Source organism: Oncorhynchus nerka, linkage group LG16, assembly GCF_034236695.1.
Source record: "Oncorhynchus nerka isolate Pitt River linkage group LG16, Oner_Uvic_2.0, whole genome shotgun sequence".
Lineage (NCBI taxonomy): Eukaryota > Metazoa > Chordata > Actinopteri > Salmoniformes > Salmonidae > Oncorhynchus > Oncorhynchus nerka.
Genome location: NC_088411.1, coordinates 18,938,446 through 19,054,659, shown reverse-complemented (window position 1 = coordinate 19,054,659; position 116,214 = coordinate 18,938,446). Strand labels below are relative to the sequence as shown.

General features: G+C 43.6%; 2 protein-coding genes across 4 annotated transcripts; both read left to right on the top strand.

Annotated features, from left to right (window-relative positions):
- The first annotated feature begins 5,596 nt into the window (after window positions 1-5,596).
- Window positions 5,597-22,539, top strand: daglb (diacylglycerol lipase, beta). The gene is made up of 15 exons (XM_029684963.2): window positions 5,597-6,330; window positions 6,814-6,965; window positions 7,216-7,390; window positions 18,346-18,613; window positions 18,704-18,826; window positions 18,928-19,055; window positions 19,253-19,379; window positions 19,489-19,572; window positions 19,659-19,736; window positions 19,845-19,925; window positions 20,007-20,134; window positions 20,249-20,317; window positions 20,795-20,867; window positions 20,998-21,245; window positions 21,365-22,539. The coding sequence occupies exons 1-15, from the start codon at window positions 6,236-6,238 to the stop codon at window positions 21,558-21,560; spliced, it is 2,025 nt and encodes a 674-aa protein (XP_029540823.1). The 5' UTR covers window positions 5,597-6,235; the 3' UTR covers window positions 21,561-22,539.
- A 1,903-nt stretch (window positions 22,540-24,442) lies between these two features.
- Window positions 24,443-71,589, top strand: LOC115144161 (C-Jun-amino-terminal kinase-interacting protein 4-like). 3 transcript variants are annotated; one of them, XM_029684959.2, is made up of 29 exons: window positions 24,443-25,064; window positions 38,248-38,368; window positions 46,640-46,710; window positions 48,488-48,585; window positions 52,833-52,977; window positions 54,580-54,648; window positions 55,359-55,764; window positions 55,970-56,060; window positions 56,317-56,453; window positions 56,803-56,860; window positions 57,088-57,240; window positions 57,360-57,420; window positions 59,056-59,186; window positions 59,425-59,481; window positions 61,064-61,243; window positions 61,432-61,564; window positions 61,667-61,762; window positions 63,292-63,459; window positions 63,628-63,799; window positions 63,911-64,120; window positions 66,886-67,054; window positions 67,123-67,251; window positions 67,329-67,477; window positions 67,577-67,725; window positions 67,867-68,038; window positions 68,271-68,384; window positions 68,626-68,799; window positions 68,874-69,011; window positions 69,136-71,589. In XM_029684959.2, exons 1-29 carry the CDS (start codon window positions 24,765-24,767, stop codon window positions 69,246-69,248), a joined length of 4,164 nt encoding a protein of 1,387 aa, XP_029540819.1. In that variant the 5' UTR covers window positions 24,443-24,764; the 3' UTR covers window positions 69,249-71,589. The 3 variants fall into 3 exon arrangements, with proteins under 3 accessions (XP_029540819.1, XP_029540821.1, XP_029540822.1); XM_029684961.2 differs by lacking the exon at window positions 54,580-54,648 and having other exon boundaries at window positions 24,444-25,064; XM_029684962.2 differs by lacking the exons at window positions 24,443-25,064; window positions 38,248-38,368; window positions 46,640-46,710; window positions 48,488-48,585; window positions 54,580-54,648 and adding an exon at window positions 49,672-50,365.
- The last annotated feature ends 44,625 nt before the right edge of the window (window positions 71,590-116,214 follow it).

Genomic DNA, 116,214 nt, shown 5'->3' with positions numbered 1-116,214 from the left:
AGTTTTCATCTATACTCTTCGTAGCTGTCTATTTACCACCACTAATCGATGCTGGTATTAAGACCACACTCAATGACTTGTATACGGCCGTAAGCAAACAGGAAAACGCTCATCCAGAGGTGTTTTACCTCATTTCTACCAGCATGTTAAATGTGCAACCAGAGGGGGTGAAAAAAACTCAACCACCTTTACTCTACACACAGAGACTCATACAAAGCTCTCCCTCGCCCTCCATTTTGGCAAATCTGACTAATTCTATCCTCATGATTCCCGCTTACAAGCAAAAACTAAAGCAGGAAGCACTAGTAACTCGGTCAATAAAAAAGTGGTCAGATGAAGCAGATGCTAAGCTACAGGACTGTTTTGCTAGCACAGACTCCAATATGTTCCGGGATTCTTCCGGTGGCATTGAAGAGTACACCACATCAGTCACTGACTTCATCAAAAAGTGTATCGATGACATCGTCCCACAGTGACCGTACGTACATACCTCAACCAGAAGCCATGGATTACAGGCAACATCTGCACTGAGCTAAAGGCTAGAGCTGCCGCTTTCAAGGAGTGGGACTCTAACCTGGAGGCTTAAAAGAAATCTCGCTATTCCCTCCGACAAACCATTAACAGGCAAAGCGTCAATACAGGACTAAGATCAAATTGTACTACCCCGACTAAGGGACTAAGGTATCCTGCCTAAATGACTACTGCCCTGTAGCACTCACTTCTGTAGCCATGACGTGCTTTGAAAGGCTGGTCATGGCCCACAGCAACACCATTATCCAAGAAACCCTAGACCCACTCCAATTTGCATAATGCCCCAACAGATCCACAGATGGTACAATCTCTATTGCACTGCACACTGCCCTTTCCTACATGGACAAAAGGATCACCAAATGTGAGAATGCTGTTCATTGACTACAACTTAGCGTTCGACACCATATTGCCCCCCAAAGCTCATCACTAAGCTAAGGACCCTGGGACAAAACACCTCCCTCTGTAACTGGATCCTGGACTTCCTGATGGGCCGCCCTCAGGTGGTAAGGTAGGTAACACATCCGCCATTCTAATCCTCAACACGAGGGCACCTCAGGGGTGCGTGCTCAGTCCCCTCCTGTACTCCCTGTTCACTCATGACTGCATGGCCAAGCATGACTCCAACACCATCATTAAATTTGCCGATGACTCAACAGTGGTAGACCTGATCACCGACAACGATGAGACAGCCTATAGGGAGGAGGTCCGAGACCTGGCCGTGTGGTTCCAGGACAACAACCTCTCCCTCAACGTGATCAAGACAAAGGAGATGATTGTGGACTACAGGAAAAGGAGGGCCTGTATCATCGGCGGGGCTGTAGTGGAGCAGGTCGAGCGCTTCAAGTTCCTCATGGGCCCTCAGATCCTCAAAGTTCTACAACTGCACCACCGATTGCATCACTGCCTGGTATGGTAACTGCTTGGCCTCCGACCGCAAAGCACTACAGAGGGTAATGTGTACGGCCCAGTACGTCACTGGGGCCAAGCTTCCTGCCATCCACCTTTATTTAACCAGGTAGGTTAGTTGAGAACAAGTTCTCATTTACAACTGCGACCTGGCCAAGATAAAGCATAGCAGTGTGAACAGACAACAACACAGAGTTACACATGGAGTAAACAACAAAATAAGTCAATAACACAGTAGAAAAAATAAAAAGAGTATATACATTGTGTGCAAAAGGCATGAGGAGGTAGGCGAATAATTACAATTAAGCAGATTAACACTGGAGTGATAAATGATCAGATGGTAATGTGCAGGTAGAGATACTGGTGTGCAAAAGAGCAGAAAAGTAAATAAATAAAAACAGTATGGGGATGAGGTAGGTAAATTGGGTGGGCTATATACCGATGGACTATGTACAGCTGCAGCGATCGGTTAGCTGCTCAGATAGCAGATGTTTAAAGTTGGTGAGGGAGATGAAAGTCTCCAACTTCAGTGATTTTTGCAATTCGTTCCAGTCACAGGCAGCAGAGAACTGGAAGGAAAGGCGGCCAAATGAGATGTTGGCTTTAGGAATGATCAGTGAGATACACCTGCTGGAGCGTGTGCTACGGGTGGATGTTGCATCGTGACCAGTGAACTGAGATAAGGCGGAGTTTTACCTAGCATGGACTTGTAGATGACCTGGAGCCAGTGGGTCTGGCGACGAATATGTAGCAAGGGCCAGCCGATTAGAGCATACAGGTCGCAGTGGTGGGTGGTATATGGGGCTTTGGTGACAAAACGGATGGCACTGTGATCAACTGCATCCAGTTTGCTGAGTAGAGTATTGGAAGCTATTTTGTAGATGACATCGCCGAAGTCGAGGATCGGTAGGATAGTCAGTTTTACTAGGGTAAGTTTGGCGGTGTGAGTGAAGGAGGCTTTGTTGCGGAATAGAAAGCAGAGAGCAACATCATTGATATATACAGAGAAAAGAGTCGGCCTGAGAATTGAACCCTGTGGCACCCCCATAGAGACTGCCAGAGGACCGGACAACATGCCCTCCGATTTGACACACTGAACTCTGTCTGCAAAGTAGTTGGTGAACCAGGCAAGGCAGTCATTAGAAAAACCGAGGCTACTGAGTCTGCTGATAAGAATATGGTGATTGACAGAGTCGAAAGCTTTGGCCAGGTCGATGAAGACTGCTGCACAGTACTATCTTTTATCGATGGCGGTTATGATATCGTTTAGTACCTTGAGCGTGGCTGAGGTGCACCCGTGACCGGCTCGGAAACCAGATTGCACAGCGGAGAAGGTATGGTGGGATTCGAGATGGTCAGTGATCTGTTTGTTGACTTGGCTTTCGAAGACCTTAGATAGGCAGGGCAGGATGGATATTGGTCTGTAACAGTTTGGGTCCAGGGTGTCTCCCCCTTTGAAGAGGGGGATGACTGCGGCAGCTTTCCAATCCTTGGATCTCAGACGATATATAAAAGAGAGGTTGAACAGGCTGGTAATAGGGGTTGCGACAATGGCGGCGGATAGTTTCAGAAATAGAGGGTCCAGATTGTCAAGCCCAGCTGATTTGTACGGGTCCAGGTTTTGCAGCTCTTTCAGAACATCTGCTATCTGGATTTGGGTAGAGGAGAAGCTGGGGAGGCTTGGGCAGGTAGCTGTTGGGGGGGGGAGAAGAGCTGTTGGCCAAGGTTGGAGTAGCCAGGAGGAAGGCATGGCCAGCCGTTGAGGAATGCTTGTTGAAGTTTTCGATTATCATGGATTTGTCGGTGGTGACCGTGTTACCTAGCCTCAGTGCAGTGGGCAGCTGGGAGGAGGTGCTCTTGTTCTCCATGGACTTTACAGTGTCCCTGAACTTTTTGGAGTTAGAGCTACAGGATGCAAATTTCTGCTTGAAAAAGCTGGCCTTTGCTTTTTTTTTTTTTTTTTTTTTGACTGTGTGTATTGGTTCCTGACTTCCCTGAACAGTTGCATATTGCGGGGACTATTCGATGCTATTGCAGTCCGCCACAGGAAGTTTTTGAGCTGGTCGAGGGCAGTCAGGTCTGGAGTGAACCAAGGGCTAGATCTGTTCTTAGTTCTGCATTTTTTGAACGGAGCATGCGTATCTAAGATGTGAGGAAGTTACTTTTAAAGAATGACCAGGCATGCTCAACTGACGAGATGAGGTCAATATCCTTCCAGGATACCCGGGCCAGGTCGATTAGAAAGGCCTGCTCGCAGAAGTGTTTTAGGGAGCGTTTGACAGTGATGAGGGGTGGTCGTTTGACTGCGGACCCGTAGCGGATACAGGCAATGAGGCAATATACCAGGCGGTGTCAGAGGAAGGCCCTAAAAATTGTCAAGACTCCAGCCACCCTAGTCATAGACCATCACTGACCCCCCTTTCCTGTCTGTTCTCACCCTCTTCTGCCACTCAGTCATGCTGGTCTTCAAAGTCCTACTCCTTTACTAAACCCTGGCATCCTTGACTTCACTACAATGTTCTTAGTTAAACCAGAGATCGTATAGAAAACAAAACCACATTGGCTTTGGTTAAACATTAGCTAACTAGCTAAAGTTAGTTTCAAAGACAGTACAAAAACTCTGTGGTTAGTTAGCTTGCTAACGTTAGCTTTCTAGTGAGCTGATATTAACCTATATTGCCCCATCAATAGCGGCTTTAATAGCAGAAGTTCAAATAACTACCTATTTTAATATTGAAATCATAGTTGATTAGCTAGCTAGTTGGTAAGCTAGTTTCTCTACTGAAAAACTATCAAACTTAGGCTGACTTCTTTATTATCAGCCATTGTTCACCTTTCACTGTACTCTTTCATCTCTCTGGTAAAAAATCTGGTTAGAGAGCAGTGAAGCTGTGATTTGTCCAAAAACCTAGCCAATTGTGTTATAGTAGACTGCTACAGGCCATGTTCTTTGGCTAGAATTTCCCCTATTATAAAATTAGAGTAAGCGGTTGCGAGAGCAAATGGATTTTGGAGACCAAACTGGTTAATTGGTGTGAGAGGGAGAAAAGACATCAGTGTGTGCATGGAGTTTTTAAATTTGCAGTCATTTCTGAGTCTTGACATGTAAGTATTTCTTTAGGAAAACAAAAATCTCTGTTTTCATTAATTTACTGCATGTGGCAATGCAGTTCTGCTCACACAAAGTCACACAGATTCTCTCCCTGTGCATTGGCTCCAACAATAAGTACCCTTTATCTTGTCTTGATTTAGCTGGAGGAAATTGTGAGCAATCCAAGTATTTAAATCACTAATACAGTCTTATTTATATGTGGAGATAAAATCCTCTGGTGACACAGAAATGAAAAGTTGTGTATTGTCTACATAGCAGTGAAAATCAATGCTGGGCTTTCTTATTACACTGCCAACATGTATAAACTGAACAGTATCAGAACAAAAATCTAACCTTGTGGAACGCCACCTGTGATATGTATTTTGTTTGAGTTGTGTTCACCAAGGTTGACAAAATCTCAACTGGTTAAATAGTTCCTAAACCAATTTAGAACTGGACTGGAGAGGCCAACCCACCTCTCCAAACTGTCCAGAAGGACATCATGGTCAACAGTGTTGAATACAGCACTTAAAGACAAGAGTACAAGGACAGAGAGCTGTTTGGCATCTGGGGGGACAAAAATGCAATTTCAGAATGGGAGGGAGGGAGGGGGGGGGGGGGGGGGGTGAAAGTTGTTCACATGTTCCCAGTGAAAGTTGTACCCCTACACATAGCAATATATTCAGTGCGATTAAAAAGGTCTGGTTATCATAACATAATAACAACCCTCTTCTTCACCATGCATTTAAAGAGTTTTACATCGTCAACATGTAACTCATCTCTGATTGTCTTCATTTCCTCAGGGATCATCAATAATCCGGGCCCAGCGCTCCATCCCGGTGCTGGTGTATGTGCAGGCGAAAAAACAGATAGGAATTTTTCCACATACAGGGATTAATCAACATGGGATTAATCAACATATTCAATGATCTGATTATATATTATATATTTTGTAAAACAATAGTAATGTTACAATCAAGTATTTTTAATTGTCTTGGCCTAGACCACAAAACAGTGGAAGCAACTGATAACGACACGAGAAGCGGAACTTTATTTTCACAGCACGTCGTTCGACAGGTTTTTTTTAATAGACACAATCACTAGAAGAAAACAAAACATTTCGAGCAGCTTTGTTTGCTTCTGTACTGGCAGCCTGCTACCTATATTAATTATTTTGGGGAGTTTTTCCTCAGATAAATATGTAAACCAATGCTGTTGACGATGGCTTCCAGGAATTTACCAGGAATTAAATGACCGGTGAAGATTGTGCGCAATAACAATGGTATCGTTAGCCCACTCCTTGCTAGCTAACGTAGCAAATCGAATTCAACGAAGCCAAATAATCTAGCTTTATTTTTATTTATTTTTTACAAATCCGTGACATTACAAATAGATTGTGAACAAGTGTGCGGTCATTTAGCTATACATGGGCTCTTATTGAGGGGACATGCTAGCTAGCCTAGAGGTTCCAGCTAATAGCTAGCAAAGCGCGTTAGCCTAAATTCGACGAAAGCAAATGGCAACAAAGTAACGACCTTCCCTTTTACATCAATAACAGTAATTTCACGATCGAAGGTGTTGCGAAATGGCCATCTTAAAGTAGCATTGCTTCTCCGAAAGATAACAAATCAGAACGTTGTCAAGTTAGCTAGCTAGGTAACGTTATTTATCTCGTTCCTGACAGTGATTGTAGTGTAGCTATTTGTCATGCCTGGAATGATAGCGTTTGGTCGGCGATGGGGCATCGCAAGCGACGACCTGGTCTTTTCCGGCTCTTTTGAGCTGTTCGTAAGGGTTCTATGGTAAGTGAACTCAACATTAATGGAACGATATTCAAAGCAAAGGGAGGGATGATGCAAAACTTTTTATCATACCACGTGCAGTAAATGACAGCTGTAAACGTAGCTGTCAGTAGTCGTAGCTACATAGATCCCACACTCAGTAGCACCTTGTTGTATTCTCTCATTGTTTGTATTTCACTTTGATTTATTATACAAGCATGAAAAACACAACGCTATCCTCCCTGCTATGCCCAACCCACAACCTGATAAAGGTTGCTGCACTGACCTCTTGGGGTGTATTCATTATGCCGAATATGTTGCAAAACGTTAAACAAAAGCAAAAGGAGAGAAACGGGAGGGTACCAACGGAATTTGTCCAATAGAAACTTGTTCTGTTTTGCAAGTGTTTGGACTAATGATTACACCCCTGGTATTGCTTTGATGTGTTTTAATGATCTAAAAAAAATCTAATCAATCATGCTGTATCTCTTCACTGCCCTACAGGTGGATCTGGACGCTGGCTCTGTACACTCTCCATAAGGGGAAGTTTGACTGTTCAGGTGGGAGAATTCTACACAGCTACCTGGTGGTTTTACTGGTCCTGTTGGCTTTCATCATCCTGTCTTTATGTGCCATCGTCTACGTCAGCGCTCAAGGTGAACCTTGCACACTTTTACTGTTATGACATGATGAAAGGAATTTACATGAATTTACTGTATTATACACTGGGTTTAGAATTGGTGTGATATATATTATAGTTTTTTAAAATTTATTTTTTACCACTTTTAGTAATATATTCAGTGCAATCAACAGGTCTGGTTATCATAACATATGACATAATCCTCCTCTTCACCATGACTCAGAGTTTTACGTTGTCAACATCTCTGATTGTCTTTGTTTCCCCAGGGACCATCACTAACCCGGGCCCGCGACGCTCCATCCCGGTGCTGGTGTATGTGCGGGCGATGCTGTACGTCCCTGAGCTGATCTGGGCCATCCTGGGGGCCATCTGGGTGTCTGATGACACCCGGGGCTGTGAGCCTGCTGAGGTGGGGGCCGTCATTGCAGCAGTGGTCGCCAGGTGGGTGGGAAGAATGTTTTTTCCTGTACGTATACTGTGGTATGATTTTGGGGATTTTCATGAAATTTAATCCATAGAAGGGACCTTTTTTGACTCCATAATGTTTCATCTGTATGTGCTACAAAGGAAGCTTTACCACTTTCTCTGTATTATGAGAAATATTTTAATTTCAATAACAATGCCCTTACATTAATATATGGATATTGAAAAATCTGAACATAAATACTGAAAAGATACAATTTTGGATTAGGAACATATTTCATATTGTTGAACATAATATACTCTACGAGCATATCAAAGTGCGATTTCTGCTAGTTTTTATGGCCCATTTTTATACAGAGACATTTGTATAGTAGGCAATCACAACCCTCCTTTTACATGTATCAAATCATATTTTCATTGGTCACCAACACATGGTTAGCAGATGTTATTGTGAGTGTTTTGCGAAATGCTTGTGCTTCTAGTTCCAACAGGGAAGCAATATCTAACAAGTAATCTAACAATTCCACAACAACTACCTAATACACACATCTAAAGAATGGAATAAGAATGTATACATAAACTCAGCAAAAAAAGAAACGCCCCATTTTCAGGACCCTGTCCTTCAAAGATAATTCGTAAAAATCCAAATAACTTCACAGATCTTCATTTGTAAAGGGTTTAAACACTGTTTCCCATGCTTGTTCAATGAACCATAAACAGTTAATGAACATGCACCTGTGAAACGGTCGTTAAGACACTAACAGCTTACAGGCGGTAGGCAATTAAGGTCACAGTTATGAAAACTTATGACACTAAAGAGGCCTTTCTACCGACTCTGAAAAACACCAAAAGAAAGATGCCCAGGGTCCCTGCTCATCTGCGTGTACGTGCCTTAGGCATGCTGCAAGGAGGCATGAGGACTGCAGATGTAGCCAGGGCAATAAATTGCAATGTCCATAATGTGAGAAGCCAAAGACAGAGCTACAGGGAGACAGGAAGGACAGCTGGTCGTCCTCACAGTGGCAGACCACGTGTAACAACACCTGCACATGATCGGTACATTCGAACATCACATCTGCGGGACAGGTACAGGATGGCAACAACAACTGCCTGAGTTACACCAGGAACTCACAATCCTTCATCAGTGCTCAGACTGTTTGCAATAGGCTGAGAGAGGCTGGACTGAGGGCTTGTAGGCCTGTTGTAAGGCAGGTCCTCACTAGACATCACCGGCAACAACATCGCCTATGGGCACAAACCCACCGTCACTGGACCAGACAAGACTGGCAAAAAGTGCTCTTCACTGACGAGTTGCGGTTTTGTCTCACCAGTGTTGATCGTCGTATTCGCGTTTATGGTCGAAGGAATGAGTGTTACACCGAGGCCTGTACTCAGGAGCGGGGTCTATTTTTTTTAAAGGGGGAGGATTCATCGTGGTCTGGGGTGGTGTGTCACAGCATCATCGGGCTGAGCTTGTTGTCATTGCAGGCAATCTCAACGCTGTGCGTTACAGGGAAGACATCTTCCTCCCTCATGTGGTACCCTTCCTGCAGGCTCATCCTGACATAACCCTCCAGCATCACAATGCCACTAGCCATACTGCTCGTTCTGTGCCTGATTTCCTGCAAGACAGGAATGTCAGTGTTATGCCATGGCCAGCAAAGAGCCAGATCTCAATCCCATTGAGCACGTCTGGGACCTGTTGGATCGCAGATTCAGGGCTAGGGCCATTCCCTCCAGAAATGTTGGTGGTAGAGTGGGGTAACATCTCACAGCAAGACCTGGCAAATCTGGTGCAGTCCATGAGGAGGAGATGCACTGCAGTACTTAATGCAGCTGGTGGCCACACCAAATACTGACTGTTACTTTTGATTTTGTCCCCCCCCCCTTTGTTCAGGAACACATTATTCCATTTCTGTTCGTCACATGTCTGTGGAACTTGTTCAGTTTGGCTCAGTTGTTGAGTCTTATGTTCATTCAAATATTTACACATGTTTGCTGAAAATAAACGCAGTTGACAGACGACGTTTCTTTTTTTGCTGAGTTTATACATGTATGGATGAGCCAATGACCGAGCAGCATAGGCAAGATGCAGTAGATGGTATACAATACAGTATATACATATGAGATGAGTAATGCAAGATAGTTGAAGTCGGAAGTTTACATACACTTAGGTTGGAGTCATTAAAACTCATTTTTCAACCACTCCACAAATTTCTTGTTAACTAACTATAGTTTTGGGAAGTCAGTTAGGACATCTGCTTTGCATGACACAAGTAATTTTTCCAATTCACTGTATCACAATTCCAGTGGGTCAGAAGTGTACATACACTAAGATGACTGTGCCTTTAAACAGCTTGGAAAATTCCAGAAAGGTATGGTATGGCTTTAGAAGCTTCTGATAGGCAAATTGACATCATTTGAGTCAATTGGAGGTGTACCTGTGGATGTATTTCAGGGCCTACCTTCAAACTCAGTGCCTCTTTGCTTGACATCATGGGAAAATCAATTGAAATCAGCCAAGACCTCAGGAAAAAAATTGTAGACCTTCAAGACTTGTTTCTCCTTGAGAGCAATTTCCAAACGCCTGAAGGTACCACGTTCATTTGTACAAACAATAGTACGCAAGTATAAACTCCATGGGACTACGCAATCGTCATACCGCTCAGGAAGGTGACACATTCTGTCTCCTAGAGATGAACGTACTTTGGTGTGAAAAGTGCAAATCAATTTCAGAACAACAGCAAAGGCCCTTGTGAAGATGCTGGAAGAAACAGGTTCAAAAGTATCTATATCCACAGTAAAACGAGTCCTATATCGACATAACCTGAAAGGCCGCTCTGCAAGGAAGAAGCCACTGCTCCAAAACGGCCATAAAAAAGCCAGACTGTGGTTTGCAACTGCACATGGGGACAAAGATCGTACTTTTTGGAGAGATGTCCTCTGGTCTGATGCAACAAAAATAGATCTGTTTGGCTTTAAAGCCCATCGTTATGTTTGGAGGAAAAAGGGGGAGGCCTGCAAGCCGAAGAACACCATCCCAACCGTGAAGCACGGGGGTGGCAGCATCATGTTGTGGGGGTGCTTTGCTGCAGGAGGGACTGGTGCACTTCACAAAATAGATGGCATCATGAGGTAGGAAAATTGTGGATATATTGAAGCAACATCTTAAGACGTCAGTCAGGAAGTTAAAGCATGGTCGCAAATGGGTCTTCCAAATGGACAATGACCCTTAAGGACAACAAAGTCAAGGTATTGGAGTGGTCATCACATAGCCCTGACCTCCATACCACGGAAAATGTATGGGCAGAACTGAAAAAGCATGTGCGAGCAAGCCTACAAACCTGACTCCGTTACACCAGCTCTGTCAGGAGGAATGGGCCAGCTCTGTTAGGAGGAAGGCTACCCAAAATGTTTGACCCAAGTTAAAAATTTTAAAGGCAATGCTACCAAATACTAATTAAGTATATGTACATTTCTGACCCACTGGGAATGTAAACTTCTGACTTCAACTGTATGTTAACGTTATTAAAGTGGTCAATGATTTCAAGTCTGTATCTAGGCAGCAGCCTCTCTGTGTTAGTGGTGGCTGTTTAACAGTCTTATGGGATGGAAGCTTTTTTTCAGTCTCTCGGTCCCAACTTTGATGCACCTGGACTGACCTCACCTTCTGGATGGTAGCGGGGTGAACAGGCAGTGGTTCGGGTGGTTGTCCTTAATGATCTTTTTGGACTTCCTGTGACATTGGGTGCTGTAGGTGTCCTGGAGGGCAGGTAATTTGCTCCCGGTGATGCGCTCTGCAGACCGCACCACCCTCTGGAGAGCCCTGCGGTTGTGGTTGTTGAAGTTGCCGTACCAGGCGGTGATACAGCATGACATGCTCTCAATTGTGCATCTGTATAAGTTTGAGGGTTTTAACCTCTCTGGGACGTTGAAAAGCCAGGGAAAATGCAGAATGCCAAATTTTAATAAATTACTATAAAAATGTAACTTTCATTAAATCACACATGCAAGATAGCAAATTAAAGCTACACTTATTGTGAATCCAGCCAACATGTCAGATTTCAAAAAGGCTTTTTCCCGCGAAAGCAAACGATGCTATTATCTGAGGATAGCACCTCTGTAAACAAAAGAGAGAACATATTTCAACCCTGCAGGCGCGACACAAAACGCAGAAATAAAAATATAATTTATGTCTTACCTTTGACAAGCTTCTTTTGTTGACACTCCAATATGTCCCATAAACATCACAAATGGCCCTTTTGTTCGATTAATTCCGTCTATATATCCAGAATGTCCATTTATTTATTTGGCACGTTTGATCCAGAAAAACACCGGTTCCAACTTGAGCAACGTGACTACAAAATATCTCAAAAGTTACCTGTAAACTTTGCCAAAACATTTCAAACTACTTTTGTAATACAACTTTAGGTATTTTTTTATGTAAATAATCGATTAAATTGAAGACTGGATGATCTGTGTTCAATACAGGAAGAAAACAAACTGTAGCATGCTTTCTGGTTACGCGCCTCTATCTAACAGTACACTTCAAGTGACCCTCGTTCAAGATTACACAAAGGAATAACCTCAACCAATTTCTAAAGACTTGACATCCAGTGGAAGCGATAGGAATGAGCAACCATTGAAAAGAGTGACCTCAAAAAAAAAAAAAAATCTGAATGGTTTGTCCTTGGGGGTTTGCCTGCTAAATAAGTTCTGTTATACTCAGACATGATTCAAACAGTTTTAGAAACTTCAGAGTGTTTTCTATCCAAATCTACTAATAATATGCATATCTTATCTTCTGGGGATAAGTAGAAGGCAGTTGAATTTGGGCATGCATTTCATCCGGACGTGAAAATACTGTCCCGTCACCAAGAAGTTAAGTGACAAGCCAAATTTCTTCAGCCTCCTGAGGTTGAATTATACAAAATAAAAAATGATTTAACCTTTAACTTGGCAAGTCAGTTAAGAACAAATTCTCATTGACAATGATGGCCTTCCCTGGCCAAACCCTGTGCGCCGCCCTATGACGGTAGGAAACAACATCTTCACTTTGCTGATCCTCAACACTGGGGCCCCACAAGGGTGCGTGCTCAGCTGTTGCGCCTTCTTCACCACACTGTCTGTGTTGGTGAACCATTTCAGTTTGTCTGTGGTGTTTACGCCGAGGAACTTTTCACCTTCTCCACTACTGTCCCGTTGATGTAGATAGGGGGCTGCTCCCTCTGCTGTTTCCTGAAGTCCATGATCATCTCCTTTGTTTTGTTGACGTTGAGTGAGAGGTTGTTTTCCTGACACCACACTCTGAGGGCCTTCGCCACCTCCCTGAAGGCTTTCTCGTCGTTGTTGGTAATCAAGCCTACCACTGTAGTGTCGTCTGCAAACTTGATAATTGAGTTGGAGACGTGTTGGAGGCATAGTCACGCAGTCATGGGTGAACAGGGAGTACAGGAGGGGGCTGAGCGTGCACCCTTGTGGGGCCCCAGTGTTGAGGATCAGCGAAGTGGAGATGTTTCCTACCCTCACCACCTGGGGGCGGCCTTGCGAGGGTTAACACGTTTAAATGTCTTACGTCGGCCACAGACTAGGAGAGCCCACAGTCCTTGGTAGCGGGCTGCGTCGTTGGCACTATATTATCCTCAAAGCGGGCAAAGAAGGTGCTTAGTTTGTCTGGAAGCAAGACGTCGTGTCCGTGATTGTCTGTTGAATTGCGACTCCACTTTGCCTCTATACTGACATTTTGCTTGTTTGATTGCCTTGCGGAGGGAATAACTACGCTGTTCTGTATTTGCCATATTCCCAGTCACCTTTCCATGGTTAAATGCGGTGGTTCACGCTTTCAATTTTGCACATATACTGCCGTATATCCACAATTTCTGGTTAAGGTAGGTTGTAATTGTCAGTGGGTACAACATCTCCTGTGTACTTCCTTATAAACTCATACACCGATTCGGTGGGTATGTCGATATTATTCTCTGAAGCTACCCGGAACATGTCCCAGTCCGCTTGATCAAAACAATCTTGAAGTGTAGATTCCGATTGGTCAGTTCAGCATTGAATAGTCCTTATCCCGGCTACATCCTGTTTGAGTTTCTGCCTATAGGAAGGCAGGAGCAAAATGGAGTCTGGTGTTTTGCGGGTACAATTGAATGAAGCTGCCAGTTGAGGACTTGTGTGGCGGCTGTTTCTCAAACTAGACACACTAATGAACTTGTCCTCTTGCTCAGTTGTGCACCGGGGCCTCCCACTCTTTCTATTCTGGTTAGAGCCAGTTTGCGCTGTTCTGTGAAGGGAGTAGGTCACAGCGTTGTACTAGATCTTCAGTTTCTTAGGAATTTCTTGCATGGAATAGCCTTAATTTCTCAGAACAAGAATAGACTGACAAGTTTCAGAAGGAACGTTCTTTGTTTCTGGCCATTTTGAGCCTGTAATCGAACCCAGAAATGCTGACGCTCCAGTTACTCAACTAGTCTAAAGAAGGCCTGTTTTATTGTTTCTTTAATCAGCAGTTTTCAGCTGTGCTAACATAATTGCAAAAGGGTTTTCTAATTATCAATTGGCCTTTTAAAATGATCAACATGAATTAGCTAACTCAATGTGCCGTCGGAACACAGGAGTGATGGTTGCTGATAATGGGCCTCTGTACCCCTATGTAGATATTCCATTTTCAAAAATCTGCCGTTTCAAGCTACAATAGTAATTTACAACATTAACCATGTCTACACTGTATTTCTAATTAATTTGATGTTATTTTAATGGACAAAAAATGTGCTGTTCTTTCAAAAACGAGGACATTTCTAAATGTACGGTAGTGTATATATTTACCCAAAAAATATATGGGGCATTGGAATTGATGCGGACAATTACATTGATGGAAGCAACAATCTATCCACAATTTTAAAGCTGATCCACCCCCGAAGTTATTTATTTGTTTATTTTAACTTTAAAAAATTGGCTATGGTAACATTTATAAATTGGATCATAACTCTACATCTAGTAGAGATCCCACTCTGGAACTTTGATATGCCTGTAGAGTATGTTATGTTAAACAATATATTTAAAAATGTGCCATTCTAAGAATGGAATATTCTTCAATATTAATTTTTTAAAATCAAAATCAAAATACTACTCATATTACAGAGCAAGCGTTAAAGCTTCATGACACATTTTTGCTTTGTAGCACATACAGATGAAACATTATGCTATTATGTCTTAAGGAGGCCTGGGTAAATTAAATGAATTATTTCTCAATAATGCTTTAAGATACAAACTTCAAATATTTTAGGCAGGGAATAACCTGTTTTGGCAATTTTTATGGTATATCATAAAAATGTATCAATCACAGGACGTTTTTACTCATTCAGCAGTTTTTACCAGATTAAGTACAATACCATTGGAAATGTATGTTGAAAGTTCTATTTATATTCCTGAAACTTAAGTTGAAAATGATGCTTTTGCTGCTTCTTGTTAACAAGACATATTGATAATAGCCCAATGTCAAAACAGTTTTAATGTCCAAATCAATAAACGATATTCAGAAAGAGTTTGTGCTATATTGAAAACCTAAAGTATTCTATTATATATTCTATTATATTATTATTATTATTATTATATTATACATGTAATCATATTACTTGTATTTTTTTCTAACGAGCAGCATATAAACTGGACACAATCATTTTGTTTTGACAAATGGCAAAAATCACTCATCAGTTAGTGGGGATGCGCTGTTGAAACTACCACAACGAATAAAATTTAAAAAAATACATCACTAGTGAGAGGACAACCTGCAGAACAGTCAGTTACATTTTGAAATGTTGCATTTTGATACGGGCAGTGGTGTAAAAATACTTTTAAAGTACTACTTAAGTAGTTTTTTTGGGGTATCTGTACTTTACTTTACTATTTATATTTTTGACAACTTTTACTTCAATACATTCCGAAAGAAAATAATAAACTTTTTACTCCATACATTTTCCCTGACACCCAAAAGTTCTCGTTTCATTTTGAGTGGCTAGCAGGACAGGAAAATGGTCCAATTCACACACTTATCAAGAGAACATCCCTGGTCATCCCTACTGCCTTTGATCTGGCGGACTCACTGAACGCAAATGCTTCATTTGTAAATTGTGTTGTGCCCCTAGCTCTCCGTACATTAAAAATAAGAAAATGGTACAGTCAGGTTTGCTTAATATAGGGAATTGGAAGTTATGTATACTTTTACTTTCAATACTTAAGTATATTTTAGCAATTACATTTACTTTTGGTACTTAAGTATATTTAAAACTAAATACTTTCAGACTTTTACTGAAGTAGTATTTTACTGGGTACTGGGTACTTTTACTTGAGTAATTTTTTTATTAAGCTATCTTACTCAAGTATGACAATTGGGTACTCTTTCCTTTTTTGGTTTGAGCGTTGGGCCAGTAACCGAAAGGTTGCTAAATTGAATCCCCAAGCTGACAAGGTTCAAATCTGTCGTTCTGCTCTTGAACAAGGCAGTTAACCCACTGTTCCTAGGCCGTCATTGTAAATAAGAATTTGTTCTTAACTGACTTGCCTAGTTAAATACATAAATTCCACCTCTGGATACAGGGTCACAAAAACAGAAAGGGAAACACAACACTGTTTTGTCAATTAATCCTATCGATTATCACTTTGAAATTAATTGTGCGAGTGGGGGATATGAGGTTGCACATCCTGTTAACTAACTAAAAAAATCACTTCCATCAATATCACTCTGAAATCAATAGAACAGGCAAACGTTTGGTGTAGCGCTGTTTAAACTAACACTATTCAAAGGCCACACGGAGTAACCTATACATGTTTGGTTAGATGAGAATTTGTAGAAGGCTTCTATTTATATTTTGTAATGGAGGATGTTGATTTCGGGAGGCTGCCATCACTGAAAAGGGAACAAACCACTTCTGTTAACTTCAACGAATCACGACCCGCCATAGGATATCAACAGTGACAACGGTTGGCCGTTATTTAAGGGATAGTTGGACTGTCAAATTCGTTTATTGGTGTGTGACCAGCAGCTTTTATAAAGAGACCGCCCTGAATTATTTGTGCCATTTGAGAAAGGAATTGATATCTGCGTTCTATATCCTGCGACCCCCCACCAATCTGAGGTAAATGGGATGTGTAATTCGCCCCAATTTAATATGGTCAAAACGTCAGCTTGTGTACACTGAACAAAAATATAAATGCATCATGTAAAGTCTTGGTCCCATGTTTCATGAGATGAAATAAAAGATCCCTGACATTTTCCATACAAACAAAGTGTATTTCTCTCAAATATTGTGCACAAATTTGTTTATATCCCTGTTAGTGAGAATTTCTCCTTTGCCAAGATAATCTATCTAGCTGACAGGTGGGGCATATCAATGAGCTGATTAAACAGCATGAACATTACACAGGTGCACCTACTGCTGGGGACAATAAAAGATCACTTTAAAATGTGCAGTTTTGTCACACAACACAATGCCACGATGTCTCCAGTTTTGATTAATCGTGCAATTGGCATGCTGACTGCAGGAGTGTAATGTTCGTTTCTCTACCATAAACTGCATCCAATGTTGTTTTTGAGAATTTGGCAGTACATCCAACCGACCTCACAACCGCAGACCACATGTATTGTGTCGTGTGGGGGCGAGCACTTTTCTGATGTCAAAGGTTGTGAACAGAGTGACCCATGGTGGCGATGGTATGGGCAGGTATAAGCTATGTACAACGAACACAATTTCATTTTATCGATGGCAATTCGAATGCCCATTGTCGTGCCATTCATCCGCGGCCATCACCTCATGTTTCAGCATGATAATGCACGGGCCCCATGTTGGAAGGATCTGTACACAATTCCTGGAAGCTGAACAAGTCTGTTCTTCCGTGGCCTGCATACTCACCAGACATGTCACTCATTCAGCATGTTTGGGATGCTCTGGATTGACGTGTATGACGGCGTATTCCAGTTTCCACAAATATCCAGCAACTTCTCACAGCCATTGAAGAGGAGTGGAACAACATTCCACAGGCCACAATCAACAGCCTGATAAACTCTATGTGAAGGAGATGTCACGCTGCATGAGACAAATGGTGGTCACACCAGATACTGACTGGTTTTCTGATCCAAGCACCCCATTTTTTTAAGTTGTCTGTGACCAACAGATGCATATCTTTATTCCCAGTCATGTGAAATCCATAAATTAGGGCCTAATGAATTGATTTCAATTGACTGGTTTCCTTAAATGAACTGTAACTCAGTAAAATATTTGAAATGGTTGTTTATCATTTTTGTTCAGTATAGTAACACATCATGGAAAGTAGCGTTGTATACATTATTTAGATATGGCAAGATAATTCAAATAAACTCACAGATTTGTTCAATAATCAGATTTCTTACGAATTGAACCATTTAGAGATTTAAAAAAGTCTCTTATGCACAACTTAACCTGGCACCCTAGAAAGAGCTTCCATAGTGACTGTGCAGCAGCCCATTAATTTGTCATCTCTAAATATTTTATTTATTTAACCTTTTATTTAATTAGGCAAGTCAGTTAAGAACTTTTTTTTTTTTTTTTTTATGACGGCCTACCCCGGCCAAACTTTCATCTAGACCGGACGACGCTGAGCCAATTGTGCGCCTCTCTAATACAATTCCTAATATTTAGGTGCATGGCATTTTGCCCTCCAGAACAGTCTCAATTCGTCAGGGCATGGACTACAAGCATAGCTTTCATCTGGATTCACCTGGTCAGTCTTTGTCATGGAAAGAACACTCAGTGTATGTCAACAATGCTTCCTCCAAAGAACCCTTCTATAGATTACATTTATTGAAAATCCAAAACACCACGGTCCTGTTTTGTTCTAGTTTTGTGAGGTATCGCCCATATAGGCCTACATCCTACCTGAATATACAGTACATTGGCAGTTTACATTGTGTTTACATTCCTCTCCCTCCCTGGCAGTTGGATCTTGCTGCTGTCCACAGGGGTGGGAGTGCTGTTTGTGTTCGACCCACTGGGCAGCCGCCTTCCTGGGCCTCCGTCCCAGGAGCAGCTAGGGGTAAGGGACCTGGAGAGCAGTGAGGGCTCCCAGCTTCTGTCCACCGCCCGCTCCGTGGCTGTCAGGGTGTGGGAGAGCAGGCTAAGGCTGCTCTGCTGCTGCCTGCCTCAGGATGAGAGCCACAGAGCTGCGTTCTCCAGCATAGCTCAGCTTGTCAGCGGATTCTTTTCGGTGAGTAAGGGAAACAGGGTGTGTCTGTGTACATCTTGTTGGTCAGTGTGAGACTTTTTAAAAACGAATCATGTTTTCATTGTGTGTTAGGATACAGACCTGGTTCCCAGTGACATCGCAGTGGGTCTGGCTCTGCTACATCAGGAGCAGGATAAGAAGGAGCAGTGTAGGGATCCAGACGAAGTCCTGTCTCACAGCCCCTCATCACCTATCGTAAGTACTGGAGTCAGTCAATAAGTCTGTCAATCCATCCAAAATTAATCAGTGCGTCCATTAAATTAATCAATTACAATTTGTGTGTGTTTGCTCTGCAGGCAGAGGATCTTGAGGCAGAGCTGGAGAAGGCAGCCCACTGTATGCAATTTGCTATAGCAGCGTATGGCTGGCCCATGTATGTCTACTCCAACCCACTCACTGGAGCCTGCAAACTCAGCGGGGACTGGTAAGACTGTTACACCTCTAATTTAACGTGCTCATCCTTCTCGATGTTTGAGCCGGGGTGTGAAAGTAATTTGGCCACTTTGTTAACAGCCATATCTAGAGGAGTGGACACCACTTACATAACTACATAAACAAAAACACAAGCATTCCTACATATGCACTGTAAATACTTATATGCCCGTCTACTGTGTGTTTCAGCTGTAAGACCCAGTCTGCTGAGTATGACATTGTCGGAGGAGACAACATGGGCTGCCATTTCTCCTCCATCCTCCACAGCACCGGCCTACAGTACAGAGACTTCATCTACGTTAGCTTTCACAACCAGGTACTTTGACTCAGGGAAAATCTCAAGTGAGATCCTATTCCCCATTAGTTTGCAACCTTTGGCCAGTACTGAATTCTCTACTGATGAAATGCAACCCTGTGTGTTCCAGATCTATGAAATTCCATTCTTTGTGGCTCTGGACCATAAGAGAGAGGCAGTACTGGTGGCTATCAGAGGAACACTGTCACTCCGGGTGAGACTCCATCACTCCGTTCCACCTATCTATCTATCTATCGATCTCTTTCTCTCACTCACTTGTTCATGTACATTTCTGTGTAGGATTTGCTGACTGACCTGTCTGCAGACTGTGAGAACCTCCCAGTAGAGGGAGTGTCAGGAACATGCTATGCTCACAAGGTGGATAGAATAATCACATTACTTCATCTATTGAATGTACATGTCTATGTATTTCTATCAGAACATTCTTTATTTGTAGATAGGAGCTGTAACCTCTGTGTTTCACAGGGCATGTCTCAGGCAGCCGGCTACATCTATAAGAAACTCCTCAACGATGGCATTCTAAACCAGGCTTTCACCATCGCACCTGTAAGTCTTCTTACCTGTCCTCTCTCCGACAAAGTACATTCGTTGTAACCTTAGAAGCCCTAACTGTGTGTGTGTTTTCAGGAGTACAAGCTAGTCATCACAGGCCACAGTCTTGGAGGGGGTACAGCCTCTCTCCTGGCCATTCTATTACGTAGCTCCTTCCCCACCCTACAGTGTTACGCCTTCTCTCCACCAGGGGGACTCATGAGGTACCAACACACATTCAAATAATTCATGCTTAGCATTATGTCAAGTGAGGATTTAAGTTTGTGTAATGTACATAGTATTATTCCGATTAATTTCCCTTTGTGCTCCCTCTGCAGTAAAGCCCTGGCGGAATATTCCAAAGACTTTGTGGTGTCTGTGGTGTTGGGGAAGGACTTGGTGCCAAGGTGAGGAGAGGAGCCACTTTAGACTGAGTGCCCCCCTCCTCCTGTCATGTGCTCTGTACTCCCATGTTTATCTCAGACAAAAGTTTACCCTGAAACAAACTGTGTTCTATTAATGAGTTTCTCAGTATTACACATTATTATACTAGTACACACTGGACCAGGATAGGGATTCGGAAACTCTTGTTTTATTCATGTGTCAGTGTGTCAACTCAAGTGGAAAGTCCTGGTTTCTGAGTCTGAATGTGAAAGTGCTGTGGTGTAGAGGCTATTCCTGACTCTGAACGATGGAGACGCTATATTTAGGATCTGCCCCCTTATTACAGGCACACAGAAAATGAGAGCAACTCTCCCGCCCTCTCACTCTCTTTTCTGTCTCGCTCTCCTCTCTGAGTTAGAGTTCAAGTGCTTGTTCTGTGTTTTGGTGAAAGCACAGATTTCATTAATTTTTCCTCTCTCCTCCACTTCCATCTCTCTCAGGTTGAGTTATCCCAACATGGAGGACTTGAAAAGGAGAATATTAAAAATGGTTTCTAATTGCAATAAGCCCAAGGTGAGAACATTAAAATTCAAATCCAAAATTTAGTAAATGAATCAAATAAGTTGGGCAGAATCCTAACTTGGGACCCTTATGATTTCTGATGACTTCTCTCTCTCCCCCTCTCCTTTTCCCTCTCCCTCAGTACCGTATCCTACTCCAGGGCTGTTGGTATGAGTTGTTTGGGGGAGATCCTGATGACTTCCCTACTGAGATGGACAGGCGGGAGGAGGAACTTAGCCAGCCGCTCCTGGGGGAGGAGACACTGCTGATTCGTGGCTCCTCCTCTTATCAAAGCCTGGCTTCTGAGGACTCGCCGGTACACTGCGCCCACCTGCCACTTTATTTACCGGGACGTATACTGCACATTACAGAAGACGGCCCATCGCGGAGGTGTGTGGCACAAACACACACACAAAATACATTACACCCATGTCTGCCTTTGTCATTGACCAAAGTTTTTGTCCTCTACTTTTTCTTTCCATTCCTTCCCTCCTTCATCGCTTCTCCAGGTCCTGTTTTTCCCAGGTGCGTTACCGGGCGGAGTGGTCCAGTGAGACAGCATTCCGGAGTGTTCTCATCAGTCCTAGGATGATCGCCGACCACATGCCTGATGCTGTACTCCGATCTCTCCACAGTATGACACAGGACAGGCCCTTCAACCTCTGCCCCTCGTCGCTTAGCAACAGCCACCTCAACGTCATCTGAGTCACTCTGCTACACACGTACGCACACCTGGACAGGGCGAGCCTGACTGTCTGTTGCGAAGGCTGTCCCCAGTCCTTTGGTTCTAGTTTCATCTCTTCCCGCCCCACATCAAGTCCCCCCCCCCCAGTTTCTGTCCCTGTTTTGTCCCTACTCCATAACCAGGATACTCAACAGCGAATACAAAGGGACAAGACAATTGGACTCCTCGATTAAAGGACTGTGCAGGATTGTCTTTCTCATTAGGCCTTATGATTATTTATTTATGTAGTAAACATTTGTTGCCATTTCATTGGTTATTGCTATCTTCTTCTGAGTAATTCCATGAACTGTCATTGTGTCCTTATCATCCATTGTGCTCTGTGTACATACCTAGATTGCAGTGTTACTGTAATTCCAAAAGTGTACATTCAGATTTTATTTTATTTTGTACATTTTTTATTTAGGCTGCTGATTTTGAGATTATTTTTTGATTATGTAACTATGCTTTGTCTTGTGTGGAATGTCTAAGACTTAGAAAATTGCTTGAGGTAGAATTTGTCCTGGACCACAGATCTAAGATCAGATGACCCCCTCCCCCTCTCTTTACCCTAACCATAAGGGTGAAGAGCAATATCTGACCTTGCATCAGTGTTAAGAGGACATTTCTACCTACTCAAAAAAATCAGGGCCCTATTGGCCTATGCATTGCAGATCAACAAGTCTCACCAATACTCCCAATGCTTGAACAGTTTGTTTTGCCCCATATATGCTAAATGAGTAGTGTATGAAACAAATGAGTTAATTGGCATGAAAACAACTTCTAGGTGATATGAGGTAGCCTAAATGACTCCAGTTTCATGACACATGTTCTGTTAACATGCCATATACATACTTTATAAGGTAATTAAATATTGAAAAATGAAAGTCAAAGTAATGGTTTACATCTTGAATCGTGTATTTGTGATGATGGACTCATCATACAAATAAACTTGTCATTAGACACTGCAGTTATTTTTGTATTTGGAGGCTGGTTTACTTACACTACCAGTCAAAAGCTTGTACACACCTACTCATTCAAGGGTTTTTCTTTATTTTTACATTGTAGAATAATAGGGAAGACAACTATGGAATAACACATGGAATCATGTTGAAACCAAAAAAATCAAAATATATTTGATATTCTTCAAATAGCCACCCTTTGCCTTGATGACAGCTTTGCACTCTTGGCATTTTCTCAACCAGCTTCACCTGGAATGCTTTTCCAACAGTTTTGAAGGAGTTCCCACATATGCTGAGCACTTCTTGGCTGCTTTTCCTTCACTCTTTTGGAGGACAGGTCATCTGATGCAGCACACCATCACTCTCATTGGACAAATAGCCCTTACACAGCCCAGAGGTTTGTTAGGTCATTGTCCTGTTGAAAAACAAATGATAGTCCCACTAAGCCCAAACCAGATGGGATGGCGTATCGCTGCAGAATGCTGTCGTAGCCATGCTGACAGTATCACCAGCAAAGCACCCCCGCACCATAACACCTCCCCCTCCATGCTTTACAGTGGGAAATACACATACAGAGATCTTCACCCACACAGCGTCTCACAAAGACACAGCGGTTAGAACCAAAAATCTAAAATTTGGACTCATCAGACCAAAGGACAAATTTCTACTGGTCTAATGTCCATTGCTTGTGTTTCTTGGTCCAAGCAAGTATCTTGTTATAGGTTTCCTTTTAGTAGTGGTTTCTTTGCAACAATTCAACCATGAAGAGGCTACAGAGTAGCCTAGTGGTTAGAGCGTTGGACTAGTAACCGAAAGGTTGCAAATTCAAATCCCTGAGCTGACAAGGTACAAATCTGTCGTTCTGCCCCTGAACAGGCAGTTAACCCACTGTTCCTAGGCCATCATTGAAAATAAGAATTTGTTCTTAACTGACTTGCCAAGTTAAATAAAGGGGTAAAAAATGAAGGCCTGATTCACACAGTCTCCTCTGAATAGTTGATGTTGAGATGTGCTTGTTACTTGAACTCAGTGAAGCATTTATTTGGGCTGCAATTTCTGATGCTGGTAAAACGAAGGTAACTGGGTCTTCCATTCCTGTGGCAGGCCTCATCAGAGCCAGTTTCATCATTGCGCTTGATGGATTTTGCGACTGCACTTGAAGAAACTTTCAAAGTTCTTAATTTTCCGTATTGACTGACCTTCATGTTATGATGGACTGTCGTTTCTCGTTGCTTATTTGAGTTGTTCTTGCCATAATATGGACTTGGTCTTTTACCAAATAGCCCTATCTTCTGTATACCACCCCTACCTTGTCACAACACAACTGATTGGCTCAAACGCATAAAGGAAAGAAATTCCACAAATTAACTTTTAAGAAGGCACACCTGTTAATTGAATTGCATTCCAGGTGACTATCTCATGAAGCTGGTTAAGAAGGCCAAGAGTGTGCAAAGCTGTCATCAAGGCAAAGGGTGGCTATTTGAAGAATCTCAAATATAAAATAGATTTAGATTTGTTTAACACTTTTGGTTATTACATGATTCCATATGTGTTATTTCATAGTTTAAATGTCTTCACTATTATTCTACAATGTAGAAAATGGTTTTTAAAAAAGAAAGAAAAACCCTTGAATGAGTTGGTGTCCTGAAACGTTTGATCGGTAGTGTACCTTATTTACTAAACATTTGAAAAGTCCCCAAGCTATTTTTAGAGACTAAAGTTAAAGCAACAGTACAGTGCTGAGGCACATTGAACAAAATTGGCAAATTAGAGAAATGAACAATATTGATGTGGACAGTGCTATTGAATGAAAAACACTTAAAACGGATTAGCGGTACATTTTCTCCCCTAGATCCCTCCCAGCCCTCTTATAGCGTGTGACGTCACTGTGACGGGCCAGTCATCAACAAGAACACAGAAGCTCATCTGTTGGGAAGTCGGGAGGAGAACTAACTGAAAACCCGGAGCCAAGTAGAGACTTTTCTATTTAGCCCCCCTTATAAGTCAACCGTCCATAGGAGAAAGGGGGTCGCAACTTGTTTAACGTCGTTTGTTTTTCTCTTTAAAATAAAGAAAGTAGCTAACGGTAGCTCAGTTAGCTATATTTAATAAGGGACACTATTTGGTCTCGCTTCACAAATAAGGATAAGGCAGGTTGATGCTGGCAGGCTTTCTCGAGTAGCTTTTTCCTCGGCTAACCTGCTAACCTTAGTTTGCGAGAAGAAAATGGAGTTGGACGATGGAGTACTCTACCAGGACGACTCTGGTAGTTCGGCGATGATGTCCGAACGGGTGTCGGGTCTGGCGAGCTCCATTTACCGGGAGTTTGAACGGTTGATCGGTCAGTACGACGAGAACGTTGTGAAAGAACTCATGCCGCTCGTCGTCGCGGTGTTGGAGAACTTGGACGCGGTGTTCGCGGAGAACCAGGAGCACGAAGTCGAGTTGGAGCTCCTAAAAGAAGACAACGAACAACTTGTTACCCAGTATGAACGGGAGAAATCGCTCAGAAAATCTGCAGAAGAGGTGGGTTTGAGTCCTCGACTGTCAAAGAAAGGGGGAGAGTAAGACAACTTTCGCAGACACACCACGAAACTGATCGAAAAACTGCTTGCTACTGCTAGGCCACTCAAGCTAGCTTTGACAGTTCAAGCGCAAGTAATGTTCAACAACAAGCACAGACTGTGCCCAATACTGTAGCTACTATTCCCATAGGGTTAATTTGCACATAGCAGGGCCTATTGCCTGTGAGAACTTGCAAACAATTATGCATGGACTAGATTGCTTGCTAGTTTTAAACCCTGAAAGTCAATGTTGGTAAACTGCACAGGCTAATCTTATAAAGCTATAGCATTCTGAAGCTAGCAGGATATGTAATCTGGTTGCAACAGCTGATGAGAAGGTTGCATATTACCCATTTGACACTGTTGCTAATATTTTGGCTGGTGACATTACTTAAGTCATTTGCTTCATGGGTGGTTTTGGATGCACTTTTTTTTTGTAGACTAACTTGCTTAATTTCATGCCTGCTGTCCAAACTGGATGCAAACTCCTGCAGCCATGCATTAGTCAGCATACAAATGGAGCTACACCCAAAGGGAATTACTCTGACAGTATATTCCAAACCTGTCAGTTTTTCTCAAATAATGGGTCAGGACCCAGTGGTGGGTCGTGGCTGACTCCCTTTAGGTCACTGCTCTAGATAGTTTGAACCTAGCCGTACAGCTTTCTGGCTAAAAACATTTGTCTGATTGACTTGGTAGAGTCAGATCGACCATAAGAGCAGTTGCCAAATGAGATTTGGTCATCCCATCCAAATCCAAAACAGGAGTGTCATTGGAAGTTTGAGCGCCACCTTGTCTCTTTTCTCTCTCTCCTGTTTGTTCTGCCACCACACACTGCAGTCACTCCAGACAATGAGACTACTCGCTTTCTGTCCCTCTTTCGTTCCCTCTCTCTCTCGCTCCCCCCTCTCTCTTTCTCCCCCATCCCCCTGCCTTTCACCCACTAGGCCAAGGGTACTCGACTACTATTTGAGAAGGTCCAGTGACATATATTTCCTAGGTGGCAAAAGCCCGGCTGCACTTCATCCATTATCGGTGCTGTGTTACGACGTAGTAACAAACATAGTCGTCTACGACTTAGCAAACATGTTGTTATATAAAGTGTACATTAAATGAGACTAAGAATTTGAATGAATTGCAACTTTATTTTGAATGTAAACATGTGCAACATTGCTGAAGAACAAAGGCGGATGCATAATTGCCATTGCACATGGGCCTTGAATAAAAAATATATATAAATTAAATAAAGTGCATGTTTTCTGGAGAACAAAGGAGAGTTGAACCAAAAATAATAATCTGAATGCACAGAATGCCACTGTGGGCCATGCAATATTAATGTGTGTGTCACTCTGGGCCTTGCCCTTGCATCAATGAGAGAAATTACACTTTGTCTCCTGACAATACTTTGAACCTTGCCACAAATGGTGTGAAAGCAACTCTGAGACACTGGTGCAGGTTTTCATTGGTGAGCCTGGTGTGGTATTTGTTTTTAATTAAGTTAAAAAAGTTAGGCACAGCGGTCTAAGGCCTTGCATCACAGTGCTAGAGGTGTCACTACAGACCCTGCTTTGATTCCAGGCGGTATCACAACCGGCCGTGACTGGGAGTCCCATAGGGCAGCACACAATTGGCCCAGCGTCGTTAGGGCCGGGGTAGGCCGTCATTGTAAATAAGAATTTGTTCTTATTAACTGACCTGCCTAGTTAAATTAAAACGAATGTGGAGAAGGCTGATTCACAGCTGTATGTGGAGCCAAACATGGTCAGGATGTATAGTGCCAGTTTCTTGAGAACAGGGAGATCGGCTGCAGGAACCATCCTTTCCCAGAAAGTGACAGGGTCACAATCACCAGCCTACTCCTTCAAAGACACATTTTCTTGCAGCTCAATCAACTCCCTTTGCAGTGATGCAGCATCTACCCATCTGAAGATCTGTTTTTGTGTCTTCTGACAACTTTGTCACATTTGTGACCAATAAAGGGTTCTGTGGATGAGCAGCAGCAGCTCTTGTCCAACAGTGATGTCATCAAAGCGAGCCTTGAAGTTATCCATCAGCTTCTGGATGAAATCAACATGGTTGGGAACGTCTTTGTCTCCCTGCATTTATATGAGAATATTGGGAAGTGGACAAATTTTCCCTAGAGATCATTCTTGAAAAGCTAATTTCTTCTGCAAACCCCTGACTGCTGTTATCATATCACACACGGTGTTGTCCCGTCCCTGCAGCTTAACATTCAGTTGATTAAGGTGTGATGTAATGTCTGGCAAAAATGCAACTGTTTTTGTCTTCTCCTCATCTTCCAAATACTGAGTTGCCTTGTCACTCTTTTGCTCTGATAAGAAAGTTTTGATTCCCAACCGAATGGCCCAAAAGCATTCCAAAACCCTGCCTTTGCTGAGCCATTTGACATTGTTGTGCAGTATGTGGAGTCATCAACTGGTATTGGCCTCTCAGAATGCCTTGTACCAGGCGGTTTGGTAGGGATGCTGTTGCTCTCAAAAATTTGATCAGTTTCATCATCGTTGTCATGACTTCCGAATACTCTTTTCCCAGACTGGCACACAGGACAGATTGATGGATAATGCAGTGTTATGATGTCAGGTCAGGGTGGTCATCTTTCAAACATGCAACCAGTCTCCTCCCTCTTCCTATCATGGCTGGAGCTCCATCTGTGGTGATGGAGACCACTGACTTCAGAGCTATCCTCCTTTTTGTCATTATCCCTTTGATGGCCTCATGGGTATCCTCTCCCCATGTTGGTGCTTCTAGATGTTAAGTCCAACAGCTCCTCACATAATTCCTTCTTTGTTTTGTTATAAAATCTGACAAACACCAGAAGCTGGATATTGTCAGTGTTATCTGTTCATCCACAGCTAATGAAATGCATGCTGATTTTCTGAAGGGCCTGGAAGTTGTGAAGTTACATCTTCAGCTAATATTTCACTTCTCATTGCTGTGGAATCTGACAGTGGGATCTGTTTGATCTTTTCCCAGAGCTCATCTTTTTGTTTACCTTCAAGCAAGGTGTCAGCACCTTCACAAATCTTATTTTACCATCTCTCTGTCTGAATTTTTTTCTCCCAAAACCCAAGCTATCCTCAGTGAACACTCGTTGCATATTGTTGGGCTGTCATATTGGAATTTGATTAAGTTAATCTTGTTTGTTCTCCCCTCCGTGTTCAGGGGATACGTCTGATCAAAATTACTATGCCTGCTGTCATAATGGCGCTTAACATTGACACTTTTCATGAGGGCTGTGGACTCAAATCTTTCTGTTTCTTTCTGCTTGCTTGTCCCAAGCTTCTGCAGAGGATATTTGGATTGATGTGATTGGGTAAGACGTGGCCTCTTGTATTTGCATATAACCACATGTTTGGATTAGACGTGGCACTAGTAAATTTGGGCGTTGCTTCGAGAGAGAGAGGTTGTCGAGTTAGAGGCCGCGGCCCTCGGTTGATTTTATTTTTTATAAAGCTGTCCAAAAATAATTTATAGACTTTTTTTTTATATAACAAAATGCGACGTCTGGTCTGTATTGACCCGCTTTCCGCCCGTTGAGTTTGGCTGCACTAGGCTATCTGCATGTCTGTCTCTCTGTCTCATCACACTGTTCTAGTGCTGTTGTGATTCAGCCCCCCCCCCCCCCCCATGTCATTAATCTCTTTATTCCCATAACTGCCAAAGTGAAAGCTCCTATCCTCTCCTAAAGATGGGTTAACAGGTCAAGTGATCCTTTGTTAGCAGCAGCAGTGCTGTTGTAATTTAGCCATGTTTAGCTTTCTCTCAGCCTGCCAGACAATACTGTACATGAACACGGCTTAGGAGACCTCTGTTGTAGTGTTGGTTATGGCTTGTGTGTGTCAGGTGCTCTGCCCTTTTAACTTCCTTCACATCAGCAAGGTGTGCATTTACAAAAATAATGGATTAGTGTTAACTAGTACATTATAACACAACTTAGACAACAATTGAAGGTCACAGTGGTAATGTTACAAATCTGTCTGATCCTTCACTTTGTCCTGTCAAAGGGCATTGCTAGCGCTGACTGCTTTCCTTTCCACCAAAATGGGAGCTTATCTAGTACATTGAGTACAAGGCCTAGTTTTGATTCGACATGTCATGATTTGAAATCTAGGGTGGGGCTGGGTGGGGACTGATTCATGCGTTTGTGTCTTCCTGAGGTAATTTGCTTTGCACTGCACAGGCTTGACTTTCTCCTCAGAGCTGCAGTTCAGTGGAGTGTGGAAAGACGAGCTCAGAGTCTGGTCATAAAGCTTCATAAGTAGTTAAAGCTGCAATCTATTTGTAACTTTTTAGATGACCTGACAAAATTCACATAAATGTGTTAGATCTGTCATTCTCATTGAAAGTAAGTCCAAGAAGTGGTAGATCTGTTCTATATGCACTTTTTCTATGCTTCCCGTTATTAAGTTTTTTTTTTTGTACACCAACTTCAAACAGCTGAAAATACTAGATTTCGATTCTGGAAAATATAATTCACAGCGGTTTAGATGGTACAATGATTTTCTACACTCTACAGTTGAAAAGAGTTGAGAAACCAGTTGTCCTGTGTTAGATTATTCACCAGTGTTAGGCCTAGGTGTTTACTTTGAGGTTAAAAAACACTATGCTTAATTGACTTTACACACGCCTGGCTAACTCAATGACATCAGTCATGTTGGTCATTAGGCTCTAGAAAACCATCCAATCCACATGCTCATGGCTGTAAAAACCCAAACACCTGCCTAATAGACTATAAGTAAAGACAATATGGTTCTCAGCCAGTAAACAACACTGAAGACAGACACCCCAAATACTTCTTGGGACAACCCATTAAATGCTGTTGTGACTCAACTGCCAGACAAACAGTCCTAGTAAGTCCAGTGTAACACTGATCTCTCCCAGAGCTGAGCCCAGTGTAACTCTTCCTAGACGGACTGTGACTCTACACTATAGACAGGGAGAGGAAGAGGGCAGGGCCAGGCAGGAAATTGCTGGGAAAACAAGACTCAGTGAGTTCCTCTCTGCGGCCAGGATGCTCCTCGCACCCATTCCCCCTGACATCAAAGGGTCACGGTTCAGAATGATAATGTCACAGGGTGATGTCAGAGAGTCGTGTCATTCCTGCCAATGTCAGTCAGGCTCTAAACAAAAAGCCCCTGTTTCCTGTGCCAGGTATCTGTTATCACACAACATTTATCAGGAGCAATTTGAAAGCTTCAAAGCATGTCATTGAACTGGGGCTGGAAAACAGAGGTCGGGGGTGTTTATCTAAAGTGCATGGTTCAAGAGTCAACTGTAATAGGCTACATCCCCATTCCTTCTCCCAGAAAACAAAACGTGACGTGGATCTTGATTTATTTTTCAAGCTATATAACACTATTTTACATACAGCAGGTTTTTAAAGGAACAAAGAGTACAGTCTGCGATACTGGTATTATCACAGCCCTCTATTGAACCCGGTTTATTATTTTAAATCAAGACCGACCCTGTTAGCCCCACAATTGGATGTCACGGCCCAGACCATTTGTATGGTTTGTTGATTTGGACAATTTACCCGGATGTTTGATGTTGATCTAAGTTATGATTTAATATTAAATCAATGAAATGTTTATTGGTCACATGCTTCATAAACAACAGGTGTAGACTAACAGTGAAATGGTTACATACGGGCCTTTCCTAACAATGCAAAGACAAATAATTAGAAAAATAATAACAGAAGGACTAAATAAACAATGAGTAAGCATATCTTGTCTGTGTACATGTGGTACCAGTACCGGTTCAATGTGTGGGTAAACAAGGTCACTGCGGTAGATATGTACATATGTAGGGATAAAGTGACTAGGCAACAGGATGGATAATAAACAGTAGGGATGCACCGATATGACATTTTTGGCCGATACTGATATTTTCCTTGCCAAACAAAATCCCAATACCGATGACCGATATTTACAATTTTAGAGGCCTTTTTAAGCATTCTAGTACAGATAACTAGTTGACACACACACACACTGACCAAAAAGTTATTTTGTTGGCATTTACGTATGTCCCCATTACCAGTAAAACATAATCAAATTGCTAATCATTGCTGTGCTGTTCCGTTGTTAATTTGATCAGTCGTTACATTCTCAACCAGGTTTTCATCATACATGTCAAGCAGTGATGTTTCAGCTCTGTCTGTGGCCTTTTCTGTTGTGGGTTCTCTTCCTCGGTGCGCACTGGCGCTGTGTCCATTTCCGTCTTGTCCAGCTGTGTCTAACATTTCACGTAAACCCTGTTTCTTGTCTGCATCGATGTAGCGGCCCTTGTACCTAGCATTGAGCATGATGGCGACACCGTAAAGAGGCTCAGAGGGAAGGCCACCAAATCGCTTGTTCACAGCCTCTAGTAGAGGACTTTTGTAAGTTTTAACCCCATGGTCTGTCTGCAGTTTTGTTGAGCAGGCGTTTCAATGCCATGACAGAGGGTATCACGTCTTCTGCAGGCACAGTTGATGTGCTTATTTCTCCAGCCAGTTGTTCAAACGGAGCTAAGCATATCTGTTCATGTTTTCAATGAGAGTCCATTGATTTGTATTGACTGTTGCAGGTAACTCGTAGTCGGTTGCGTACTCGCCAAGCACTCATTTTTGGTCCAGCAGGCTCTCCATCATGTAGAAAGTACTGTTTCATCTGGTGGAAACGTCTAGCTTAAGCCTTTCTGTTTTCACTCCAAGCTGCTCCTGTATTGCTTGCAGGCGGCTGTATGCTAGCTGTGAGTGTTTAAAATTACACAGTATCTTCCTACCTGTTACCACTGTGTCAGATATGCTGCGTTGGGTCAAAACACCTTCGTTCACAGCCAGTTGCAGTGTGTGTGCCTTGCATGGCAAACTGGCGACTCCGCATTCTTCCAAAGCCTTTGTCATGTTCCGTGGATTATCACATAGCACAGCGTGTACTTTGTTCTTGGGGATTTTCCAAGTTTCAAACATGTTCTCAAATGCCATTGAAGTGGCAGCAGCGGTATGACAACCAGCACATTCTTGAGCAATACATCTTTCCTCAGTACGAAATCCTCGTCGACCCACTGTGTTGTCAGACTCCGCATGCTCGTGGGGCTGACATCGCTGGTCCAAATGTCAGTCGTGAAGCTAATAGCAGTGGAGCCCATAGCAAGTAGCTCATGGATGTGGTTTTAACAATACTTTGTAACTCCGGTAGGGCAACATCTGAAAAATAGCGCCTACTTGGTAGTGTGTACCGGGGCTTGAGGTGCTCTACCAGTCGGCAAAAGCCAACATCATCCACGACAGAGAACAGTTGATTGTCAAGGGCAATGAATTCTATTATCTTGGCGTTAATGGATTCTGCTTTTTGAGTTGTCTCGCTGAAATGGTCTTACTCTTTCAAATGACTGCTCGACTTGAACTTGTTTAGTTGTTGGAAGTGTGAGCTTAGTTTTAGTCGCTGAACGTCTGGGGGTGAAGAACTTTCAAATGACTAATTAGGTTTGTGGTATTGAAATATTTCACTTTCTCCCCTCTGGAAATAATAGCAGCACAAACGTTGCATATGGCCTTTCTGTCATAATAGATCCACACAGCAGACATTGTGGGCCAGGTTAGGAATGCTGTGTTGCACGTGTAGCGCTCTATTTTTCATTGCGTCATCTACCTACGTTATACAGGTATGCCGTCGGTTTTGCACATCGGTGTTTAAACTATACATAGAGCCGATTTTGGCATTTTGAGCTAATATCATCCGATTTCCGATATATCGTGCATCCCTAATAAACAGTAACTGCAGCGTATGTGATGAGTCAAAAGAGTTAGTGCAAAAAGGGTCAATGCACATAGTCCGGGTAGCTGGTAGTTGACTGTTTAACTAATTATTTAGCAGTCTTATGGCTTGGAGGTAGAAGCTGTTCAGGGTCCTGTTGGTTCCAGACTTGTTGCAGTAGCAACGCTTGCCCTGCAGTAGCAGCGTGAACAGTCTGATTTTGGTGGCTCAAGTATTTGATAATTGTTAGGGCCTTCCTCTGACACCACCTGGCACAGAGGTCCTGGATGGCACAGAGATTGGCCCCAGTGATGTACTGGGCTGCACATATTAATGTCTGCAGCACCTTGCAGTTGGCTGCCAAGCAGTTGCCATACCAAGTGGTGATGCAGACAGTCAACATGCTCTCAATGGTGCAGCTGTAGAACTGCTGCTACTTGCTGTTTATTATCTATGCATTGTCACTTTACCAATTACCTTGATTAACCTGTACCCCCGAACATTCACTTGGTACCGGTACCCCCTGTATATAGCCTCGTAAATGTATTGATTTAGATTTTTTTTAAAGACTTTAGTTTATTTATTTATTTATTGAACTGCATTGTTGGTTAAGGGCTTGTAAGTAAGCTTTTCACGGTAAAGTCTACACCTGTTGTATTCGGCCCGTGACAAATAACATTTGATTTGAAATCTAACCCTGACTGACAACCTTACGATCTTGCTAACCACAAATGCATGGCCCTTTTTTAGTGACTTTCAGTATCTCTTGGCCAATCAATCTCCTACCTTTTTTGTCAGAACCGTCTTGCTATCCCAGTGGCCCAGTTATACCCAGGCGAGACCCAAAGAAGACGCAGTGCACTTAATAAAACTCCCTGTCAATAGAATGTTCATACACTGGGGCACTGTGTGTGTGAAGGGACAAAGGGAGCATTATGCGTGTTCAGGAGGAGAGGAGAGAGGGAAGAGGCAGATAGCACACCAGAGAAAGAGTTCTACTCGTTATCGTATGAACACCCAACTATGGGTCATATGATCAGCAGCACGGAGAAAGTGTGTGTGTGTCAGTCAATAGGAGAAGGCGGTTAGGTTCTAGGGAGGGATGTTAGGCATTATGCTTTTATGATAGTAATTTCTGTGTGTGACTTGCACCCTTGTGTTTAGTGTTGTTTACAGATTAAGTCTCAATACCCTCTCCCCTTTCTCCTCTCCCAGCACCCTTGTTCAGTCCAGGCTTCATGTAGCCTAATGCTCTTATTAGATTTACTGTGAAGTCTGTGCCTTTACTGCCTTTCAGCTCCTTTCTCATACCTTCCCACGTTCCCACAGTTTTATTTATCCCTTTCTCTCTCTCTCGCTCGCTAGGCTTATGCTTTCATAACCATTTGAACACGGCCTTGACTACGCCTACAGCCAAAATGTTTTGCTTTATATCAGTGTAGGCAATTAAGCAGGTCACATAGACATTCTCCGAGCGCCTTTGGCCTAGCTTACATCTGCTCTTTGACACATAGAAAGTGGTGTTCATGTAGAGAAGAGCCGATTAGTTCCAGTAGGTCTCCGGCGGAGCAAGGGTCTCTGGTGATAGTCTCCACCAGCAGATGACTGCTCATCCCAGCCGATGTGCTGGCTGAGCTCCATGATCACAAGACTCAAGACTGTTTTGTGTGTGTCGTGCTAATGAGGGCAAACTTTAGTTCCAGCCTAGTGTTATAACACAAGATTCAACTCAGTTTAGTGTCAGGTGTGTTAGTGCCGTGCTAGGACGAAAGCCTGCAACACTGCTTTAACAGGTCTGTATTAACAGTCAAAGGCTGGTTCAGCTCTTTCTGTATGTTTCTAATAATCTAGGTGATATGCAGTTCAGTGTGTGTGTGTGTGTGTGTGTTTCTCTCTCATTCCCATGGACAATTGTTGTGAGTTTTGATCTGAAAGAAGTTACTGAGATCTAACAGACAACAAGAATAAGACCCACTGCCTGACACTGATATTGTCGGTACAACGCATAAACGCACTCAAAAGCTGTGGCTGTGTGCACATGTGCGCCAAGGGGTTAGCGCTCTGCACCTGTTGTCTGACACCCAGTGAATGGAACTGAAGACGGACTGACTCGTCTCAGACCTGATACACACGCGCTCAATGGAGCTGCAGAAAGCCACACAAGCAGATGGGTGGGTTTTGTCCCATTGATCTCAGTCCATATTTATGAGTTAGTGAGACCTTAGAGCTGTCCCTGGAGTCTCTCCCCATTAATCTCTTCTCTCGCTCTTTCACTGTGTAGTAGTGAGTGACACTACGGATCACAGGAAGTTGTGACAGGAGGAATCTCACATGAACATGATGCATACAGCTCACCCTCCTGTCTGTTGGCTAGAGGTCAATGATCTTTCTTACAAGTAGTTAAAGGTCCAATACAGCTCTTTTAATCTCGATATCAAATCATTTCTGGCTTACAAGTACCTTACTGTGACCATTTTCAAATAAAATGGTCAAAAATCAAGCAAGAATTTTGCTAGGACTGTCTCAGTGGTGAGGTGAAAACTAGTTGCTATTGGGAGAGATGTTTGGAACGCTTTCTAATTGGTCTATTAACTAATTTACCACCTGGTGATGTCACCAGGCAGGCAAAAAACACCATCCCACCAAAAACACTGAAATTTCAGGCGGTATTTTCAAACGTCTCTTTCACGAAAAGGACATGATCATAATTTTACAATTTCTCAGTATTATTCCAACATCATAGTGTGGAAATATATATATATATATACATACATACATACATACATACATACATACATACACACACTACCGTTCAAAAGTTTGGTCAATTAAAAATGTCCTTGTTTTTGAAAGAAAAGCTCATTTATTTGTCTGTTAAACTAACATCAAATTGATCAGAAATAGTGTAGACATTGTTAATGTTGTAAATGACTATTGTAGCTGGAAATGGCAGAGTTGTGCACCGGGGCCTCCCACTCCTCTTTCTATTCTGGTTAGGGCCAGTTTGCGCTGTTCTGTGAAGGGAGTAGTACACAGCACTGTACGAGATCTTCAGTTTGTTGGCAATTTATTGCATGGAATAGCCTTCATTTCTCAGAACAAGAATAGACTGACGAGTTTCAGAAGAAAGTGCTTTGATTTTGGCTGTTTTGAGCCTGTAATCGAACCCACATGCTGATGCTCCAGATACTGAACCAGTCTAAAAGAAGGCCAGTTTTATTGCTTCTTTAATCAGACCAACAGTTTCAGTTGTGCTAACCTAATTGCAAAATGGTTTTCTAATGATCAATTAGCCTTTTTAAAACGATAAACTTGGATTAGCTAACACAACGTGCCATTGGAACACAGGAGTGATGGTTGCTGATAATGGGACTGTGTAGATAGTCCATAAAAAATGTCATTTCCAGCTACAATGTCTACCACTGTATTTCTGACCAATGTGTTATTTTAATTGGCAAAAACTGTGCATTCAGAAACAAGGACATTTCTAAGTGACCCCAAACTTTTGAAAGGTTGTGTGTGTGTGTACAGTAGAATTCGGAAGTTTACATACACCTTAGCCAGATGCATTTAAACTCAGTTTTTCACAATTCCTGACATTCAATCCTAGTAAAAATTCCCTATCTTTTAGGTCAGTTAGGATCACCACTTTTATTTTAAGAATGTGAAATGTCAGTATAATTATTTATTTCAGCATTTCTTTCTTTCATCACATTCCCAGTGGGTCAGAAGTTTCCATACACTCAATTAGTATTTGGTAGCATTGCCTTTAAATTGCTTAACTTGGGTCAAATGTTTCGGTTGCCTTCCACAAGCTTCCCACAATAAGTTGGGTGAATTTTGGCCCATTCTTCCTGACAGAGCTGGTGTAACTGAGTCAGGTTTGTAGGCCTTTTTGTAGGTTTGCTCGCGCACACTTTTTTTCAGTTCTGCCAAACAAATTTTCTATGTGATTGAGGTTAGGGCTTTGTGATGGCCACTCCAATACCTTGACTTTGTTGTCCTTAAGCCATTTTGCCACAACTTTGGAAGTATGCTTGGGGTCATTGTCCATTTGGAAGACCCATTTGCGACCAAGCTTGAACTTTCTGACTGATTTATTTAACCTTTATTTAACCAGGAAGGGCCCATTTGAGATTTCAAATATATTTTTCAAGAGCGTCCTGGCCAAGATGGGCAGCACCAAGTCATTACAAAAATTACAGACAAACAACATGAAAAACTAGTAATCTAGTAAAAATCCATAGAATTCACAAGAGTATAACAAAATCAAAAACAGAAAATTAAAAACATTGACATGTCAGGGAATCCGTCTCAAGATCATTCATCAGTGATTTAAAAACACCAATCGGGACAAGTTTCAAGAACTTTGAAATTTTCTTCAAGTGCAGTCGCTAAAACCATCATGCGCTATGATGAAACTGGCTCTCATGAGGACCACCACAGGAAAGAAAGACCCAGACTTACCACTGTTGCAGAGGATAATTTCATTAGTTACCAGCCTCCGATATCAGCAATTAACTGCACCTCAGAGTTCAAGTAACAGACACGTCTCAACATCAATTGTTCAGAGGAGACTGCGTGAGTCAGGCCTTCGTGGTTGAATTCCTGCAAAGAAACCACTACTAAAGGACACCAATAAGAAGACACTTGCTTGGGCCAAGAAACACAAGCAATGGACATTAGACCGGTGGAAATCAGTCTTTTGCTTTTGTCCAAAGTTCAGATGTTTGCTTCCAACCACCGTGTCTTTGTGAGTAGGTGAACGGATGATCTCTCCATGTGCCGTTCCCACCGTGAAGCATGGAGGAGGTGTGATGGTGTAGGGGTGCTTTGCTGGTGACACTCAGGGATTTATTTAGAATTCAAGGCACACTTAACTAACAGTATGGTTGCCACAGCATTCTGCAGCGATACGCCATCCCATCTGGTTTGCGCTTAGTGAGACTATCATCTGGTTTTGTTGATGATGGTGGTGGAAAATGCTGTCTCAGGAGCCGTTCCAGAATCTCCCATAAGTGTTGAATTGGGTTGAGGTCTGGTGACTGAGACGGCCATGCCATATAGTTTGTTTTCATTCTCATCAAACCATTCATTGACCACTTGTACCCTGTGGATGGTGGGGTATTGTCATCTTATGGGGCCATGGTAGTCAATAATGGGCTGACCAGTATTTTTTATACATGACCCCCTACACATGATGGGATGTGATTTTCTTAATTAGCTCAGGAACCACACCTGTGTGAAAGCACCTACTTTCAATATACTTTGTATCCCTCATTTACCCTCATCCCTTACGTTTTTGACAGCACTGGGCCGTTAACGCATACAGAGACATGCCGTTGTGTTGTTCAGTGTTTTAATATGTTTCTGTTTCTGTCTCTGTAGAGGTACATGGTGTTTGAGGACAGTCAGGAGACGGAGAAGAAGGACCTTCAGAGTCGACTGGTCATGCTGGAGTCACAAACACGTCAAATGGAGCTCAAGACTAGGAACTACTCGGACCAGAGTGAGTCAATCATTATGGCTTCTAGGACTGGAGGGGTGAACCCTAATGGAAGGAATACTGAGAAAGACATTACAAGTGAAGGGCTCAGGATTGTGCGCATAACTTGGGGCTGGAAGACCAATATTTTTACTGGGTTGTACTGTATCTGCAGGCCATAGAAACAAACAACCCACACGATGCTGCCAAACACACCCTCACGAACCGTGGGAAGGTCATTACATAAGGAATAAACTCCGGAGGTGTCTAAGTGCAGTCTAAGGGAGTCTTGAATGGAGATTTTAATTTCATTTTTCAATCCTTGCATCACACCTCAAACTCAGTTTATTCTGATCTGCTGAGTTGGTGTTTGACTGTGAACTATCAGGACTGATTGGGTTAAGTAGCTACTTTATGGGTGTCTGTCAGCTGACCCTGACTGAGTACATGCACGCGTCACCTGACTTGATATTCACCAGTGCTCACAGCCAAGTCCACAATTCTTGTTCTTTCCTATTCAGTTTTTCTCTCTTCCACTGTCACTACGTATTTCTTCTTTTTTTTCCACTTTCAGTTCTTTCCTACTTGAACAGTTTTCACTCTCGGTCTTCTCTCTCCTTAAACTAGATGGGGAGAGACAGAGCAGTACTTCTCTTGAGTCATTTTGATGTGAAATCCAGGCTAGCTCATAGTCAGCAGATGTGTGTAGACTGTAGCTGATGAACCGAACAGTTATAATAGAATGCAAGCCGTAAACATACAGTACTTCCACTTCCCAATACACACATGTTTTACTATCCTTGTGGGGACCTAAAATTGATTTCCATTCAGAATCCTATTTTCCCTAAGCTAAAAATAACCTTTGTCCTCATGAGGACCTGGGAAGGGTCCCCACGAGGGAGAATTTTCTAGCATAGTACCAATGAGGATAGTAATAAAAGCCCACCCTCACACACCAGGTGGTTTCCTAAAGGGTTATTTCTGTCTGTACATTCTCTAGTTGGTTCCTCATTGTCTACTGATAGTCATTAGTCATGGTAACAAATAACTTGCAAATCACACAGCCATCTGAGCTAATTCCTAGGCATTCTCTAAACCACCTATGACGGTCTGCGTTAAAAGCCTGCCCTAAACTAGTCTCTTTTCGGTTGTTCTGAATCAAATCCCTGCCGTATGTCTCATTCTACTAAAAGCCAACTCCAAAAATCCAATGACGACAGTCTGGTGTTAGCCAGGCTACCATAGAGATGTGTGGAGGTAGCAGATTATATTAGATAACAACTGTGTTGGCAGTTAGTGACATTAACTCCTGATGCTGTGTTGGGAGGGTCATTGTCAATGAGCAGATGGTAGTCCTGCTTGGGTTAGTGTCTCAGTCTCACACACACTGCCTTTGTGAGAGGATATTGTTAGGCAGGGCAATCATCATCGCGTACACACAGAACGTTGTCAGGGTGTTTTCACTATAAACAGTCCATGCCAGCCAAGTTGCCAACAAAGTGGAATAAGTAACAGGGCTCAAGACCTATCCTTTACTCAAATAGAGTGGATTCTAAAGTCTGTTTCTAGTGTGTTTGGGTTCCTGCTTGTGCATTTTAATCTTAAAGTTTAAACATGGTGTGTGTGTGTGTGTGTGGGAGATGACTGGACAGAATGGCTTAGAATTCCTAATGTTTTCCATAGGATTATGGCTACTCTGACCCATAACCCAAAATATTTGAGTGTTTGAGCCAGCCAGTGTATTTTACTAGTGTGCTAATGACACCTGGTGGTCATGTGTTGCTACTACAGCTGACAGCAGTTTAAAACCGTACTTGGTTTCTCATCTGAAGCCTAGGCCATGTTCAGTTCGAAAACATTGAATGTTGTGGATAGAAATACCATGACTAGAGCTTTTCTTTTAATTTAACCTTTATTTAACCAGGAAGGGCTCATTGAGATTTTAAACCTCTTTTTTTAAAGAACGTCCTGGCCAAGATGGGCAGCACCAAGTCGTTACACAATTTCAGACAGACAACATGAAAAACTACAAGTAATCTAGTAAAAACCATAGGATTCACAAGAGTATAACAAAATCATAAAACCGCAAATTAAAAACATTGACAGGTCAGGGAATCAGTCTCAAAATCCTTCATCGGTGATTTAAAAACACCAATCGGGACAAGTTCTTCCAGTTTAAAAGTATTTTGTAAGGCGTTCCAAGGCGATGGCACAGAGCACATAAAAGCTTTTTTTTACCAAATTCAGTTCGGACATATGGAACAGTCAGCAGGATAAAGTCCTGCGAACGAAGAGAGTACCCACCACATTTCTGAACAATAAAAATGCCTAAATAAAATGGTAGTAAACCCCAAATGGCTTTGTAAATAAAAGTGTACCAGTGACTGAGCCTACGAGTGACTAGAGAAGGCCAGACATCCCTGGTAATAAAACTGCAGTGATGCGTAAGGGTTTTGCAGTTTAAAATAAATCTCCATGCACCATGGTAAAGGGTGTCAATTGATCTTCAACACTGAGCTGAAGCATTCATATATAAAATATCCCCATAGTCTAGTAAAGGCATAAATGTAGCTGATACTAGCCTCCTTCTGGCTTCAAAAGAAAAACAGGCATTATTCCTAAAATAAAATCGCAACTTCAGCTTCAATTTTTTTGTAAGTTATTGAATATGCAATTTAAGAGAGGCCGTCATCAATTAAAATTCCAAGATTTTTGAGGTTACAGTCTCAATCTCATTACCCTGACAGGTAGTAATAGGTGAAAGGTTCAAAGGTCTATTTCTTGCTTTAGAAAACACCGTTTAGTTTAGTTTTGTCAGTGTTGAGGATAACCTTCAATTGACAAGGTATGTTGAACAGTATAAAAAGCAGTTTGCATGTTCTGGAAAGCTTTTGTGAGACGAGGTACAACAATAAATAACAGTATCATCAGCATAAAAGTGAAGTTGTGCATTTTGCACATTTTTGTCTACATTTTTTATATAGAGTGAATAGGAGGGGACCAAGTACAGAGCCCTGGGGTATACCATTACAGACAGACAATTTAACAGACATGGGCCCATCAAATTGAGTGCTAAGAGTTCTATCAGACAGATAGTTAGCAAACCATGCAACTGCATGCTCCGAAAGACCTACACTCGACAATCTCTGCTTCCAGTATAGCATAATCAACTGTATCAAAATCCTTAGCGAGATCAATAAAAAGTGAGACGGTGCTGTTTTTTGTCAAGGGCTTCAGTGATATAATTTAAAACCTTCATGGCTGCTGTAATTGTGGTAGTACATTGATTAGTACATTGATCAAATAGAGTTGGTATATAACATCTTTTTTTTTTAGCTGTTCACTCAAGGGTTTCAAGTATTTTCACCAGGGGTGATAGCTTTGAGGTGGACCTATAATTATTTTTTTTAAAGTGGTAGGACAAATGCTGAATTCTAGATCTTTGGTATTTCATTACATTCCAGGGTTAGATTGAACAGATATGTAAGTGGTTCAGCTATGAAATCAGCTGCCAGATTTAAAAAGCAGGGACCCAAAAGATCAGGACCTGCAGGCTTTCTCTGATCTAAGGATTTCAGGGCTTTATGTACCACCTGCACTGAGAATGGCAAAAAGCTAAGCTCTCGCTGGTTTATCCACACAGGGTTGTACAGAGACGGAGGACACTGAATCAAACAGCCTACCAGATGATACAAAGTGCTCAATGAAACAATTCAGCATTTCAGTTTTGTCATACATCAACAAAGTCCTTCAATACAGATGACGGTAATTCATTAACATTATTGTTTCCAGACATAAACTTAATATCCTTCTAAAACTTTCTAGGGTCATTTAGGTTCAGTCGTAACAGAAATAAAATATTCAGACTTGGCCTTCCTGAGAAGAAAAGAACACTTGTTTCATAACTGCCTAAAAATAAGCCAATCAGCATCAGAACATGATTTCCTTGCTTTAGCCCAGGCTAGATTACGGTTGTGAATAATACAAGACAGCTCAGAAGAAATCCATGGATTATCCTGCCCTTTAACTCTGAACCTGCCGAATGGGGCATGTTTGTTTACTATTTGGAAAAAAACATAATGAAAGAATTTCCAGGCAGTTTCCACATCAGGAATAAGCTCAATCTAGCTCCAGTCAAAATAAAACAAATGATGAGAGCCTGCTCATCAAAACTCTACAAATTTCTCTTACGAGTAAAGTGTGTGTTTGTCTTAGTATTTCTAACAGCAACGACAATGGTCACTTAAATATTCTGCGGTTGTTGTTTTTGTAATGATTTATGTGGATATTTGTCAATATCAAATCAATCAGAGTAGGTTCCTCTGGACATTTGAGATTTGGGCGAGTGGGTTAGTTAATCAACTGGGTAAGATTCATAGAATTACAAAACATTTTTAAATCATTAGACACCGGCTTTAACCAACAACAGTTGAGATCACCAATCAAGATAATTTCACTGTAAAGAAGTTTAGATGCATTGTCTTCTCTGATGCACCTTACATCACCAAGAGCAGAGGGGGGTCTATAACAGACAATCACAGTTATAGAGAGACCCTTTGAAACCTCAATATTCAAAGCAAGAAATTCCAACTGTTAAAAATAGAGCTGATGTGATTCCTTATTCCAAATACCAAAGAGGTATATCTGTTCAACATCATACATTTCTATCTGAGCGTTGGCCAATGTTGTGTCCTGCTAAACATGGCCCTGGTTTGGGACAGATATTACTGATTGGCATCCAGTAATTGGACCGTGCTCCCACCCATCCAGGACATCTATTCGAAACGGTGCCTGAGGAAGGAACGCAGCATCAAGGACCCCACACACCCCAACCATGAGCTGTTCTCTCCCTTACCGTCGGGCAGACATGATCAGAGCATGAGGTCTGATACCAACAGGCTCAGTGACCATTTCTATCTACAAGCCATCAGACTGCTGAACAGTTGAACTGGACTGATCACCTGCTCTGATTCTCCGCACCTTAGAGCGCGCACACACACACACACACACACACACACACACGTATACATTCATGCTACACACACCACAACTGCTGCTGCCAGACTCTTATTATACAGCTCAGTTTATACACTGCCTCCCTTCCCCAATACACTTGTAAGTAAATATTTGCCTATAAATTGTGCCATCCTGTGTTAGTTATGCTAAAAAGGTATATTCTACTGAGCTATTTGCTTTGTTCGTATTCTTTTTGTTATTGCTTTGTCAAAGGAACCTGCAAGTAAGCATTTTCTTGTACTATGTATCCCGTACATATGACTAATAGAACTTGAAACCTGGTCACTGACAGATATGACTAATGTCCCCAGATTGCATTAAAGGATTACTTCAGGATTTTGGCAATGAAGCCCTTTATCTACTTCCCCAGAGTCAGATGATTTGGAATTTTAAGACTCTTGAAGTTTAAAAATATATATATATATTTGGCCTTACTGCTATTAGCCCATACAAACACATTGAATAACAGATTCACTACATGGAACAACAGATCCTGAAAATCTGTTTGTTCTGAAGATTATATCCTATATTTGAGATGCTCATGTAAAAAAAAAAAACTTGTATTAAACACCTTATTTTTGTCACTAAACAGTCTCCATATACAGTGGGGAGAACAAGTATTTGATACACTGCCGATTTTGCAGGTTTTCCTACTTACAAAGCATGTAGAGGTCTGTAATTTTTTATCATAGGTACACTTCAACTGTGAGAGACAGAATCTAAAAGACACCTGTCCACACACTCAATCAAACAGACTCCAACCTCTCCACAATGGCCAAGACCAGAGAGCTGTGTAAGGACATCAGGGATAAAATTGTAGACCTGCACAAGGCTGGGATGGGATACAGGACAATAGGCAAGCAGCTTGGTGAGAAGGCAACAACTGTTGGTGCAATTATTAGAAAATGGAAGAAGTTCAAGATCACGGTCAACCACCCTCGGTCTGGGGCTCCATGCAAGATCTCACCTCGTGGGGCATCAATGATCATGAGGAAGGTGCGGGATCAGCCCAGAACTACACGCCAGGACCTGGTCAATGACCTGAAGAGAGATGGGACTACAGTCTCAAAGAAAACCATTAGTAACACACTACGCCATCATGGATTAAAATCCTGCAGCGTAAGCAAGGTCCCCCTGCTCAAGCCAGCGCATGTCCAGGCCCGTCTGAAGTTTGCCAATGACCATCTGGATGACCCAGAGGAGGAATGGGAGAAGGTCATGTGGTCTGATGAGACAAAAATAGAGCTTTTTGGTCTAAACTCCACTCGCTGTGTTTGGAGGAGGAAGAAGGATAAGTACAACTCCAAGAACACCATCCCAACCGTGAAGCATGGAGGTGGAAACATCATTCTTTGGGGATGCTTTTCTGCAAAGGGGACAGGACGACTGCACCGTATTGAGGGGAGGATGGATGGGGCCATGTATCGCAAGATCTTGGCCAACAACCTCTTTCCCTCAGTAAGAGCATTGACGATGGGTCGTGGCTGCGTCTTCCAGCATGACAACAACCCGAAACACACAGCCAGGGCAACTAAGGAGTGGCTCCGTAAGAAGCATCTCAAGGTCCTGGAGTGGCCTAGCCAGTCTCTAGACCTGAACCCAATAGAAAGTCTTTGGAGGGAGCTGAAAGTCCGTATTGCCCAGCGACAGCCCCGAAACCTGAAGGATCTGGAGAAGGTCTGTATGGAGAAGTGGGCCAAAATCCCTGCTGCAGTGTGTGCAAACCTGGTCAACAACTACAGGAAACGGATGATCTCTGTAATTGCAAACAAAGGTTTCTGTACCAAATATTAAGTTCTGCTTTTCTGATGTATCAAATACTTATGTGATGCTATAAAATGCAAATTAATTACAGAAAAATCATACAATGTGATTTTCTGGATTTTTGTTTTCGATTCCGTTTTTCACAGTTGAAGTGTACCTATGATGAGAATTACAGACCTCTACATGCTTTGTAAGTAGGAAACACTGCCGATTTGGCAGGTTGTCAAATACTTGTTCTCCCCACTGTACATGCTTCTGTGAAACAAATTGACTGGGGACCTTCAGACGAGTCTTGTGAGGCCTGTGAGCATCCCTAGAGCAAAACAACCAACATGTTTGTGAGTCTCACCTTTACACAGAAGGCTACAGACAGAAGTCTGTGGGAGTCGGAGAACACCTGCGTGTTCGTGAGGCTCATCTGTCCAGAGCGGTCATCATCGTTTGTAGGCCAAGCCGTTCAGACGCTGAAGACTATTTTGTGAGAAGACTGATTTTCGGGATGTGTCATGGTCTGACAAACCCAGCTCTAGCTTTGTTACCTTTCACCTCAGAAGTGTTGCATAGGCGGATGCGGTGGATTGAGATGCATCCAATTGGAAAAAATAGAATAAAAACATCTCTCTTAAACTGACAGATTTCTAAAAATGACGGACATCGACCATAGGGGGTTTTAACTGCTAGGCTACCTGCCTCCACTTTCTGAAGGCACTGTATGTATGAAAAGTATTTGTTCAAATCAAAAGGGGTGCGGTCAAAAAGTGGTTGAAATCAAATGGAATGACTAGGGTTGCAAAGGGAGGGTATATTACTGGAAATTTTACCAGGAAACTACCCAAATTTGGGTACTTCAGATTATCACAGGTGTCTGCAATTCTCCGGCCCTCTGTGGCCTTACCACATTTAAAAGATCTGAAATCATTAAATAAGATGATTTAAAAATAAAAACATTTGAATGACAAAGCTGTAAAACATTATCCTAAATATAAACTATAAACCTAGTGAATACCAATTGGTGTTTTAATGAGGGTTTTCAGCATGAAATATAAAATTTTCCCCAACAAAATTACAATTTATTTTACTATGTCTATGTATTTGTTGTCAATGTTTTGGCATCAAACAGGTGGCAGTTGTGGAATCAAAATTCAATAGTTGGATGAGTTGAGGTGATTGAAAATAATGCCATTGTTGATTTGATGCTTTTCTTTAATTAATTAGGCAATTTTCTCTTGAACCATATAGTCTATCTTCTAGAAATTCGTGGACATGGAGAGAAAAAATAAAAAGCATTTAAAAAAAAAAGTTATTCAAAGTATAAATTACCTAAGTTACAATAGATTGCCATAGATTTTCTGTTTATTACCCAAATTACTGAAGGTTCCTGTAACTTCCGCAAATTACCGGTTGCTTTGCAACCCTTGGAATGACCCTATAACAGTTGTTTTCGGGTTCTTTTCCCTCATTAACCATGTAGTTCTGTTTGACTGAGATCACACATCGACCTGTTTTCTCTCTCAGTTGGCAGATTGGAGGAACGAGAAGCCGAGCTGAAGAAAGAGTACCATGCCCTCCACCAGAGACACACAGAGGTATGGGGGGGGGGAGTGTTTTGTGTATTTAAGTGCATGTTGGGACTGTTCCTTTTGTAGGTCTACTGGGCAAACTATACTGAACAAAAATGTAAACGCAACATGTAAAGTGTTGGTTTCATGAGCTGAAACAAAAATCCCAGAAATGTTCCATAAGCACAAAAAGCTTCTTTTTTTTAATCAAATTTTGGGCACAAATTTGTTTACAATCCTGTTAGTGATCATTTCTCCTTTGCAAAGATAATCCATCCTCCTGACAGGTGTGGCATATCAAGAAGCTGATTAAACGGCATGAACATTACACAGGTGTAACTTGTGCTGGGGACAATAAAAGGCCACTCTAATGTGTGCTGTGTTGTCACACAACATCACAGATGTTTTGAGGGAGAGTGCAATTGGCATGCTAACTGCATCAATGTCCACCACAGCTGTTGACAGATAATTTAATGTTAATTACTCTATCATAAGCCGCCTCCAACGTTGTTTTAGAGAATTTGACAGTAGGTCCAACCGCCCTCACAACCGCAGACCACGTGTATCCACGCCAGCCCAGGACCTCCACATCCAGCTTCTGCACCTGTGCCCCTGCCCAGACATGTGAAATCCATAGATTAGGTCCTAATGAATTTATTTCAATTGACTGATTTCCTTAAATGCACTGTAACTCAGTAAAATTGTTTCATGTTGCATTTATATTTTTGTTCAGTAGAAATCATGTAAAACTCAGGGCTTCACGATTGGCGCAGCGGTCTAAGGCATTGCGTCGCAGTTCTTGAGGCGTCACTACAGACCCGGGCGGACTCCTTGTGGCTGACTTCGATCGTTAGTTGAACTGTGTTTCCTCAAATACATTGGTGCAGCTGGCTTCTGGGTTAAGCGGGCGGGTGTTAAGAAGCGCGGTTTGTCTCGTCATGTTTCAGAGGAATCATGACTCGACCTTCGCCTCCCGAGCCCGTTGGGGAATTGCAGCGATGAGACAAGATCTCAATTGGATATCACAAAATTGGAGGTAAAAAAAAAGGCAAGTGAAACTCTAGTATTGGTAAGTGTCTGTCAAACATAATGATGCTGTTGGAGTCATGTGCTGCCACACATTCGTGGGTGAACATGGATTTGAAGACACACACACGCGCCTGGATGGCAGGTTGCCTGGGCAGCAGGTAGCCTAGCGGTTAACAGGGTTGGGTCTACTAAATGGCTAGAATGTATGTATAATATGGTTTAGACATCGGTCGGCAGACTAGTGGATCCCATTGATGTTTGACCGACAGCGAACCAAGACAAGATGCTATTTCCAGCTTACATTCAGGGAATTCACACTACAACAGAGGACGGGGGGAGGGAGGGATGAGGATGGTGAGGGATGGAGAATGCAAGACGCAGGAGAGCGGGAAGGAGAAAGAGGGAGTTAGAATTGGGTCAGTTTAAGGAGATTGGAGCAATTTTCCCAGTATTAAGTATGTTGTCCAGTTGCCTCAACTCAGTCTGCCTAAAGTCTGTTCTCTAATCTATTACTAACACATTGGCCCAGACGCCAAAACAAACAAGCCTGTGAAGAGACCATGACGTTTTAAATATGGACAGAAATGTGATTTTTAGAAGCTCACACAAACGCACTGGGACAGCTGAATACCCCACAGGCCGGGAGGCTGTCCACACAAAACTCCTCTAAGAAACAACAGGCATCATGGCCATGTTCAAATCATTATTTGAATAGGACCACTCCTTGTCCACGCTAACCCCTCCCGGATCTCCCTATGTGGTATGTCCCATGCAGATGATCCACAGCTACATGGAGCACTTGGAACGTGCCAAACACCAGCAGCACGCGGCGGTGCAGGAGGCGCCTACAGACACAAGCACAAGCAGATCACGGTAAGATCATACAACTATTCAAGTCCCATACTGTCCACGCGTGGATCTCCGTATCTGAAGTTTTACACGAACACTCTCATATAACAGTGCTTCCTTAATGGTGTATTAATAGTGGCTCATGGCCAGTTCATCCTGGGTACTGTGTAGGTGTCATTGGCTTAGTTGGCTCCTCACCCTGGTTGTGTGTTTGTGAGTGAGTACGTTGATGTGAAGTGCTTCATCACTGCAGGCACCACTCCTGCTCTCTCTGCTCACCATGGGCACGATTTCCTTTTAGGTCAGAACCTGACAGAAGAGGAGAGATGTGAGGTAGGCATGAGGGGCTGGGCAGAAGGAAGGGAAAGGGGGGAGGATGGGAGGAGAGGAGGCAAAAGGGATGGAAAAAAGAGGACGATGGTAGGAGGGGGGGATATGTGTGTGGGGGAGGAGGATATGTGTTGAAGTGGGGGGAGGAGGATGAAGAGGAGATCAGGATAGATATTGAGTGGGATTATGCCATGGAATCAGCTGTATATAAATCAGAGGTTTGGCAGTGGTCAGCTGCAGTAATCCCACAGTGTGATGGAGATGAGTGATTCAGAGCTGTCATGTTTTAGTCAGCTGATCAGATTAGTGAAAAAGCAGTAAAAAGAGGTCATAGTCTCCTACTGGGCAAACCTTCATTTTGAACAGTCCAGAGAGTGGTGTTAGTTTGACTAGTTCATCAGATCAAAGCACTTTGTGTAGCTTTTTACATTTTAACACCATTTGTGTTTGTGTTCACAAGGAACTCATTTGTGATTTCTGTGGTTTTCCTAACAGAAGTGTGGTACATTTATTAGCTTTTGTGTGAGTTTGTGAGTGTGTGTGTGTGTGTGTGTGTGTGTGTGTGTGTGTGTGTGTGTGTCAGCAGCCCTCTACAGTCTCTCAGTAGCAGCAGACGACGCTGTCAGTTCCCACAGGGTTTACCTCCTCCCAGTCTCTCCATGGCTCAGCCAATCAGCATCGAGCTGAGGGGAGGCATATGTTACCAGCTCTGATGCTGCCTCAGCATCCGAGAGGGGGAGGGGAGAGAACGGGAGGGTGAGAGTGACGGCGACAATTCTAGACTGCTCAGCGACATCAGTGTCGCAGTTTAGGAAAGAAAGAGCATCGTCTGCCAGAAAGAGGATACAATACATCAAGAAAAGTGAGGCGAGGAGTGTCCACCCTCTGTCTCTGTCTCTCTGGATGATGTCACAGCAGTGTTGAACTGAAGCCGGCGTCACTCTACAGTAGCAGCTGCTGCTCTGTCTCTCTCTGCCTCCGCTGCTGCTGCTCATAGGATTACTGCTGCTGTTGTTTCTGTGGCCGTCGCTCGTTGGCCCGCTGGTCTGAACACACACCACGCCACACACTCTACTCTCCAGCCCGAGTTCCAGATCTCCTGTACCTGAGCATTCTTCTCTTCAACACACGGCAACAGAGTGTGTATGTGAGGAGTACTTTGTCGACAGAGGGAGAAGGAGTATACTCTAGTTTGCGTCGTCATCCAAGGGACAGTTTGTAAAAGTCCCAGAGGCGTGTGTTTTAGCCCCCTGGCGGTCGCCCCCTTCCCCTGGTCCCGGCAGTGAGAGGCGCTGGGCCATGTTCAGGGGGGGGTCATGAGCCCGAGGTGTATGCTGCTGATTGTCTTTGGCTTCGTTGGGGGGGCCGTTGTTATTAACTCTGCCGTGCTGGTCTCTCTGTCTGTCCTGCTGCTGGTGCACTACTCTGTCTCCACTGGCCTCCCTGCCCTGCCCACCCTGCCACGACCCAGCAGGTAGTGTCTGTGTGTGTGTGTGTGTGTGTGTGTGAAACACAGCCTACTGTAAGTCACCCCCACTCCTGCAGGTAACTCTCTGTGAAAGGGATGGGTGTGTTTGTTTACCTCCTTTCTCTCTTCTACATGTCCTCTTCTCCAGTCTTTTCTCTCTCTCTTCTCCTACATCTCTCATTTCCTCCTTTCTTCACTCTTTCCAATCTCTGCTTCAATCACCTGTTATTTTATATGGTTGCTTACCCCTCCGATTGACTCCGTCTCATCCCCTTGCTTGTTTACTTGCCGTGGGGAAAGCCCAGTTGCCATGCTTTTAATATATGGTTACCATGCTGTTGCTGTGTTGGAGACAAACAGCCAGGCAGTATGTTTCTGCAGGCTGAAAGTAGGTCAGGAGAAAGCGCCTTCTCAGCCAGTAAATCACAGCAATACTCATATCCATGATAACATGACATTTTACTTGCTTTCATTTATCCTTTATTTGTGCAGTTGTTCCTATGGAGGGGAAAACATGTCCTATACCGGAGGGACATGTCAAAGCTTTGTTATTTTTGGTTATTTTGGATATTTCTTTGAGAGTTGGAACATTTTGTTACCATCCAATTTATGTCAAAATGGCAGGCATTGATGGTGAACTTTGTTGCCCTAAGTCTCTCTCTCTCTGTCCCTCTTGTGCAGTCTGTGCTCTCGCTCTCGCTCTGTTGCTCTCACTCGCTCGCTTGGTCTGTCTGTCGCTCGCTCCCTCGGTCTTTCGCTCTCTGTCCCGCACTCTCTGTCGCTCTCTGTGCCGCGTTCTCGCTCTCTGTGCCGCGTTCTCGCTCTCTGTGCCGCGTTCTCGCTCTCTGTGCCGCGCCCTCGCTCTCTGTGCCGCGCCCTCGCTCCCTGTGCCGCGCTCTCTGTGCCGCGCTCTCTGTCAAACGCTCTCTGTCCCACGCTCTCTGTCCCACGCTCTCTGTCCCACGCTCTCTGTCCCACGCTCTCTGTCCCACGCTCTCTGTCCCACGCTCTCTGTCCCACGCTCTCTGTCCCACGCTCTCTCGCGCCTTCTGTCTCTCGCGCCTTCTGTCTCTCGCGCCTTCTGTCTCTCGTGCCTTCTGTCTCTCGCGCCTTCTGTCTCTCGCTCGCTCTCTGTCCCGCGCTCTCTCTCGCTCTCTGACCCGCGCTCTCTCTCTCTCGCTCTCTGTCCCGCTCTCTGTCCTGCGCTCTCGCGCTCTGTCCCGCGCTCTGTCCCCCACTCTGTCTCGTGGTCACTCTCTCTCGCGCTCTCTGTCCCGCGCTCTGTGCCGCGCTCTCGCTCTCTGTGCCGCGCTCTCGCTCTCTGTGCCGCGCTCTCGCTCTCTGTGCCGCGCTCTTGCTCTCTGTGCCGCGCTCTCGCTCTCTGTGCCGCGCTCTCTGTCCCGCGCTCTCTGTCCCTCGCTCTCTGTCCCTCGCTCTCTGTCCCTCACTCTCTGTCTCTCGCGCCTTCTGTCTCTCGCGCTCTCGCTCGCTCTCTGTCTGTCCCTCAATTTCAATTCAAGGGGCTTTATTGGCATGGGACACACATGTTAACATTGCCAAAGCAAGTGAAGTAGATAATAAACAAAAGTGAAATAAACAAAAATGTTATTCGCTCTTTCTCTCAGTTCAATTTAAGGAGCTTTATTGGCATGGGAAACTCTCTGATTCTCTCTCTTTAGGAATCAGCCTGTAGTGGTGTGTATTGTCTATGGACTGCTACCATTCCATACAGCCTGCTCTTTTCAACATGGAAGCCTTTGTTTCTGCCTACTGTACCTTTTTGATAGCTCCTCATTGATGTAGGCGGGTTGATATTGTGCTCCACTTCCATTGATGTTCAGAGGCTGATCATGTTTGATGCTTAAAGCAAGGGAATATTTGTTCACTTCAGAGATCTATATGGTCTATGGAACATGTGACAATGAAAATCCTTGAAAGTGTGTGATGTATTGGGTCATCAGAGAATTGTGGGTGCTGAGAGAGAGCATGGAAGTGTGGAAGCTAGCAGGTGAGTGTGTACGCTGTGCATGAAGGATTAGTTTTGTCATTAGAGAAAGGATGCAATGTGTGGAAAAGAAGAACCACCACTGTGGGAATCTAACAGCTCTTCAGTCACTGGCCTGTTATAGAGACGCAGAGGTTACTGAGAGACCGATGAATCAGAGTGATGTCACCCCTCGTACTAAAGCACCCAATAGAAACCGCTGTAGTGCCTCCTTGCAAAGTCTCAAATGATTAATGTCTTGTTTTTCTTCATGATGTTCGCTAGCTTTCATGCCTGCAGCAGGAGTATTGACTTGCATTTTTAATCACAACACACTGACCAGCCTCTGTAAGGCTTATAAATCAGCTCAGTGACTCCATTATGAAATCCTTTATTACAGGGCACACCTCACACTCTTACACTATCCAACACTGTCACACCTTTCTCTGTGGGTTTCACCTCACCCTCCTCTTATCTCTCTGAATCCAGGAAGGAGCGTCCCATCTCAATGGGGTTATTCCCATTACCAGGATATGATTTGACCAGTGACTCGCAGAGGGAAGCTGTTGAAACACCGTCTGAAGCCTGGAGATGTAAGGACCTGAGCCACCCTCGCTCCAACACCAGCCTCAAGGTATCAATATACTCCTCACCTGCCAGTCACTTTAAATTGATGCAGAAGTTATTCTAACATTCGCAGACTGTTTTGGACATACTTTTCAGGAATTCACTGTGTGAGTACAAAGTGAACTCGGTGGTTTGAATCTGGACCCCACCCCCCATGCCTCCTCTTAGCTTTTCCCAGGAATCTGAAGGGTGACATAAGATGTGTAATTTGGCCCAGAGTAGATAGTTTGTGTGGAAACAGACACTTTCAACCGTTCACTCTGCCAGAGGACGGGAAGGCTTATTGAGAAGGAAGTTTGATACAGTGTGTACCAAAGCACGATTGAGAGGTAAACTTGGATCAGTGTGGCCGGAATGCCTAAGAAGGCATCGAGGGAGGGTAGGGGGGCTGTGTGTAAGTCTGAGGGCCCATGGAAGTGGTATCATTCGGGGCCGGGAGGAGGGGAACAGAGGAGAGAACAGAGGAACAGGACAGAGTGTCTGAGCAGACCAGAGGGACGCTTTCTGTTCCGTCATGAATATTAATGAGTGATCGGCTGATTAAGTATTCATTTGTTGTGATATTTTACTCCTCGTGGCCAGATAGAAATGATTCAGATACCAGGAAGAGGGGGCTTCATGTCAGAAGTTACAAGACAACATTTGACATAAGATACGAGACCAGTAGATGAAACTCAACTGCCGATGTTTCAGCTCAGCCCTGGCTGCTACTAAATCATCTTTTTACTTAATCCTCCTCTCTATCAAACCTCCTTTCTCTGTCCCTTATCCCACTAAACCATCCCTTTCTCACTTTCACGGTGGATCTCTTAAGCTGACTTTTAAACACACACACACTGCCACACACACTGCCACACACACTGCCACAGTTCAGACTCACAGGGGCCCCTTTGTTACAGCCTCTGACTCGACATTTCCCAAAGATTTATAGTTTTCGGTTACAGTCCCCCCTCCCACTTTCTCTCTCTTTCTCTCTCACCCCCGCCAATTATATCTCCCTCTATCTCAGGTTTGTATACAGACACACACCGTGTCAGCAGAGCTTAGGGTTTTTTTGTCATGGAAAAGCGTCAGCTTTATCAGTCTGATGGACAGAAGAGAAGCTAGGCTCTGATAGGCTGACAGGTGATACTATGGCAACGGCAGAGAGGATGACGCCAGCGAGGGGAAAGTGGGGGGGGAGTCCACCCAAGGGTAGAGGAAAAAGTAGAAGGGAAAAGAGAGGTGGGGAGAGTGAAGGACAGAACATGAGAAACTCTGGTGTAGTGGAGGTCAGCCAGTGTTTTGTCAATGGTCTTCTCCGAGGCTATTCTTAAAAGCCATATAAAGTATGTAATTCAATCAGTTGAATGGTTGACTGCAGTAGAAAGCCTGGGTAGACAACCTCTGGAAGTGGCTGCTCATCAGAACATCTAACCCGTTTGTCACCTTCAGTCCAACACGTCGGACTCCACCGGCCCTTTCACTTGATCCACTGTCTTTATACTTAATTCATGATTTGCAATAATCTTTTTCAACATAAATTTGCTGCTCCTCCCTCCCCCTCCCCCTTTCCAGTTGTGATCACTGCTCTAAAACGGGCCTTCACTGTAATTCTTCTCTAAACCAGTTGGGGGCACCAGACTCCCAGAGCAGAGGGCAGAGGCTTTCGGCCAATCAGCAGGCTGAACAGAACCAGGTCCAAACTACCGCGTTGTTGTTCTAGCCTGTAGTTGCTGTGTTGTTGACCATGTAGTCTCCATAAAAGCTTCATCTAGCCTTTGTGCCGCCATTAGAACACAGTCCACTGCCAGCTGTATGCCACCCACACTGCTTACTCACCTGGACGTCAATGGTGTGACTGTGGGGCTGAATCTTAAATGATCCCTATTCCCTATGTAAGTGCATTACTTTCGGCCCTGTGGGGCTCTGACCTAAAGTAGTGCACTATATAGGGAGTAGGGTTCCATTTCAGATGCAACCCAGACTTTCAGGGTTAGTCGGCTTGCTAGGATTACTAATGCATAGAGCGTTCTCTCTACTTCATCCTAATCAACTAGCCTTAGCTGTAGAATTGACTAAAACTGATTTGTTGTGTGCTCTAACAACTTTGTTGTGAATTGAGGTGGTTTTCACTTTGCCTTTTGTTTCAGTGGAAGATGTTGTATTTACTGACTTTGTGTTTTTGTTGATTTTATTTTGTGCACTTTATACCATTGCCTTGTGAATGTTTGAGTATTCAGGTATGATTTTGACTGGGTATTAATGGTTGTGTTGGATTGGCTAACCTTTTTTTCAAACATCCTTATTCCTTTTTGAGGGAAAGAAGCGAAGACTGTAGGAAATATGGCCCTTGTGTCCTTGACCATCTGTCAGGATCTCATTTATATTCCTCTTTCTCTTCTGTAGGATGAGATGTCTAATGCGAACCGTGGAGGCTCCAAGTCCAACATGCCCATGTCTCCTAAAGGGGGCTCCAAGTCGGGGACCTCATTTGGGGCTCCCGCTCAAGGAGGTTCCAAAATGTCCACGCAAAACGGTGGCTCTAATTTGGTCATTCCACTGTCTTCTCAAGGGGGCGGGTCTATTTCGGCCAGTCCCATGTCTACTTCCGAGTCTGACGTTGCCATGGCATCGGTGAGCACGCCACTCCAGGAAGAGTTTGAGAAAGTGGGCAAGGGTCTGAACAGGAACCTGGACAGAAGCAACAGGAAGACCGAGAACAGCAGCAGTAAGAACACCACAGTACCAGAGGGTCAGGAGGGTCCAGAAAGACAGAACTTAGAACTGAGAGGAGGGTCAGTACCTCGCACAGGTCAGTACTGCAGCTCCAGGGCATAAACGGTGATAACATGGGGATTGGCTATGTTGGGGACATGGATTTGTTGTATTGTAAAACCTATTGTAAAACCTGTTTGGCATCACATTGGTCTCACTAATGTATTCACCGTGTCAAATGTGCCGTATGTCCCACAAGAACAGTAATCTAACATGTTATTCTCTTTCCTCTCCACACACAGCTGATGATAACAGTGAGTCGTTGGAGGTGCAGGCCATCATAGAGTCCACTCCTGAACTGGACATGGACCTTAGCGGCTACAGAGACGCCAGGTAGGGTCAACTGGAAGTAGTATTTCTATCTCGATCTCTGCATCTCTATCCAGAACACTCAATCTCCATTTATGTGTCAAACTGTACAGAAAATCCCTTCCAGCTTGGTCCTTTTGAGACGGATATATAAAACAAATCTATACAAATTGTATTTTATGATGGAATGTATTGTAGCTGTGTTCACTCAGATGACCTCTCTCTCTCTCCCTCCATCCATCTCCCCCATCGCTTTCTCCCTCCTCACATCCCTCTCCAGTACTCCTACTAAAGGAGTAGGAATAGAAAACATGGCATTCGACAGGAATACTGAGTCTCTGTTTGCAGAGCTGTCCTCTGCAGGACCCGACATGGAAATAGATATAGCAGACATGGACGAGGGGGCTGACCTGCTGGGTAAGACACTCCCACCCTCCCTCTAGTTCTCCCCTTTTAGCTCCCAAACTCCCAAATGATGTCTAAAATATACAGTGGGATCTCCGTCTTGGTGAGGTTGTAGGTTCAGTAGGTTCTTTAGGCTGCGTACAGACCTGTTGGAGTCCCCGTAGAGTCATGTGCTGTTAGGTGATCCTCGAGATAATTTGTTTTTGTTTTCCACCTCACATTGCCAGCATGGGTCTCAGACCTTAACTTCCTGGGTAAGACTGAAGGAGTGTGTGTATCATGCGGTTTATATCATTCCATTTTAGACAGGAGGAATTTCCATTTCTTCTTTCCCTTTTCATCCCTCCTTTCTCCTCCTAAGGTATGGGCCGTGAAGTGGAGCATCTCATCCACGAGAACACTCAGCTGCTGGAGACCAAGTAAGTTGTGTTTTCAAATCACCTGCGTCCATGCTCCCGAAATCAACGAAACATGAATTTATCAAGTGCAACAATGTTCCATGTTGTGCAGTAGACAGCACACTACTGCCAGCTGTTGTTCACGGAGGGATTTATCTTCCATTAGAGAGAGTTCACCTAGGTCCCAGAGGAAGTATGTGTAGGGCCTAATGATCATGCCGTCCAATCTTTGTCCTCCGTCTCGTCAGAAATGCATTGAACATGGTGAAGAATGACCTGATGGCGCGTGTGGATGAGCTGTCGTGTGAGAAGGAGGTGCTGCAGGGAGAGCTGGAGGCTGTGACTCAGGCCAAGACCAGACTGGAGGAGAAGAGCAAGGAACTGGAGGAGGAACTCAAGAAGTCAGTTTCCACTCTACCCTACCTTTCTCTGTCTGTTTTCTTTCCCTGTTTAGATGAATATAGGGTCCCCAGGCATCTCCAGTGTGTGTTCATCTCTAGTGTGTGTGTTTCTCTCGTAGGGTTCGGTCTGAGGCGGAGGAGGCCAAAACAAAGACGAAGAGTGAGAACAATGAGGAAGATGTGAGTTCTGTGTGTATGTGTTTGCTGAGATATACAGTTGAAGTCGGAAGTTTACATACACTTAGGTTGGAGCAATAAACTTATTTTTCAACCACTCCACAAATGTCTTGTTAAAACTATAGTTTTGGCAAGTCGGTTAAGACATCTACTTTGTGCATTCCCAACAATTTTTTACAGACAGATTATTTCACTTATAATTCATTGTATCACAATTCCAGTGGGTCAGAAGTTTACATACACTAATTTGACTGTGCCTTTAAACAGCTTAGAAAATTCCAGAAAATGACGTCTTGGCTTACCTTTCAAACTCAGTGCATCTTTGCTTGACATCATGGGAAAATAAAAAGAAATCAGCCAAGACCTCAGAAAATGTTTTTGTAGACCTCCACAAGTCTGGTTCATCCTTGGGAGCAATTTCCAAACGCCTGAAGGTACCACATTCATCTGTACAAACAATAGTACGCAATTATAAACACCATGGGACCATGCAGCCGTCATACCGCTCAGGAAGGAGACGCATTCTGTCTCCTAGAGATGAACGTACTTTGGTGCGAAAAGTGCAAATCAATCCCAGAAAAACAGCAAAGGACCTTGTGAAGATGCTGGAGGAAACAGGTACAAAAGTATCTATATCCACAGTAAAAATGAGTCCTATATTGACATAACCTGAAAGGCCGCTCAGCAAGGAAGAAGCCACTGCTCCAAAACCGCCATAAAAAGCCAGACTACAGTTTGAAACTGCACATGGGGACAAAGATCGTACTTTTTGGAGGAATGTCCTCTGGTCTGATGAAACAAAAATAGAACTGTTTGGCCATAATGACCATCGTTATGTTTGGAGGAAAAAGGGGGAGGCTTGCAAGCCGAAGAACACCATCCCAACCGTGAAGCACGGGGGTGGAAGCATCATGTTGTGGGGGTGCTTTGCTGCAGGAGGGACTGGTGCACTTCACAAAATAGATGGCATCATGAGGTAGGAAAATGATGTGGATATATTGAAGCAACATCTCAAGACATCAGTCAAAGTTAAAGCTTGGACGCAAATGGGTCTTCCAAATGGACAATGACCCCAAGCATACTTCCAAAGTTGTGGCATAATGGCTTAAGGACAACAAAGTCAAGGTATTGGGAGTGGCCATCACAAACCCCTGACCTCAAGAAAATGTGTGGGCAGAACTGAAAAAGTGTGTGTGAGCAAGGAGGCCTACAAACCTGACTCAGTTACACCAGCTCTGTCAGGAGAAATGGGCCACAATTCACACAACTTATTGTGGGAAGCTTGTGGAAGGCTACCCAAAATGTTTGACCCAAGTTAAACAATTTAAAGGCAATGCTAGCAAATACTTATTTGAGTGTATGCAAACTTCTGACCCACTGGGAATGTGATGAAAGAAATAAAGCTGAAATAATTCATTTTCTCTACTATTATTCTGACATTTCCGATTCTTAAAATAAAGTGTTGATCCTAACTGACCTAAAGCGGGTTATTTCTACTAGGATTAAATGTCAGGAATTGTGAAACTGAGTTTAAATGTATTTGGCTAAGGTGTATGTAAACTTCCGACTTCAACCGTATGTAGGTGTGTGTTTGCTGAGGTGTGTGGTGTCTGAGGTTGCTGATACCACTTCTTGCAGGCGGATGTTCCCACGGCCCAGAGGAAGAGGTTCACCAGGGTAGAGATGGCCAGAGTCCTGATGGAGAGGAACCAGTACAAGGAGAGACTGATGGAGCTACAGGAAGCTGTACGATGGACAGAGATGATACGGTAGGGAGGAGGGAGAGGAATCATGTGACAAGCTGAGCTAGTCCAAAAGAAAATTATGCATATTGAAGAGTTTTTGTATTCCAACCACACAATGTGCTTACTGATAAACATGCATCCCTTCTAGTTTGTGTTTTTGTGTTTTCTCTCCTGGGCGATTCTAGCTAGTTGAGTAACGAGATCGTTTTTGTCTCAGCTGAATAGTGATAAGTCATTAAATGTGTTGTAATCTTTCCCTCAGAGCATCGAGAGAGAATCCAGCCACCGCAGACAAGAAGAAATCCAGCATCTGGCAGTTGTAAGCTTCACTCCTTTCCTACCGTGTCTCCTTTCCTACCGTGTCTCCTTTCCTACCGTGTCTCCTTTCCTACCGTGTCTCCTATCCTACCGTCTTTCCTATCCTACCGTCTTTCCTATCCTACCGTCTTTCCTATCCTACAGTCTTTCCTATCCTACCGTCTCTCCTTTTCTTCACTCCTTCAATGCAATCCTTCCCCTTTACCACACACCTCTCCTTTTTTGCGTGCTCTCCTTTTCTCTTTACACTCTACATCTAGGAGCTGTCATACCACACTTATAGCTAAAACCACTAAGATTGTTGATGATCATTTAATCTGATTTCCCCTTTCTTTTTTCTTCTTTCTTTTCATGTTTTGATCTCTAGTGTGTAGGTAAACCTTAGACAGGCAAATGGGTCATTTTTGATTTTGGTTCTTAACAAACAAACCAGGGAGTGTCTGCCTGATCAGGGAATGGCTTTCAAAAACGTTTCAAAAACCATTCACCTACAAATGGAAGACAGAAGTGTGTGTGAGCGTGCGCGCGTATCAGTGTGCTTCAGCGTAGTACACATATTACATATATTTGACTGAAATGTCTTGTAAATTGCCATTTCCTGATCTAGGCTCCCCTGTTGGGATTCAGCAGGAATGGTTATGGTGTGTGATGCATCTGACTAATGAGGCAGGGGATATAGCATTAAGCTGTTGGAGAGGGGTTGTGTGTATTGAATGCATGTTTATTTATGAAGAAATCCCTCGTCTCTCCTGTTGCCCTCTGCTCCTTTGGTCCCTCTCTCTGTTGTATCCTGCCTGATGTTGTTGTTGTCCTATCTGCATGCAGGAGGTGTGTTGGGAGTGGTTGGGATGGGTGATGGGCGTGGAGAAAGAGGGTATAACTAGTGGAATGTATAGTTGTATTCTAGAGTCAGATACTGTAATCAGAATGGCATATGTGGTTGGACATTTTTCTGAACTGATACACTGAGTTTAGTCTTGAGGCTACTTTCTGCTACATGGAGAGGGTCATACAGTCATCTATACGTTTTGACCTGATGATCTGTAGCTATTTGATCTTCAACTGAAAAAATCCTGATATTTATGGACCTAGTCTTTTCATCTCACTCTGTTACTAAACAAGCATTGTCTCTAGAGCTGGAATAAGCAGCAATAGTTTGTAACTGTGTTGTGTTCTGTGTTGAATTGCTAACTGCCTGATTCGTGTTACAGTACTAACCAATGCATTCCCTGCTCTCCCATCCCCTGTAAAATCACAGAGTGGAGACTCGCTCGCTGCTTTTGGTCGGTGTAGTCTAACCAATCTGATTGAGAAAGGTCTCTTTGCATCATGGCACTGGAACAACAAACATTGTTCTGACCTTTTTTTGAAAGTTTGCCAAGCTCTGTATGGTTCTGATTTTTGCTGTGATTTGGGTACTGAGATGGGTACTGAAGGTGTGATTTGGGGGGCATAATCAAATCTTAATTTGATTATTTATCCCTTAAATCCTGCTGCTGCTGCTTTGTCTGCCCCTCTATATGTGTATGTGTGTTCTTTCTTTCCACCTCCCTTCTCCCTCCATCCCTCCCTCCGTCCTCCAGTTTCAGTCGGTTGTTCAGTTCGAGTGGAGGAGCGGCTAAGAAGCCTGCGGAGGCTGCGCCAGTGAATGTGAAGTACAACGCCCCCTCCTCCCAGGTCCAGCCCTCTGTGAAGAAGAGGAGCGCAGCTCTGCAACAGCTACCCAGCGACAAGAGCAAGGCTTTCGACTTCCTCAATGAGGAGTGAGTGTTGGAGACGTCTACCCATCTGTCCATTTCACTCAGGATCCAACCAGTCTTTCACACATCAAGGATTCAATCATAGTTTGGCCCCACCTCCATGCCACCATCCATTCTTCAATTAATTTACCCATCTACGCTGGGCAGTATGTCCAGAATAGATTAGATGGTTTTTTTCTCCCCCAATTCAGGTCTGAGTCAGGCAACATGGTGTCTCGCAGGGAGCAGAAGAGAGCCCAGTACAGACAGGTAAAAGCCCACGTTCACAAGGAGGACGACGGCAGGGTACAGGCCTACGGGTGGAGCCTGCCCCAGAAATTCAAGGTAGGACAAGTGTCTTAGTGCATTACTTTATACTAGACGAGGGCTGCATATTAAGTTAGGTTCAGTGACTCCAGGTATGCTGACCACTGTGTTATATTACAGGTGGCCAATGGTGGTCAGACGTTAGAGAACAAGATGAAGAATCTACCTGTACCTGTCTACCTCCGACCACTGGATGAGAAAGATGCTACCATGAAGGTGTGTGTGTGTACCTTTCCTTACCTTGTATTTCTCTCCATACAGTACATTCAGAAAGTATTCAGACCCCTTGACGTATTTAAAACAGATAACTTATTTACATAAATATTCAGACCCTTTGCTATGAGACTCAAAATTGAGCTCAGGTGCATCCTGTTTCCATTGATCATCCTTGAGATGTTTCTACAACTTCATTAGAGTCCACCTGTGGTAAATTCAATTGATTGGACATGATTTCGAAAGGCACACACCGGTCTATATAAGGTCCCACAGTTGGCAGTGCATGTCAGAGCAAAATCCAAGCCATGAGGTCGAAGGAATTGTCCGTAGAGCTCCTAGACAGGATTGTGCCGAGGCACAGATCTGGGGAAGGGTACCAAAACATTTCTGCAGCTTTGAAGTTCCCCAAGAACACAGTGGCCTCCATCATTCTTAAATGGAAGAAGTTTGGAACCACCAAGACTCTTCCTAGAGCTGGCCGCCCAGCCAAACTGAGCAATCGGCGGGAGAAGGGCCTTGATCAGGGAGGTGACCAAGAACCCGATGGTCACTCTGACAGAGCTCCAGAGTTCCTCTGTGGAGATGGGAGACCTTCCAGAAGAACAACAATTGTGCAGCACTCCACCAATCAGGCCTGTATGGTAGAGTGGTCAGACAGCCACTCCTCAGTAAAATGCACGACAGCCCACTTGGAGTTTGCCGAAAGGCACCTAAAGGACTCTCAGACCATGAGAAACAAGATTCTCTGGTCTGATGAAACCAAGCTTTAACTCTTTTGCCTGAATGGCAAGCCTCACGTCTGGAGGAAACCTGGCACCATCCCTACAGTGAAGCATGGTGGTGGCAGAATCATGCTGTGGGGATGTTTTTCAGTGGCAATGAATGGGAAACTAGTCAGGATGGAGGGAAAGATGAATGGAGAAAAGTACAGAGAGACCCTTGATGAAAACCTGCTCCAGAGCGCTCAGCACCTCAGACTGGGGCAAAGGTTCACCTTCCAAAAGGACAACGACCCTAAGCACACAGCCAAGACAATGCAGGAGTGGCTTTGGGACAAGTCTCAATGTCCTTGAGTGTCCCAGCCAGAGCCCGGACTTGAACCCGATCAAACATCTCTGGAGAGACCTGAAAATAGCTGTGCAGCGATGCTCCCCATCCAACCTGACAGAGCTTAAGAGGATCTGCAGAAAATAATGGGAGAAACTCCCCAAATACAGGTGTGCCAAGCTTGTAGTGTCATACCCAAGAAGACTCAAGGCTGTAATTGCTGCTGACGGTGCTTCAACAATTTTGCATTTTGATATTTTATTTATTACATTTTTTATAAATTAGCCAACATTTCTAAACCTGTTTTTGCTTTGTCATTATCGGGTATTGTGTGTAGATTGAGGGAAAAAACATGTAATACATTTTAGAATAAGGTTGTCACGTAAACAAAATGTGGAAAAAGTCAAGTGGTCTGACTACTTTCTCAATGCACTATACTGTATTGTTGCGTATTGCTAACTATGTGTATTTATCTCCTGTAGTTGTGGTGTGCTGCAGGTGTGAACCTGTCGGGGGGTAAGACCCGTGACGGCGGGTCTATAGTAGGTGCCAGTGTGTTCTACAGTGACCTGACCAGCCCTGGTCCTGAGAGTCCTCTCAGGAAGACAGGATCACAGAGCAGTCTGGATAAACTGGACCAGGACCTAAAGGTACATATACATCACACACAGTCACATGGTCATACAGCACACACATGCTTGCACTCATACAACAGACAGACAGGCTCATAAGACACACGTGTGTACGTACAGTAAACACACACACACACTCATACAGTCTTTTCCGTTGTGTGTGTGTGTGTGTGTGTGTGTGTGTAGGAGCAGGAGAAGGAGCTGCTCCACCAGGAGGAGCTGTCCTCTCTTGTGTGGGTCTGTACCAGTACTCAGGCCACCACTAAGGTCATCGTCATCGATGCCAACCAGCCTGGGAATGTCCTGGAGAATTTCTTTGTCTGCAACTCCCATGTCCTCTGCATCGCCAGTGTGCCAGGTCTGCGTGTGTTCGTTTGTGTGATGTAAACTGAAGACAAGGCTAAATGTTTTTGTTTTGATTGTAGCTAATCATGCCATGTTTGTTTATACATGTTTATGTGTGTGTCAGGTGCCAGAGAGACAGACTATCCGGCAGGGGAGGAGGTGCCCCATGACGCAGGGTCGGGTGCTGAGGGCGGGACTCTGCAAGCCAGCACAACCAGTATTTGCTCAATGGGTGAAGCTGGAGTGCTGGCAGGGATCAATGTGGTTGGCTGCTCTACAGAGGGGGCAGTGGCTACCCCCCAGACAGCAGGAGCAGAGAATGACACTGACACAGGTAAGATTAGTACACCCACGCAGGCATACAGTTGAAGTCGGAAGTTTACATACACTTAGGTTGGAAAAACTCGTTTTTCAACCACTCCACAAATTTCTTGTTAACTATTTTATTTTTTTAACCTTTATTATTTAGCTAGGCAAGTCAGTTAAGAACATATTCTTATTTTCAATGACGGCCTAGGAACAGTGGGTTAACTGCCTTGTTCAGGGGCAGAACGGGGGCAGAACGACAGATTTGTACCTTGTCAGCTCGGGGGTTTGAACTTGAAGCCTTCCGGTTACTAGTCCAACGCTCTAACCACTAGGCTACCCTGCCGCCTATAGTTTTGGCAAGTTAGTTGTGTCATGCACGAAGTAGATGTCCTAAGTAATTTTTCCAACAATTGTTTACAGACAGATAATTTCCCTTATAGTTCACTGTATCACAATTCCAGTGGGTCAGAAGTTTACATACACTAAGTTCGTTGTGCCGTTAAACAGCTTGGAAAATTCCAGAAAATTGTGTCATGGCTTTAGAAGATTCTGATAGGCTAATTGACATCATTTGAGTCAGTTAGAGGTGTCCCTGTGGATGTATTTCAAGGCCTACCTTCAAACTCAGGGCCTCTTTGCTTGACATCATCATTAAAAGACATCAGCCAAGACCTCAGAAAAAAAATGTAGACCTCCACAAGTCTGGTTCATCCTTGAGAGCAATTTTCAAACGCCTGAAGGTACCACATTCATCTGTACAAACAATAGTATGCAAGTATAAACACCATGGGACCACGCAGCTGTCATACCGCTCAGGAAGGAGACGCGTTCTGTCTCCTAGAGATTAACATACTTTGGTGCGAAAAGTGCACATCAATCCCAGAAAAACAGCAAAGGACCTTGTGAAGATGCTGGAGGAAACGGATACAAAAGTATCTATATCCACAGTAAAACGAGTCCTATATCGACGTAACCTGAAAGGCCGCTCTGCAAGGAAGAAGCCACTGCTCCAAAACCGCCATTAAAAAGCCAGACTACGTTTTGCAACTGCACATGGGGACAAAGATCGTACTTTTTGGAAAAATGTCCTCTGTCAGATGAAACAAAAATATAACTGTTTGGCCTTAATGACCACCGTTATGTTTGGAGGAAAAAGGGGGAGGCTTGCAAGCTGAAGAACACCATCCCAACCGTGAAGCACGGGGGTGGCAGCATCATGATGTGGGGGTGCTTTGCTGCAGGAGGGACTGATGCACTTCACAAAATAGATGGCATCATTAGGTAGGAAAATGATGTGGATATATTGAAGCAACATCTCAAGACATCAGTCAGGAAGTTAAAGCTTGGACGCAAATGGGTCTTCCAAATGGACAATGACCCCAAGCATTCTTCCAAAGTTGTGGCATAATGGCTTAAGGACAAATTCAAGGTATTGGAGTGGCTATCACAAAGCCCTGACCTCAATCCTATAGAAAATTTGTGGGCAGAACTGAAAGTGTGTGTGTGAGCAAGGAGGCCTACAAACCTGACTCTGTTACACCAGCTCTGTCAGGAGGAATGGGCCAGAATTCACCCAATTTATAGTGGGAAGCTTGTGGAAGGCTACCTGAAACGTTTGACCCATGTTAAACAATTTAAAGGCAATGCTACCAAATGCCAATTGAGTGTATGTGAACTTCTGACCCACTGGCAATGTGATGAAAGAAATAAAAGCTGAAATAAATCATTCTCTCTTATTATTCTGACATTTCACATTTTTAAAATAAAGTGTTGATCCTAACTGACCTAAGACAGGGAATGTTTACTAGGATTAAATATCAGGAATTGTGAAACTGAGTTTAAATGTATTTGGCTACAGGGTATGTAAAACTTCTGACTTCAACTGTACACACACACACACACACACACACACACGTATCTTTTTTGTTGTTGTGTGTTTGTCTTTTTGGTCTCCTTTGCTCCAGACACCAAGCTCCTCCCCCTGCCACTCACCACAACAACAAGGAAAGCTCATCTCCCTCTTACAACAAGCAGTCAACTCATATGGACACCGAAACACATTGAGACATTTTACTGTAATAGAGGAGAACGTAACCTTTGTAACTATGCCCTTTTATGTCTCAACTCCCAAAATGTAGAACAGAGCAGACCCTACTAAGATGGGAGTATCCATTAAAGTGATTGTGGAAAATGAATGCTCAGTTTCTGTCCTGTGCGGCACCTTGTACAGCTAGCTGCATATTATCCAGACTGTATGCTAGCTGTCTAGCCTGTGTTTTATAAATGTGCAAAGAGCATAAAAATATGCATTTAAATACGGAATTGGCAACTCGTTCTCATTCTGCGAAAGAAGCGTCGTCTTATCCAGGTAGGCCACTTGATTTCAACATCCTAAACTCAGTGAACAGGCTGGGTTGTTCAAACAGTTGGAGACGGACAGGAGGGTCTATTCATAACAGATCAACTGTTCTAACATGTTAGCAAGCAAATAGATCCATGTAAAGCTAGACTTTAAATATAAAGATTAGCTACTCACTAGCAGATGGGCCTGTGCTTGAGAGATTGTTAACGCCTGCTACCAGAAGGTAGCCATTTATTAGTGAATGTGCATTTTGCGTGGTTCTGGTTAAATGTGTAACAAAAAGAGTGTTTTCATAGACCAGATCGGTGATTATGGCAAAGAAAAGCAATAATATTTCCTTCTCCTGTCCTTCCCTAAGTCAAAAGTGATTATCTGTTGAATACTCTGCTCTTACACCTACAGTATCTCCTTCTCTCCTCTCTGTGTAGACGCCAAGGCTGCAGAGGAGGCTACTGAAGCTACAGAGGCCAGTGCGGGTCCTGCAGGCCCGGAGCATGACTTAAGTCAGAGGGGAGTCTACACTGAACATGTCTTCACTGACCCTCTGGGAGTACAGAGCACTAGTCCTGGGGAGACGCCAGCCAACTACACACAGAGGTATGGGATACAGGGATGCACACACACACACACACACATACACACTAACATCCTGTTTCTGTTCTCAGGGAGTCTGATCTGGTAAAGGATGGTGTTAGCTCCAACCCTAACCCAGAGGAGCAGGACCTGATGAGAGAAGAAGCCCAGAAGATGAGCAGTGTTTTACCCACCATGTGGCTTGGGGCACAGAACGGATGGTGAGCCGATCGATTTAATCAGATCAGTTTATCAATCTCATATTGATCTCATCAGTCAAATGTGTGTGTGTTCCCAGTGTGTACGTGCACTCGGCAGTGGCCCAGTGGAGGAAGTGTCTCCACTCTATAAAGCTGAAGGACTCTGTCCTGGGCATCGTCCATGTGAAGGGGAGAGTGTTGGTGTCTCTGGCTGATGGAACACTGGCTATCTTCCACAGAGGAGTGGGTAAGGCTGATATGTTTTTTAGTTTCTTCTGTGACTGTGTCCATTTAAAGGATTCCTACATTGGTGCTTACACACCGCTCTTACTCTCCCTCTCTCCAGATGGTCAGTGGGACCTGACTAACTACCACCTACTAGACCTGGGCAGACCCCACCACTCTGTCCGCTGTATGACCGTGGTTCACGACAAGGTCTGGTGTGGCTACAGGAACAAGATCTACGTGGTCCAGCCCAAAGCCATGAAGATAGAGGTACGTCTGACCCGTTCATGGACGCACGCACGCACAAGAACCCCCCCCACACACACACACGGACTCACACAGACTCAGTCCACAGATTATAGTTGTAATCCTTCTCTCCTTTTCCATCCCTCCCCCTCTCCTCCACTGTAGAAGTCGTTTGATGCCCACCCCCGTAAAGAGAGCCAGGTGAGACAGCTGGCGGGGGAAGGAGATGGTATCTGGGTGTCCATCCGACTGGACTCTACTCTGAGACTGTTCCATTCCCACACACACCAACACCTGCAGGACGTTGACATAGAGCCCTACGTCAGCAAGATGCTGGGTGAGGAACCAAGGCCATTTACACCTGTTGCAGTTGATGTAGGTATTGTGTGTTCTACGTTCTATGCTTCTAAAGCAACTTGATTGTGGTGTTTGTGTCCTCATTGTTAGCTAGTTTTGACTGATATGGGACAAGGGTTCACAGCATTAGCAAGCCCAAGTGACATACAGGAAATACAGACCCATACTTCATTATTCCTCTTTTCTTAATGTGTCATGTTGGTCTCCCTCAGGTACGGGGAAGCTGGGCTTCTCCTTTGTCAGGATCACAGCTCTCACGGTGTCTTGTAACCGTCTTTGGGTCGGCACTGGCAATGGAGTCATCATCTCTATACCTCTCACTGACAGTAAGGGGAAGTAATGTCTCTCTCCCACTCTCCATCCCCCTCTCTATGCCCACTACTCTCTCCCCAATCTCTATTTAATGATGCATCTCTCTCCATCCTTCTCTCTCCCCTCCCATTCTCTATTTAATGATGCATCTCTCTCCATCCTTCTCTCCCCTCCCATTCTCTATTTAATGAAAAATCTCTCTCCATCCTTCCATCTATCCACCCTCTCTATTTAACGATTCATCTCTCTCTCTAGCCGATAAGGTGATGGCAGGACCAGGTAAACCTGGCGGAGTGATCCGTGTGTATGGTGATGAGAACAGTGACAAGGTGACAGCTGGAACCTTCGTACCCTTCTGCTCCATGGCGCACGCTCAGCTCTGTTTCCATGGTCACCGAGACGCAGTCAAGTTCTTCACCGCGGTCCCAGGTAACTTCACTACTCTTCCCTCTCTTCTTCTCCTCGTCCTGCCTTTTAACTGATCAAGGTCCCTCCTCCCCCAGGTCATGTGATCCCGTCATGTGCAGGCGGAGCAGCGGAGGCTGGGGGTGACAACGGGGCAGAGGAGCACCCTCAAAAGCAGTTTGGCAAGTCTGTTCTGGTGATGAGTGGAGGAGAGGGATACATCGACTTCAGGATGGGTGAGTTAGCATGGTCCATCACATCACACTGACAAGTACAGTCAGTATATGGCAGGGCATGAAAACATAGATATTTGTATGAGATGAAGTGGCTTAATGTGTGTGTGCGTGCGTGCGTGCGTAGGTGATGAGACTGAAGAGCCACTGGACGAGCCCACTCTGAAGCTGCAGCCGTTCCTGGCCAAAGCTGAGAGGAGTCACCTGATCGTCTGGCAGGTCATGGACAGCCAGGACTGAACTGTAACCTCTGACCATGCCACGGCGATGAGGAGCCTATTTAAAGCAGGAACAAGCTGTCCATTCAGATTCACTCTTTTGCATGTTTATTTTTGTTTATTTATTTTCTTCTAATTTTGGTTTTGTATCTTTGTTTTGTTTTATGTTTTTTTAATTAAATGTTTTATTTTACTTATTGTATTGTATTTTAAATCTGATACAAGCCCGCCGCGCTTCTATTATTATTATTATTACCGGTATTACTACTAGAATGATTATTAGTGAAAAAAAAAAAAATGGTGATTTAATTTTCATAGATCATATTTTGCACCTGGTTTTCTATTGGATGCTTAGGGTCCAACCCCTCTGTCCAAATACTGTGTGGTGATTGGTGGAATCAATGCAGGGTCAGGGTGTGTCTTTGGCCTCCCCTCTGTGCTTTCTTTCAGATAGACTGAGAGGAGACAATAGTTTATAAGAGACCTGCTCACAGGAGAATAATGATGGTTTATTGGTTATGATGTGTTTTGAAATACAAAACCAAATCAACCCCATGATGTCTCACATCGTCCAATAAGAAAGAAGGGATTACAGGACAATCCAGCAAGTGAGCCCATCTTTTGTGTCCTGAATGACACAGGCGTGCTCTTCTTGCGTGATAGATTTTATTTTGTGAGAACATGGCTCTTGATTGTATGAAAGACAGTTTTTAATCAATTGTAAGAGTTTTCTGGACCTGGGATCAGTGTTGTCCTCAATGACTGGGCTTATGTTTAGGCTAACCTAATAGATATGTGATCAATCATGTCCGTAGCTGCTGGGGCAGAGAATCGCTTTGTTTCATTACTTTGGAAATGCCCCTTTTCTTTCTAGGGGTAATGATTGACAGGATTTACATAGGATGGATACATATAGATTAATAATTTATTACCTCACGGAAGGAAGGCAGTGTTGCATTGCAAGAGTGTTGGAACAGGGCTTCCGTCTTTAGTTTCTGGGCCGTTGCTCTCCCGCCTTCCCTCCCTCCCACCAGCTAGAGCTTGCAGACACTTTATGAAAATCAACGGCTGCCTTATGTTTGAGAGTTGAGAAAAAATATGTTGAAAACTACAATATGGACTTTAAGTGTGACAGATTTATTTATTCCTATGTGAAAGAATGTTACATGGCCGGTTACCAAATAAAGTAAATGTGTGGCCTTGTAGCAGCATGTTCAGCCCCGTCTCTGTAAATACATTAACATTTTGCCAGACCGTCTTTGTTAAAATGATCATGGTGTATAGAATAGAGAGCTATTTTGAAGCTGTCATCTCTGCCAATAAACTAAGAGCACTCGCCGAGAGCAGAGATGTTGGTGTTGGATAGCCGGCGTCTCCGCTTCTGGAGTCTTTTGTACGCTGAGAGTAGATGTTACCCATAGGCACAGATCTAGGATCAGTTTATCTTCTCTAAATCCCAACATGAAACATTTTAAGGGGAACAACTCAACACTGACCTTAGATCAGTGTCTAGGAACAACTCATTTCTTCTACCTTTTGTACACTAGAGGGCAGGGTGGCTCCCCCATAGGTTGCTATGATACTGACGTTTTCAGACTCTAAGCCTATTTTTATTAACTTTTTGTACATTTAGTCTTTTTAGACTCTGGTTGCATCTAAAATGACACATTGATACCCCATCTAGTACACTATTTTGGCCAGGCTAGTTGAAAAGTAGTGCACTAGAAAGGGGGTAAGGTTTCATGTGTCTCTGGTCTGTGCATCAACAGATTTAGCTGGTGTCTGTCCTGAGGGGTGAAAGTGTGAGTTTCGTTCCAGAAGAACCCTCATATTGCAGTTCAGCCATTTCAGTATTTATTTCTATGAAAGAGCCTTTGTAGTTCAGAATGTAACTTTGTACAATATGAAATATCAACATATATGTGAGCGACCGACTTGATCCGGTCTTATGTAGCAACATTTGAAATTGTGTTTTTTACATTAGATATTATTTTGACAATGATTGTTATTGGAATGGTCAATACATGAGTGGGTGAATTAGAGAGAGAACCCACTGAGCTATGCACTACATCCACAGGGGAAGGTTGAGTGTTCTGGGTAGGAGTTGTCATTGGGCAGTGATCTAGGAACAGCTTATCCTTACAAAATCCTTCATTACGGTTAAGGTGTAAAACATCAGTGCCTAAGATCAGCTTCTTCCTACTCTAACCTGGAGGTTAATGAACAGGTCACAGTCGTGTGTGTGTCGTTCCCCCCCCCCCAACAAAACTGTTGTTGCTGTGATGCATCACCTATGTACTGATACAGCGTCTCAGCCTTATTCTTTTAGCATTCAATTAAACTGACTCTTTGGGGGGGGGAAACTCTTGTGTCCTCTCGTTATTTGGCTTTTTCCAACTTCTTGAAATCATTCTTAGGTGCTCTTGACTTTACCAGACATGGCTCTTTCCAATACATGAGGTGCACTTAAAATCAACCTCTTAAAAGAGAAAACATTCAGCGTACACCAAACACAATGGCTGTCCATGTTAAGCAGTAGCCAGCACCCTGAGAATGACTGACCAGAGGTTAACTCAGGGAGATAGAGGGTTGGTTTTATGGCTGTGGAGCGCTGCCTGGTGAAGGTCAAGGAATACCTCTGGAAACACCCTCTCTCGTTCTCTCTTAATTTCACCCTATCTTCTCTGACACATTATCGATTTCTTTAGAATTGGCAGAAACCAACATTTAGCACAACTCTGTCTCATGTTGCCCTGAAATAGTATCTCTGCTGTATGTGTGTCTACATTAACTGGATAGATTTTTATTTATTTTACCTTTATTTAACTAGGCAAGTCAGTTAAGAACAAATTCTTATTTTCAATGACAGCCTAGGAACAGTGGGTTAACTGCCTGTTCAGGGGCAGAACAACAGATTTGTACCTTGTCAGCTCGGGGATTTGAACTTGCAACCTTTCGGTTACTAGTCCAACGCTCTAACCACTAGGCTACCCTGCCGCCCAGATGATAACCTTGCAAGGCCAGACAGAGCGCCTGTAATCAATGAAACACCTTGATTTCAATGCAGTGTTTAACTATTGACTTTTTACATGTAGCATCATACCATAATGTCACACCTGTAGCCTAGCCTACTGCAATAGAGGGGTGGCAGGTAGCCTAGTGGTTAGAGCGGTTGCAAGATCGAATCTCTGAGCTGACAAGGTAAAAATCTGTTGTTCTACCCCTGAACAAGGCAGTTAACCCACTGTTCCTAGATTGTCATTGAAAATAAGAATTTGTTCTTAACTGACTTGCCTAGTTAAATAAAGGTAAAAATCGGACAGGCTCTATTTGAACTCCTGAAAAGAGATCATCCTTCACTGAAGAAAACACATTCACTTTTCTTCCTTGCCACCAGGTGTCAGTGTTCCCCACAGTCTGGTGGCATCTGGAAGGGGGCATTACTTGAAGCCAATTGAAACACCTCTCCCTTTGCTCTAATTGGCTTTTAACTGTTCTTTTCATGGATTTAATGTTCCATTCCATCCCAATAATGTACAAAATCTGCGATGGCACTATAGCCATGTGTGAAATTAGGTGCCTCGCAAAAGCCACAATTGTTTCACTTACCTGCTAGACAATACGGATGTCATAACATTTCTGTTAGTGCATATTAGGGTGTGAGGATGGATGGTGATTTGGACAGGACACATGGAGGGGGTGATAGTAATGGTCACGCATGCCTGGCCTGCTGCGCTGCCCCCTGGCCCACACATTTACACCACCCATATCAGCAGATCATACACACCTCCTGCTTCCCTGCTCTCTCAGGGTGTAGTGGTTATGTAATGAGCCAGCTGGTGTCTCTAGGGGAGGTTGGCTTGGCCCCATGACGTTTGCAATGCCAGGGTTCTGGGTTCGATTCCCACGGGGGACCAGTATGAAAATGTCGCTTTGGATAAGCGTGTCTGCTAAATGACTAGAATGTTTCGGCACACACCATCCCCCGCTGCCCAGGCCTCTCTGTCTACAGTCACACCAATAACACTGTGGGGATCACTCTTTCTATTTTATGTAAAGGGTAATATCTCAGGTGCCTGAAACAATCCTGTAGTGCATGCATGCGTGTCTGTGTTGTCTGCCCAAATGTTTCATTGCAGGGCCAGATGGGTGCAATGAGGTGAGTGCTGAATCTGTTGAATGGTGTATTTCTACCACAAGGTATAACTCATTGTCATTATCATACTCACAGAAAATACTCCACATATAATGTAGGACCCATATCAATTCATCATTAGCTCTGTCCCTCTGCTGAGGGCAGTTTGTGTCTGGGTGTCACAGTTATCATCGGGTCTTTCAGATCATAGGTGTCACTGGACCCAAACACACAGCTGCAGTCTCTCTCTTTCTTATTCTCTCCATCTCTCTGTTTATCTTCCTCCTCTGTGATGTCTGAGTGGTCCTTCCCCAGCTCTGTCACCAAAGGGGATTTGCTTGTGTGTGTGTGTGTGTGTGTGTGTGCGCGCGATGACACAGCACATCAAAGGGTCTACTAGAGACGGTGTCTGGGAGAATGAGCTTCAGAATGCAGGCTGCTCGCCCTCGGCCTAGACACACCACACACTCAGACTTAGACATAGTCTGGCAGAGAACAAAACCGATTTTTAGAGTAGACAATCAAATCGAATCCACACACATAGACATTTCAGAATAGAATACACTGGGCATTTTGAAAGGAGAGGTCAGGTGATTGGAATCCATTGTCCAAAACATCCTTCCTCTGCCATAGTGGAGAATCAGCAATTGCTGACCAACTCCTAAATTTGGACCTGAAAATGGATGCCATAGACAGATGAAATTCAGGTTTGGTTTGCCTGCCATTTGCTTCTGCTGGGTTAGTGAAATAGAATACCCTCTCTTCCATACACTCAGATATCTGTGAAAGAGGCTCCTAAAGCCACTCAAAGCTTCACAGACTCAGTGGTTTGAGATAATGCTAACATCTGAAGTCAGTGTCCAATTTCAGCTGTCATGTCCTTATTTCAAGGTCTTTTACGCTGCCCTGCCCTTGAGCAAATAAGTTTAAAACTCTAAAAATAGATGTTTTCCCTGATACAGTAGCTGAGGAGATAGCCACGAGGCTGGAGGAGCTACCGGAGGTGTAATTTCAGACCCTGTAACTATGCAGAAGGCTGTAACAGTCAAATATGCTGGCTTTGATTAATCACTTCAAAGATGTTCCAAGGGATTTGTAAAAAAATATAATGGAAAGAATTTGTTTAGATCTCTAGGTACCACAAGGACCATCGAATGAGACTAGAAGCTAGATACTATTCATAATAGAACTTCAGGTATGTTTGTTTTTGTGTTTTTCGTGCTTTGCCGCTACTATTTTCAGTAGCATATGACTAGGGGAAATTAGCGTGAAAACATAATCTGCATAAATTCAATGATCAGATAAGGAAGCTTGAAGATAAATTGCTTCGATTTCATGTAATTTAATCCATGCAAAAAAATTATGCTTGAGGAGAGAATGTTCCAGAACAGCTCTTTCAAAAGCTGAGGATAAATGTTCAGAATGTTTTGCCACTTGTGCTGCTGAGTCACAATGACCCAATATATGTATATTTTGATATTACTCCATAGTAAACAATAAATAAATCGATTTTGGTAGCTATATAGTTGAATTTATTAATGTCTACATTAGTTTTTGACAATTATATCCTATTACCACTAAATGCATACTTTTAAATTATATTATGTGAACTGAACATCAAAAAATATATAAAACATATTTTTTTGTTGAGAGTACCTATGCTACTGCCCCACTAAAACAAATACATACTTAAAAACATGTCATTTTGTCATTGAAACATTTGATTGAAGTAATGTAATATTCCATTCATTACTATGGAGTACTGCTTCTTCTGAGGAGTACCAATATGGCAGCCGGTGGCTTCAGAGCCTCTCATTGACCATTACATAGCATCAGCAATCCTCTATTGGTCAATATTCATAGGTTGCACCTCTGTCACTCGGTAGCGTCACGCCATTGTTATGAACGTTCTCCAGCTGCCCTCTGCCATTGCGGTGCCCAGAAGTCGTGATAACCGTAGAGAATGTATGTAGCCTCTTGAACTGCACTGTTTGTAAGTAAAGGCTTGTAAAGTAAGCATTTCATGGTAAGGTCTACACTTGTTGTTTTCGGCCTCTTGGCAGTTTTAGCATGGGCAGCACCATTGAGGGCTCCCACTATGCTTCTGTCATTTTAAAGTAACCAAAGATGTCAACTGGGGTGGGGATTCCTATGGGTAGTAGCCTCAGTGGCGATGCCCGTGCTGCCACAGACGCTATAACGGTACAGATATAAAGATGAGTCCTCTATCTCTATGTGATAAACCCAGTCATTCTGTGAAGGCAGGCTAATGACTGTTTCGTCTGATTTACAGTATAGTGGACTGGAATAACCATGGCATTGCTAAAGTAGGAAAATATTTAGTAAGAAACAACTTTGCCATCATTATCATGTGGTCAAATTGACTTTAGACAGATGGCAATGTTGTCATTAGCTAGCAAAGTTAGTCAAAAATAGCTAACCGTGCTAAATCCAGTGGTCTCCTCTCGATCTTAGCCAGCTAGCGAGCTTTATACTGCATCTAAAGTCAACCTGGCAACATCAAAATGATGACAAAAGGTTTTCTTACCAGTTATTTGCCTCCTTTTGAAATGTCATTGTATTTCCAAGCCACTGTGTTGCACTTTTGATGAAATCTTCATCAGTGGTCATTGAGAATGCTCAGTCCTAAAACGAATGTTCAAAACAGTATTGTGAGGAAACATGCAACCCATAGTGAGTTAGAACAACATATTCAGTCTGTTAACACACCAAGGTTTACCTGAAGTGAACCAAGACTCCTTGAAACTTTCTTCATGGGATTTCCCCAGACAGTGTTGTGAAAGTTGTTTACTTCCTAAAATGAACCAGTGAGCACAGATAGCGAGGCATTTAGCACGCTCGTGGTGATATGTAGTAGAATTTCAAACTATGTTTACTGCTGGGGTTAATGGTTCATAACAGAATTACAAACCATCCAAAAAATACCATCGAAACCCTAAAAGTAGCCAGATGGTCACCGTTTGATAATGATACCTGTGTGTGAATAAGATGCTTGTGATCAACCAACCACCATCAACCACTGACTGTATATTCAAACACATAGGAGTAGGTAGGCATGGTTAGGAGCAACGCTGACAGTGATGGCTGTTTCCGAGCCAAAGGCTGCTAGTCCCTCTAACAGGCCTGAGGTCCTGACCCCCACAAGTGGGCAGAGTAAGGAATAGTGAGGAGTAACTCTCTCTCTCCTGATCAGATTCTCTTCACCTTGCCCAGAGAGAGAAAGGGAGGTAGGAGATGGGATGAAGGTGAAGGGTTGAATGTAGGAGAGAAGGGGTAGAGGAATCGAGGGAGAGAGGTTGTGGAGGGAGGGAGGGGAGTGATTAGGCCTATAGGAATACAGGGGGCCAGAGAGAAGAGAGTAGTTGAAAGAAGAGTTTAGGACTGACTATAGGGTCACTGCTGCCACATTCCTGTGTTGGTAAGATTCCAGAGGAGTCTCCTGATGTGTGTGAGAGAGAGAGAGAGAGGAGAGAGAGAGAGAGAGGTGACCCTGGAGTTTGACCCACTCCTGAGGAAACATATTGGACAAATACTTAATAAGCAAGAGGTTTGTATGAACCTTGCTGTCTGCCTTTCCAACCTAAGAGACAATGTTGCAATTTAGAAATGCAATAAGGCACCTCAGGGTTTTTTGGTATATGGCCAATATACCAATGGCTAAGGGCTGTAGTCAGGCACTCTGCTTCGCATCGTGCATAAAAACAGCCCTTAGCCGTGGTATATTGGCCATATGGATTTGCAGCAAGAAGAAAATATTGGCTGCTGTATTAATAGTTGTACTAATGTGCCAGACATTAGTGAAAATAGACGCATGCACAAATTTACACACTGTTAGAGTGTTCACTGACCCATCGGCCCAGAGCAGGAGGATTGGGGTCAGTTTAGTGTGTGTGTGTGTGTGTGTGTGTGTGTGTGTGTGTGTGTGTGTGTGTGTGTGTGTGTGTGTGTGTGTGTGTGTGTGTGTGTGTGTGTGTGTGTGTGTGTGTGTGTGTGTGTGTGTGTGTGTGTAACAGAGAGAACATCTTAGAAAGAAGATTAGCTATTAGGCTAAGACTGGTCTATATCTGCCATTGATATAGGTGTGTGTGTGTGTGTGTGTGTGTAGCAGATTTATTCTCTGTGTATGCATGTGTGCGTGCCTGTTGCAGCGAGGACATCTTTGAAAGTTAGCCGATTAGCCGGGTTAGACTCTGTGCTAAGACTGGCCTATATATGTCATTGATCCTCAATGGGACCATATGTTCCCATACAGAAAGGGAAGCCTCTACACTAACAAGCTTATGTCACTGTATGTTATGTGTCTTCCTCTCTCTCTCTCTGATCAGACCCATTAACACAACTGATTTATAGCCTCACCAGCCGATATTTAGAGAGAGACCGGTCTTCATCAGCAACTACGGTTGAAAAGGGAGGGTATATTACTTGAAAAGTTCATATTTTACCAGTAAACTACCAGAATGTTGGTGATTATCAAGGATTTGATGTAATCCATCACAATGTATTTTAGTGGCCCTTTGGGGTACTTCTGATGATCACAGGTGTCTGTATTTATCTCTGGCACTCTGTGTGGCATAATCACATGTACAATATATGAACTAATAAAATGTGTTTATTTAACAATAAATAGAATGCCAAAGCTGTAAAACATCTTAAATATAAACCAGAAACTTAGTGAAAACCATTGGTGTTTAATATGAATGTTTCAGCAGCATGAAATATCCTTTATATATATGTATTTACATACTTTTATTTATTTTACTACCAATATGTATTTTTTGTCAATGTTCTGTCAATCGTTGGAAGAGTTGCAGAGTTAATTGAAAAGAATGTCATTGTTAAATTAGATATAACGACACAAGGCGAGACCCAGATGTAGACACGGGAGGCAGATGGCTTGAGCTCTGATATTTATTATAATCCAAGGAGTAGGAAAAAGGCAAGTCGGGGACAGGCAAGAGTTCAGTTCATAACCAGGTCATATTCCAAAATGGTACAGGGCAGCAGGCAGGCTCGAGGTCAAGGGCAGTCAGAAAGGTCAGGCAGGTGGGCTCAGAGTCAGGACAGGCAAGGTTCAGAACCTGGAGGAAGAGGAAAAACAGAGACTTGGAAAAACCAGGAGCTGAGAGAAAAACCGCTGGTTGACTTGGCAAACAAGATGAACTGGCAAAGACAGACAGAAAACACAGGTATAAATACACAGGGGAAAAGTGGGGAAGATGGGCGACACCTGGAGGGGGGTGGAGACAAGCACAAGGACAGGTGAAATAGATCAGAGTGTGACATTAGATGCTTTTTTCATTCATTTGGCTATTTCCTCTTAAACTATCTCTAGAAACGAATGGACAATACGGACACAAATATAACAAATGTATACTATACAGTGCATTTGGAAAGTATTCAGACCTCTTCCATTTAACCACATTTTGTTACGTTACCCTTGATGAAAACCTGCTCCAGAGTGCTTAGGACCTCAGACTGGGGCGAAGGTTCACCTTCCAACAGGACAACGACCCTAAGCACACAGCCAAGACAACGCAGGAGTGGCTTCGGGGCAAGGTTCTGAATGTCCTTGAGTGGCCCAGCCAGAGCCGGGACTTGAACCCGATCTAACATCTCTGGAGAGACCCGAAAATAGCTGTGCAGCGACTCTCCCCTTCCAACCTGACAGAGCTTAAGGGGATCTGCAGAAAATAATGGAAGAAACTCCCCAAATACAGGTGTGCCAAGCTTGTAGCGTCATACCCAAGAAGACTCGAGGCTGTAATCGCTGCCAAAGGTGCTTCAAAAAAGTACCGAGTAAAGGGACGGAATGCTTATGTAAATGTGATATTTCAGTTGTTGTTTTTTTTTGAAAAGTGCAAAAAAAAAAAAGGATTTCTGGAAAAACCAGGGAATTTATTGAAAGTTACCAGACTGTTGCAAACCTAGTGACTTCTACCTGCAGATACTGTCATCTTTCCTTCACATTATTCCCCAATTTTAAAAGTAGGACCTGCACCCTCAGATGTTACCAGTCACTTTTTCAAACTTGGGTTGCACAACTCAAGACTGCCTAGGCATTAGCTCAAGAAGCTAACACAAGTCAGTCTTCAGATCTCAGAAGGTTAATGCGAGCGTAGTGTTTATGATCATATGGTCCTATCATTAGGACGTTGAGAGGTCACTGCCCCTATCACCACATCCTCCACGGTGTTGTGTGCCTTTCTGCACACTGAGAAATGTTGGCCATACAGGGAGGGCACTGTGACACCAGGATGACACCATGGTTGCACAACAACAAGGGCACTAAGCTGACGCACACACACAAACACACACACACGCATCATGTTCTACCATAGTTCAATCACCCCCACAGTCCAGTCTCATGGAAAAGCACAGTTGTAATTAAGATTTGAAATAAATATGTGGTACATTACCTCCTGTTTTTGGCTCTGCACCCTTTGCTCTGATCTTGGAGAGAGAGGAGTGGAGAGGTTCAGGAGAGATCGTGTGCTTGTTTATGACACACAGCTGTTGGTGGGAGTGGTCGGAGGGTGGGGGTTGGGCTGGGTGTTGCACAGTCGGGACATCTCTCTCAACTTTGCCCTTTGATGGAGGCCCCCACCTGACACCCCTCACCCTCTCCTACTCCTCTTCTCTTCTCTCCTCCACTTTCGTCACCTTCTTTCCCCTGACCCTGCCAATCTCAGCTGCCTCAGGAAAACCTGTAAGCATTTCCCCTCTCAGTGTGTGTGTGTGTGTGTGTGTGTGTGTGTGTGTGTGTGTGTGCGTGCGTGCGTGCGTGCGTGCGTGCGTGCGTGCGTGCGTGTGCGTGCGTGTGTGTGTGTGCGTGCGTTCCTGCGTGCGAGTGTGTGTGCGTGCCTCTCCACCGTTCTCTGGGTAGATCTGTGACTTTGCTCCCAGTGTGAAGACACCTCATCTGTTTGTGTGTGTGTGTGTGGGTGGGTGTGTGTGTGGGTGTGGGTGTGTAAGAGGCTCAGCGCATTACCACCCTAGTGATATAGTGGTAGAGCCTCTCTGACCCTGGTCTGAGGTACTGTTAGGCCAGGATTCAATCAAATTAGTGCTAACACGATAGTCGATAAAAACGCAGAGCTTTTCATTGCTTTTGTTTAGGCAGTGTCAGAGGTATAACTGTGTTAGAGCTGCCAAATCCACAAGCGGCTCCTGTGGCCTCATTAATAAACTGTACTTACTTACAAATATAGCCCCAAATGTGTATGCGCCAGTTTTCATGCAAAAGTTGGCATTTATAAAAAATGTACTTGAAGTGAGAAGGTGCTCACCTCCCAGCAAACTTAAGACCACATCTGCTAGTGGTAGAGATATTGTATTGCAAGCTGTCAAGTAAGTATTTTGTGCAAATGGGGGATGTGATGAAAAGCTGATTCATAACAAACTAAAAACATATTAACAAGAAAGAAACGACTTGCCATTATCATAGGCAACGTGGATTATAATACCGGTATACACTGAGTATACCAAACACTGGGAACACATTCCTAATATTGAGATTGCATCCCACCATTTTGCCCTCAGAACAGCCTCAATTAATCGGGGCCTGGACTCTACATGTCAACTTACACACAGCTCTGACACACACACTTACCCCACCAGACATACCACCAGGGGTCTTTTCACAGTTCCCAAATCCAGAATAAATTCAAGAAAGCGTACAGTATTATATAGAGCCATTATTGCATTGAACTCACTTCCATCGCAAACGCTGAAATTAACACCAGACCTGGTTTCAAAAAAAGAGATAAGGCAATGTCTCATGGCGCAACACCTCTCCCTTATTTGACCTAGATATTTTGTGTGTATGTACTGATATGTTGACTATATGTTCTGTTTTTAAATGTATGTAGTTCTGTCCTTCAGCTGTTCTTGTAATGTTCTGTATTATGTCATGTTCTGTGTTTTGTGTGAACCCCAGGAAGAGTAGCTGCTGCTTTAGCAACAATCAATGTGGATCCTAATCAAATACCAAATACAAGGGTTCAAAAGCGTTCCACAGGGATGCTGGCTCATGTTGACTCCAATACTTCCCACTGTTGTGTCAAGTTGGCTGGATGTCCTTTGGGTGGTGGACCAGTCTTGATACACACGGGAACCTGTTGAGCGTGAAAAACCCAGTAGCGGTGCAGTTCTTGATACCGGTGCGCCTGGCACCTACTATCATACCCCGTTCAAAGGCACTTAAATATTTGTCTTTCCCATTCACCATTCACATAAACAATCCATCTCTCAATTGTCTCAAGGCTTAAAAATCCTTCTTTAACCTGTCTCCTCCTCTTCATCTACACTGATTGGTGGATTTAACAAGTGACACCGACAAGGGATCATAGCTTTCAACTGGTCAGTCTATGTCATGGAAAGAGCAGGTGTCCTTCATGTTTTGTATACTCAGTGTACAGTTGAATTTAACAGCTGATCTTTTACGTTGAAGTAGGCCTATGTATCATGTTTCAATTTGATATTGTCACCTGCACAAGTAGGCCGACAGTGAAATGCTTTTCTTGCTCTTTCCTAACAATGCAGTAATGAATATCAGTAGTACTATAATATATATATATGTATTTGAAGTCAAGTAGAACAAAAACACATAAGTATTATAACTGTGACTACTGTAAGTATTACAATAGCTTTTTTTGTAGCCTACTCTACAATGTCTCAGAATTCGCAGGCCATTTTCTGGTCGAGTCACAGTAAATATCCCATGCAGCCGCATTACAAGTTCGAACCCTGGAATGTGCTGTATTTTACACCTCGATTATTGTGACATAAAGCACTATTATTTTGTTTATGATAATACATTTTTAAAAATGGTCATAATTTCTCTATATAGCCAAGACTTTCGTGTTCTGAACTTCTCACCCCAGTGGGATATAAGAGGGGTGTTATTTCGTGACAATAACCACAATAGCAGCCGCTTGCAGCCTTAACAAAAGCAATGAAAATCTATGCATTATGTTGGCTAATGCGGGTTACTGCTGATCTGATTGAATCCTGGCCTTAACAGTGGTTGAAGCTTTGCTGTCCTTGGCTTACCTTTCTATGCCCTTTGGTCCACCTGCTGTCCCTCTGAATGACGGACTGTGTGTGTCTGTGTGTCTGTGTGTGTCTGTGTGTTTTTATATCTCTTACACAACTCTTGGGCAATGTTTTCTTGCCGGAGGATTACAATAACACTACTCTCTCTGCTCCAAGCACTAACAGCAGTACTTTAATTCCTGTAGTTAGGATACTTACACTGAACAAAAATCTAAATGTAACATGTCAAGTGTTGGTCCCATGTTACAAGAGCTGAAATAAAAGATCCCAGAAATGTTCCTTTCTCACAAAAAGCATATTTCTTTCAAATCGTGTGCACAAATTTGTTTATATCCCTATTAGTGAGCATTTCTCCTTTGCCAAGATAATCCATCCACCTGACAGATGTGCCATATAAAGCTGATTAAACAGCATGATCATTACACAGGTGCATATTGTGCTGTGGACAATAAAAGGCCACTCTAAAATGTCTAGTTTTGTCACACAGCACAATGCCACAGATGTCTCAAGTTTTGTGGGAGTGTCCAATTGGCATGATGACTGCAGGAATGTCCACCAGAGCTGTTGCCAAAGAATTGAATGTTCATTTCTCTACCATAAGCCACGTCCAACCGGCCTCACAACCGCAGACCACGTGTGACCACACCAGCCCAGGACCTCCACATACGGCTTTTTCACCTGCGGGATCGTCTGACGCCAGGTACCCGGACAGCTGATGAAACTGTGGGTTTGCACAACTGAAGAATTTCTGCACAAACTGTCAGAAACGTCTCAGGGAAGCTCATCTGCATGCCTATTGCCCTCTCTTGGGTCCTGACCTGACTGCAGATCAGTGTTGTAACCGACTTCAGTGGGCAAATGCTCCTCTTTGATTTGCCACTGGCATGCTGGATAAGTGTCTTCTTCATGGATGAATCCTGGTGTCAACTGTACCGGGCAGATTTGCTGATGTCACTGTGACATCTGTGAACAGTGCCCCATGGTGGAGGTGGGGTTATGGTATGGGCAGGCATAACTGCCCATTGTCGTGCCATTCATCCGTCGCCATCACCTCATGTTTCAGCGTGATAATGCACGGCCCCATGTTGCAAGGATCTGTACACAATTCCTGGAAGCTGAAAATGTCCCAGTTCTTCCATGACCTGCATTCTCACCAGACATGTTGACCATTGAGCATGTTTTGGATGCTCTGGATCGACATGTATGACAGCGTGTTCCAGTTTCCTCCAATATCCAGCAACTTCGTACAGCCATTGAAGAGTAGGACAACATTCCACAGCCTGATCAAATCTATGTGAAGGAGATGTGTCGCACTGCATGAAGCAAAATTGGTGGTCATCCGACCCAGATACTGACTGGTTTTCTGATCCATGCCTCCATGCTTTTTTTTAAGGTGTCTGTGACAAACAGATGCATATCTGTATTCCCACTCATGAAATCTATAGATTGGGGCCTAATGAATCTATTTAAATTGACTGATTTCCTTATATGAACTGTAACTCAGTCAAATCTTTGAAATTGTTGCATGATGTGGTTATATTTTTGTTCAGTGTACATACTGTACAGACTTGTCCTACTCTCAGACTTGTCTCTCTTCCTTCCCTCTTTCTCTCTTTTAGAATACTGCAGACCTGGAGGTCAATACTAATGCCCTCTCTCTCTCTTTCTCCCTCCCTCTCCCTCTCTCTGTCTTCCATCAGGCAATCTAAGGAGTCATCAGTAGCAGAGATAGATTTTAATACAGTACAGTATCTCAGCCACCATAATCGTATTGCTATGACCACTGGCCATGCTAAGTTGCTGATGGTGAGATTCAGAGGAGAATTCTGTTTACAGGCCGTATATCTCACAGATGATTAATGTTCGCATTTACCTCGCTCCCCTGCCTCTCTCCTTTCTCTCTTCCTCACTCTCTTTCTCTACTGTAGCTCTCTCTCTTCTCTCTTACTATCTCTTTCTCTCCATCCCTCTCTCTCCACCCTCTTTCTCTCATGCTCTCTCTTCTCTCTTCTTCCTTAGAGGAAGGTTAGTTCAATTACAGTGCACTTGTTATACTAATGATGAGAAAAAAAAGAAAAACGAGTCAAATCTCTCACATTTACAAACATGCACACGCACGCACACACACACACACACACACACACGCACACACACGCACACACACACACACACACACACACACACACACACACACACACACACACACACACACACACACACACACACACACACACACACACACACACACACACACACACACACACACACACACACACACACACACACACACACACACCTGTGATGCACGTCTCTGGTCTTTAATTGAGACGTACACTTCTCTAGTGGGCCAGGAATAGCAGTCGCTCCCTTTCTTCATCCACATGCTTTCATCCTTTTATCTCACACACAGAGAGAAAAGGAGATGGAGATATTGAGAGGTCCTTCAGCTCACGGATGTAAGAGAAAAGAAAAGAGGAAAATGGTTGAAAGCACAATGGTGCATTAATTAATCTCTTATGGTTTCAATTCATATGATAATGTAAGTCTTTTATAGTGCATATAATGCCTCCTTGATGATGTGGGTGTTTACGAAAACAGGTGTGGGTATGTTTGTGCCTGTAAGGCAGGGTGGCAGCCGGGGTCGGTCACAGGACCACAAGTGATTTGTTTTGACCCCACCCCACCCCCTTCCCTTCCAAAGTTTTAAAAAACAAAAATCTATTTATTCTTTTTTTTGTGGTGGTAAAAAAAAGACTGTAAAATCACCAGGAATTCAGCTAATAATGTGTTTAATTTAGGACATCCATTCGCTAGAAACATATGTGATCGTGTGATTCAAGGTCTGAAATATTTTAATATTTTATATATTTTATTATAATTATGTTCCGGACTTCGCGACAAAAATCAGCCCGCGGCTGAATCTCGTTGCCTACCCCTGCTGTAAGGTGCCTCTTAATTGCAAATGATTTTTGCTTGTCCGAAAGAGCTTGTTGGGAAACAGCTACTGACAGCTCAATTAACAGCACAGAGTTGTTTTGTAAACAAACTCCCTCATTCACACACCCATGTATGCACAGGCTGACCATTTTACAATTTTTAAATATGTAGGTCAGAAATATAGTGGTTTCTCACTAGGTGACTGTCATGTCACAGGGTCAGGGGTCATTCAGGAGGTTCAGGGTCTGAAGGTGGATCATCTGTTGGCCTCAAAATTACTCTGACCTACTTCTAAAGCCAAGCAGTGTCAGCAAGGTGGGAGACATCTGGCTCAGTGGGGTACTGGCCACTGAGTCACATCACACTGCCGACTACGCCATCTACAGACTGATCTGTAGGCTGGATCATATGTGACATCTCTGTGATCTAATCCTCAATGTGTCTTTTGTGAAATAATCTCTGGAACAGCATTCGTTCTTTCTATCATAGCAGCATCTGAAGGACAAGTTGGAATAAAAGCAAGCGAAATCGAGAAAGGTTGGCATTTCATTTCTCATTCCGAAAGTCCTAACACGGTGCTGTCACATTTCTGACTCCACTCGTTGTTGATCAATATTTGACCGAGCAGAGTGGTCTGTCTGTAACACAGCAGGTTGTTGGCTCCTTAATTGGGGAGGACGGGCTTGTGGTAATGGTGGGAGTGGAATAAGTGGAATGATATCAAATACATCAAACACATGATTTCTATGTGTTTTATGCCATTCCATTCGCTCCGTTCCAGCCATTATCATGAGCCGTCCTCCCCTCAGCAGCCTCCACTGGTCTGTAAACTGCCTTGAGCTTACCAGTACAATACATTTTGGGTAGAAAAAACAGGCAAGGGTCAGAAGGCTGTAAACAGTATAATGTTTACTATATTTGAAATAGTACAGCGGTTTTATGCTCTGTGAGTCACACGTTACGTTATATTCATCTCAAAAACATCCCTGGTGTTAACAGAGTTTGAAAAGGCAGGGGGACACATGCTGTAGGGGTCTATGTATGATGGCAAAGCATAGTCACTGTGTCTCACTGACCTGACAGAGGAAATTATCTCTATATATTATTATATGTTTCTGACCTTAACTCTCTAACACTTGTGCATGGACCCACACATGCACATACACATACACTCTCCCACTATCTCCTTGAATTGTACATCTCTTGAAGCAAATATGATACCAGCTGAAGGTTAAAGAGATTCTCCAGCTGCCTCCAAATTGGGAAGTATTTATCTTTATGGTAAAAGCATTGTGTGCCTGCCTAATATCAGAACAGCTAAGTGGAGCAACAGAAGGACTGTAAGCCTTAGAGCTCTGGTATGGTAGGCCTGTACTCTGCTGCATGATGCTCTGCAATGTGTCAGGTTTCTATGATGGGAAAAACACACAAATAAGTGACACTCAAACAACAATTTAAAACAACCAACGTGTGAATTCAGATGTTTCCTTAGTGTTGGGATGTGTTGAAGATATCTGTTGGTGGATTGGTAGGACAGCAACACGTTTCCCCATCAAATCATTGGATGTGGAGAGCTTTGTAGTGGTATTGATCACAGCAAGATCAGAGGGCCTGGGGCATGGCTGATATTCAGAATCGTATTACCTCTCTCTCACAATTGGGCCCCCTATCACTTCTATAACTCACACGGACACACATGTACACACACACACACACACACACACAATAACTCGAAGGGACTGAGAGGATTAAGTTCCAAACACAAATTATTAATCCATTTCAATTACCTTTCCTGTGATCAATCATATTCTCATTATGGTCTGGAGCATTCATCACTATACTTTACTGTACAGACTGTTTCTCCAGCAAGGAACCTCTCACTCAGGGTTCATACTCAGTTGTTGTGTAAATAAGAAACACAAAAGGCATACTTTGTTCTTTGTCTCACTCAAATGTCACAGGCAATCAATTGTGAGGAAATATTGACTCAGACAGAAATGTTGAAGAGATACAGTAAGGTGTTCCTGGGCGTTCAATAAATGGTTCTGGAGGGAAGGAATGTTCTCTGGAAAATTGTCGGAAAAATCTCAAATTGGTGATAATTGTTATCATTTAAGTTTGTATGATTCTGTGTACAGGCCTTGCTAAAAATGGGCTCCTGCCTCCTGCAGGCTTGGTTGAGTTTGTTGATGTTCAACAGCTTTTTATCATGTCACTAGACGTCTATTGCCAGATAAAGAGACCAGGGACAGCAAGTAGACCCCTGCTGAGGCCAGGATTTTCCAGACCACCTGCCTATAAAAAGACTGTATATGCGGAGGTCTGAAAAACACTAATAAGAAAAACACTCACACACCCCTGCAATAGAATATAATTTTGCAAAATAAGAATGGTCAACAGTTCTCATCTAAAATAATACTTTTGTCATTATTAATGTTTATTATACAGCTTAGGGAGTAATACCAGAGACAGTAGAGAAAGCAAGACATCTGACAGGCACTTTTTTTCTGGTCTGGGTGGGGCAAGGGGGGAGGGTAAACTAATAATGTAGTGAAAAATTAGGAGAAATAGCACCATTAAATTCAGTACGTTTGCAGTAACTCCACTCTCTGAGAGTGGGATATTCAAAATCACTACACTGTACAGGTTACATACAAATATAATCACCCCCTATTTGACCTTTCTTTTTACATTCACGAGGAAGGAGCAATGAACTTAAGCTCTTCACGGATCCATCTATACTCGAATACCGAGGGATCCAGATCCAGGATTGTAAATAATGTCATGGGACTGGGTTGGATCTGATATGATTGTCTCGGGTATGTGTCATTTTAACTGACTAGTCCGAAAGCAGCTGTACAGATCTGAATGTGACTGCTGCAGTAGAGAGAGAGAGATACAAATTGTATGTGTGATGTGGTAAGGTTGGACCCAGGTGCAGAGAAGAGACGAGGAATCAGTGGGTAAGGATAAACATAATAATACTAAGATACGAAAGCCCAGGATCACAGTACACTTGAAAAAACAACAAACACTAACAATTCACCGTAAACACCGTCAACAATTCACACTTCTGCAAAGGACCACAGATAACACAATCATTAAATAATAAAAAGTCTCTAGGGCAGTCTCTACCGCCCTCTGGGGCCAGGAGGAACCATGACAGCCCCCCGTTTGGAGTGGCTCCAGCCAACCACCACGTTGTTGTTTGAAGTCTCTAACAAGACCCGGATCCAGGATGTCCCGGGCAGGCACCCACACCCGCTCCTCGGGACTGTAGCCCTCACAGTCCACCTGGTACGGCTGGGTTCCTCGGACCGACAAGCCTCCAACAGACGCCGGACTGTGTAGGTCAGGCGGCCATCCACAAGTCGAGGGGGCGGAGGAGCAGGTGTGGGGGGAGAGAATGGACTGGTCCTTACCAGCTTGAGACAGGAGACATGAAAGGACGAACAGACCCTCATGGACCTGGGAATCTGGAGATGATAGGTGACCGGGTTGATGCGACTCAGGATCTTGAATGGTCCTATGTAGCGAGGAGTGAGCTTCCATGAGTCCACCTTTAAGGGAAGATCACAGTTGGACAGACACACCCATTGGCCTGGTTGGAGGAGTCGAAGAGGTCTTCGGTGCTGGTTTGCCTAATGTTGGTGTCGGGCAGAGGAGCAGAGAAGGAGGATAGCGCTCTGATCCAGGTGTGGCGACATCGTCGAATGAACAAATCGGCTGATGGCACCCCCACTTCGGGGGGGGGTGAACCCGAACTGACACTCAAATGGTGATAGTCCAGTGAACGAGTTCGGCAGTGTGTTATGAACATACTCCGCCCAGACGAGGAACCCTCTCCAGTTGGTGACCTGTGGAAAAGAAGCAGCGGAGGAACTTCTCCAGCTTCTAGTTGGCCTGCTCAGTTTGCCCATTCGACTGAGGGTGGAACCCCGAGACTCATCGATGCCCCCAACAGGGAACAGAATGCCTTCCAATGCCATGCGACGAACTGGGGCCCACAATCTGAGACAATGTCCTGGGGAAGTTTGTGTAGTCGAAAGACATGGATAATCATTAGATCAGTCTCCTTCGCTGAAGACAACTTGGGTAAGGCGATAAAAGGGGCTGCCTTGGAGAACCACCAAGATAGCCCTTGAGATGGAGTTAACCCTGTGATAAAGTCTACAGACAGATGAGACCAGGGCCGGCTGGGGATGGGCAGAGGTTGGAGCAACCCAGTCGTTCGCTGACGTGAAGACTTGCTTGAAGACAGATGGAAAAGGCTGCAACAAAGGATCTCATATCCTCCATCATGTTGGTCCACCAGAATTTCCACCTGGACGGCCAGTTCATTTAGAGGAGTGTCCTCATTGTAGTACTTGGGGTCAGGTTCTCGGGTCTGTGATTGTCGGGCCATGGTCTCAATACTCCATATCACAGGGGCCACAATGTGTGAGCTGAGGATGATGGGCTCGGGGTCCCTCTCCTCATTAGAGACATTGTGTTGGCGGGACAGGGCATCTGCCTTCTGAATCTTGGATCCCAGGTGATAGACTAGTATGAAATCAAACCTGTTAATAAACAGAGCCCACCTAGCCTGGCGAGCATTCAAGCTCTTGGCTTCTTGAATGGAGACCAAGTTCTCATGGTCCGTCCAGATCATGAAAAGATGAGGCGACCCCCTCCAACCAGTGTCTCCAGCCCTCAACAACCCACTTAACTGACAAGAGCTCCAGGTTGCCTACATCGCAGTTGCGTTCCGCTGGCGAGAACCGCTTGGAGAGAAAGGCGCATGGGTGCAGTGTCTTGTCCTCCTCGTTCTGCTGTGAAAGGACCGCCCCTGCTCCGGTGTCCGAGGCATCCACGAGGCATCCACATCCATCACCTGAGTCGGATCAGGATGAACAAGGATGGGTCCAGAAGTGAAACATCCCTTGAGCTCCATGAATGCCCTGTCAGCCTCGGGGGTCCATCAAAAACGGGTTTGGGACTTGCAGGTTAGGACCCTGAGAGGCACTGACACCGCACCAAAGTTGCTTATTAAACGCCTGTAAAAATGGGCAAACCCGAGGAAATGCTGGGCCTGCTTGCGTTAGGTGTGACGGGGTCAGTCAGCAACCGCATCTTTACGGGGTCCATTTGGATGCCTGTGGTAGAGGTAATGCGACCCAGGAAGGAAACCTGGGATACGTGGAACTCACACTTCTCTATCTTGACATATAGTTGACTCTGCAGGAGGCATCTCAGGACTTGACAGATGTGCAGTATGTGTTCCAGAAGGGTTTTGGAGAAGATCAAAATGTTGTTGAGGTAAACAAAGATGAAACGATTCAATATATCCCTCAAGGTGTCATTTACCAATGCTTGAAAGACTGCCGGTGAGTTCGATAATCTGAAGGGCATGACTAAATACTCATAGTGGCCACTGGGGATGTCAAAGGCACTCATCTCCCTCCCCAATTCTCACCAGATCGTGAGCGTTGCGAAGTTTGGACCTCAGGGGTAGGGGGTAATGATTCTTAATCGTAATCTGGTTCAGCCCTCTGTAGTTGATGCAGGGCCTCCATCCTTCTTACCCACATCAGAAGAAGCCTGCACCAGCAGGGGATGTAGAGGGGTGAATGAACCTGCCTCCAGCCTCTTACTGTAGGCCTCCCGGAGGCCGAAGTCTTCGGGAGGGAGAGCGGAAAAGTATTGGACTTCAAGGGATGCAGGAGGACATGGCGAGGCTCTTGGTAGGGGTCTTAGACGTGGCAGTCCTTTCCCCAGTCTAGTAGTTGTCCCATGGACCAGGAAACTAGTGGGTTATGTAGAGCTAGCCAGGGGTACCCTAGATAAGAAAACTATCAACTGAAAACTAAGAGTCTCTGAGTGGTTCTGCCCAACCTGCAGTAGAATGGCGTTGGTCGGATATTCCACCTGACCAGAGTCAATGGGGCATCAATCGAGGGCTTGAAGCTGTAGAGGGATGGGACATTTCAAGCAAGGGGATCTGTAACTCTCCTGCGAAGCATTGATCAAAAAAATATCTGCAGCCCCGGAGTCCACATTGGCTTGAATCTCGTGCTGACGGTTGTCCCAGTGGAAGGTTGCGGGTAGTAAGAGATGGTGACTGGGTAGCCGGGAGGTAACTGCACAGCTCATCAGAGTCTGTCCTTCTGTCCTGGCGAGTCCTGGGGTTTCCCGTCAGCTCTGGGCAGGTAGCAAGTAGAAGGCCGAGACCGCCGCCATAGAGGCAGCAGCCTTCGTTCATTTGCCTGGCACACTCCTCTGTGCTCAGACGTGTGCAACGCAGCTGTATGGGATCCTCCATGCTGGGCTCGGTGGGCTTGGGGTGCCCAGGAAACCAGAATGCTGGAGTGGTGTCAAAAGAGCGCTGTCTCATCCCTTCCTGGATGCGGTTGTCCAACCTGATTGCCAGCATTATCAGGGACTCGAGGTCCTCTCTCAGTTCCCGTGCGGCCAGTTCATCTTTGATGGAGTTAGACAGACCCTGGTGGAAAGTAGTATTGGCGGCGAGGGTGCGGAAATCAACGGCTAAGTCAGGCACTGGTCTGGCCCCTTGGCGGAGGTTGAACAGTCGGCTAGCCACTTCTCGTCCGCCAACTGGGTGGTTGAAGACTCGTCAGTGAAGGCTACTATGGATCTGCAAGATGGTGGCTGCTGTTCCCACACCGCCGTTGCCCACGCCGGGGCCTTGCCCGAGAGTAGAGAGATGATGTAGGCGATCATGGCTGATCGGTATGGAACGAGGAGGACTGTAGCTCCAACACCAGAGAACACTGAGTGAGGAACCCCTTGCATCCTACCGGGTGGCTGTCATACCGCTCAGGGGCTGGGATCTTGGGTTCCCGGTACAGTTTCCCTGGAGGAACAACGGTGACATCTGTAGCACTGGGCGATGAGACCTGGGCGTTGGCTCTTCCTGGGGCGTGTCGTTGTTGGACGGACTCGGTAAGTGCCCTAAGGGTCCCGGAGATTTGGGAGAGCTGCTCTTGCTGCCATCCTAACAGTGCTCCTTGGTGGGCTACCACATTCCAGATCTGGGTGATCTCTGCTAGGTCCATGTTGTGGCAGAATCTTGCTGTGACGTGGTAAGGTTGGACCCAGGTGCAGGGAAGAGACCAGACGAGGAATCAGTGGTTAAGAATAAACATAATACTTTACTAAGATACGGTAGCAGCAGCACCACAGTACACAAAAACGAAGCACACGGTAAACAATTCAAGTTTCTGCAAAGGACCACAGAAAACACACCTTTTTTAATTAACAGGGACACAACCGTGAAATAATAAGATACACACAGTCCAATAAAAGTCTCTAGGGCGGTCACTGCCGCCCTCTGGTGCAAGGAGGAACCATGACAGTATGATACTTCTGCTTTTGCTTTTCACGAGAGTGGAGCGTGTAGCTTGTTGTTGGCCAATCATATGTCATCATTGTAAATGAGAATTTCTTCTTAACTGACTTGCCCAGTTACATAAAGGTTAAATAAATAAAATAAGAAATGTCATCAAATGGCAATAGATTGTTATCAATAAAACGTCACAATAAGGTGCAAATAGTTTGATTTGCCTGCTGGGGGCGGGGGGGCAAGGAGCCCCTAGCTCCGCTAAAACCATTGACAACTGCGTACCGCTTTCAAGGGATTGTTAAATAAATATATATTTGGTTGTGATATCATCTGTTCTTGAAGAGCATAGTGTCATGCCTACTCCCAGTCACTCACTCGCTCCAGCGTTAAACGTCACCGGTCTACTAACCACCAGTCCAGACAACCATCATTTCACACACCTGCTCCCCATCGTTATGTACACCTCTTCATCTTTATTACTCTCCCTTTATTTAGCCCTCAGTAGCCTCAGCCATCAGGCAGTATTGGTTTTGGTCGCGTTCAGTACGCTAAACGTTCTACTGTTTAGTTAATCTGCCTTATTCTTAAACTCACATTCTGCACCTGCTTACTGACTCTGTGTATACAATATTTTATTTTATTAACTAGGCAAGTCGGTTAAGAACAAATTCTTATTTACAATGACGGCCTAGTGGGTTAACTTCCTTGTTCAGGTTCAGAACGACTGATTTTTACCTTGTCAGCTCAGGGACTCGATCTAGCATCCTTTCGGTTACTGGCCCAACGCTCTAACCACTAGGCTACATGCGGCCCCATTACACATAGTCAGAACTACAAATGTCCAATTATTCCATGAAAAACAATTGTGCACATTTAGCTCTACCATCAGAGTTATACAGCAAGTAACTGCATGATTTTCATGATCGGTAAACATCAATTAAGTATATAATTTCAGATGCGTGAGGGTAGCCTCTCGATATTGCTCAATATTAACCACCATTAATTGCATATTTGAGTGATATTGACATTTAGTCATTTAGAAGATGCTCTTATCCAGAGCAATTTACACTGAGTGCATTAATCTTAAGACAACCACATATCACAGTCATAGTAAGTACATTTTTCCTCAATAAAGTAGCTATCAGTAAAGTCAGAGCTAGTAAGGGGATAAGAAAAAGTAACGTACAGGTGTTAGTTCACAAAAGGCACATTTTTTGGGGGGTGGAGGGTGCTGTGGGATTATTTAAGATTCTCTTTGAAAGGGTAGGCTTTCAGATGTTTTTGGAAGATGGGCACAGACTATGCTGTTCTAGTTTCAGGGGGAAGCTGGTTCCACCATTGGGGTGCCAGGACAGAAAAGAGCTTGAAGCGGGAAGGCCCTCCCCGGGAGGAAGAATAGCTCCATCTTGTTGATGTTGAGCTTGAGGGTAGACATCCAAGCTGGGATATCTGCCAGGCACTCAGAGATGCATGTTGTCACCTGGGTGTCAGAAGAGGGGAAGGAGAAAGTAGTCATCCGCATAGCAATGATAGGAGAAACCATGTGAGGATATGACAGAGCCGAGTGATTTGGTGTATATGGAGAAGAGGAGAGTACCTAGAACTGTGCCCTGGGGGACACTGGTAGTGAGAGTACGTGATGCAGACACAGATCCTCTCCATGTCACCTGGTAAGAGCGGCCTGCCACGTAGGATGCAATCCAAGAATGTGCAGAGCATGAGACACCCAGCCATGAGAGGGTGGAGAGGGGGATCTGATAGTTCACAATGTCGAAGGCAGCGGATAGATCTCAGAGAATGAGAGCAGAGGAGAGAGAGTCAGCTTTTGCTGTGCGGAGAGACTCTGTGACAGAGAAGAGCAGTCTCGGTTGGGTGACCCGCTGTGAAGCCGGACTGGTTAGGGTCGAGAGAGAGCGAGATAGTTGGTCAAGTGTTTTGGAAAGAAAATAAAAAAGGGGAGACTGGTCTGTAATTTCTGACGTCAGAGGGGTTGAGTGTTTTTTTAGGAGGCGAGCAACTCGGGCCATTTGATATAAAATAAAAGTTAACTATACCTGACTAAAATAAATAAATAACTATAGTGGTTTAGGTTCATTTCCCCTCCTTTGTGGGCTCTGCCAGTCAAGCAACAGAAGGGCGCATTTGCCAATAGAAACTTTGTACAGTTGGCTAAACATAGGGGTAAGAAGACCTAATGTACTTTTTTTATCCAACCAACGTAGGCCTACCTAGCGAAGTTACTGTAGCTAACATTATCCCCCTTTCAACATTGTTTTTGACAGACTACCCCATTCATAGATGCTAACTGCTTTAGCGCCTATTGACGATAGTATCTTTTTTAGGGGGGGCTTTATGAAGTTTGGTCGGATCATTAACACGCATCTCTTGCGGTACTGTTTTAGGAGCTTATATTTTATATCAGCGTGAAATCATTTTCAAAAAACAAAAAGTTAAATTGATACACACCTTGATAGGGTTAATGTTCCCACACGGCCATATCTCCATGTTACAGTGCTTGTTTACGGAGGACAAGAGGCAACCACCTAAGCTAATTAGCTATCTAGCATAGTCCAAACACCTGTGTGTAAGCGTAACTCGGCAAGTGTAGCGTAAATGTAGTTTTGTCAGATGGAGGCACCCATACCATAGCTGTATGGATCTGTTCAAAACTGCTACAGTAAGTGTATGTTTTTTATTTGAATGATTTAAGGACTTTCTCGCTGATGAAAGATAAGCTGTATCACAAGTGATGGTTATTGAGGTTTCTAAACGTTAAAACACAGCGTCAGGATTGTAGTTCACACGAGGTAGTCGTGGGCTAAGCTAATGGCCGAAAGATGTAGGGAGAAGGCAGAATGCCGACCTAGAGAGTTCGAGAGCTACTGGCAGACATGATAGGCTACATGGATTGATGGACAGACATGATAGGCTACATGGATTGATGGACAGACATGATAGGCTACATGGATTGATGGACAGACATGATAGGCTACATGGATTGATGGACAGACATGATAGGCTACATGGATTGATGGACAGACATGATAGGCTACATGGATTGATGGACCACGTCTTCTTCTTTTTCTTTTTCTTCTCTGGTATCATGATGTTGACACATTTTGTTTGTGCATGCTTCCACCTAATGTGTGTGGTCGATCATGTTACATTTTGTAATATAAAAATCAAAAGGAAGGGAGAAAGGAAAAAATTGCACCAACTCACACCACACCTACAGTGCATTCGGAAAGTATTCAAAACCCTTGAATTTTTTGACATCAATCTACACACAATATCCCGTAATGATGAAGTGAAAACAGGTTTTTAGATTAATTTGCAAATAGAAATACCTTATTTATATAAGTATTCAGACTCTTTGCTGTGAGACTCGAAATTGAGCTCAGGTGCATCCTGTTTCCATTGATCATCCTTGAGATGTTTCTACAACTTGATTGGAGTCCACCTGTGTTAAATTCAATTGATTGGACATAATTTGGAAAGGTACACACCTGTCTATATAAGGTCCCACAATTCACAGTGCATGTCAGAGCAAAAACCAAGCCATGAGGTCGAAGGAATTGTCTGTTGAGCCCCGAGACAGTATTGTGTCGAGACACTGCTTGGTTGGTTGCTGCCTCAAGCCTCTCCCTCCTCCCTGCTCCCCATGTCACTCGTTCACACTCACACACAGCCTACACACACAGCACGGACCCTGCTAGAGAGACCTCTCTCTACCTCCTCTCCCTCACGCTTTAAAAATTGTGGTTAGTTCTGATCTGATATAGAGCTCTGACCAGCTCTATACGTAACGAGTCTAGTTTTCCTCGGGTCCGTCTGGAACTGGTCGCTATATTTAAAAAAATCTTTATTAGGTCTGGGTGGGAAAGCCCTAGATCCATTTCAGAACGGGTCTAACTTTTTGGACCAGTGAAGGCCTCTACAAGGAACAGGAGAGGGACATGGCAGGACATTGTCTGATGCGTAGGTAGGCTGACGGAAGAAGAGAGAGCCAGAGAGCCTAAATCCTAACCCTAACTTTCAAATCCAATCCACATCCTCTGTCAGCATCACCTGTCTGGCGATGAACGCCTACCGGACCATAGCCCAGAGAAGAATTTCCGAATCCAGGTGGAAAGCCAAACTCAAGACCTTAGCTCCACTTGGCCTGAATGGGAAATACATATGAATATCTAACCTTGACCTGTAGGCATCAAGGAGGAACAATGACAGAAGTCCAACACACAGGGGCACAGCTTAAACCAGGCTAGGCTGGCATAATTATTCAAAATAAAAAGTTCACAAAGCTGGTTCTCAAACATTAACTGAAAACAAAACACTCTCCAACTCTACTTAACCTAACCTAGAGTTAGCCTTAACTTTAAAGAACATTTGCTGGACAGCTGCTCAGCATATGTTGAGGTCCAGTCCCTTCTTCCAGTGAAGAACACAATGTCCAGGGCTTTGAACTAAAGCAGCCCCTTAGATTTCCTCAGGTGCGTTGCAGCCTAACAAGGCCATGTGGCATCTGGGGGTGGAGTCCTGCAGCCTAGCTTGCTGCAGCCTACAATGCTGGTTGTGGGGCGTGAATAACGCTCCAAACAGTGGTTTTCCACATTTTGTCTTTTATATTTATTTATTTATTATATTAAGCACTTATTTTTGCAGCACTTAATCCCTTTATTTTAATATAGTTTTACTATATTATTTACTTATTCAATTATTTATCTATGAATTTACTGTTCCAGCTTGCATGCATTATTATTATAATTTGTTCTACTTGTTTACCCTCAACACTTAATCAACCCTTGTCTTTCTCTCATTGAACCATCGCAGGTGACCCCTCTGAGCTCTCGGCCTCCATTGACACCTCAGGCAAACAACCAGCCCATGTTCCCCCACCCTCTCCAGACCAGACTGACCGGTCATATACATACGCAGACATAGCAGGAAGTTGCAATAGGCCCGTGCAACCCAAGGTTTGATACAAACAGAAACCCTCTTAAACCTAAACCTAACCCTAGCTTCATGTCCACATCCTGGTTCAACCCTAACCCCAACACACACCCTGGCATCTGGGTCAGGGGAGAGAAGCCAGGTCAGAGATGGACACACACCGACAGGCCATACAACCACAAATATGACCTTATTTTTACCTCTCTTTATTATATTCTGCTTTAGAACCACTGTTGTTAGGTTTGGAATAGAATAGAAGAGTGTAGAGAAACCTAATTGAACACTCAATATGCAAATGTCCCTTGCTTTTCAGTTGACAGAGATATATAATCCTAATGATGAGACCAATGTAAAGATGAGCTAAGGTCGTGTCCTGGTGTATCCAATAACAGATGGTGCAATTTAAAATGGATTTGAGGCTCATTGAGAAGTACCGCAGGTTTCAAGCACTTCACCCCTGAGAGCAGTAACAAGTACTGCTACAAGTTATCTCTCTGACCGCTGATGCCCTTCAAGTCATGCGCACGCACGCACGCACACACACACACACACCGACACACACACACCGACACACCGACACACCGACGCACACACACAGAGCAGTCATTAGGACCTGTGTGTGCCTGTGTTGTGCTGGGACTGCAGTGAAGGCTATTACACTCCCCAGCTCAGTCAGCTCTGTCTTAATAATGCATGATTAATTAGGCAGCTTTGAAAAAGGCAGAAACTGAGCAGAGACTGGAAACTGGAGAAGGACCCAGCAGGCACACTATCCTATGGTACATTCAGACAGTATGCACCTATGCACACACACACTTGCAGACACACACACATATACACATGCATTAGCATTCGCACACAAACACACGCACATTTGAAAACATATTTCTATAGAAAATAACAATTGTGTCTCTTTTCCGAGAGAACCGGTCTTGTGGAAGGCATGTCCGTTGAAATCAACAACAGCTCCAGTGACTGAACCCAATTAAAAATCTGGGTTCACGTTCACTGATGCAGCTATACAAACACACGGTTGAATTGTGAATAAGCAGTTTATAATCACAGGCTGCAGGAAGCTGGAGACCCACTTGCATAATAAAACATCATCACCCAGTTCACTGAAGAAATACTCCGACTGGAAGACAATGATGACGTTGTCTTTCTTTCATAGTATAACACCTTGTAATAATAGATTGCTCCAGTCTAAAGCAGTGCACAGTATAGGGAATAGGATGCTTTGTCAGATCTAGCCATGTCAGCTCTAGATGAGACACATTTCCATCTTTCAGCAGAGGCAGTGACTCATGTCTGTCGGAGGTGTTTTTTAAACAGCTTGACAGTGACGTTGGTGCGTTAGTATCTGTTCTTCACATTAATGGCAGCAATCTGTCTCAGTCGGTGCCGCAGATGCAGGTCTGGCCCCCTTGATGAGTTAGTATACATCAGAGAGTTTTATAGCGATCAGAACACAGGAGTGTGTGCATAGATCTTCCTCTATTTTAATGCCATGAGACAATAATATCAAAGCCATATTCATTTCATAATGCCACCTTTAATTCAACAGATATACTGTATGTTGACTGATAACATATATTTTAGCAGGGACACGTTTGAGGGAGTTGAGCATTTGGTGTTGGGGTGATCTAATCTAATCTCACCAGATACTTGGATTTATCTTCAGTATGAACACTACCAGACAATGATCTAATAGTTGTATTTATGAATGTGGGAAAAGCACATTCATTTTGCGCTGTCATTTAAACCAAGCAGTGCCATTTATCAGGTGGCAGCATATTGATGCAACACATTTGTAGTGAGCTTCACAGACAGTTCAGTTCTTTGAAGCTAAATTCTTCTGTTTTAAACGGGAATCGTTCCTGACTGGAGTCTTGGCCTGTCCCGTGGAACACTTTCTCCTGTTTGTTTTTTCCTCCTTTCTCAGGGGCAAATAAAATATGAATTCTCTCTATCTCTCTCACACACACACGTGTATGCACACACACACACAGGACATTTTTTAAATTTGGGTGCATTTCGTTACTTCCTATTGTACAGGAAAGCCTACAAAAATAGATGATTTGGGGTATAACAAAACAGGTAGCTCATCTGTAATTAGCCCATCCAATCAACTTCATCCCCATACTGTATTTATTTATTTACCTTGCTCCTTTGCACACCAGTATCTCTACTTGCACATTCATCTTCTGTACATCCTACCATTCAAGTGTTTAATTGCTATATTGTAATTACTTCGCCACCATGGCCTATTTATTGCCTTACCTCTCCTATTCTACCTCATTTGGGGTGGCAGGGTAGCCTAGTGGTTAGAGCATTGGACTAGTAACCAGAAGGTTGCAAGTTCAAACCCCTGAGCTGACAAGGTACAAATCTGTCGTTCTGCCCCTGAACAGGCAGTTAACCCACTGTTCCTAGGCTGTCATTGAAAATAAGAATTTGTTCTTAACTGACTTGCCTGGTTAAATAAAGGTAAAGCACACACTGTATATAGATTTTTCTACTGTATTTTTGATTGTATGTTTGTTTATTCTATGTGTAACTCTGTGTTGTTGTATGTGTCGAACTGCTTTGCTTTATCTTGGCCAGGTCGTAGTTGAAAATGAGAACTTGTTCTCAACTAGCCTGCCTGGTTAAATAAAGGTGAAGTATTTTTCATCTTCTCTTAACCAGCTTCATGAGCAATGCTTTTCCAATAGTCTTGAAGGAGATCCCACAAATGCTGAGCACTTGTTGGCTGCTTTTCCTTCCCTCTGCGGTCAAACCATCTCAATTGGGTTGAGGTCAAGGGATTGGGGATGTTTTTCAGCTGCAGGGACTGGGAGACAATTCAGGATCGAGGGAAAGATGAATGGAGCAAAGTACAGCGAGATCCTTGATGAAAACCGGCTCCAGAACGCTCAGGATCTCAGACTGGAGCGAAGGTTCACCATCCAACAGGACAACGACCCTAAGCACACAGCCAAGACAACGCAGGAGTGGCTTCGGGACAAGTCTCTGAATGTCCTTGAGTGGCCCAGCCAGAGCCCGAACTTGAACCCAATCGAACATCTCTGGAGAGACCTGAAAATAGCTGTGCAGCAACGCTCCCCATCCAACCTGACAGCGTTTGAGAGGATCTGCAGAGAAGAATGGGAGAAACTCCCCAAATACACTTGTGCCAAGCTTGTCGTGTCATACCCCAAAATACTCAAGGCTGTAATCGCTGCCCAAGGTTCTTCAACAAAGTACTGAGTAAAGGGTCTGAATACTTATGTAAATGTGATATTTCCGTTTTTTATTTATAATAAATGAGCAAAAAATTCAAAAAACCTGTTTTTGCTTTGTCATTATGGGGTATTGTGTGTAGATTGATGAGGGGGGAAAAAACAATTTAATCCATTTTAGAATAAGGCTGTAACGTAACAAAATGTGGAAAAAGTCAAGGGGTCTGAATATTTCCAAATACGCTGTACATGAGCATTCAAAATACAGCACAGCCTTAATAATCGAATAGATCCGAATTAGAAATCATCATTTAAAACTTGAGGATACAAGGTATTTCATTTATCATCCAAAACATATCTCGCTGTGAGTACATCTGAGTGATTTTACCACCTCTAATAGGTGTGATCTGTTCCAGGCCGCAAAGAGGACAGTGTTTGGTTTCTAAGTAATGTTTGCCTTTTAGCATATTCAATATTGCCAGTCCGGATCGCTGTTATATGTTCAGATATGATTTTTAAACATATTTTTCTTTGGCCAACATTGGCTTTACCATATACGGGCATGTGAGCATTAACACAACGTTGGTAGAGTTACAAGTGATGAACTTTCTCTGGTAGAACTGTTTACCATGTTGTTACATTGAGCACATCTTCCAAACTTAGTTCCCTTGTTAGTTAGTTCCCTTGTAGAGGTTGAAGGACATGTTTGGAAAACAGAATCAATTGTTCTATGGTGAAACATAAACATTAGTTCACAAGTATACTGTACAATGAGTGTACAAATCCTTATGAACACCGTCCTAATTTTGAGTTGCAACCCGTTTTTTCAGAATAGCCTTCATTCGCAGGGGGATGGAATGAAACCATTCCACAGGGATGCTGGCCCATGTTGACTCCAATGCTTCCCACAGTTGTGTTAAGTTGGATCGATGTGCTCTGGGTGGTGGACCATTCTTGATACACACAGGAAACTGTTGAGTGTGAAAATCCCAGCAGCGTTGCAGTTCTTGACACACTCAAACCGGTCCTGGCACGTACTACCCTCTGAATGGCAGACATACACAATTTACGTCTCAAGGCTTCAAAATCCTTCTTTAACCTGTCTTCTCCCCTTCATCTACACTCATTGAAGTGGATTTTACAGGTGACATCAATAACGGATCATAGCTTTCACCTGGATTCACCTGGTCAGTCTATGTCATGGAAAGAGCAGGTGTTTCTAATGTTTTGTACACTCAGTGTAGTCTTCCAAAGAATAGTCCTTGCTGCAGGACCCAAACGGAAAGAACAGCCAGACATTAGGGTATTGTGCATGACTGGCAGACCTTGTTTGAGTAGACAGAAAGGATGTACGTGCTGACCCTATGGCACAGTGTCCTGGATATGGTCATCTGAGTGAACACACACACACATAGAGAGCCCAGGGGAAAGCAGGTTTGCTCAAGCTGTTTTTACTGGCTGAGCTCCAGGCACACTATGAATGAGGGGTAAGATGGAGGGAGGGAGGGAGGGAGAGGGAGAGAGAGAGGGGTGGAGGGATTTGGAGAAGCGAGAAGAGGTGAAACATTAAGAAAGAGAGAGAAAAATTCAGCTGGCTCTGTGTCCACTCTTTGACCTCTTCTCAGTCTGGGAGAATGTAAAATTTGTTCTGATGGATGTCTTTTCACACAGACGAGGGATCAGTCTCCACTTCCCTGTGACATTCTTCGCAGCTTGCTACCCTAGCCAAAGCTGGCCCTGGATCAGCCCTAAGGGACACCCTCAGCTCAGCAAGGCCAGACAGTAAACACGGCACTAAACAAACTCAAGGCAGCCAGCGATTTCAAAGGAGATTGTAGGCTACAGTAGGAGCCTGAGAATATTAGCTGGGGGGAATGAGTTGGAAGAAGCCATTACAGGCTTGGAAACACACTTCAGAACAAGTTCATAAGTATGCCCAATTTGGCGAGTACATTTTTCTTCAATAAAAGAGGAAAGAAGTACAATTGTAATATGTCAATATTCAACTGGTGTGACCCTAGACTGGTCTCATAGTCATTGGATGTGGGTTCTTGGTAACGGAATTTCAAGGCACAAGGCAATTAATCAATCAAATGTATTTACAAAGCCCTTTTTACATCAGCAGATGTCACAAAGTGCTTATACAGAAACCCAGCCTAAAATCCCAAAGAGCAAGCAATGCAGATGTAGAAGCATGGTGGCTAGGAAAAACTCCCAAGAAAGGCAGGATCCTAGGAGGAAACATAGAGAGGAACAATGGAGATTATAAGTACATGGCCATTAAGGCCAGATCGTTCTTGAAGATATACGAACGTTCACAGATGACCAGCAGTGTCAAATAGTAATCACAATGTTTATAGAGGGTGCAACAGGTCAGCGCCTCAGGAGTAAATGTCAGTTGGCTTTTCATAGCCATGTATTCAGAGGTTGAGACAGCAGGTGCAGTAGCAAGAGAGAGAGAGAGAGAGAGAGAGAGAGAGAGAGAGAGAGAGAGAGAGAGAGAGAAAGAGGGAGAGGGAGAGACAGGGTCGAAACAGCAGGTCTGGGACAAGGTAGCACATCCGGTGAACAGGTCAAGGTTCCATAGCCACAGGCAGAACAGCAGAAACTGTAGCAGCAGAATGACCAGGTGGACTGGGGATGGGGACAGCCAGGAGTTGTCAGGCCAGGTAGTCCTGAGACATGGTCCTAGGGTTCAGGTCCTCCAGGAGGGGAGAAAGAGAGCGAGAGAGAGAGAGATGGGAGAATTAGAGGGAGTATACTTAAGATCACACAGGACACCAGATAAGACAGGAGAATTACACCAGACAGGACAGACTAACACTAGCCCCCCGGCACATAGACTATTGCAGCATAGACAGGGGGAGTGGCCCTGTGGCCCTGTCCAGACAGGGCTAACCAGTCCGGATGTACTGTAACCCCACGCACTTTGCCAAAGCACAGCCCCCACACCATCAGAGGTATAGCAACAGACCACCAACGTACTACCCTGAGACAAGGCAGAGTATAGCCCATGAAGATCTCCCCCCCACCGCACGAGCCTGAGGGGGACACAAAACCAGACAGCAAGATCACATCAGTGACTCAACCACTCAAGTCGAGTATAGCGGGGAAAAAAGCCTGGCACTACGTGATGCATCCCTCCTAGGGACGGCATGGGCAGCAGTAGCAAGCCAGTGACTCAGCCCCCGTAATAGGGTTAGAGGTAGAGAATCCCAGTGGAGAGAGGGGAGCCGGCCAGGCAGAGACAGCAAGGGTGGTTCGTCACTCCAGTGCCTTGCCGTTCACCTTCGCACCCCTTGGCCAGACTACACGCAATCATAGGTCCTACTGACGAAGTGAGTCTTCAGTACAGATTTAAAGGTCAAGACGGAATCTGCGTCTCTCACACATGGATAGGCAGACCATTCCATAAGAATGTAGCTTTATAGGAGCCTCAAGCTGTTTGCTTAGAGATTCTAGGAACAATAAGGATGTCGTGTGTGTAGGTATGTATGGCAGAACCAAATCAGAGCGATAGGTAGGAGCAAGTCCATGTAATGCTTTGTAGGTTAGCAGTAAGACCTTGAAATCCGCCCTAGCGGAAGCCAGTGTAGGTTAGCACTGGACTAATATGATCAAATGTTTTGGTTCTAGTCAAGATTCTAGCAGCCGTATTCAGCACTATCTTTATCTGGGTAGCTGGAGAGTAGTGCTTTGTAGTAGTGTAATCTTGAAGTGACAAAAGCATGGATCAGCTTTCTGCTTAATTTTTGGACAAAAAGTTTCCGATTTTTGCATACAAAGATGGAAAAAATATGATCTTTAAATATTTTGGATATGTTCATCAAAATAGAGATCAGGGTCCAGAGTAACACTTGAGGTCCTTCATAGTTGTATTTGAGATGACTGTACAACCATTGAGATTAATTGTCAGATCAAACAGCAGATCGCTTTGTTTCTTAAGACCTAGAACTAGCTTCTCTGTTTTGTCGCAGTTCAAAAGTGAAAAAAAATGCCACCATCCACTTCCTTATGTTTGAAACACAGGCTTCAAGGTTAGGCACTTTTGGGGCGTAACTATGTTTTATTGCAATGTACAGCTGTGTGTCGTCTGCATAGCAGTGAAAGTTGACATTGTGTTTCCAAATGACATCCCCAAGAGGACAAATATATAGTGAAAACAATAGTGGTCCTAAAACGGAACCTTGAGGAACACCGAGGAGAAACCATCCACAGAAACGACCTGATATCTTTCTGACAGTTAAGATCTAAACCAAGCAAGAACTTATTTGTGTAAACCAATTAGGATTTCCAATCTCTCCAAAAGAATGTGGTGATTGTTGGTGTCAAAAGCGGCACTAAGATCTAGGAGCATGAGGAGAGACACAGAGCCTTGGTCCGAGGCCATTAAAAGGTAATTTACCACCTTCATGAGTGCGGTCTCAATATTTTGATGGGGTCTAAAACCAGACTGGAGTGTTTTGTATACACTATTTGTCTTCAGGAAGGCAGTGGGTTGCTGAGCAACAGCTTTTTCAAACATTTTGGAGAGTAATTAGAGATTCTATATAAGCCTATAGTTTCTGAAAATGTTCCGGGTCAAGGTTTGGCTTTTTCAGGAGAGGCTTTATTACTGCGACTTTTAGTTTGGTTCAGCTCCTGAAGTTAAGGAGACATTTATTATGTTCAACATAGGAGGGCGAAGCACAGGAAGCAGCTTTCAGTAGTTTAGTTGGAATGGGGTCCAGTAGACAGCTGTAAGGTTTAGAGGCAATGAATGTGTTGAGAAATACAGGATAAAAAAACTTGAGTGTCTCCATTTATCCGAGGTCCTGGCAGTTCGATGCAGACTTAGGACAACTGAGTTTTGGAGAAATATGCTTATTCAAAGAGAAGTCCGTCATTTGATTTCTAATGATCATCTTTTCATCAAAGAGGTTCATGAATTCATTACTGCTGAAGTGAAGTCCATCCTCACTTGGGGAATGTTGCTTTTTAGTTAGCTTTGCGGCAATGTTACAAATACATTTGGGATTGTTGTTAAATCTCCTCAATCAGGTTGGAAAAGTAGGCTGATCGAGCAGCAGTGAGGACTTTTACGATATTACAGGGGCACTGTCTTTCCGAACTAGTCGGAAGACTTTCAATTTGGTGGAGTGTAATTTCCATTCCAAATTTCTGGATGCTTGCTTCAGGCCACTGGTATTTTTTGTATACCAGAGAGCTAGATTCTTGTGACAAATGTTTTTTTGTTTACAGCGGTGCGACTGCATCTAGGGTATTACGCAAGGTTAGGCTTAGATCCTCGGTTAGGTGGTTAACTGACTTCTGTACTCTGTCGTCCTTGGGTAGGTGGGTGGACGGAGTCTGGAAGGGCATCTATGAATCTTTGGGTTGTCTGAGAATTTATGCGCGGCTTTTGATAATCTTTGTTTGAGGTCTGAGCTAATTATTTGTTGCAATTGCAAACGTAATAAGATGGTGGTCTGATAGTCCAGGATTATGAGGAAGAACATTTAGATCAACGATATTTCACAGGATAAAACTAGATCCAGGGTATGATTGTGGAAATGTGTAAGTCCCGAGACGTTGGAGAAAACTCACTGAGTCGATGATGGCTCCGAAAAAACTTTTGGAGTGTGTCTGTGGACTTTTCCATGTGAATACTGAAGTCCAATAATCACCAAAAATGTGAATATTATCTGCCATGACTACATAGGAATTCAGGGAACTCAGTGAGGAATGCTGTATATGGCCCTGGAGGCCTGTAAACAGTAGATATAAAAAGTGATTGAATAGGCTGCATAGACTTCACGACTAGAAGCTCAAAAGAGAAAAATGCAGACTTGTTTTTTGTAAATTGAAATTTGCTGTCATAAATGTTAGCAACACCTCCACCTTTGTGGGATGTCACTAGTGTAACCAGGGGGAGAGGCGTCATTTAACACAATCAATTCATCAGGCTTGAGCCATGTTTCAGTCAGGCCAATCACATCTAATTTACGATCAAAAACAGGTATCTTTTGGTTATTAACAGCTCCATGAACAATGAACTCAATATTTACATCTTACAGTTAAATGAGAAAATTAGGAAAAGGAATAAACCTCAATGTTTCTTAAATTTACAAAAGGCAGAACATTTTCTGCTAAACTAAATATAAGTGTTGATATCAGTTGGCAGGGGTCTTTACTTCAACATTGTGTTTTGATGTATTTCTAATACATTTCATGACTTTTTCAGGTAGATGTTTGAACAATATATTCCTTCAGAAAGTATTCATATCGCTTGACTTAATCCCCATTAAATGGTTATTTTTCTCACCCATCTGCATACAATACCCCATAGTGACGAAGTGAAAACATGTTTTTAGAAATGTTTGACAATTTATTGATAATGAAATACAGAAATATGACACCCCTGAGTCAATACTTTGTAGAAGCACCTTTGGTGGTGATTATAGATTTGAGTCACCTTGGGTATGTCTGTATCAGCTCTGCACATCTGGATTTGGGGATTTTCTCAAGCTCTGTTAAGTTCGATGGGGACGGGCGGTGAACAGCAATCTTCATGTCTTTCCACAGTTTTTCAATGGGATTCAAGTCTTGGCTTTGGCTGGGCAACTCAAGGACTTTCACTTTCTTGTTTTGAAGCCATTCCAGCACTGCTTTGGCTGTATGCTTGGGGTCATTGTCCTGTAGAAATCTTTGCCCCAGTCTAAGGTTGTTTGTACTCTGAAGCAGCTTCGAATCAAGGATTTGCCTGTATTTGGATCCATTCATTGTTCCCTCTACCCTTACCAGTCTTCCATTCCCTCCCGCTGAAAAGCATCCCTATAGCATGATGCTGCCACCAACATGCTTCATGGTAGAGATGGTGTTAGACAGGTGATGAGCTGTGCCTGGGTTTCTCCAGCCATAGCGCTTTGCATTCAGGCTGAAGAGTTAAAGTTTTGTCTCATCAGACCTCAGAATCTTTTGCCTTATGCTCTGAGTCTTTCATGTGCCTTTTTGACAACGCCAGGTGTGCTGTCATGTGCCTTTTTCTCAGGATTGGCTTCCATCTGGCCACTCTCCCATAAAGCCCAGATTGCTAAAGTGCTGTAGAGACTGTTGTCCTTCTGGCAGGTTCTCCCAACTCAGCCAAGGAACTCTGTAGTTTTGTCAGAGGGATCATTGAGTTCTTGGTCACCTCCCTGACCAAGGTCCTTTTTGACCAGTTACTCAGTTTGGTTGGACAGCCACCTCTAGGCAGAGTCTGAGTAGTTCCATATTTTTTCCATTTCCCAAGAAAATTTCAACACTCAATAAATAGTTTTATACCCTTCCCCAAATATATGCATCATCAAAATTATATCTCAGAGATCTACGGAAAGTTCATTGGACTTTTTGGTATAGTTTCTGCTCTAACATGCACTGTTAACTGTGGGACCTTATACAGACAGGTGTGTTTCTTTCTTAATCATGCTCAAACATTGGCCACAGGTGGACTCCAATCAAGTTGTGGTGATCTCAATGATGATTAAAGGAAATTGGATGCAACTGAGCTCAATTTGAAGTTTGATAGCAAAGGGGTGTGAACACTTACATGTATGTGTCACGGATGACTAGGAGTGGAAGGTAGGAATCAGGTGCAGAGAGCAGAGGGTTCACGGAAAAATGCACTTTATTCCGGCACAAAATGGTCATGCCCAAAACACAGGGCGGAAAACACTGACCAACCCAAAACACAGGGTAACATGGTCCGGAGCACAATAACACCTCCGATTCAAAATGTGAACACAAAATAATCCCGCACAAACAAGGGCAGGCTTCACAAGCTTAAATAGGTAAGCAAACCAAGAAAACACAAGTAGGAACAGGTGCAACTCTCATAAGACTAAACTAACAGAAAAGGGAAAAGGGATCGGTAGAGGCTAGTAGGCCGGTGACGACGACCGCCGAGCACCACCCGAACAGGCAGGGGAGCCAACTTCAGAGGGAGTCGTGACAGTATGTAAATTTGACTTTTCTGTATTTAATTTTCAATACATTTGCTAAAGTTTCTAGAAACATGTTTTCACTTTGTCATTATGGGGTATTGTGTGTAGATGGGAGAAAAAAACATCTATTTAATCCATTTGGAATTCAGGCTGTACACAGCTAAATGTGGAAGAAGTCAAGGGGTATGAATATTTTCTGAAGTAACTGTATGCCTTAATTTCCCAAAAATATAGGTTATTTTGACACCCAATTTGACATGCTCCAATGAACTTCACAATGGTCCTCACGGGGTCCTTTTACATGGAAATGACCACCCATATTGTATGCTCACAACATTTTTTAAACTATTGTTTTATACTATTAAAATTGCTCAGAATATAGAGATTTTGCTTAACAAGTACAAACAAAAACAAAAGCTAAAAAAACACATTCATTTTGAGCTGCCATATAAACCAAGCAGTGTAATTTATCAGGAGGGAGCATATTGATGCAACACATTAGTAGTAAGCTTCATAGACAGTCAATTTTGACAGGAGTCTTGGCCTGTCTCTTTGAACACTTTCTCTTTGTTTTTCTCCCTCCTCAGGGGCAAATGAAATATTCATTCTCTCTCTCTACCTCTCTCTCGCACACACACACACACTCACACACACACACAGACACACATGCATTGGTTGCGAAATTGCATTGGTATTCAGTGCAAGGTTGTAGTTCCCACACTATGTCAGTCCTGATTAGCCAATAGACTTTCATGATATTTCAGGAATATCATATTATTAGTTCAGCACAAGACAAACCACCTTGCCTCTCCTGCCAAATTCAAAACCAAGGTGGCACTGAAAGATGAGAGATTTGTTTTCGCAGCTAGCAAGCCTTCCATTGTTATTTTAAAAAGTTCAGGGTGTAAAATGTCATCAACAAAGAAAAATAAGGCAGGTGTCCACTCATTTACTGCCTCTTGGACAAAGGAATATGGAAGGGCCGGGCTGTTTGCCCTCTTTGTTGTAAGACTGTTTGTTGGACATCAAGTACAGTGTCCTTTTGAAACGAGACATGAGAAAAACCTCAAGGAGGAGGCGGACAAGGCTTAAGGTAATCAAGAGGGACATGTCCAGGAGTGAAAAGCAAAGCACTGTGTTTACAAATCTACACACAGTCAAAACTCCAGCTACAGAGGGGAGCTACAAATGTGCGCAGTGCATTGCTAAACCTTCATTTACTGATGGGGAATATGTCAAGGAGGTTTGCCTCAGTAGTTTGCAGGCTTGATTGCCTAACAAAGACACAATCATCTCAAAGATAAAAGACATGCCTGCGTCTGCCAGAGCTGTTGAAAGGAGCAGCAAACTGTAGAATTAAAAGATGCACTTGAGTTTAGTGTGGCTCCTGATGAGAGTGTGGATGTGAATGAGATTCCATGTCTGGCAGTCCATGTCTTGCAAGATACTGTGACTCAGAGCAGGTACGTGAGGAGCTGCTTTGTCTATAACCCATGCATGGTATTACTAAAGGAGAAGATGTAAGCAAAAGCCTTCACAGATCATTTTGAGGAGAGAGGTGTCGATATTAAAAACATATTCGCTATAGCGGTGCCCCCACTATGGTGAGGAAACACAAAGGACTTGCAAAAAGATTGGCCACTCTGTAGTTCTATTTCACTGTATCATTCACCAAGAGAACATGTTCCAAGATTTCAAATTCTGATGTAAAGTAAGTACTATGATGACTGAATGTACTTGTTGCTCGCTCATCTTTGACAAATCGTTTCGGTCATTGCTGGAAGAGATGGAACAAATCCACAAAAACTTGCCTCTTCACTGCAGTGTCAGGTGATTAAGTGGAGGGAAGGTTCTGGAACGGTTTGTGGAGTGTTTGGATACGATTAAAGCCTTTCTGGCTGAAAAGGGCCAAAACTACCCAGAGTTTGAGGATGAGGATTGGCTTGTAGAACTCTTGTTTCTTACTGACATAACAGGTCACCTCAATGAGCTTAACCTGTGCCTGCAGGGTTCAGGCCAAACAGTGCTGGATCTGTTGGATGCATGGAAGGCATTCGTTGCCAAGCCAGAAGTCTACTCGCGGGATATTCAAAGTGGAACTTTCCGCTACTTCAAGCAACTCAAAGGTCTGTCAACCCGACACACTATTGGTACTGAGGGAGCTGAAGTCCAAGTTCTCTGTCAGATTTCAAGACTTCAAGCAACATGGACCAATGTTTTCTTTTTTTCAGTGTGTTTCAGTGGATGGGGATGGGGATCGAGCTCAAGGCATCATCCCTTTCGTCATCAAAATTCATGGAGATGTGCAAAGAACTGGAAGGGACTGAGAGAGATCAGGGGGCCTCCATTATCCACCGTTGGGAGAGCCTGTCAGTGAAATTTGATTCTGAAGAAAGTTGCATGTGCAAATGCTTTCAGGATTTGGATCCACATACAGTATCTATGTGAACAGATCTTTTCACACATAAAGTCAATCCAGAGCCCCTCATGCAGCCGGCTGACCACTGACCACTGACCACTGACCACTCAGAGGCCTGTGCGCAGCTCAAAGTCTCCAAATATGGCCAAGATATTATGCGGCTCAGCGATGGAAAGCAGGGACAGGGATCACACTAAATCGGTAAGATGTGATTTTATATACAAAATTATATCATCTTGTAATGTTCATGACAGTAAATGTCGTAGTAATGTAAAGTAGTAATGTAAACGTGTGTGTTTGTGTGTGTGTTTTGTGTGCCTATATTGAAATGGGACTGTTTCACAAAAATGCATGAAGGAGGAGCAATTTATACACGTTATTATTATTATTTTAGAATGAGATGTATAAATCATATTTCCAAGTTTTCTAATGAGATTTCCATGTATAAACAATTGAAATGTCTGATAAATGCAATTGAAAACAGCAAAGAAGTTTCGTATCACAATGAAATCTTGTGATACGTTCAATCTTAATAAAAGGCATCATAGGAATACTGTCCATAAATCAAAACCATAAATAAAACCAACATTTAAACATCTTTTACCAAACAAAATATACATATTAAACCACTAAATACAGGCCATCAATTCACTATAAGGCCAACTTCAAATACCGACATCAAAACTAAAATGATCATCGCATTAAAACTGCTGACCACAACGGCATATGTTAGATAAATTCAAATCAAATCAAATGTTATTAGTCACATACACATGGTTAGCAGATAATGCGAGTGTAGCGAAATGCTTGTGCTTCTAGATCCGACAATGCAGTAATATCTAACAAGTAATCTAACAAATTCACACCAACTACCTTATACACACAAATGTGAAGGGGATGAATAAGAATATGTACATATAAATATATGGATGAGCAACGGCTGAACGGCATAGGCAAGATGCAGTAGATGGTATAGAATACAGTATATACATACACATGAGATGAGTAATGTAGGATATGTAAACATTATTAAAGTGGCGTTATTTAAAGTGACTAGTGATACATTTATTAAGTCCATTTATTAAAGTGGCCAGAGATTTGAGTCTGAATGTTGGCAGCAGCCGCTCTATGTTAGTGATGGCTGTTTAACAGTCTGATGGCCTTAAGATAGAAGCTGTTTTTCAGTCTCTCGGTTCGAGCTTTGATGCACCTGTACTGACCTCGCCATTTGGATGATAGCGGGGTGAACAGGGAGTGGCTCAGTTGGTTGTTGTCCTTGATGATCTTTTTGGCCTTCCTGTGACATCGAGTGCTGTAGTTGTACTGGAGGGCAAGTAGTTTGCCCCCGGCAATTCGTTGTGCAGACCGCACTACCCTCTGGAGAGCCTTCCAGTTTTGGGCAGTGCAGTTGCTGTACCAGGCGGTGATACAGCCCGACCGGATGCTCTTGACTGTGCATCTGTAAAAGTTTGTGAGTGTTTTAGGTGACAAGCCCAATTTCTTCAGCCTCCTCCCAACGTCAGTGGACCTGTTGGGGCGGTAAGCAAATTGGAGTGGGTCTAGGGTATCAGGTAGGGTGGAGGTGATATGATCCTTGACTAGTCTCTCAAAGCACTTCACGATGACAGAAGAGAGTGCAATGGGGCGATAGTCATTTATTTCAGTTACCTTAGCTTACTTGGGAACAGGAACAATGGTGGCCATCTTCAAGCATGTGGGGACAGCAGACTGGGATAAGGATTGATTGAATATGTCAGAAAAACATACCAGCCAGCTGGTCTGCGCATGCTCTGAGGACGCGGCTAGGGATGCCGTCTGGGCCGGCAGCCTTGTGAGGGTTAACACGTTTAAATGTTTTACTCACGTTGGCCACGGAGAAGGAGAGCCCACAGGCTTTGGTAGCGGGCCATGTCAGTGGCATTGTATTGTCTTCAAAGCGAGCAAAGAAGTTGTTTAATTTGTCTGGGAGCAAGACAACGATGTCCGCGATGGGGCTGGTTTTCTTTTTGTAATCCGTGATTGACTGAAGACCCTGCCACATAGGTCTTGTGTTTGAGCCGTTGAATTGAGACACTACTTTGTCTCTATACTGACGCTTTGCTTGTTTGATTGCCTTGCGGACGGAATAGCTGTTTGTATTCGGTCATGTTTCCAGTCGCCTTGCCATGATTAAAAGCGGTGGTTCGCGCTTTCAGTTTTGCGCGGATGCTGCCATCAATCCACAGTTTCTGGTTAGGAAAGGTTTTAATAGTCAACATCTCTGATGCACTTGCTTGATGGACCTGAGCACGGGCGTTTCCTGTTTTAGTTTCTGTCTATAGGCTGGGAGCAACAAAATGGAGTCATGGTCAGGTTTGCCGCAGGCAGGGCAGGGGAGAGCTTTGTATGCATTGCGGAAGTTAGAGTAGCAATGATCCAGAATGATACCAGCTCGTGTCACACATTCGATATGCTGATAGAATTTAGGAAGTCTCATTCTCAGGGTAGCTTTGTTAAAATCCCCGGCTACAATAAATGCAGCCTCAGGATGTATGGTTTCCGGTTTACATAGAGTCCAGTGAAGTTCTTTCAGGGCCGACGAGGTATCTGTTTGGGGGGGGGGGGGGGGGGTCTGACCAATAGGCAGCTCCGTCTGCCTCTCCTGCGCCGACCATGTTGTTTTGGGTCGACCTCTGGGATAAGATCCCATGTCCAGGGTGGAGGTCCGAACAAAGGATCCGCTTCTGGAAAGACGTATTCCTGGTCGTAATGTTGGTAAGTTGACATCTCTTTTTTATCCAATAGTTCTTCCCGGCTGCATGTAATAACACTTGATATTTTCTGGGCTAACAATGTAAGAAATATTACAAAAACAAATAACTGCATAGTTTCCTAAGGACCTGAAGTGAGGCGACCATCTCTGTTGGCGCCATCTTTCATACACATAATGCAATTGAACAAGAGGCATAACATCAAACTTACAATCATCAAGGATGCATGGCAAACAAACTCAACCATACAATGGCGAAAATCAAGTACAATACAAAGATCTATAGATGTGTTTTAAAAGGAGCAAAGACAAGCTGGATTCAACACCTTGAACAGCACCTTGGTGCGGCTTCGCTCATCTGATGCTGGGAGCTAGGCCTATAGTTGAGCTCCGTGGTGCTAATGGACAGGCCTCTGTTTATCGAGCTATGGAATTCTTCCGTTGGTAGGCAATTTGACATTCAATAGACACAATTAGTTGCAATGAACATAAAGCAGATCGTTAGAAATGGTAAGATAAATTGTAAATTGGCACTCAACACAAAAAAGGTTGCCTACACCTGGTCTAGGCTAATGTTAGCACAGTGTATTGCTAGCAAGTGCATAGTCAAGCTAGCTAAGAGAGAGAGTTAGCATCATCATGGATAGCAGAAAAGGATTCTAAATGGATGTCAGAGCGAGAAAACAACATGATTAAAAAGGGAGGAAAATACATGTATTTAACTGTGAAGACGAACTTTGGAATTAAAAACTGCTAAATGAGTGAACTCGAGGGTAAAGTTTCTGACAATGTGACTGTGACTGAGGAAAATATTGCCTTGGTTGAAGACAATATTTAAGTGAGTGATAATCAGGAACCTATTGAGAAACAAAACATTTAGAAACAATGTGACAGTTTGATGAGGGTGTGGTGCAGTGGAGCTCATATATATTTTATTATTGTAAATTACATTGATGAGGACAAAATTGTTCCTACATTGTTTTGATGTTATGGGGCCAAAGACATTTAATTTACTACGCAGCCTGTTACACCCAGACAGGCCAAGTAATAAGACATATGGGGATATTGTAGAATTACTGACAGTACACTTTTCACCAAAGCCACTGGTTATTGCTGAAAGGTTCAATCAGGAAGAGGGAGAATCAGTCACAATGTTTGCTGCTGCATTAAATAAATTCTCAGCGCACTGTGAGGTGAATTATGTTCTGAATGAAACCATAAGAGACAGATTAGTATGTAGGCTACTGATTGAAGCTACACAAAAGAGACTATTGACTGAAAGTAATCTGACCTTGGCAAAGGCAATTGAAGTCAGTGTGTCCATGGAACTAGCTGCTAAAGAGGCTCAGCAGTTGAGTTCGTCAGGAAAAGGAAAAGTTGCAACTGAAAACCACACCAACTCGTTAGAGACAACGGACCGCAGCTAGTGTCCCAAGAAAGGGCCACGTTCCTACAGGTGAATGGCCTACAGCACATCAGGTCTACACAGTATCATTCATCAACCAGTGGCTGGCGAGGAGGTTCGTACAGACCATGAAACATGCCTTAAAAGCGCTTCAGGGTAAAGGGACACTGCACCAAAGCTTGGACAGCTTCCCACTATCCTACAGGAACACGCATCACACAACCACCAAGGCTTTGTCTGCGTCGCTACTCATGAAGAGAGAGCAAAGCACAACCTCCAACCTACTCAAACCACCAAACGCAAAGGGGACAGTGTGAAGCCAACAGGAGAGTCAAGTCAAACATCCTGAACTGAGAGCAAAGGACAGAGTATTCAATCCTGGACAGGGCCGGCTTAATGCAGGGGATTACCGGGGCCCAGGCCCGTGGGAGGCCTAAGAGGCAGCAAAAGAAAAAGGTTAAAAAAAAGTAAAAAATAATCATATTAAGGAAATATATACTGTGTATTTTATCTCTAGAGTCTATATTTTGTATTTTTTCAATGCAACCTGCCAACCTCAGGAAGACTCAGAAGCCCGCTCTCGATGAGTGTAGACAGCCTGCTGCTGCTGTTGCTCTGCTAATAACCAGATGGAGGAGGTGAGGAGGTAGGGACCACGTGGGTAACTGGGGAGCCCTGCTTTGGTAACGGATTAATTAAAAAAAAATTATAAACTGCATAATAAATAAATGTGAATGGTCAATTGTGTGAGTCAGGGTGTGGGCTCAAGCCCGTAGAGAACCTATTAGGCAAAA

Bases quoted from the DNA above. Each gene is read 5' to 3' on its own strand.
- daglb (XM_029684963.2), top strand. From the start codon at position 6,236: ATGCCTGGAATGATAGCGTTTGGTCGGCGATGGGGCATCGCAAGCGAC. The intron at 6,966-7,215 runs GTGAACCTTGCA...TTGTTTCCCCAG, and splicing joins CGTCTACGTCAGCGCTCAAG to GGACCATCACTAACCCGGGC. The intron at 7,391-18,345 runs GTGGGTGGGAAG...CCTCCCTGGCAG, and splicing joins ATTGCAGCAGTGGTCGCCAG to TTGGATCTTGCTGCTGTCCA.
- LOC115144161 (XM_029684959.2), top strand. From the start codon at position 24,765: ATGGAGTTGGACGATGGAGTACTCTACCAGGACGACTCTGGTAGTTCG. The intron at 46,711-48,487 runs GTATGGGGGGGG...TGTCCCATGCAG, and splicing joins TCCACCAGAGACACACAGAG to ATGATCCACAGCTACATGGA. The intron at 56,061-56,316 runs GTAGGGTCAACT...ATCCCTCTCCAG, and splicing joins AGCGGCTACAGAGACGCCAG to TACTCCTACTAAAGGAGTAG.